The sequence below is a fragment of the Monodelphis domestica genome, chromosome 1, assembly GCF_027887165.1.
Source record: "Monodelphis domestica isolate mMonDom1 chromosome 1, mMonDom1.pri, whole genome shotgun sequence".
Taxonomy (NCBI): domain Eukaryota; kingdom Metazoa; phylum Chordata; class Mammalia; order Didelphimorphia; family Didelphidae; genus Monodelphis; species Monodelphis domestica.
In genome coordinates, this window is record NC_077227.1 from 341101238 (window position 1) to 341244706 (window position 143469).

At 38.8% G+C, this 143469-nt stretch overlaps 3 long non-coding RNA genes across 3 annotated transcripts; 1 reads left to right on the top strand and 2 right to left on the bottom strand.

Annotated features, from left to right (window-relative positions):
- Positions 1-543: 543 nt before the first annotated feature.
- On the bottom strand, positions 544-16880 carry LOC103098484 (uncharacterized). Its single transcript, XR_457728.2, has 2 exons — positions 16679-16880; positions 544-1212 (listed from the first exon to the last, which is right to left on the bottom strand). It is a non-coding gene; the product is annotated as an uncharacterized LOC103098484 (long non-coding RNA).
- LOC130458225 (uncharacterized) lies at positions 6696-95721 on the top strand. The gene is made up of 4 exons (XR_008917331.1): positions 6696-7574; positions 52204-52318; positions 89415-89845; positions 94295-95721. It is a non-coding gene; the product is annotated as an uncharacterized LOC130458225 (long non-coding RNA).
- A 9956-nt stretch (positions 95722-105677) lies between these two features.
- LOC103100239 (uncharacterized) lies at positions 105678-112101 on the bottom strand. The gene is made up of 3 exons (XR_457732.2): positions 112016-112101; positions 109330-109486; positions 105678-108671 (listed from the first exon to the last, which is right to left on the bottom strand). It is a non-coding gene; the product is annotated as an uncharacterized LOC103100239 (long non-coding RNA).
- Between the last annotated feature and the right edge of the window lie 31368 nt (positions 112102-143469).

The following is a 143469-nucleotide window of genomic DNA, read 5'->3' on the forward strand; positions in this document are numbered from 1 at the left end:
AAAATTATGTATATGTAAAACTATGTCTTGCTTGTTTCTATTTATCAGTTCTTTCTCTGGAGGTGGACATACATAAGTCATTCTTCAAATGTTTCTGCTATTGTGTATAATGTACCTTTGATTCTGCTCATTTCATGCTCCATAATTTCATGTAAGTCTTTTAATGTTTTGTTTTTATTTTTTTACTTAAAAAAAAAAAAACAACCTCCTACCTTATCTTAGAATCAATACTATATATTGGTTCCAAAGCGGAAGAATGGTAAGGGTTAGCCAATTGGGATTAAGCAACTTGCCCAGGGTCACACAGTTAGGAAGTGTCTGAGACCAAATTTGATCCAGGACTTCTCATCTCTAGTCTTGGCTCTCTGTCTACTGAGCCACCTAGCTGCCTCTTTTCATGTTTTTAAAAAATTAACTTGCTCATCACTAATTATGACACAATCGTATTCCATCACAACCATATGTCCCAACTTATTTAGATAGATATTCCTTAATTGATGGGCATCTCCTCAATGTCCAGTTCTTTTAAAAATCAAATTAAACAATTGTTTATCTATTTTATTGTTGTAGTTTTAAAAAATAAAACCAGTTTTCTTATTTTATTTTACTTATCTCTCCTTTGATTTTCAGGGTTTCTAATTGGGTGGTGTTTAATTTGTTCTTTTTCTATGTTTACTATCTAAGGGCTGAGAGCTTCTGAAACTTCTGTTGCCTCTTTTGCAGCTGCCCCCCAAAGCCTGTGGTGTTGTCCTGTGTAGCCTGCATTGTACTCTGGGCCAGACTATCACCCTGTGTGATAGAACTTTTCTACAACTTCCCAAGTTGTCTTAGGCGAGCAAATTATTTTACCCCAACATTCTGTTGGCTCTGCCACTCCAGAATTTGATTTGAGAATTATTTTAAAGTTGTTTGGAGGGGGATGTTGAGAAAGTTCATGTAATTTCCTGCCTCTTTTATCTTGACTCTATAAATATGCCAAGATATATATCTATATTCAAATATATCCAGAATATGTATATATAACAAAATCCCTATATTTGTGTGTGTGACAGTGGAGCCATTTTCTTTCCTTTCTTGATGCACTCCATAAGGAAGTAGAAATAACTCTAAAAAATGAAGATGGGAAGAGCAGATGGACCAAGTATGCACAAAGGAAGTCTGTAGTGGAGGCAGACCAGTTCAGGGGACATTGAAGGATCATTCCCAAGGTATCTGAAAGAAAAGAATATATTGAACAGTATTATGGCATTAATGCCAAAAAAGGCAGTTGAAAGGAAATCTTATTTATCAACCCATATGCCTACCTTCTCACCTCCCCCAAATCTTTATTAGATTGGTTTCTCTATGTATCCAGAGTGTTCTTCAAGAAAATATAAGGGAACAAACAACTTTTAAAACAAGCAATTTTTTTACATTAGACCATATCCTAACAGATATTAATTGACTAAAGGGTACAAAGAATATGAGATCCCATTCTGCTTATTGCTTTTTTGTCTACAAAAATAACTTTAATTTGATGGAGCAAAATGAAGCCTCTATAAACATGTTTTATTGAAATGTGTTTCTAGTCATTGCCCCTTCCCTATTACTCCCTCTCACATATCCCCTAGAACTATCCTTTAAAACAAATAAATACAGTTAAGCACAAAAGAGGTCAACACACTAAGACTGTCTGAAAATACATGCTTCATTCCATACCTGTAAACCACTAGTTTTCTGCCAAGAGGTAGGAGACAAGCTTTATTGTCACCATTCATATACCTTTAGATTACTAGTTGGTACAACTGTAGATTTGGAAGATCCAAATTCGTCTCTCACTACAGATACTAGCTGTGTGACCAGGAGCAAGTTACTTCTTCTCTATTTCCTCCTCTGTAAAATGAGGGGGGTGGATTCAGTGGCCTCGAAGGTCCTTTCCAGCTCTAAGTCCATTAGCCTATGAAGTAAAAATTGACTAATACATTTATTCACCACAGTGCTAAAGCCTTTCAATGTTGTTTTTGGATCTCCTCTGAAACCTGGAGCTCTTCACTCCTTGCTTTATCTCCCTCCTTCCTATAGCCTTCCAATGATCTTGTAATTTCAACCTTTACAATATCTCTTGCTTTTCCCTAAACTCATGTAATCATGACCCAATAATCACCTTTCTCTTGGACCATTACAGAATCCTTCCAAACTGGTCTTCTTGCCCACAGAGCTCTCCTTTCTCCAATCCATCCTCCACAGTTGCCTCCCCCCCAAATGATTTTCTTCAAGCACAGATCCATCCATACCACTCCCTTGCTCAAAAAAATCCAGTGGCTCCCCATTGCCTTTAGAATAAATTTAAACTGTTCTTGCTAAACTTGCTGATTTGCTATCCTCCAGAGAGAACAGTCCATTCATTGCCAGTGTGACTTTACATAAACTGCCCCCCATGCCTGGAATGCTTTCCTTCATCTTCACTTCTTCGATTATCTAGCTCACTTTTTTTTTTAACCAATTACATGTAATAACAAATTTCCACATAAGTTTTCCAAAGTTATATGATCCAAATTGTCTCCCTCCCTTCTTCCCTCCCCCCCTCCTAGAGCTGACAAGCAATTCAATCTGGGTTATACATGTATTATCAAGCAAAACATTCCATATTATTCATTTTTATAAAAATCTTATAAAACCAAAAATCCCAAAACAAAAGCCCAAATAAACAAGTGAAAAATCGTCTGTTTTCATCTGCATTCTGACTCCAAGGGTTCCTTCTCTGGAGGTGGATAGTGTTCTTTGTCCTAAATCCCTCAGAATTGTCCTGGATTATTGTATTGTCTAGCTCACTTCTAAGATTTATTCAAGTTTTCCCTCCTATATATGTTCTTTCCTAATTCTCCATACTTCTGTTAGTGCCCCGCCCCTCAAATTACTTTGTATTTACCAAATATATACTTTGTGTTTACTTTTCTATGTATATAGTTAAACCCTGCCCCACTTCCACCCCTAGGAGAATGTAAGCTCTTTGAAGACAGCCTATTTAATTTTTCTCTGCTTGGGATAATGCCTCATTCATAGGAAGCATATAATAAATAGTTGATGAATTAATAATAGAAACTGACATTTAAAAAGCACTTAAAAATTTCAAAGCTCTTTGAGCAAAGTGAAACTTGTGAGGTTAGGGGTAAAATTTTATGTTAGGGGGCAACTAGGTAGTTCAGTGGATGGGAGATCCAGGGTTCAGTCCCTGGACATAGGAGATCCTGAGTTCAAATTTGACTTTAGACCTGAGCTGTGTGACTGCCTAGCCCTTACCACCCTTTGCCTTGGAACCCATACTTAGTATTGATTCTAAGACAGAATGTAAGAGTTTAATAAATGACTTTATGTGAAACCTTTGGGGAAGAAGAGCCCAAAGTTATATGTATAATGAAAGTTCAGAGAGTGAACTCTAGAGTTTGACACTTTCACTTATTGGTTTACTCCCCCCTCCTATGGCTACTTGACTCATTCTCATTTAATCTCATCACCCTAAACTCTAGGATTACCCAGGGTTATTGTTTGGAAGTGTCTCCATTAATTATGAAAATTTCAATATCTCTCTTGTAATTAAGCAATTAAACTCAGAGCCCCTACCCCAACTCATCAAATACTATTCATTTCATAAACTGTAGTTAGTAATATTTCTCCACATAATAAATTCATTAAACTCTTAGGAGTAATTTATATATTATTATATTTATATATTAAACTGACTGATAGGAAGTTTATTAAAATTAAATCAATAGTGAAATAGGCACAGATAATTATTTATAATTTAGATCACATTTTAATTTCATCTTATTAAATTTTTTAATTGTTTTGTTCTATTTTATTATTTATATATTATCATGAGAAATCACAGCTAGTCACTTCAAATCCTCATTCTAACTACAGGTGACTTCTCTGTTATTCTGGGAATGTAGGACTACATCATTTAGGACAACAAAGTCTCTTTATAAAAATCCTTTTATATTTTCATAAAGGAAGAAGAAGATAGCTTCATCTCCAGTTTCTTTCCAATTATGACAAGAACATAAGTTCTTCAACAACTCTCATGCCATTACTTTTTTTTTAAGCCCTTTTCTTCTATCTTAGAAAGAATACCATATATTGATTCCAAGGCAGAAGAGTGGTAAGGGTAGGCAGTGGAGGTTAAGTGACTTGCCTAGGGTCACACAGCTCAAAAGTGTTTGAGGTCAGCTTTGAACCCAGGACCTCTCATTTCTAGGCTTGGCTCTCAATCCAATGAGCCAAACAGTTACTCCCTCAAGCCACTTCTCTGAACACTCATTCTCTAGATAAACTCATCAATTAATACCCTTTATGTATGTGTCTGTGCATTAAACACTCACTAAATGATTATTGAATTGAACTGAACTCCACTCTAGAACTCTAGAAAATAAATTGCATGGCATAAGGAAAAACACTCTGCCAGGAGTCAAAATACTAGGATTCCAGTCCAAGCTTTATTGTCTGTCCTTAGTAAAGCTACATATTTTCTCTGTCTCCATTTTCTGATCTATAAAATGAGGAACTTAGACGGAATATGCTTTAAGATCTCTTCCTGATGTAGAGCTAAAGGGGAGTTAAAGATTATCCAGCCAAACTTCTCATTTCGATAAGGAAGTACCTTGGGCAAAATCATACATTTTAGAACTAGAGCTGTTGACAGGGTCACTTCAAATCTTATGAACTTCCCATTTGGGGATGAAGACTTTCTGGATCTCAGAGGAAGGAGGCTGGGAAGAGAGAAGTGAACGGTCTAGGGAGACGGCTTATTCATATCAGAGACAATAGGTCCAGGGCTGTGCTAGAGTCATCTTAGACTGTGATTGTTAGATTTCCCATGCAGGCATGTACATCTTAGAAATGTTAAAAAAAAAAAAACCCACTACAAATCTGGGCTTGATTTATTGTTTTATTGATTATCTAGGCTGAAGAAACATTGGAGAAAATATTGATAAGGCAGATTAAATATAACAGTGGGTCAGGGTTATATACACACAGGTGTGTGTGTGTGTGTGTGTGTGTGTGTGTGTGTGTGTGTGTGTGTGTGTGTGTGTGTGTAGCTATTCTTAGACATTTACCAGCATACTCCTGGTTGGATCTTAGGACCTTGCACACAGTAGGAGCTGGATAAATATTTATTAACTGGTGAATTAGTAAATAATCAAGTCTTTATTGACATTTACTTTCTGCTCCTAGACTCACTCATAATTTATTTCCTTTTCCCAAACACAATGGCTAGGGACACTATGGAAAACATAAACCCCAAGTTTTAGAACTCTGCACTCAGTTGAATAAAATTATTGGATTACAGATATAGATGGACAATAAGATGGTGCCATAATTAAATAGGAGAAGACAGACTGGCTATCCTATTTGGGAAATTAGGAAAAAATGCAAAGAACTCCTAGGATTAAGAGCTAGGAGGAATCATAATATCATTTAATTCAGTGTCTTCATTTTTTAGAAGAGAAGATTAATGGTCTCAAGATGCTCACTATTAAGAAAAAACTCTCTCTTTTTTAATTTAATGGAGCAGCAAATCATGGGATATCTTCATTCCAGAAGAGTTGCAATTGTGGAGAAAGATATGAATGGCTAGGTGGATAGAGTGCCCAAGCCTAGAATCAAAGAGGTTCCTCTTCTAGAGTTTAAATCTGGCCTCAGACATTTACTAGCTATGTGACCCATGGCAAGTCACTTAATCCTGTTTGCCTCAGTTTTCTTACTGGTAAATGAGCTGGAGATGAAAATGGCAGACAACTCTAGTGTCTTTGCCAAGCAAACTCCCAATGGAGTCACGAAGAGTTGAATGGGACTGAAACAAATGAGCAAAAACAACAACATGGGGAAAGAGCAATGGAGAAATGCATGTCAGATATAAGTAGGTTGCAGTAAGTATATTGCCAATTTTTATAAAAGAAGTCTGGTAAAAAAGAGATAGTTTAGGACACATGTGACTAGAAAAGGAGGAGGGCCAGTCTTATACTGAGAATGAGTCACAGCAGATGGACAATTCCAGGGTTGCTGCAGTATTCATGATGCATTTTTTAAAAACTCTTGCTTTCTGTCTTAGAATCTATACCAGTGATGGAGAACCTATGGCATGGGTGCCAAAGATGGCACACAGAGTGCTCTCTGTGGGCATGTGGCCTTCCCCCTCCCTCACCCCTGAGTTTGTTACGAAAAAGGCAGAGGGACATGGGTGGAGCTGTTCCCTTGCCCCTCTTCACTGTGTCTGAGGACATTTTTTTCACATTCCCACCTGTCTGCCCAGCAGCCAATGGGAGTGAGTGCGGGGGGGAGGGGGGGAAGGAAAGGAGGGTGACTCACAGGTGACAGAGCTGGAGGGGAGCAGAGCACTCAGGCTACTCCCTTTCTCCTCTCTATACTTACTGAGGACATTTCTCATTTCACCCATCCCTCCTACCAGCAACCCACTGGGAACACTTCTTCCCTCCCCTTTGTGGGATAAGGCAGGGGCAGGGTACATCTGGGGATGGAGTGGGGGGCAGGTCCCCACTCTCCATCTCTAAAAGTTTTACCATCACTGATCTATACAAAAAATCAGTTCCAAGGCAGAAGAGTAGTAAAGGCTAAGCAATGGTGATTAAGTGACTTGTTCAGGAGTCATACACCTAGGAAGTGTATGAGACCATATTTGAACCCGGGACCTCTCATCTCCAGGCCTGACTCTATCCACTTAGCTACCCAGCTAAGTGATGTTTTAATGATGTTTTAAAAGAATTAGCATGCTGGGTTGATCTCCAGTGAAGAAGCTATGGAAAGACATGGCCAGCAATCCTATAAAGATGAGAAGGTATGGACAGGTTGCAATCTAAGCTAGTGAAGGAAGTACTCCCATCAGTGTGTTCTCAAATTTATTTCAATAGTAATGGAGAAGCACGGATGACTGAGGAGAAATATTGCTGGATTTAAAGACAGAGGGCCTGGGTTCACACACCAGCTTTGCCACTTTCTACCTAGGTGACCTTGGCAAGGGACTTAGCTCTCTGGTCCAGTTCCCTCATCTATGAACTGAGGAGGTTAAACTGAAGCAATTCTAAGGTGGCTTCCAATTCTTAATTTAGATCATGACAATCCAGATCTCCATCCTCCCCCAAAATGGGTTTCCTGCCTGTCTTCCTCCTTTACATTATTTGTTGAATCTTGGTAAAGATGTCAACTACGCACTGTGTGAGTAACTCTGGATTAGTCATTGTGGGGTTTTAAGAAAACTAGACCTATAAAAGGCAAAGCTTAAAGGCAGGTAAATTAGGAGTGATTATTTACATTACAAACGAAGTTAATATATGGAAAAAATCCAAGCCAGGGATGCCATGGGGCTATTAAAATTGGTGGGAGTTAAAAAAGAAAAAAAGATTCTATTCTACCTCATTTCTCCTGCCTTCTCTCTTCTCATTGTGTCCTAGGTCAAACCCTGATCACTTCTAAAGGCCCAGAAAAAAAAAAGAACAAGAAAGGAAGAAGACAATGTACTCAAAATCACCGAGTGGAAGAGAACACATCGCTGAGCCTTTTAAGAAGTGATTATTCTTAGGGTGAGATTCAAAGGAGAAGGCAGTCAAGTGCCCACACAGGGATTCCATTGTGGGAACTTTGAGTCATTGGGAGATGACTCTTAGGCATTTTTGCCGTAGCTCAGATGCCAGCAATGAAAGAGTATGATGTAGGCTTTAAGAGTGAGGGAATGGATGATGTGTTTTGGAAGAAATATTTGGAAAAAAAAGAAATGAGAACTCCCGGCTTGATTTGGCAAGGAGAATGCTAAGCAAGCCAAGCATTACATGTTATTCAGAAATGAAATGGCTGCTTGAGAAGCCATAATAAGAATAGTTGACATTTATAGTGTTTTTTAAAGCTTACAAAGTTCTTTACATGCATTATCTTACTTGACTCTCAAAACAACTCTGTGAAATAGGTACTATGTGAAGAGCTATAAGTAACTTGGGGCAACCAAGGCTTTGTTCCAGGGCGTCAACACAGAGAAGGAGGGGTGCTGCTTTCCTGGGAGGGTAGGCTTCTTTTCAAAGGCAACCACATCAGTGCACTTCACTCAACTTCATGTACTTTATAGGTCCACATGCTACCCTGAATAACAGCTTCTAAGCTAGCACTGTGGGTCCCATTACCATGACATTTCTCTCTCATGACCCACCTTCCTCCCCATCTCCAAAGGGGATACAAGCTAGATTTTCTGGTGGGTGGGCTATACCCTCACCAGGCATGAAAGAAATGATCAGACCATGCTCTGGATTCTCACTATTATCCCCTGACACCCCTTTTCCCCATCTGAATTGGTCCTAAGTACAAAGTTTTGTCTCTGGCTTCTTGGGTTATTATCCGCATTTTATAGATGAGAAAACAGAGATAGAAGTAGAGTGATTTGAACATCAACAGACAGCTAACAGGTATCAATCAGAAGGAGGATTTGAACCCAGGTTTTTGCTGGCTTGGGCTAGTGCTCTTTCCATTACATGCCCTTCTCTGAAATGATAAGCATGACCATATGGCTGACAAGACAGTAATGCTTAGGGTTAATAAGTGAGACATTGGGCAGATTCAAGGAACAAATGTGAATGGGAGATAGAAGAAGAGAATGAAATCAACCATCTGGTTTTTATCCAGGAAAAGAGGAAAATACAGTAATGTAGTTATATAGCAGCTCAGGATGGGATACTTTGTGCTTTAGGTGTGGGGAAGGAGGTCTTAATTATTAGTGCCAAGGTTGAAAGAGACCTTAGGAAAAAAAAGAAAGAAAGAGACCTTGGAATATGTTAGACCTAAAAAGTACAAGTACAATTTCTGATTTAAAATTATTTATTTGTTTGCTTGTTACATGAACATTTCCAGATATATCCCTTCCTCCCCTCCCTGCACTAGAGAAGGCATCATTTGACAAAAGAATATATTGTTTATAAAACTATGTCTTGCTTGCTTCTATTTATCAGTTCTCTGAAATTGGACATACACAGGTTATTCCTTTTCTTTTTTTCTTTAACCCTTACTTTCTGTCTTAAGTAATACTCTAAGACAGAAGAGCAAGGGCTAGACAAACTGGGGTATTGACTTGTCCAGGGTCACACAACTTGGGAGTTATCTGAGGCCACATTTGCACCCAGGTGCTCTCAACTCCAGACCTGGAGCTCCTATTTACCGTATCAACTACCTGCCCCACAAGTTATTCTTCAAACAATATTTCTGTTGCTGTATATAATGTTTTCTCATTTCTGTTGAATTTTATATCTTTATATCCTCTCTCCTCTCTGTAATCTCAGCATGGTGAGTCTTAGAACCTCACTGGGCTAGTATTAGGGAGAAGAGATGAACTGGGGAGTGGAAGAGTTAAAAACAAGAACAAGAAGAGAGTAGAAGAATCAGGTTAAGATCAGATGGAAGTATGAGTATATTAATTCATTTGTGCAATTGTGAATTGGTTGATCCCTTCCAGAAAACAATTTGGAATTATGTGAGAAAAATGACCAAAATGTCCAAACACATTGATCTAGCAATGCCGCTGTGGTTTTCTACCCCTAAGAAGGCAGTATCATACAGAAAAAAAAGCCGTATGTGCCCAAATATAGGTAGCAGATTTATAGAATAAGAAAAAAAGGGACTATGTGCAAACAGTGGGGGAATGGCTAACCAACATGAAGAAGTCAGACAAACATGGTAAGATTTGTATGAACTGATACAGAGTGATGAAGGTGGAGCCAAAAGAAGAGTATGCACAGTGATGACAATGAGGTAAATGAAGGTAATGCCAAGAAAGTTAATGGAGCTTAAGTCAATAGTGTTGATTCCAAGTTATGAGAGAAAAAGTACTTGGATAAAAAAAAATTCTCAATTAAAAGAATGGAAATTTTACATTTAAATGGAAAACTTTTAAATGATTTTGCTTCATTTTTTAAAAAACCTTTACTTTCTGTCTTAGAATCAATACTATATATTGGTTCCAAGGCAGAAAAATGCTAAGGGCAAGGCAATGGAGGTTAAAAGACTTGCCCAGGGTCACACTGCTAGGAAGTGCCTGAGGTCAGATTTAAGCCCTAGAAACAGCCCTCCTCCCCCAAGCTCTAGACCTGCTCTCAATTCACTGAGCCACTGAACTGCCCCCTGCTTCATTTTTAATGGAAAGGTATGTTGGGAAATGACTGATATGTTCAAAGATAAACATTTTGATATAATTTACTATATACTTAATTATAGTTTAATATAAATAAATATTCAATTATATATTTTATATATGTTATATATTTGTCACAGTTATAATTACATAATTTTAAAAACTGTTGCTGACAAAGTTGTGTCTAGATTGAGAAAGTTGAGAAAGACTAGTTCAACTCTCTTACTTCACTGATAGGAAAACTAAAGATTCAGTAGGGGAGAGGGTTTATCATAGTTTCATTTAGTTGGCAAATGCATTGTCAGGTCTAGAACCTAACTGTCTTAGGTTCTTTTGGGTGGCACAATAGAGAGAACATTGGATTGAAGTTGGTAAAAATCTGAGTTAAAATCTGGCCTTGGACACTTATTAGCTTTATGTCTTTGGGCAAGTCACTTAACCTTTGTTTGCCTCAGTTTCCTTAACTTTGATACAGACATTAAAAGTCATATCTACTTCCCAGAGTTGTGCTGAGGATTGATAAGGTAATATTTGTGGAGCACTCAACACATAGTAGGTACTCCAGAAATGCTTGTTTACTTACTCTTGATTATCAGTCCAGGAAACTTTTCATTACATCAAATTACAATGTCATCTCCATGATGAAGGAGGCAGTTTTATTTTTATTATCCAGAGTAATAAAGTTATGGATTGTAGTCAAGAAACTTGAATTCTTAAATACTTCTATAGACCCGTGATGCCACTGATGTGGGCACCCTCTTCCTTGCTGTAGGTTTCTGTCCATCCAAGCTTTCTCTTCTTGTGAGATCCTTGTTCATCAGTCCTCCACTGAGAATCAACTTGACATGCAAGAGAACCTCTCGCAGGGTCTTTTGTGGATTACTATATCCCAGCACTTGGGTTGTCCATCTCTTTTACTTCATTGGCTTTTTTCCTTTTCTAAGCATGCACTTCTGGGATGATATCACATATATATAATTTCACAGAATCCCATAATTTAAGAGTTGGACTGGACCATCTAGTCAAACCCACACTAAAAAAGCAATCCTGAATTGACATTAGGATTCAAGCTTCTGCCAAATGAGAGGTACCTGCTCCCTCCTAATAATATCAGCCATTTCACTTTGGGATAGGTCTAATTGTCAGAAAGTCTTTTCTTCCATCAAGCTTTGGTTGACTTCATTGCAATTTCTATCCATTTCTGCTTGGTTCTATGTTTAAGGGAATATAGAGCAAGTTTAGATCCCCTTTCGTGTGATAGCCCTGTACTTGAATAGAATTTGTATGTTCCCCAAAGTTTTTTTCTTTTCTAGGCTAAATATCTCCAGTTTCTCTACCTGGGCTTCTGACTCTTCATCTTCTTGGTCATCTACCTCCTCTGTATAACCTCCAGCTTCTTAACATCCAATCTAGGATGCTAGATAGAGCAGGGGATAGAGTGTGGGATGGGCTGGAGTCAGGAAGATCTGAGTTCAAATCCTACATCAGACACTTATGTTGGTGGAGGAAGTACCCACATCTGTGAGATCTCAGATTCATTCATCTAGTAATGGGGAAATACTGCTGGATTTGGAGATGGAGAATCTGGGTTCACATTCCAGCTCTGCCACTTCCTACTCAAGTGACCTTAGGCAAGTCACTTCATCCTGTTTGTCTCAGTTTCCCACATCTGCAAAATGAACTGGAGAAGGAAATGGCAAACCACTCTAGTATCTTTGCCAAGAAAACCCCAAATGGTGTCCCAAAGAATCAGACACGACTGAAAAATGAGTGAACAACAACAAAATTGTGATACCTAGAATTGAAAAGAATGATCCAGATGTAGTCTGAGCATGGCAGAAAACAGGAAGACAATCACCTCCCTTTTTCTTAGAAGTTCTGTCTCTTTGAAAGCAGCCTGAGATGGCATTGATTCTTTTTGTCTGTTGCATCAAACTATGGACTCATATTGAGCATGCAGTTCATTGAACCCCCTGATCGTTTTTAGATAAACTGCTGACTAGCCATGCCTCTCCTATCTTGTTCTTGCAAAATTGATTTTCTTTTTTAAAAAGTCATGTTAGGTCTTTACTTTTATCTTTGTTGAATTTCTTCTTAGATTTGATAAGGTTTTATGAGCACAGACCTTGGGATGTTGCCAAGTTGATATTGACCCATTTTTTTAATGACTGCTTTTTGCATATGGTCATTCAACCAGCTCCTGAAAATAGATCATCGTCATAGATTCTGAATTGGAAGAGACCTTAAAGGTCTTCAAATGAACTCTCTCATTTTGCAGATGAAAACACTGAGGCTCAGAGGAGTTAAGAACTTATACAAAATTAAACAGGTAGTCAGGAGTAGAGCTAGGTCTTTTCTTTTTTCTTTTTCATATCTACATAATAAATCCCATCTACAAGTGTCCCAGCCCCTTGCCAACTTCCGTGTATCACAAAAGATATCATCGAGGTAGCCAACATGTATTTAAGAATTAAGCCATTCATATTTCACCTTTCTGTTTACTTTCTAGAGATAACAGCATAGTCCAACATGAATTCTGTGGCTTTGTACTGCTTCTACTCCTGGTTCTACTTGTTTCACTATTCATTATCTCATGGAATTATTTCCAAGTTAAAAAAAAAATCTGTCTGTCCATCATTTCCTGTGGTGCAATAGTATTCTATCACAGACATCTACAATGCATTTGTTCAACCACTCAACAATTGATTGGCATCTCCTCGGTTTCCAATTCTTTGCCAGCACAAGGAGAGCTGCTATAAATATTTTGGAACTTAGGGGTTCCTCTCCTCTTTCTTTATTCTCCTTGGGAAACAGACCCAGCAATTGTGTTGCTAGGTCTAAGGGTATATACAGTTTTACAATTCTCTGGTGTAATTCCAAACTGCTCTCCAAAATAGCTGGATCAGTTCACAGCTCTACCAACAGTGTATCAGTGTCCTCATTTTCTACATCCCCTCCAATATCTGTCACTTTGTCCATTTGTCATTTTAGCCAGTTTAATGGGTAAGATTATCTCAGAGGTATTTTGGATTGCAGTTCTCTAATCAGTAGTGAATTAGGGCATTTTAAATATACCTATCTTTGGCTTTAATTTCTTTATCCATAAATTGTCTGTTCATATCTTTTGTCCATTTATTAATTGTATTATGGCTCATAAACTTCACAGCATTTTCTATATATTTTAGATATGAGACTTCCATCTGAGAGGCTGTCTATAATATCCCCCCACCCAATTTTTGCTTTCCTTTTCATCTTGGGAACATTTATTTTATTTGTAGAAAACCTTTTCAATTTAATGTACTCAAAATGATCATATTTTACATTTCACAATGCTCCCCATTTCTTGTTGACTCATAAATTCGTCCCCTAACAATAAATCTGACAGGTAATATGTTCTTTGTTCTTCTCATTTACTTATGGTATCTTCTTTTATGTCTAGATCATATATCTGTTTTGATACTATCTTAGTGCATGATGTAAAATATTGGTCTATGCCTAGTTTTTGCCAAACTAGTTGTCTGTTTTTTCAGCAATTTGATTTTGTCAAATACCAGATTACTCTAGTTTTTAACTGTTGTATGTTGTATGCCTATTGTGTTCCCTGATCTACCTTTCTATTTTTTAATCAATACCAGATAGATTTGATAATTGCTGCTTTATAATACAATTTAAAACCTGGTACTCCTATGTCTCCTTCATTTAAGTCCCCCCACCCCATTAATTCTTTTGATGTACTTGATCTTTTATTCTTCCAAGTGAATTTTGTTATTATTTTTTTCTAACTTGATAAAAATTTTTTTGGTAATTTAATTGGAATGGCATTGACTAGGTAGATTAGTTTAGGTAGTATTGTCATTTTAATTATATTAGCTTTGCCCAACCTTGAACAATTACTATTTCTCTAAGTTCTTGCAATTCCTGGGTTTATTTGGGTAAGTATACTCCCAGGCATCTTATTCTCTCTGTGGTTATTTTAAATGCAGTATCTCTTTCTGCCTCTTCCTACAGGACTTTGTTAGTGATATATAAATATGCTAATAATTTGTGGCAATTTACTTTATGTACTGCAACTTTGCTAAACTTATTGATAGTTTCAATTAACTTTTTAGTTGAATTTTTAAGATTTTCTGGGATTAGGTCTTGATCTCAAGTTTTGTCATTCAGATTTAAAAAGTTATTTTAGAAATTATTCTCAATTTAATGAACAAAAAAGAGAGAATATATTCACATATGAAATGGAAGAGAAAAAGAAGAATATATGTGAAAATGTGAATCTCTATTCCACTAGCTTTTTAAAACTAGAAGGATCAAGAATGTCAATTGATCAACTTTTTTTTTTTTAAGCTCTTACTTTCCGTGTTGGATTGGCTCCAAGGCAGAAGAGTGGTAAGGGCTAAGCAATGGGGGTCAAGTGACTTGCGCAGGGTCACACAGCTGGGAAGTGTCTGAGGTCAGATTTGAACTTAGGACCTCCTTCTCTAGGCCTGACTTTCAATCCACTGAGCCACTTAGCTGCCTCTAATTGACCCACTTTTTAAAAAAGAACCATGATACTCAAAAAGGCTTAGTCATTTTTATTTCATACTTCAAGAACCTCATTCCTTAACATCCTGAATTTTTGCATAATAAAAGAAATAAAATGTTTCTACCTATTAAGGGCCAGATGTATCAAATTAGGAATATACTTAAATGCTTTGTACTTTTATTATAAATAAGAGGAAATGTTTCTACATTTATTTTTATTTTTCCCTACATTTATTTCTATTGAAGCATTTCTCTTTCTCTTTTTAGTTATTATTATATTATGTATTAGTCTTCTTGGAGCATAAGTAGAAGTCATCAAATATCAGTAAAACTTTATGAATAATATATCTGTGGAGTTAAAAAATTTTTATCTTTCCTTGTAGTTTGCACTATTTTACTAATTTTTTTTGTTTGTTTTTCAGGTTTTCAGAATTTCAGGGATCCAGTTTGATTGTTATAAAAATAGAGCTTTGCTTGAATCTTCCTTGACAAAATGTCCTAAAGACTTTCTGATATATAGATTTTAGAAATAATAATATCCCATTTGACACATTTGATAAAACCCTTGCTTATGTAAATGATCCCATTGCAATGTGTGAGGGAAAGTATATTCTTTGCCTGAATCCGGTGATCCTGAGTTCATAAGTAGAATTCTTTCTACTGCTAACAATCTAAAAGATAAAGAGAAATATGGTTTTTTTAGGACCTAAGTTTACCACAGAAGAGATGAAGAGCCACAGTCTCTGAAAGGTAAAGCTGGTTCTCCTTATCAATCTGCCATAGCTTCTCAAGTAGTACAAAGAAACTTGCAATAGCTAAATATTATTATTTATGATTTAAATATTATATCTCATTATGTCATGCATATTCTATAGCCGATATTCAACAAAAGTCCTGTTTCTCCTTTTTAAATTTCACTTAGTAAGCCAATGCTTAGAAATATTCAGAAATGTAGTCAAAGGCTATGTTAACGGATGATGAATTAGAAAAGTTCTTTGCTCTTACTGTCACTCATGCCATTATTAGTGGAAGAAACCTACACATAAAATATGGGGAAGAGCTCCTATGAGAATTCTTTGTCCAATAAAATGATGCCATGTAATTGATTCCTAGAGTCACCTAGGTGGCACAGTAGTTAGTGCATTGGGCTTGGAATCAGGAAGATTCATCTTCCTGAGCTTAAAATCTGGCCTCAGACACTTATTAGCTGTGTGACCCTGGGCAAGGGAAATGACAAACCACTCTAGTATCTTTGCTAAGAAAATCCCAAATGGGGTCACAGAGACTCAGACACAACTGAAAACGACTCAACAACAAATTGAAGCATAGATCTAATGAGGTCAGTTTGCTTTGACCTGAAAACTGAAAAGAAGACAAAGACAACTTTTTTTTAGCATCCTCACTGTGGGACTATTTAATTGAAAATTGTCAGAAAGCACTTATTCCTGATATATTTATAACAGTTGTTGAGTATTTGATATCTTGCAAGCTGATACATTTATTCAATATATGTCAAATGAGCCGATAAATTTGGCTCTGAATTTTGGTTGGGAGTAGTTGAAAATAACTACTTGTTCAATGGATGTCCTTCCTTGGAAAACAATGACATTGGCCACAATGATACTAGTGTATTCAAGATGACTACTCCAAGATGGCTGCTAGGTCTGTGGTGCAGCTCCAGTAACCCTTTCAGCAAGCCAACCCTTAGAATTCTATGTAATCCCCTAAGTTTCCAGCTAGCTAAATACACAGTAGAATATTGCCTTATAATTAAAAAAAACCCTAATCATACAGTAAATAGACTCTTCAACCTACCTGGCTCAGCCAAACTGTTAGGGTAGGATCTGGGGTAAGGGAAACACAAGAGAAAACATATAAATAAATCTGTTTTATTGTTTGGGAAGGGAAAGGAATAAGATTTTAGGGATATACTTATTCTTAAAACTAACTAAACTATATTAACTATGTTACTAAACTAAAAACTTAACCAAATACCTCAATCTCACAGCAGGAGTCCAAAATCAAATAGAGCCAGGATCTTTTGTTGTTAGATGTCCAAGTAAGACTGATGCTGCCAGCAGCCAGATACAGGAAAAACTCCTTCCTCAGTTTGATCACAGGGAAAATCTCTTCAAACCTTCATCTCAACTTCTTCAGGAGAGAAGGAAGTCAGTTGGGCAGATGGAATCTTCACCTAGATCCCTCAGGCTTGGTCACATGCCACTGTCAATCATTCCTAAGTTTGCATTTTTCAGTTTTTGCACAGTTTTGCAAATTGCAAACCTTTTCATCTTTTATCACAGTTGAAAGTCATGAGACCATTATTCAAAAAAGGTTACCATGCAGTCTGTGGTAATTTATATTCCTTGATCTTTCCTTGAGACTTGCAAAGCAAAGGTGCAGAGTAATTGGGATTTTTTGTCAGAAATGCAGAGAACTTCCTGGAGAAATGAAGACACAGGTTTGGATTTTTAAATCTCCAGTGAAGCCAACAGTGATGGTTGACTTCATGCCAGTATAAGAGGTCCATATCTGGAACTGTTTGGAGTTACCCTCCATCCAGATGTTTGAATTCCAACAGAAACCAACCCAAAGCAAAAGCCTGATCCCACCTTCTGTCTTAGAATCATTACTAAGAATTGGTTCCAAGGCAGAAGAGCAGTAATGGCTAGGCAATTGGGGTTAACTGACTTGTCCAGGGTCACACTGCTAGGAATTGTCTGAAGTCACATCTGAACCCAAGACCTCCTGTTTCCAAGCCCGGATCTCTATCCACTGAACCATCTAGTACTTGAAGGAGTCAATGTTCTTGACCAAACTTAAGATGCTACTGCCTAAAAGCAGCAAGAGGGTGATGTCTTCTGTATGTTTTCTACAATGTTCTAGATGTGAGCTTTATTAGTATATTGATATATCTTCCATTTAAAGAGTCATAATTAAAATATTAGTCATTAGCAGTACATTCAAGAGGTGAGAGAAGAACTTATTGGAGAGTTCCTAGGTAGCAAATCAGAAGTTACAGCAGCCGTGACTCTTGAAGACATAACCTCTGGCCAAAATGTACTACACTCACAACATGCCCGAATAGGACCAGGGTTGTAGGCTTCATTTGCAAAGACCTCTTTGTGGCAAATCTTTGACAAAAAAGTATGCAAAACAAGATTCCCAAATAAGTGATTACAAGGAAGTGAATTTGATAATAAATTCTTCCTCCTATTTGTACATATGCACTCTAAATACAAATATGTAAAGCAAATATTATAATTTTACTTTGACATAATTTTTTATTCCACTATTTCTATTTTCCTTGCTTTATAGATTTAAGAAATGCTTCGCTTTAATTGAGATAACTTGGTCCTTTGAGATCCTTATTTTTAAAATCCTTCTAGGGTTAGCTTACCTAGAGTCTAGGCATTGTCTGTCCTTCCTAGATACTTGAATTTTGTGGCACAGTTAAGTTTCCTGGTTCCCTGCCCTTCATTCCTGATTCTTGATTCTATGATTCAGAGAATACCCTGATTTCAGTGGTCTAAATAGTTCCACATCAGCTCTGTCTAAATTCTATATGAGTTGGAGCTCTGCATGGCTTTGATTTGAGAGCCTTGGACGAGAGTGCATATCCTGTACCACTTTGAGACAGGAGGTTGCCTGTGGAACTGGGGATGACAGTCAGAGACACCCATCCATGTTGTACTTCAAGAACATCTGTTTTCCTCCATGGCTGCTAGCCTTCTGTGGCATTGTCTCTCTTTGGTAATAGTTCCCTACTCCTTTGCTCTGAACTCTGTGATGTTGTTATTATAAAAATGGTTCTCCTGGTTCTTCTCCTTTACTCTGTATTAGTCTTCCTAGTTTGCTTATGGTGGACATTATTCTATTATATTCACATGCCATAATTCATTCAACCAATTGGTGAGTATTCCTTTGATTTCCAGTTCTTTGCTACAACAAAAATAGCTTTTAAATTTTATTTATTTAAAATTACCTATTTGATCATTAATGATCCTCTCTATCCCTTGTCTGGTCATAAATTCATCTCCTTTCTAGTCTTATATGTTTCTCTAATTTGTTCATTATGTGACTTTTTACATCTAGACCATGTTATCCATTCAGAGCTTATTGCAATTTATAGTGTGAGACATTAGTCTAGATTGCTTTCCAATTTCCCCAGCAGTTTTCATCAAATATCACTACATCCTTATTCCAGTTAATTCCAGTCTTTGTGTTTATCAAGCATTAAGCTACTATATTTAATGGCTTCTGAATATTATGTAACTAATTTATTCTACTAATTAATTAAAATGATTTTTTTTGTAGCCAATACCGAAGAGTTTGGTGATTCCTCCTTTATAGTGTAGTTTGAGATCTGATACTATGTCTTTCCTTCCTACACTTTTTTCCTTTTAAGATATTTGGGGGGGGGGGGGCCAGGCTTGAAGCATTTCTTATTCCATTATCTTAACTCTCCGAAGCAGAAGTCCCTCTTCCTATTTTGTTTCATTATTATACTTGAGAATTTTGATGTTTTGTTCCTATAGATGAATTTGGTTATTTTTCATCATAGCTCTAAAGTCATCTTTTGGTAAGGCACTGAATAAATTAATTTAGGTGATATTGCCATTTTTATTATATTGGTACATTTCAACTATGAATAACACATTTTTCCAATAACTATTTCTTTAGAGAATGTTTGGGAGTGATATTCATATCATTCTGGTATGTTTGTTGGTAGGTGAATATTTTATAGATTGTAGTTAATTTCAATGAGATTTCTTTTTCTATCTCTTTCTGCTGGATATAATTGGTAATATATAGTTGGACAGATGATTTGTAAGGAGGGGTTTCTTTTATATCCTGCTACTTTGCTGAGGTTATTATTTAAATTAATTTTTATATGACTATTTAGGGTTCTCTATCTAAACCATCATGTCGTCCGTGAAAAAAATGGTTTTTTCTTTTCCTATGCGGATTCCCTCAATTTCTTTTTCTTTTTTTTATTGATTAGGCAGCATTTCTAGTACTATATTGGTGGTGATGGATATCCTTGTTTTACCCCTGATTTTACTATATCTTCATTGCATACACTGTTAGCTCTTCATTTTAGATAGATAGTATTTACTAGAAATAATGTAATATAATAATTATAAGAAAGGGTTAATTTGTTGTTTATTTTAAATTATTTTTTTAACAGAAAAAGGTATTTCATTTCATTTTAAAACTTTTGGTAAGAATTAAGATGATCATGTGACTTCAATTGTTTTTATTATTAATGTTGTCTATTGTGTTTGTACTTTCCTTAATATTGAACTAACATAGAATTCCTGGCAGAAATCATACTTAGTCATACATAGTGTACAATATTTATAAAGTTTTGCTGCAATCTTTCTGTTAATATAGTTAATCTAAAATTCTTATATTAATAGTCAGTAGAGAGAATAAGCATTTTTTTCCCTGTGAAATCTTTTTTTATTGAAAAATTTAATTTAATTAATTAATTTATAATATTTTTCCATGGTTACATGATTCGTGTTCTTTCCCTCCCTATTCTCCCTCTCCCATAGCCATTGGATTTTACACGTGTCATTGATCAAGACCTATTTTCATATTATTAATATTTGCACTGGGGTGATCGTTTAGAGTCTACATCCCCAGTCATATCCCCATCGACCCATGTGATCAAGCAGTTGTTTTTCTTCTGTGTTTCTACTCCCATGGTTCTTTCTCTGGGTGTGGATAGCATTCTTTCTCATAAGTCCCTCAGAATTGTCCTGGATCATTGCATTTCTTCTAGTAGAGAAGTCCATTACATTTGATTGTGCCACAGTGTATCAGTCTCTGTGTATAATGTTCTCCTGGTTCTGCTCCTCTCACTCTGCATCAATTCCTGAAAGTCATTCCAGTTCATATGGAATTCCTCCAATTCATTGGAATAAACATTTTTAAACCTTTTCTGTGTCAAGTATTATGCTAAGAGCTTTACAAATATCTCATTTGAGCCTCACAGTTCTTGTGAGGAAGGCACTATTATAATCCTGATTTTATTGTTGAAGAACCAGAGACAGACAGGAGTTAAGTGACTTGCTCAGGGTCACACAGTTAGTGTCTGAGACTAGATTTGACCTCAGGTCTTCTTAATTTCAGGTCCAGCCTTCTATTCACTATGCCACTGAGTTGCCTCTGTTTATAGATGGAGAGATGTATATATTTCTTTCCAGGCCCATTTAGTAACCCCAGTAATTTTCCTAAAATTCTTTTCAATTCTTTTTTTTTTGTTTGTCTTTTTGTTAGGTCTAAGTCCTGGATAGATTCCCATTATTGTAGTTTCACTCTCTATTTCTTCCTGTTAAATTGATTAATTTTCCTCTAAATATTTAGATGCGCTGCCATTTGGTACATATGTATTAAGTATTTATATTAATTCATTATTTATGGTTCCTCTAAACATAATGTAATTTCTCCATGTATCTCTTTTTATTGCTTCCTTGTCTGAAATCATGATTACTATCCCTACTTTTTTCCTATTTAAAAAATTCTGAACTTAAACACTCCCTGAAAGCATTTTCAATAATAGAAGAAAAAATATATATGAAGCCATGAATCTTAATTTCAAAACATTTAGAGTTTTTAAAGAAATATATGATAAATTCTGCACATTCGTTTCAAAACTGTCTTGTCTATGCTTCCCTAGAATTTCCTTGTGCACTCGGATGCATTTTTTTAAAGGGTGTTTTTAAAAGGTTCTTTTTTTTGTATTTCTATTACTAACCCCTTTCTCTTTACTGCCCCCCATCAAAGACCAAGAAAAAGAAAGCAAAAATATTCTTATAACAAATAGGTATAATCAACCAAAACAAATCTTTCTGTAATCTGTCTATTCAATATCATGATCAATATCATGATTCATCATAAGTTGTCTGGAGACATACATAGTCATTGCATTGCTCAGAATTCCTATGTTCTTCAGTTATTTTTCTTTGCCATATTGCTATCCATATATAAATGATTCTCCTGGTTCTGTTCACTCATATCAGTTTATTCTACTCAAGATTCTCTGAAATCATCTCTTTTCCATATCTTCAGCACGCTGTTATTGCATTTATATACCACCACTTTTATAAGCATTTCCTGGTTTTCTAAGTGGCAATATAAGGCATCCCATTAGGTTCTAGTTATTTGCTCTTCTTTTTGTTGTTGTTGTTTTTTAATCCCTGCCCCCACCTTTTCAGGACCAGCATTTGTTTTGCTTGTAGATATTTCTTCATCAAAATTTTCCTTCATCTTAACTCCTCCTCCCCATTGCTGATGACTTTCCCATTGAGTTTGATTTATTTCCACATCAAACTGGTGTGTGTGTGTGTGTGTGTGTGTGCGTGTGTGTGTGTGTGTGTGTGTGTGTGTGTTCAAATTTCATTTGCCCATTTCTGATATGAAAGAGGCTCATCTGTTGCCCATTCATCCCACTCTCTTGCCATGTTTGTATGGTCTTCTTACTCATCCCAGTTATGAGGAATAACAAGTTTAATTCCCTTTATTCTCCTTTCTACACTGATATATTCCTTTTACCACACCATCTCTTTTCTATTTTCAGATCTTCAAAACAGAACCAAGCTACCCTCAGATTCCCTATTTTTCAATACTTTCTAAAGAAATTAAAATTCTAAAGAGATACTTCTTTCTTTCCCTTTGATTCAAATTTTAATAATCCTACAACTCCTTTCAATTCCTCAAGAAAATTTACCTTCCTGGATTTCTGTGAACTCTTATGTTTCTATTTCAAACTTCCTACTCAGTTCTCATCTTCCCATTGGAAATGCTTTAACTGCAATATAGCACTAAAAGTTCATTTATTCTCTCCCCCCTCCCATGTGTAAGGTTATATCCAACTTTTCAGGGTAGGTTATATTTGGTTATAAGCCTGTATATTTTGCCTTTTGAAATATTGTATTTAGTTAGAGGGGCTAGAGTCAGGAAGAGCTGAGACCAAATCTGGCCTCAGACACTTACTAATCGTGTGACTCTAGGCAGGTCACTTAATCCCATTTGCCTCAGTTTCCTCAGATGTAAAATGAACTGGAGAAAGAAGTGTCAAACAACTCCAGTATTTTTGCCAAATGAGGTCACAATGACGACTGAACAATAACAATATTCAACAATCTGTTGTTTATAGTAGAAATTTCCAGGTCTTATGTGATCCTAACTGTAGTTCCTGGGCACTTAAACTTCTTTCCAGATGGTTGCAGTATTTTTTTTCTTTATCGTGGGAGCTCTGGATTTTTGGCTATGACATTCCTGAAATTTTTTCCTTTGGGGTTGCCTTAAGGAGATCATCAGTGGATGTCTTTTTATCTTCACTTTACTCTCTGGTTCTAATATATCTAAACAGTTTTATTTGAAATTTCATGAAATATGTATTCAGGCTTTGTTCCGCTTCCCACTCCCACCCCCATTGTTCATGGTTTTTAGTGAGTCTTAAATAATCTCCCTTTGACTTGTTTTCCAGGTCAGTGTTTTTTAAAATACCAGATACCGTATTTTCTTCAATTTCTGCAATCTTCTGATTTTGTTCTAACTTCTTTCTGTCTCATGGAGATATTGATTTCTATTTCATCTATTCTAGTTTTTAGAGAGTCCATTGTTTGCCACTTTCTCTACTAAGCTATTTTTTTCTCCTTCCTCCAGAGCTTCCATTTCATTAAAAATAAAACAAAACAAAAGACACTCTCTTGCTTCATTTATTCTAGGTATTCATATAGTGCTTTTGGAAGATTCATTTTTCCCTTTGAGTCTCTCTCTTTGTTTTGATTCCTATTTTGGGGGCTCTCTAGATGCCAATTTTTTTTTAATCCTTACTTTCTATCTTAGAATTGATACTAAGTCTTGTTTGCAAGATGGAAGTGCAGTAAAGGCTAGTTGATTGGGGTTAATTGACTTGCCCAGCCATCACACAACTGGGAAGGTTCCGAGGCCAAATATGCACCCAGGATCTCTCATCTCCAGATCTGACTTTCCATCCATTGAGCCATCTAGCTTCCCCTGTGAACTCATTTAAAAAATATTTTGATAGCTTCATTTCAACATAATTGATTTTCTTTGTAATCCCATGCATTTTATTTTATGCATTTGAAAACATTATTCTGCCATGGGTTTCATCAAACTACCCAGAGAATCCATGACACAAAGAAGGTTAAGAACCCCTGGTTTAGAATATCTTACTAAGATCTTGGTGGAATTTCTCTACTTTTTCATTCTTTGTAAAAGATACTTGCACTTAATCAGTAATTATCTTCCTGGTGGTCTTTTTGTTTATGTTCATCCTGAAGACTGCAAGGTTAGCTGGCCAATATTCCTAGGAGATGGTGTTTCTTACTGCCTCTGTAAGATGAAACCTCACTAATTCTTTATTTACCTATTCAAAGAGAAGATGTGAGTCATCCTTCCATTTAATGTCCATTTCCTTATGTCTTCTGTTTTTATTTTTAGCACGACTGTCAATTTTTGTATAGTTCATTTCCTCCAGTAACACGCCAACATACAGGTCTTTGGACAAAGTTTTAACTCTCAGGACTTCAAAGGTTAAAACTAATGTTGAAAGATAGTTGGGAAATGGCGGCATGCTTATCCCCTTCTTACCACCCTTTTCACTTTCTTTGCAGAAGCAGAAAGGGACAATGTTGGATTAAGGTTCATTTTATATTTTTCTGTTTCATGAGTTCCATGAGAAGAGAATTCATTACCCAGAGGCCAACCTACTGACAGAATCTTCTTACTTAGCTAGGCTGGTACAAGGACAGCCTTGCTGGAACTAGTTAGATTCATTAGAGGCAACTAGGTGGTATGACCTTGGATGATACATTTAACTTCTCTTAACTTAGTTTCCTCATCTGTAAAATCGAAATGATAAATAATAGCCCCTATTTCCCAAAGTGGTTGTAAGGATTAAATGAACTAATATTTGTAAAACACTTAGCAAATTTTAAAGGGCTATATAAATATTAGTTATTATTATTACTGTTGTTATTATTTCCAACTTGGTAGAATCTGTCAGAACCTGGAGAGCTGGTAGAGTTTGCAGAAAAGATACAGCATCACTATCATGCTACAATAGGGCATTAGAGTAAGATTTTTATGCAAAGTAGATTTAAATTGATTGATGAAGAAGACACCATTTTGAAGATGCCTCCCCTGCCTCCACCATCTATATTTCCTCTGCCCAACCAACACTCACTCAGAAGACTCACCTCTAAAAGCTTCTCTTAAACCTCTGCCCATTAGTCTGGCATCACGGATATATGACAAGCCTGTTAAAAGGATAAATCTAAGGAGGGGAGAAATTGCTCACAAAGGGAACCAGGATGAAAGAAATGAATCAGAGGAACAGAAGAACCTGGGTTTATGGGTATTCTGTTAAATGACAGTTTTGAGATTTGGTGTTAAGAAGAAAGAATGATATAAACTTGATGTAAATGGAAATGTGTAAAGTAGTAAGACAGGAAAATAAAAATTGAAGGTGAATATATCTTTTTTTACATAGACTTTAAATAAATTCTTTATATTCATGTTTGTTATCCCACCAAAAAAATTTCTAGTTAAATTAAAAAACAAAAACTCTGATGGTAAACGGGAATCAGTAAAGATAGCTGTGACCATTTAAGGTACTGTTGCTTTATTTTTCTTACTCTCTACCTACAAAACCCAAGTTCTAATAATAGGTCTCACCATTGAGACAGAGTGCAAATGAGTTTGTGGAGCATATCCAAAGTCCCACAGCATTTTCTCTGAAGCCCAGTAAACTTCTATGATACTCCTCTAGGAATATAAAAACAATAATTGTAATACTTATGGTCTGCCAACTGTGCACTGGGCTCTGTACTGTAATAACCTCGTTTAACATTTATGTAAAGCTTTCCATCTGAGCGTTACCAAGCACTTGGCCAATATATTTACTGGCAAATAGTATTAACCTATCCTACAGATAGGGAAAATTTAGGCACAGGAAGTTTAAGTTACTGATTCTGTGCCATATCCTGAGTCAGTGGCAAGAAGGGATTAAATTTTCCATTACTGTTCTAAAACACCTCTTTTTAAAAATTTTATTTTTTTTGACACTTTCAATATATAGCTGTGAGTCCTGCCCAAAAGATCAATGGCGACATCCTTTAACCACAAAATTCAATAGCCACAAAATTAGTGATATCTCACTTTTAAGGAAGGAAGCATTATAATATAATTGAATTCTGCTTCAGGTCCTTCCTTATGGGGAGTCATGGGATCTGGGTTCAAATACTGGCCCTGCCATAAACTGTGTGACTTTGAATGAGTAACTTAACCTCTCTGAATAAAAATTTTCCATCTGTAAAATAAGGGGCTGGGTAAATGATTCTCTCTCTGTCTCTCTGTCTCTGTCTGTCTGTCTCTCTCTGTCTCTCTTTCTCTGTCTCTCTCTGTCTCTCTCTGTCTCTGTCTCTCTTTCTCTGTCTCTGTCTCTCTCTGTCTCTCTGTCTCTGTCTGTCTGTCTGCCTGTCTGTCTGTCTGTCTGTCTGTCTGTCTGTCTGTCTCTCTCTCTCTCTCTCTCTCTTTCTGTCTTTCTGTCTCTCTCTCTTTCTCCCTTACCTTCTGCCTTAGGATCAATAATACTGTGTATTGATTCCAATTGATTCCAAGGCAGGAAAGCCATAAAGGCTAGGTAGTTGGATTTAAGTGACTTTCCCAGGGTTACATGGCTAGGCAGCATCTGAAGTCAGATTTTAACCCAGGACCTCCCATCTCTTGGACTGGCTCTCTGTCCAGATGAGCCACTTAGGTACTCCATGATGGTCTCATCTAAGTCTGACAAACTTTGGCTTCCATGACCTAGTCATAGGGGATGGGCAAAGGATGGAACTAGATGGTCCTTAGGAAGCTCTTGGGAGATAAAGCAGTGGGCTAGCTATCTCATTCAGCGATTGTGCCCTACTACAAAGTCAGGCAGTCAGTTGAGTGCCTGGTGTGAAGCTGGGATGAGTGAGGGATACGTGGATGCTATTCTTCGGATTCAGGCACTGTAAGATAAAGGGTGAGGACCAAGGACAGGAGCCACGGAGGAAAGGTCATCTGACTGGGCTGAACATTTTGCCTGCCCCAGATCCCCAGCTCATCCAGGCTCCTCCTCTCCTAGTTGTCCTGGATGATTCTTCTTCTTCTTTTTTTTGTTATCAATTTGGGTTTTCATCAGTGTTGGCAGCTCTCCACTGAAGTTCCTTCTATCAATGAAGATGGAGATGAAAGAAAAGTATTTATTTAGGGTCTACTGTGTGCCAGGCAATGTGCTGAGTGCTTTGCAATTATTATCTCACTTAAAAAACTTTTAACTTTTGCCTTAGAATCTATACTAAATATCAGTTCCAAGGCAGAAGAGAAGTAAGGACCAGGCAATTATGGTTAAGTGACTTGTCCAGAGTCATATAGCTAGGAAATATCTGAAGCCAGATTAGATCTTGGGAACTCCTATCTGCAAACCTGACTGTCTATACCATGAGCCACTCGGCTACCTGTTATCTTATTTGTTGCTCATAATAAGGTACTGGGCAGGGAAGTAGGTGCTGTTATCTCCATTTACAGTTGGGGAAACTGAGTCAGACAGAAAAAAACTTAAGTTTATTTAATTAATTTATAATATTTTTTTCATATTTACATGAATCATGTTCTTTCCTTCCCCTCCTCCCCCCAAGCCAACAAGCAATTCCACTGGATTTTACATGTGTCATTGATCAAGACCTATTTCCATATTATTATAATTGCATTAGGGTGATCATTTAGAGTCTACATCCCCAATCATATCCCCATCAATCCATGTGATCAAGCAGTTGTTGGAAAAAAAATTTTTAAGTGACCTATCTGGGGTCACAAAGCTTGTAAATGCCCAAGATCAGATTTGAACGCAGGTTTCCCTGACTCCAGGAGAGCACTGGGCTCCCTAGGTGCCTTTATGGGCATCTCCTCTACAGCTTTGTTGCAAATAATTGACTTGTCTGGGGTCACATAGCCAGTGTGCATCAGAGATGGGATTTAAACTGATTCTGAAGCCAGGCTGATTCTCCATCTACAATGCCACACTTCTTGCTTCCCCCTTATTGCAAGTCAAGGGGTTAAATTGAGGATCTGGGAAAATAAGGCACATAGTTAATTTCAGGAGATTATGAGGGGGAAAAACCGACTTCCTTTTCAGGATTACACTCTTAACCTTCCCCTCCCACACAGGCCATATGCTCTCTCAAAGCCTCAGCACCCAGCCAGAAAAGGCCTTTGTGTTTTCTTGGCAAAACTCTGGCCCAATAATTAAAGTCCATATGCAAAGCTGTCTACATCCAGCCCACACTGAGTCTTTTAATTAGTATGTAATTGGTCAGAGAGGTACTATCAAATAGCTCCCAGTCTGGTCGGCTAGAAATACAGTGTTTGAAAAGTCCCAGACCAGAAGGGGATAATAAAAGCTTAAAGACCCATCTGTTGGAATGATTTGTTTAAGGTATGAATTTCAGTACTGTTTCTATTTTTAACAATTCTGCTTATAGCATTTCCCCCCATCCTCTCTAATGACTACCAGAGTATATACACCTTGGAGGCAGAAGAGAGAAAAAGGGAACAAGAAGTCGAGGTATCGTTTCATTCTTCCGCTCTGAAGGAGATGGAGAAGAGGAAAAAGAAAGTGTGGGGCTCTGCTTTTTGTCTGTGTGGATTGGCCCGGGGACCAATGATTCCAGATGCTTATTCATAAAATCATCGCTTTAGAGCTGACCTTGGAGGTCATTTAGCTCTAAAAGGATGGGCATGTCAATTGATGCAAAAGTTTTTGAAAGAAAACTTTCCATCCTCCTATCTCTATCTGCTTTATGGATAAACAATGTATTTTGCCGATAGACACAGCTTGGTTCTTTGAGGTATCCTTGAATTCTGATCCTTCTAGTGCTAGGTCACCCCCCTCATTTTACAGATTAGGGTATGAGGCCCAGGAGATGAAGCAATGCACCTAAGATCACTCAGTTAGCAGGAGATGCAGATTTCAAACTGAAATCTTCTCAATCGAAATCCAGCACTCTCCATCGTTCATTGTGTCTTCCTAAAAATATCACCCAGGCAAACTAATTGTCAGCCATTCTGAAGGCTCTGTAATAAATTATGCTCTTAGCAATGAAGTCAGTTGATCTTGAAGTAGAGACTTTCAGTTCACATTACATCTGGTTGGGTGGTTACACTAGCTGCTTATGATAGTAGTAGGTTGTATGCAGTGCCAAGGAGCCTCATGGGACTCGATTAAAGTAGTCCAGTTTCATATTCACATTCAAACATTTTTGTCATGAGCTTTCCCCTTTTTTTAAACCCTACCTTCCTTCCATCTTAGAATCAATACTGTGTATTGGTTCTAAGGCAGTAAAACAGTTAATTTTTTTAAAACCCTTACTTTCCTTCCATCAGCCCCCTTCTGTCTTGTTTTTATTTTAAAGACACAAAAGTTGAAGAAGGGACAAGGAAAATAGTCAATATAAAAATACTGTATTTTTTCAGGTGTAGAGGATGCATGCAGAGGCACATTTCACCATAGGTTGTCCACAGGACACTATTAGCTTTTTGTTTTCCCCTCTGGTTGTCTTACCTCCTTCAGGGCATGATTATAAAGTGTCTGAGTTCCTCAGACAAGATAGTAATGGTGATACAAACAAAGTAAGAAGAAAAGAAAAAATAGAGTGTCAATGAAAAAATACACTGAAGCAAGAGTAGAGGGAAGTTCAGAAGGGGACACAGGCCAGAAGGGTGATGTTGGCATTAATGTTAAGATTAATGTATATTCACTTTCTATCTGTGTAACCCTGGGCAAGTCACTTAACCCTCATTGCCTACCCGTTACCACTCATCTGCCTTGGAAGTTTCTGAGGTCAAATTAGAACCCAGGACCTCCCATCTCTGGACTTGGCTCTCAATCCACTGAGCCACCCAGTTGCCCTCTCCCTTTCTGGATGGAGCTTGGGCAACTTGGCAGATCATTTTATGTAAGCAATAGAGATCGAATATATATGGAGGGAAGTGTTTCCCCGTCATGTTAGAGATCTTCCAGCAGAGGCGAAATGGCCCCTTGTCTGGGATATGGTGGAGTGAATGCCTACTTAGATATTGGGTGGACAAGATGGTCTTTGATGTCCCTTTCAGTTCTGAGATTGTATCCTGGAACAAGAAGCAGAATGGTAAAACAGCTCTAGCTTTAGAGAGATCTGGATTCAACCCTGCCTCTGGTTCAGAATCTTACTTTTGGAAGAGACCATCGTGGATCATCTCTGCCAACCTATCCTTGAAACTGAATACCCATTACCACATACACAACATACCTGATAAAGGGTCATCTGGCCTCTGCTTAAAACCCTTCAATCACAGGGAACCCCCTACCTTCTGAGCCTGCCCATTCCACTTAGAGACAGCTCTAATTATCTGCAAGTGTTTCCTGACATCAAGTCTAAAATTGTCCCTGGAGCCAAACTGAACAAGGCTAATCCCTCTTCCACATGACAGCTCTCCATTCGAATCTTTGAACGCAGCGACCATGTCCCCCCCACTCTCTTCTCCAGGCTAATTGCCCTCCTCTGGACATCCTTTAGCTTATCTACATTTTTATTAAATGGTGCCATCCAGAGTCCTGGCAGTGGGACCAAGTTCGCTCTTTTAAGAATAGCAATTACAGACCAGTCGCTGATCTGCGCTGATATCGGGAGTTCCCCACGCCAATGAAATCAGCATGCTGGCCTCTCCCTTCAGAAATAAACAACAACAACGACAACAAAAGCTGGGAAATAGGAAGTCTGGGGTCAGAGAGGCTTCATTGTCCTTTGGAAGGCGGGCAAAGTTCTCAATGAAACCACATAATAGACGTCGTCAGCATCCTGGGTCAAAGAGATCTTTGGTGTTAGGAACATTTGCTAGGAGGAAGTGGGGAGCCCAGCTGACAGCTGGGCAAGGCAGCTGAACAGAAATAGCTGTCGCGCAGCTATCGGCTGGTATGTGGTGTGAGCTTTGAGGTAGAGAAGAGTCCGGGAGATTGGCAAAGCCAGGTGACGGAGGACTATGAAGGAAATGGGAAGGGTCTGGGTCTGAGTCTAGATGCACGGAACAAAGACAAGAAGGAAGGATTTCCCTGAAATGGAAAAGGAATAGGAAGAGAGGAAAAGAAAGTTGGACGATTTGCCCACTCATCACTTAGCATATAAAGGAAAATTCCGAAGCCTTTGCCTGCTCTTTGTCTTTCTTGCCCTCTCTCATATGACTTCCTTCCCCACAGGCTATGCTCACACCAAACCCCGGAGAAAAATATCCCAACACTCCTTTTCCCCTCTGGCTCTTACTTGCCATAATTCTATTATAGCCCATATAAATTTGTAAGCTTCCTTAGTGCAATTCTCATTCTCACAGATAAGCTGCGTCCTCAGAGCTTGGCTCTATCTCCCCTTCTTGGCTCTAGGGGTACATCTGAGGACTAGGGGCGATTTCTCTAATGCCATTGGCTCTAGCCTGCCACTACAGCAATTCAAGGCTCTACTATATGCTCAGTATTGTAAGGAATTCCCCAGTAGAATGTAAACTCCTTGTTCTTAGGGGATGCATTGTTTTATATGCCTGGTGTCTAGCACAATACCTTGTACATTCTATGCTTAGTGGATTTGACTGTATTCTTCTCTCCCTCCTTCTACCCCCTACCAAGTTTGGGGACTTGCCCTTGTGCTGAAATGTTCTAACCTCTCTTAGCCTGTTGAATTCCTATCTATCTTTTTTTTAAAAATAAAAACTCAAATGTCACCTTTTCCATGAAACCTTTCCTGATCTCTTTAGTTAGCAACAGCCCCCAGACATCAGATATTATTTTGATAACTTTTTTTTAAAACCCTTATTTTCTGTCTTGGAATCAATACAGTGTATTGGTTCTAAAGCAGAAGAGGGGTAAGGGCTAGGCAATGGGGCTTAAATGACTTGCCCAGGGTCATACAGCTAGGAAGGGTCTGAGATGAGATTTGAACTGAGGACTTCCCATCTCTACACCTGGCTCGAAATCCACTGAGCCACACAGCTGCCCCCTATTTTGGTAACTCTTGAATATATTATACATATTTACATATATACACAAACTATTTATTTGTTTATTCATTTATTTATTTATTGGCCATTCAGTTGCTTTTCAGTCACATTCAGCTCTTTGTGACTGCATTTGGGGTTTTCTTGGCAAATAAACTGGAATAATTGGCCATTTCCTTTTCTAGCTCATTTGACAGATAAGGAAACTGAGGCAAACTGGATTAAGTGATTTGTCTAGGGTCACTCAGCTAGTAAGTGTCTGAGGCTGTATTTGAACTCAGGTGAATCTTCCTGACTCCAGGCTCAGCATTCTATCCACTGTGCCAACTAGCTGGCCTCATATTTTATTTTTATATCATCTTAATTTTCTAATATATGAATCCTTTTTCCTTAACTCACTCAGAGAACCACTCCTTATAAGACTAAGAGAAATAAAAAAGCAGACCAGCAAAATTAAAACACATCAACCAAACCCCAAAGTATAGAATAATAACAAAAATAGTAATTGACATTTATCTAGAACTTTAGAGTTTACAAAACTTTTTATATATGTTATCTCATTGTTACACACACATAGCCCTCCACCACTGTAAAAGAGGAAGGAGGTGCATAAATTGCATTTATTATGTAATATGGTGTGTTTTAGTGGTCTGTTCTGGCCTCATCTCCCTACAACCTGTTCTGAGGGACTGTGTCTTATTTAGACTCTATAGCCTACCAAGTCCTTGCCAGTGTGCTTTGCATATAGCAATCTAAAAAAACGAATAAATAGATTTTCTTGATGTTCTATAATGGAATGAATCAGGAAAATGAATTTCTGGATTGGAGCTCTAGCTGAAGACTCAAAGATCCGTTCTCACAATAATTACTTACTTTGCATTCTATGCAAATAAAAGATCAAAGCTGAAGTTAGATCAGGAGTATACTTATAAATGTTTAACAACTAGCTTTTGGGGGAAAATGTACTTACTACATATTTTTATATTTAATTTGTATTATTTGCAGTTTCTCCATCACTTTTATAAGTCTAGACCATCAACAAAACAATAAATCAAGCCTTGGTTTGTAGTGTTGGCTGATTATTGAGTTATGATTGCTAATGCAGAAAATTTATCTGCTCTTCCTGGTTTGAGCTGGCTCCAGCACAATCTTAGATCAAAATCAAAGAATTAAGGTTCCATAATGTAAACTCATCACTTAAGGAATATCAGAGATGTTTCTTTTTGCAAATTGAGTATTTTTAAGCATCTACTTGGGTCCTGACTGGAACATGACTCTGAAATTCCTTTGGTTGGAACTCAACAGCTGATAACTTCCTCAGAGCTATTTATAATGCCCAATACTTTTAAACAGCTAAAACAATACAAAGGATCTCCTGATTTTTTTTTTCTTTTGCTGAATGTATGAGGTTGGGAGATTTGTCTGGTCACATTATTGCTTTTAGGTCAGGCAGTTCTGGTAGGCTAAGATCTAAAGTAACATATTCACATATTGGCTGCAACTATAAATCTTAAAGTGTATATTAAAACAATGAGGTATCTATTAGCCTCTACCATTAAGAATATAGAAGCTGAGGCAGCTAGGTGACTCAGTGAATAGAGAGCCAGGCTTGGAAGTGGGAGGTCTTAGGTTCTAATGTGGCCTCCAACATTTCCTAAGTGTTTGACTCTAAGCAAGTCACTTAACCCTGACTGTCTGTCTACCCCTTACTGCTCTTCTGCCTTGAAATGATGCTTAGAATCAATTCTAAGACAGAAAATAAGGGTTGGAAAAATATGTAAATAAAAGAACTTTTTTGTTGTACTTTTGACAAAATTTATTTTAGCTCAAAGGTTTTTACATTATTTATTTATTTTAGAATATTTTTCCATGGTTACATGAGTCATGTTCTCTCCTTCTTCTCTCCCCCCCCCCTTGGAGCTGACAAGTGATTCCACTGGTTTATACATGTCTTATTACTCAAATCCTGCGTTCATAGTATTCATATTTGTAATAGAGTAATCAGAAAGAACTTTCTGAAGAGTATATGAAGGAGAGTAATGTATAACAGGTCTGGAAGAGTAGACTGAAACCAAACTATGATTTTAAAGGTCAAACAGAAGAGTTAGCATTTGATCCTAGAGGTAGTAGGGAGCCAGTGCAATTTATTGAGTATAGAAATCAAATGACCAGATAGATGTGAGATTTAGGAATATCACTTCGACAGTTATTTGGAAAATGGATTGGAGAAGAGAGGAAAGTGAGATAGGGAGACCCATGTAGGAATAACTTACTTATTGTCAGCTTGTTCAATGACTTTAGCTCAATTCAATATTTCAAGCATTTATTGAGTGCCTATGGGATATAGAGTGCTGCTAGCCACTCAGAGAACTAAAAAAGTTCATGAGAAATAGTTTTTTACCTCAAGGGCAAAATATAATGTAGCCAGAACAAGGCATAGGAGATGGAGAGCCAATGGGCTTCATTGGTACCCACGTATGATCAAATCCTCAAAGGACCTGAAGTGTGGAAGGAAGAATGTGGTAAATATGCAGATATTTATATTAGAACATGGAAGGTAAGAAATACATAAGGGATAGATTATATTGGTCTGAATACAGGCCAACATCCTCCTCTCCATCCCTCATGAAACCTTTTTGAAGGGGGGAATTTGTAATATATTTATATATTTACATGTAATATATATACCTTTAAAATAAAATTTTCCATAGGTCATAGCTCTTCAGCAGAGTTTAGCCAAACTTCTTTCTTTATAGTAAACTGGTGTAAAAAACAAGTGTATACAGAAGAAAAACAAATACTTGATCACACGGGTCGATGGGGATATGATTGAGGATGTAGACTCTAAACGATCACCCTAGTGCAATTATCAATAATATGGAAATAGGTCTTGATCAATGACACAAGTAAAACCCAGTGGAATTGTGTATTAGCTATGGGAGAGGAAGGAGGGGAGGGAAAGAACACGAGTCATGTAACCATGGAAAAATATTCTAAATTAATTAATTAAATAAAATTTTTCAATTAAAAAAAATAAAACAAAACAAGTGTATAAAGCCAATCGGTCAACAGTAACCAAACCTTTATTAAGTATTTTTTCTATGTCAGACACTATGCTAAATTCTGGAGATACAGATGAAGGCAAAAACAGTCCCTGCTCTGAAAAAGCCAGCATTCTAATAGTGGTGACAATATGTAAATAAGTAGGTACACTTAAGATATATCTGGAGTAGCGAAGAGTAATCTGAAAGGGGAGAGGGACGCTTATAGCTCGGAGATGGTGGGAAAAGACCAGGAAAAACGTCCTGAAGAAGCTTTGAGCTTTGAGCTGTCTTGAAAGAAACTAAGAAAGCAAAGAGGTGGAGATCTGGATGGGGAAAGGGTTCCAGGCAAGGGGGAAGAGCCAGTGGCACAACATAGGGATAGAGGATAGAACGTTGTATTTGCAGACCTGTAAGATGGATGTTGCGGTTGATTGTGGCATGTGTGGAGGGGAGGACTGTGGGAAAAGACTAAGTTGCTTAAAGACTTATTGCCCAGACATGAGGAATATGGAAGCATCTGTGTCAGCAGTGGTATAACCTGTATCACATTTTTTACTGCCCAAGTTGGGGGAGTGTGGGGAAGAGAGGAAGGGAGAGAATCTGAATTTCAAAGTGTAAGATAAGGATTGTTAAATGGTTCTACACATAATTGAAAATTAATTAATTAATAGCCCGCCCCCCCCCCCCCAGGAGACTTGTTGCCCAGAGCCTTGTATGGAGTTTACTGTAAAGACTACTGAGATGGTGTTGTGAGGATGGAGGGAAGGACAGAGACTGCCAATAGACATTGAGCTGGGTTCAGAACAGGAGGAAGAGAAGGGACTGGATCTGTATCCCACTTGGGAAACTGTACCCTGTTGTCAGTGACCCTGGCTTCTCCCTGAAACAAAAGACTCCTTTTCTTTTTTAATAAAATATTCTCCTGGCAATGCTGGATGGCTAAAAATAGGGGAATATCTCAATCTCCAGAGAACCCAAACTACAGATATGAAGAACAAAGGAGAGACATATGGTGGGAACAAATGGGCTGCAGGATATTACTCATATGACCTATTGAGACAAGGATTGTAATAGATATCATTCAAGAGCTGAGCAAATGGCCAATAATGTAGCCAGAGCAAGGCATAGCAGATGGAAAGCCAACAGGCTGCATTGATACCCATGTAATGTCAATGTTAAAAGATCTAGAGTAACCTCACACCCTTCCCCCAATCCCATCCCCACCATGTGGCAGAGAAGCTTATAGGAAGGATCAAGGGGTGCCAGGCCTTGCAGATAAGGGGGTCTGCTAACCCCTGTCTTCCTCTTCTTGCCCCCCCCCCCTCCTGACACCATAGGAGGACTTTAAAGGCCATATCTGGAGCCAGTGCTAAGTAGGACCACCCTCTTCCTTCCCTGCTCCAGATACAATAGATAGTAATTGGTTTCAGAATAGTCTATGATCTAGTAATAGAACATTTTATTGATGTTCTCAGAGACTCGTCTGATCTACCAAGTATTCCTTGCCAAAAGATGATAACCCCTCCAAAAATAAGCCAAGAATTTGTTTTTCTAAACTTTACATAAAGCATTCAGAGCTCATATCCTGAAAAAAAAATCAACAAAAAATAAAACAATATATTGCCCAGGGAACAAAGAAACATGTGCCATAAAGTTCTGGAGAAGAAAATCGATTATCACTAAACAAAGCTGCTCAAATATCCTATAACGTTTATCCTGGCCTTGTTAACTTTACTGAAGCCTTTGACTCAGTTCTATAGTTGTGGCTCATCCAGGTCCTGTTCACATGGAAAATAAACTTAATTATAGCTAGAATAATAGGGTTATGAAAACTTTTTTAAAAAGATGTTCCCACCAGAAGGTATCACAGACAGACAGACCAGCTTTGAAAGTAATATGCTGAATTTATTATATATACTTTAAAAAAATCTTCCCCCATTTTGGTTTTTAAAAGATCATTACAAAAATGAATAATATGGAAATGGGTATTGAGTGATAATACATGTGTAACACAGTGGAATTGCTTGTCAGCTCTGGGAGCTAGGAGGGAAAAAGAGAGGGAAAGAACATGAATCATGTAATCATGGGAAAAGACTTAAATTAAAAATTTTTTTTAACTTCCCCCACTGTAATTCACTAGATTGTAAGTTTCTTGAGGGAGATTTTACTTCTTTTTGTATCCCCATTGCTTATCATAGTGCTTATAGTAGATGCTGAATAAATGTTTATTGATTGATTGCTTGAAAAAGGAAAGTCAGCTTGATTTCAAGATGGAAGGGAAGGATTTTAATGTTTTTTTTTTTTTAATCTCATTGCTGTTCGGAGTGTGTGTGTGTGTGTGGGTTAAAGCATTTAAGTTTTTTTTTCTCTTGGATTCATATTTGGCCCCCAGAGCTGATGAATAGTTGTCCTAAAGAAAAGAGTGATCACCAAGCAACACAGAATGAGAAGGAAACTTAGGGGTCATTTCTTCATTGAGTCACACCATGTGGAGTTGGAAAAGACCTTAGAGATTATCCAGCCCAATTCCCTCATTTTATAGAGGACAGAGGACTAGAGAAGCAAATGACTTGCCTAAAGTCACATAAATAGTAATAGAGAAGAGATTCTAGCCTCCATCCTCAGATTCGGTTTCTTCAGCTTTTTCCACTGCGGGAGTGAGGATAGAAGACTCTGATGGCGACACTGAAAGACAACTGGCTTATTTAGCAATTTAGATACATTTCTAGATGGACAGGTTGGTGGCATGGTAGATAGACTGTTGATTCTAGAGTCATGAAGACATCTTCCCGAGTTCAAATCTGACCTCAGACACTTTCTAGCTTGTTCGATCCTGGCCAAGTCACTTAACCCTGTTGGCCTCAGATTCCTCATCTGTAAAATGAGCTGGAGGAGAAGGAAATGGCAAACCACTCTAGTATCTCTGCCAAGAAAACCTTAAATGGGGTCACAAGAAAAATGGGGCCATGAGAGTCAGACGTGACTGGAAAACAACAAAACACTAGGTTGACTTTAAGAAAAATTTATGTCAGGAATGTAATGGCTTTAATATTTATTATAAATAAAATTGAGATTGAGCCCTTTCACATACATTTTGTCATTGAATAGATAGCAATAGTTCCTGGGCGTAGCAATAATAATATCAACAATACTAGAATAATTAGCTCTGTGGTATTTAAAGCACTGAAGCAATATTTGCATCTCAATCCTAAAATTTTTAGGAAGAGATGAGAGTGTCAGCAATATATTATTTGTTTGATTATATCAAAATCTCTATTTCATAAGTAAAGCCACTGCAAACTAGGAGTAAAGCAACTCAACCGAAAGAATGAACCTAAATAGAAACTAGGAATCAATTCCATCACAACTTCAATATTATTTTCCTCTCTCTGCTTCAATGTTCTCATCTGCAAAATGGGGATAATGATAGCACCTCCCTCCCAGGGTTATTGTGAAGGTAAAATGAATTAATATTTGGAAAGCACTTTGCAGACCTTAAAGCAACATATAAATGCTAATTGTTATTGTTGTTATGGTACTGAAGGACAGCTGACACTAAATTGAGTTTTAAAGATTCTGTCAGGTTTGCCTCAATTTCTTTATCTGTAAAATGAGACAGAGAAAGGAAATGGCAAATGGCAAGAAAATCCTAAATGGGATCATAAAGAGAAAGATATGACTAAACAGCAACCAACGGATCGGATATAGATATCAGCCTCTCTGCTCATTCCTCCCAAATAGAGTTAAAACCCCAAAAGGTAGGAGAAGGATGTTCCCCCCAAAAGGATAGTAGTCATGGGTCTCATCATTCAACTGGAAAATGCCCACTGTACTCTTGACATATATGTATTCCAGGCACTGATTAAGAATTTCCTTTTATGATATACTTGACAAATATTTGGTGACTGAGTCTTTGTTTGAAGACCTTGAGTGGAGAAGAACCCGTGGAGAAGAACCCACTACCTTTCCTGTTTCACTGTCTTATTGACCAAAGTTTTTGGAATTTTTTTCTTTCTTGAGGCCTGAAATTGCTTCTTTATAACAGGGTTAAGTGACTTTCCCAAGGTTACATGGCTAATAAGTCTGAGGCCAGATTTGAACTCGGGAAGATGAGTCTCCCTGAATTCAAATCTAGTACTTTATCAATGTGGTCTAAGAAAATAGGAGAGGAGACTTCCTTCTGTTAATCTACCATTTTTCTTATTTCTGTCCCTTGAGGCCAAGCAGATCAAGTATAATTTCCCTCCATATGATAATCCTCCAAATACTTGAATACAGCTACCATGTTTCCTTTTCTTTAACCTAAAATTTTCTAGTTCCTTTGACTGATCTTCATATGGCATAATTTTTATGAATGCTTTCTTCTGGATACTCTCTAAGTGATTAATATCCTTCCTTTTGGAAGGAAGGAAGAAAAAAAGGAAAGGAGGGAGGGAGGAAGGAAGGAAGAAAGAGAAGGAAGGAAGGAAGAAAAGTAAGGGAGGAAGGAAGCTAAATATTTTTAAATGGTGTGTACTTTTTTAATTTAAAAATTTTTTATTGCAAAATAAACATAAGCAAGCAAATATGAACATTTCAGTAAACAGAGAACCTAAATGAATTGTGTAGTCTAGTTACACAGGTTTTCTTTACAGCATAATTAAATTTATTTTTAATTAATTAATTAGTTCATTTCATTAAAATTCCCAGATATCTCCTTCCTTCCCCTTCCTGAACTAGAGAAGGCAACATTTGATAAAAATACATATATACATACATACATACATATATATATATATATATAATTATGTCTTGCTTATTTCTGTTAATCAGTTCTTTCTCTGGAGGTGGACATACACAAAAATTATTCTTCAAACAATATGTTGCTATATATAATATTCTTTTGGTAGTGTTTGTTTCACTCGTCATAATTTCATGGAGGTCTTTCCATGATTTAAAAAAATTAACCTGCTTGTCAATTTTTTTTAATAATAAACTTTACCTTTTGTCTTAGAATCAATACAATATGTTGGTTCCAAATAGAATGGTACAAGCTAGGCAATGGGGGTTAAGTGCCTTGGCCAGGATCACACAGCTAGGAAGTGCCTCAGGCAAGATTTGAACCCAGTACCTCTCATCTCTAGGACTGGCTCTCAATCCACTAATTCACCTAGCTGCCCCCTGGTATTCCATTATGGTGTAGTGGTATTCCATCTCAATTATAGGTTAAAACTTATTTAGCCATTCTCCAAATGATGGATATCCCTTCAAATTCCATTTCTTTGACATCACCAAGAGATCTGATAAAAAATATTTTAGGACAGCTAGGCTCTTTCCCTTTGTTTACCTTGGTAAACAAACATAATAGTAGTATTGATAGGTCAAAAGGTATACCCAGTTTTATAACTCTTTGGGAATAATTCCAGATAGCTCTCCAAAATGGTTGGATCAGTTCACAGTTCCACTAACAGTATATTAGTATCCCCATTTCCTGACAAATTTAACACAATAGCAACAAGTCTTCTTTGTTCATTTATATCCTTTCTGAATTTTTCTCTGTCCATTCCCATGTATTTTTTTTTAAACCCTTACCTTCTGTCTTGGAATCAATACTGTGTACTGGTTCCAAGGCAGAAGAGTGGTAAGGGCTAGGCAATGGGGGTCAAGTGACTTGCCCAGAGACACACAGCTGGGAAGTGTCTGAGGCCAGATTTGAACCTAGGATCTCCCATCTCTAGGCCTGGCTTTCAATCCACTGAGCTGCCCCCATTCCCATGTATTTTTAATATTTCATTAATGATTTTTCTTTTTTGTCATTATTTGTCCCCTACCCTAAAATATATCTTCCCTTGTAGCAAATTATTATAGCCAAGCAAAACAAATCAATGTATTGTCTTTATCTGTAAATGTACATAGCTTTTATATCAATTCATAATTCTATCAACAGTTCATTTAAGAGTTTCTTTAATTTGGATTTCTCTAATTGTTAATGATTTGGAGCATTTTCATGTGACTGTCAATAGCTTAGATTTCTTCCTTTGTAATTACCTGTTTATGTCCTTTGGCCTCAAATGAGGAATGCATTATTTTCATAAATTTAGATCAGTTCCTTTAAGATATTGAATATTAAATCTTTACCAGAGAAACTTGCTACAAAGATTTCTCTTGTTCAACTGTTTCTCTTCTAATTTTAACTGCACTGATTTGCTTCTTCAATACCTTTTCAATTTTATGAAATCAAAATTGTACATTTTATCCTCCATGATCTTCTTTATCCATTAGTTGGTCATGAACTCCTCTCTTATTCATAATTGTGGAAGATAGTTTCTTCTTTGATCCACTGATTTGCTTATGATATGAAATGTTCTATATGATGTAACTATTTTGAACTTATTGGATGTATGATGTGAATTTTTGTGAACCTAATTTTTGTCAGAGTGCTTTTCAGTTTTTCTAGTTTTCATAAAAAATCCTTGCCCTAATGACTGGGACTGGATTTATCTAAGCTACTATGTTCATTTGCTTTAATATTTTGTGTACCTAATTTTTCAAATTATTTTTAGCCAGCAGTAAGTAATTTTGATCATGCCTGCTTTGTAGTATTTTTTAAATTTTTATTTAACCGATTAAGCAGATTTTTCCATGGTTACATGATTTGTGTTCTTTCCGTCCCTTCCGTTTAGCCCCCTCCCATAGCCAATGCACAATTCCACTGGGTTTTACATGTGTCATTGATCAAGACCAATTTCCATATTGTTGATATTTGCACTAGGGTGATTGTTTAGAGTCTACATCCCCAATCATATCCCCTCAACCCATGTGATTAAGCAGTTGTTTTTCTTCTGTGTTTCTACTCTCACAGTTCTTTCTCTGGATGTGGATATTGTTCTTTCTCCTAAGTCCTTCAGAATTGTCCTGGATCATTACATTGCTGCTAGTAGAGAAGTCCATTACATTCAATTGTCCTGCTTTGTAGTATTGTTTGAGAATTAGTACTACCGATGTCCCTTCCTTCTTACTTTTTTCATTATTTCCTATCAAAATCTTGCCTTTTTATCCCCACATATAAATTTTATTTTTATTTTTTCTAGTGCTATAAAATGGCCCCCTCAAAAACTGACTTACCATTTCTCCAAAACCTTCAAACTCTGTCTTCCTCTTAAGTTTAGAGAATGTCAGATTATGACATTCAGATTTTTTATCATAAATTTTTAGATAGAGTTGCAAATATCTTGAAGTTTCCTATCATTTCCACACTGCTCTCTTTTAATTAATAGTAGATCTGTGATGGACTTTCTCCTCATTACTTGACTCAGTTCTCTTTAGATATGAGAAATGAGGTCTTTATCAGAGAAATATGCAAAAAATTTTTCCTTAGTTTATTGTTTGCCTTCTAATCTTGGTTGCAATGGTTTTGTTTATACAAAACATTTAAGATTTAATATAATCAAAATAATTCCTTTTACATCTCAGTAATGTTCATAATGACTCAATAATGGTCATAAATTCTTCTCTTATCCATAGATCTGAGAGGTAAACTATTCTATACTATCCTAATTTGTTCATAGTATCACCCTTTATGTGTAAATCATATATTCATTTTGACCTTATCTTAGCAGAGGGTGCAAGATATTGCTCTATACCTAGTTTCTGCTATACTATCTAGTTTTTCCTACAGTTTTTGCCAAATAGTGAGTTCTTATCCCAAAAGCTGGGATCTTTGGGTTTATCAAATGCTAGATTGTTACAGTCATTTACCCCTGTATATTGTATATCTAATGTATTCCATTGATCCACCATTCTATTTGTTTTCCACACTGCCTTCTTCCTTCAATCTCTCTTATTGCTAATGCTGGCATTCCTAGTACAATATTAAATACTAGTGGTAATAATGGATATCCTTACTTCACTCCTGATCTGCCTGGGAAGACTACTAGCTTTTCCCCATTACATATAATACTTGCTAATGGTTTTATATATATATATATATATATATATATATATATATATACACTTTTTTATAATACTAAGGAAAGCTCCATTTACTCCTATATTTTCTTGTGTTTTTAATAGGAATGAGTGTCATAATTTGTCAAAAACTATTTCTGCATTTATTGAGATAATCATGTGATTTCTGTTATTGATATGATAAATTATGTTAATGAGTTTTTAAAAATACTGAACCAATTCTGCATTTCTGGTATAAATCTCACTTGGTCCTATGGAATGACTCTTGTGGGATATTGCTAATATTTTATTTAAAATTTTTGCATTTATAGTCATTAAGGAAACTGGTCTATAATTTTCTTACTCTTTTTCTTCTTCTTGGTTTGGGTATCAACACCATATTTGTGTCATAAGAGGAATGTGGTAGGACTCCTTCTTTGCCAATTTTCCCCAAATAGTTTATATAGTATTTGGATTTATAGTTCTTTAAATGTTTGTTAGATTCACTTGTGAATCCATCTGGGCCTGGGGATTTTTTCTTAGGAAATTCATTGATGGCTTGTTCAATTTCCTTTTCTGAGATGGGGATTATTTCAGTACTATATTTCCTCTTTTGTTAATCGGGGGCTATTTATATTTTTGTGAATATTCATCCATTTCACTTAGATGTCTGATTTATTGGTATTTAATTGGGACAAAGGACCTCCTTATTATTGCTACAATTTCCTCTTCATTGGTGGTGAGTTCCCTTGTTTTCATTTTTTGATTCTGGTAATTTGATTTCCTTCTTCACTTTTTCTTGTTTCAAGTTACTGTTCATTGGTTGTTGTAGTCACTGCATATGTCATTTTCTGAATTCTGCTTATTATAGTCCACATCAGTTCATATAAATCTTCTCATGCTTCTTTGTATTCATCCTGTCCACTGTTTCTTATGGCACATTAATATTTCCTTGCATTCATGCACTACAACTTATTAACCATCACCTATTTGATGGACATCTACTCCAATTCTTAATACAATAAAAACTACTATAAGCATAGTATATGAGCGACCTTGTTATCATTGACTTCCTTGGCATATATATCTAGTGGTAGGGTCTCTGGGTCAAAGGATATGGATGTTTTAGTTACTTTCCTTGGATAATTCTAAATTGCTTTCTAAAAAGGTTGGATCAACTTGCAATTCTACCAACAATTCATAATTTGTCACTTTTTCTATAGCAGGTTCAACATTGACTATTCTCATCTTTTGTCATTTTTGCAAATTTGCTGGGTGTAAGATGAAATTTAGAGTTGTTTTGATTTTTTTTGTTATTATTATTATTGATTAGGATCATTCCTTGTTTGTTTGCTAATAATTTTCAATTCTTGGGCTGTTTGACCATTTAGTTATTGGGAAATGGTTTTTGGTCTCATATATATATCTGTTAGTTGGTTATATTTCTTGCATGTTAGACTTTTATGTTTGATACAAAAGACTTTTCCTAATTGTCTGTTTTACTTTTTTTTATCCTGGTTGGATTAATTATATTTGTTCAAGTTTGTCAATTTTGTGTAATCTAGATTATCTGCTTTTGTCATTGCTGACATAAATAGTTTGGTTGAGAAATTCATTCTCAAATGTTACCTGCCAGAAAGGTGATAGATTTAAAATGCAGAATGAAATATATTTTTTTCGGACATTACCTACATGGGAATTGATTTTTCTGGACTATGTATATTTGTTATGAGAACCTTCTTTTTCTTTCTCCTCTTTTTAAAAGTTCTTCATTGAGGGGGCAGGGAGAAGAAAAAATAAATGTTTGAATAAAGAAAAAAGAATTTCACTTCCTATCCATAGTTGTGAAAGGTACTTAATATGGTTCTCTCTTCATTTTTAATGATATTACTCTATTTCTTGTTGAAGGCACTACTATGTCATCCATGTTGACTTCATAATTTCCCTCATTTTGTCCCTTTCTTTCAGCTGCATATTAAATTAAAGGTCAAGCCTTAGTAATTCTGCCTTCTCAATATTGCTCACAACCATACCCTAATACAAGCCCTATCCTTTTACCTAGACTATTTCCAGTCATCTAATTGGGGTTCCAGCCTCATTTTTCCTCTCTCTAATCCATCCTCTACACAGCTGCTGTCTTACCAAATATTCCAATGCTCAAGATGCTTCCTGTTGCCTTTTATATAAAATACAGACTCCATTATTTTATATTTGACAATCTTTATGGCTCCAATCTACATTTAGAAGCTCATTGCATGTTATTCCCTTTTACACATTCTACATTCTAACTAACCTGTTGTTTTTCTACATCCACAAGACTTTATTTCCCATCTCTATGCCTTTGTACAGACTTTCCTTTTTAGCCTGGCACACACTCCTTCCATGCTTTCTTTTTAAAAAATATTTTATCTTCTCAATTACATATGATAATAATTTTAAACATAGATTTCCTGAAGTTTCAAGACACAAATTGTTCCCCTCCCTCCCTTTCCTTCCCACTCCTTGAGATGACAAGCAATTTGATATGAATTAAACATGCATAATCATGCAAAAAATTTCCATATTGGTCATTATTATGGAAGAATACTCATATAAAACCAGAACACAAAAATAAAAACACAAATAAAATAAAGTGAAAATAGTATGTTTGACCTGCAGTCATACTCCAACAGTTCTTTCTCTGGATCCCTCTACACTTTCACCTCTTAGCATCCCCAGATCTCTTTAAGGCTCTGCTTTTGCCACATTCCCATTGTCTATCTGGATCCCTCTGGTTTCTAGCAAACTCCTCCTGTCACCACAATCTCTTTGCTATTCCTTTGAATAGATTTTAAATTTGTTAATCAGTAGAAATATTATTTGCCCCCAGCAGAATGAAAGATTCTTGAGGGCAAGAACAATTTCATTTTTTATCTTTGTAACTCCAGCACCTCGGACAGTACCTGAAACTTTGTAGGTACTTTAAAAAATTCTTGTTGAATGAGTATGAGTGCACAGTGGTCTGCCAGAAGTAGGGCACAACCATGGCCCATGTTCTGCCCACATTACAAGTAAATACATGGTGAGTTGGCTCCTCCAATACAATAGTTTCTGGCTTTGCCTCTCCTTCCATCCTTCCTCAAACTCCCATAGCTCCCTGCTCTTACTCTCTCAGCTGAAAAAATTGTTCATATTTATAGGAAAAAAACTGAGACCATTTGCCCTGAACTCATTCTTCTCTCCTCTCCCTCATCTCCTATCACTCAGATGCATTCTGCCACTTTCTTCTCCATCTGTTTCACATGAAGTAGTTCAATTCCCTACCAAAGCTAACCCTTCTACTTATTCAAGAGATTCTATTTCATATTGTCTCCTCCAGTAGATTGCTCCTCTCTGTCATTTTCACTATTTCATTTAATTTCTTTTCTTTTCTTTCTTTTTTTAAATATACTCTTACTTTCTTGGAATCATTACTAAGTATTGGTTTCAAGGCAGAAGAGCAGTAAGGACTAAGCAACTGAAGTTAAATGACTTGCTCATGGTCACACAGCTAGGAAGTGACTGAGGTCAGTTTTGAACCCAACATCTCTTGGCTCTAGGTCTTGTTCTCTATCCACTGAGCCACCTTGCTGCCCTTCTTTTACTTATTTTAAATCTCTCCTTCTCTGTTGACTCATTTCCTACTGCCCACAAACATCCTCATGTCTCCTCTATCCTGAAAAAAACAACAACAACCTTTCACTTGATCCTTCCATTCATGCTAACTGTTGTCCTATATCCCCCCTGCCCTTTTTAGATAAATTCCTAAAAAATGTTCACAATAAGTGCCTTCTCTTTCTCTCATTCTCTCCTAAACTCCCCATGATCTAGCTTCTGACATCATTCCACTGAAACTACTCTCCAAAGTCACTAACAATCTCTTGGCTGCAAAATCTAATGGTCTTTTCTCAATCTTCATTCTCCTTGATCTCTCTGCAGCCTTTGTCACGAGAGTTCATTCTCTCCTCCTGGCTGTTTATATTTTTCTCTCTAGATTTTCAGGATGCCACCATCTCATGGTTCTCCTTGTACCTCTTTGATTTTTCCTTCTCTGTCTTCTTTGCTGGGTCTTCTTCTAGATTATCCCTTCTGACCAAACCATAGGTGTCTCTCAGGGTTCCATCCTGGGTCCTTTTCTCTTCTCCCTCTAAAGTACTTTACTTGGTGATCTCATCAGCTTCCATGGACTGGACTTAATCACCATCTTAAAGCTAATGATTCTCAAATCTACTTTTCCTGCCTTGGTCTCTCTATTGAGCTCCAATTTCACATATCTTACTGCTTTTTATATATCCTGAACTGGATGTTCAATAGACATCTTAGACTTAAAGTTTCCAAAATAGAACTTGTTATCTTTTCCCCTAAACCGTGCCTCAATTCCTAGCTTCTTTATTAATGTTATAGGGAACATCATCCTCTGAGTTACTCAAGCTTGCAACCTAGGAGTCATCCTGATTCCTCTCTATTTCTCACCCCTTTTTCCCACCATATCTAAGTTGTTGTCAAGACCTGTTAACTTCATCTTTGCAATATCTCTTGAATATGCCACTTTTCTCCTCTGATACTGCCATCACTCTGGCATGGGCCCTCATCATCTCAGGCCTAGGTTGTTGCAATTGCCTACCTGTGAATCTGCTTGTCTCAAGGCATTTCCTCACCGAGTACATCCTTCATTTACACACTAAAGTGATTTTCCTAAAGTGCAGGTCAGATCATGTCATCCCTCTACTGAATAAAATCTAGTGACTCCCTATTGCTTATAGGATTAAATACAGAATTACCTGTTTGACATTCAAAACCTTGCATAACCTAACCTCCTCCTAACTTTCCAGTGTTCTTCTTTACTTCTTTTACTTCTCCTTAACTTTACTTCCTGACATGTACTTTTTGATCCAGTGACATTGAGCTCCTTGGCTATTTCAGGAACAAGATCTTCTAGTTCTCAGCTTTAGGCATTTTCTCTGGGTATGCCCCATGCCTGAAATGTTCTCTCTCCTCTGCTCTGACCACCAATCTTCCCGGCTTCCTTTAAGTCCCAGATAAAATCCCACCTTCTACAGAAAGGCTTTGTTTGCATTAGATTGCAAGCTCCTTGCTGCCAGAGACTGCCTTTTCCCTCTTTTTGTATCACCCATGGCTTAGCACAGTGCCTGATACATAGTAGGCACTTAATAATGTTTATTGATATACACCCAAATTTTCATTCCCCTTTGGTTCCCACAATTTCTCCCATCAGAATATCTTCTACTTACAACACCTCTTTTTTATTCTTATCTACCCATTTCACTGGGGAAAGACTTCACATGTTTGGGGTAGATACTCCCTCCCCTAACTCACCAATGTGTTTAGTCTATCTGCCAAATGGTTTACCAGGGCATGGCTGCTGGACATAATACAGCCTCTTGGAGCCACAGGTGAAAGTTGAGTGTTAGGTGAACAGCAAAGATGGATGAACAGCCCTGAAAAATGCTCAGCAAGATATTTGTTCCAGTGACTGAAGCAGGTGCTATGGAATGCTTAGAGCCAGAGCAGATGTCGGAGATGCCAGAGTCACCCACTGCTTCCTGGCTATGGCTAGTCAGCCTGACTTTTGCCTTGCTATGGGACTTTGATAACTCTGGAGGAAAGAGTGAGACTGACCACTTTGTGGGAATCTGTCTCCCTTAAATTTAACTCACTTGAAAGTCAAAAGACATCACTCTCTGAAGTCATTATTCCTTTTTGAAAACAGCTTTCCTTTGACCTATTGTCTTCCTTCTGAATAGTTTATCCTCTTCCAAAGCTGTATTCCAGGAATGGATTTCATCCCACGTCTCAGTGACACCTATGAGTTCAGAATTGATTCTTTGTATCAGGCTCTCAAGTTCACCTTCTTTAATGTCCATCTTTGGTTAACTCACATAGAGACATTTGAGGCTGTGGATTTTCTCCCCATTTTCAAAGAGTATCAATGATATGCCAGGTTTTTAGGGGGCATCAACTTTGTGGAATTAGATCATTCGAGTTTAGGGTTAAAGCTCCAATGACTCCCATCCTGCCTCTAGAATAAGAGGAAAACACCTCTGCTTGGCCATATAGAAAACAGGCAGCTCTACCTTTCCAGACATACCACTCAATACTCCCTTTCATGCCCATTGTCCCACTTGCCATTCTCCACATATGATATTCCATCTCCCATCTCTGTGATTTTGTACTGGCTGCTCCTTATACCTGGCACTCACTCTTTCCTCATCTCTTTGCTAAGATCTTCTTGCCAACCTTCCCTCTCTCCATTGCTGTGTAATTAGAAAATCTTGAACCTTTGGACTCTATCTCCCAGAATCCTTTTCTTGTCCCAAGAATCCTTTTCCCTTCATTCACATTAGCAATATTATGTTATTGTTTTTAAGCTATGTGTAACTCCTCCCTTGATGTCTCTTTTCACCTCACATACATGGCTGGGTGAGCTCTCTCTGTTTCTCTAACCTTTTATTTTTCTTTTTATCCAAGTTATTATTAATAAATCTTATTAAATATAAGACCTGGAGTATTTTGGATATTAATTTTTAATTTACATTACCTAATATTTACTTCATTTTTTAAACCCTTGCCTTCTGTATTAGAATCAATACTGCATTGGTTTCAAGGCAGAAGAGTATAAGGGCTAGACAATGGGGGTTAAGTGACTTTCCCAAGGTCACTGAGCTAGGAAGTGTCTGAGGCCAGATTCTCATATTTACTTTAAGTGTACTTGTTACCCTATTTGAAATGTAAGCTTCTTGAAGACAGAGACTATTTTCACTTTAGTATTTCTATCCCTCACAAGTACTTCACAAGTAGTAACTACTTAAATAGATGTTCATTGAATCAATAGATTAATTGATCAGACTGACAGACACCATTTAAAATTATATACTTCCAGAGGGAATGTTAACAATTCTGTGGCAAAATACTTTATTTTGTATACAATAGTCCTTAAATAAATGTTTGTGGAATTTACTTCTAAGGTGGGGCTTTGAAATATGAAAGATGATAGAAATTAGCTGACCAAAGCTAATTTCTCCCCAAAGGCCTTGACTCTCTGAAACTTCTTCCAACTTCTCCTTGTTTTAAGAGGTTACCTTCAATAAGTATCGGTTCAGAGGTTCTGGTAATGTGCCTGCTTTATCTGCCCTGAATATGTTTCCCCAAGCACAATCCAAGGGTCCTGTCTAATACTCTCTTAAGGCTGGAGGCTTAGCATTCCTTGAAGTGTGATGAGCAGAGATGGGGGGTGAGGGAGGAAAATGTCCTTCTTATCCTAAACTTTCTGTGCCTTTTTGAAGTAAAATGTGGAACAAAGAGAAGTCTGGAATTTCCATCTCTTCTTTACCTAATTGTTGGCTTCCTCCCCAGGGAGACCTTTTGAGTCACTGACCCAGGACACTTCCAGCTTCTCAGAGAAGGAGCACTTCCTTTTTTAAGTAAGACAAACAAGAAAAATAGGTTGATCCACCAATGAAGGGAAAACAGAGCCTGGGAATCTGCCAAGGGCAGAAAATCTTTCAAAGATCTGAAACCAACAGCAAGTCAATCAGTCAGCAAGCATTTAAGTGCCTACACAGTAACAGGCACTAGGGAAACTGCTGAGGGTACAAAGAAAGCCAAAAATCCAAACCAAAAAATTGTCCCTGCTCTCAAGGAGCTCACAGTCTAATAGGGGAAACAATATGTAAACAACTATGTTTTTGCTATTTATTCTTTTCAGTCGTGTCTGATTCTTCATGACTCCATTTGGTGCTTTCTTGGCAAAGATACTGGAGTGGTTTGCCATTTCCTTCTCCAGCATGTTGTGCAGATGAAGAAACCAAGGTGAATAGGGTCACACAGCTAATAAGTGTCTGAGGCTGGATTTAAACTCAGGAACAGGAATCTTCCTGACTCCAGACTCAGTACTCTATCCAGGGTACCAACTTACTGCCCCCAAACAACTATGTATAAACAAGATATATATATATATATATATATACACCGACACAAGATTAATTTAGGATAGTCAGAGGCAAAGCATTAAGAATAATGAAGACTTGGAAAGGGTTTTTGAAGAAAGTGGGACTTTAGTCTCAGCTTGAAGACACTTGAAGGAATCTAAGGAAACCAGGAAGCAGAGGTGAAGAGGGAGAACATTCCAGACATGAGGGAAAGCTAGGAAAAATGCAGACTTGACAGATGGAATGTGGTGTGTGAAGAACACCAAGGAAACTAGTGCCACTGCATTGCAAAGTACATGGAGAGGAGAAAGGTGTAAAAAGCCTGGAAAAGTAGGAATAGGTCAAAGAATGATGAGCTTTTGATGTCAGAGGATTTTATATTTGATGCTGCAAGCTAAAGGGAGCTAACCTGACATAAAATAGTCTTTTTAATGGTCAGTGGTGCATCTCCCCCATTGTTGAAAGTCATCCCTAGTTTTCCCTCTTTTATTTCTATACCACCCAATATTTAACAGTGCGTCTTGCACATTAATTTTAGGGATGGGAATTACCCATCATTGGAATCTCAATAGATTTTTAAAAAATGAGTATATGAGAGATGTCTTTAGACTAGTACAGCTCTCTGTCTCTCATTTGTTGTCTCTCTCTCTCTTCTCTTCTCCCTAGCTCTCTCCTTTTTTCTCTCTCTCTTCTCTTTGTTCTCCTATATTTTTATGTTCCTTTCCTCTTTCTTATTCTCTAGTACTCTCAAGAAAAATTTTAGCCAGATAATCAACAAGTGCTTAAACAAAGAATTGTAATAAGTTCATCCAGAAGCTTCTTGTATAGGTGGAAAGACATGACAAATACATTAACAGAGTTAATTAATATTTTCAGATAATATATACAATTCAATTTTGAGTCTTGTCATATATTGCAAGTTAGAACAGAAAGATGGATTTAGTGAGCCTCAGATTCTACATCTATAGAAATGAGGTTACTCTGGGGTTTAAATGAGATAAATGATGTTTATTTGCATTTTTGAATTTAATAAAAAGTTAAATGGGCACTTCTATATATACAGTAAAACAGAAATAGAGGGTTATACATGAAGCTATAATTCTCTATTATGAATGATTTACTTTTCTCTTAAAGTATATAATAAATTCAACATGTTACTATCAAAGACATTCTGCCTATCTGTGGTCCCTTCTGGTGGTGGCATATTTTTAAAAGAGAATGGTTTTCACATGGATATAAAATACTCTATTGTTCTAACTATAATTAGATTTATTTTATAAATTCACATAACATAGACAAGCCATAACTATAGACATGAATCAAAGACTTCATTAGAGCGAACAAAGACAGCATCAATGTTATGATGTTTTTGGACAGCTTTGTTCAATAATTATTCAATTAATAATCAATTGACCTTTAAATCCTCTGGAACTTTTGGGCACGAGGTTTATGCTTTCAACCAGTTTACTGTTTTTTTTTCTTTCTTTTTTTTTAGTGATAAGTGCCCTGAATTCTTTTTGGAGGAAGAAAAAAAATACACAATTGAAGCAGCAATTTGTATTCTTTCCTTTTAGAAAGGTAGAAACAGGCTTGAATCTGCAAGGAAGCTGGTAAGTTGTTTTTTAAAAATTTATTTATGTATCACTCTGAATCCATTAAATATGTATTTTTTATCAATCTCACTGTCTTTTAGTTTTGTAGAGAAGTTAGAGTTTCAGCCATTTCCCTTGATGCAACTGTTCTGTCATTCATTATATTAACAATGATGATGGTGATTATTATTATGATCATCATCATCATCTTTTTCTCTTTTTGTTCAATGGAGTTCAAATATAAATAGTTTGGGGACAAACCAGCATTGCATTATTATTCTGTCATATTTAAGGTTTTGTGGATTGTTTCATAAGTTGATAAAAATGAGTTTGGGGTTTTGTTTTTTTGCAACAAGTGTCTTTGGCCTATCTCCAATAGCAGAAATGATGTTTGGGATGATATGTGCTTCATCACTAATACCACCATGCCTTTCTGGGACTCTCCCCCAAATCAAAAATCCTGTTGGGCAGCATGATGTATTGTAAAGTGAACAGTAGCTCTAAATCCCTCTTGATTAGAGAAATGCAAATGAAAACAACTCTGAGTTATCACTTCACATCTATCAGATTGGCCAATCTGATGAAAAAGGAAAATGATAAATGTTGGAGGGGATGTGGGAAAATTGGGACACTAATACACTATTGGTAGAGTTGCAATCTGATCCAATCATTCTGGAGAGCAATTTGGAACTATGCTCAAAGGACTCTAAAATGGTTTATAACCTTTGATCCATCAATACCATTACTAGTTCTATATCCCAAAGAGATTTTTTTAAAAGGGAAAAGGACCTATTTGTACAAAAAATATTTATTGCAGCTCTTTTTGTGGTATCAAAGACTTGGAAATTGGGAGGTTGTCCATTAATTGGGGAATGGTGGAACACATTGTGGCATATTATTGTGATGGAATGCTATAAGAAATGACAAGCAGGATGATTTTAGAAAAATCTAGAAAGATATACAAACTGATGCAAAGTGAAGTGAGTAGAACCAGAAGAGCATTGCATATAGTGACAGCAATATTTTTTATGAACAACTGTGAAGTAACATTACTCTCAGCAATGCAGTGATCCAAGACAATCCCAGAGACTCATGATGAAAAATGCCATCTGCTTTCAAAGAAAGAACTGATGGAGTCTGAATGCAAACTAAAGCATACTATGTTTCACTTCATTTCTTCTTTTTTTTAATTTGAGATCTCTCCTACAAAATGACTAATATGGAAATATGCCTTACATGATTGCATATGTAACATCCAGATCAAATTGTTGCTGTCTCAGGGAAGGAAGGATGAGAGAGTTTAGAATTCAAATTTTTAAAAAATGAATGTTAAAAATTGTTTCACATGTAATTGGGGAAAAAACAAGATGTTATTAAGGAAAAAAAAAGAAAATATACAGCACTTGAGTTGGGAGACTCAGGCCTGAAGTCTGGCTCTAACCATGTGACCCTGGGCTTGCTAATTTATCTTTTTGGATCTTGGTTTTTCATTTCAAAATGTGGAGACTGGACTGAATTATTGTTCTGAGGGTTCCCAAGACCCTTTCAGGGGTCCATGAGGCCAAAATTATTTTCATAATAATAAGACATTTACATTTCTAATATGGTAGACATATTCCACAATAGATATAATTCACATAAATAAAAGTTCTTTGGAGAAGTTCACAATAATTTTTAAGACTATTAAAAAAAGAGGTTCTGAGACCTAAAAGTTTCAGAATGTCTGGATTAAAAAATCTCTGATGTCTGGGCAGCTAGGCAGCTCATAGAAGGTCGGACATGGAGATATGGGCTCTTCAGTGCCAGTTGGAGCTGGCTCCAGTGTCCCCTGTCCCCCAGGTTCTGCTTTTGATCCATGTTTCAAAGATTTCTGTTAGGGACTAGAGGAATTACAGAGTAATTTTATCCTAGAAAGTGATGCTGTGATCCCAGGATGCTATACCCTTCTTTCTATATTATCTCTTAAGAATATCCTCACTTACTTTTGAGAAACAATGCTATCCACATTTTGGAGAAAGAACTGTGGGGGTAGAAATCCAGAAGAAAATGTGATTTATCACTTGTTTATATAGGTATATGATTTGGGGTTTGGGTTTTAAAGGTTTGTTCTTTTACAAAAATGAATAAATTGGAAATGGGTTCGAGTGATTTTACATATATATGTACAGCCTGGTGGAATTGCTTGTCAACTCTAGGAGGGAGGAGGGATGAGGGGAGGGAGAAAACATGAATCTTGTAACCAAAATTAAAAAAAACTAAATTTAAAAATAAAATAAAAAAACAAACAAAAAGAAATCTAAACAGCAACAAAAGAATATCCATACTTCCCTCGTATGCACATGAGCCTGAGACTGAGCACAGTTCTTATTGTAGGCATCTCCACTAGTTCCAGCATCCCCTCCATTGCCCTTGAGCACCAGGGAGGTTGACATGACATGGTAGCCAAGGTCAGGGTGGCAGCGCTCACAGCAAGCAGCTGCTGGAAATACCACTCTCAGGAGCACCAGTTCCCGGAAGGCTTGGATCGTGTAACAAATTGGGGGTCTCTAGAGCCCTTTCTAAGGCCCATCTTTTGTGGGAGCTGAGCCAACTGCAGCAGGTTTGGAAGGCCCCAAGGAAGGTCCAGGTGGCAGGCAGCCTGCCAGGAGGGGTCAGGCTCAGGTAGTTTATTTTCTGGCAAAGGCTTCCCATCCAGAACAAATACATCCTGTCTTAATTCACTTCAAAGGAAGGAGAGACGAAAGGGCAATAGTTTGTCCTTGCTGCAGTGATAGGCAGAGATGCTGGGACAGGAGACTGATTAAAGGAATGCCAGAGCCTCGGAGCCCAGGTTGCATGGGGCTGAAGCCTTTGCCAGAGGAGAGAGTGTGTTTTCAATTTCATGGAAAGGAAGTGACTCTATAGGAGGCAATGGTATTCTGGCACCCTTGCCCAAGAGGGATTAAAATCTTTCTACCTTGATGCTCCGTATCTCTTCTAAGCTTCCTGTTATCCTGGGTCAGATAGTGGTAGGGGCCCAAATAAATTGAAAAGATCCCAATGGGTCTCAGGGCTCTCACTGATGGTCACACAGATGTGTGGTTGTCAGATCACACAATATGTGGTCATTATACCTGTTATACCCAGGAAACAGTTTGTGTACCATTTGTTTGAGCTCTAGGGTTCTTGGGAAGAAAAGACTTCTACAAACATTTTGTAGTGCTAATGTGACAGCATCAGAGTAGCTCAGGATAGGAAGGGACCCCCAGCAGTCACCTAGTCCATTCCTCCATCTTTATTTTTATCTCTAGTTCCTACCCTCCAACAGTTCCTACAGGACCACATCACAAATATAAGAGAATTGTGGGTGTTTGGCCAATTTTTCAAGGAAGGAGAATTCCATAGTCTGTAACCACTAAAGCGTGCTTGTGTTTAACAAATCATTCACTGATGAAATGCTGAATGCAACTTAATAGCCTTCAGCCCCCTTCTGTCTTGTTTTCATTTTAAAGACACAAAAGTTGAAGAAGGGACAAGGAATAGTCAATATAAAAATACTGTATTTTTACAGGTGTAGAGGATGCACGCAGAGGCACATTTCACCATAGGTTGTCCATAGGACACTATTAGCAAAAGTTTTCCCCTCTGGTTGTCTTACCTCCTTCAGGGCATGATTATAAAGTGTCTAAGTTCCCCAGACAAGATACTAATGGTGATACAAACAAACAGAGTAAGAAGAAAAGAAAAAATAGTATCAATGAAAAAAATACACTGAAGAGAATAGAGGGAAGTTCAGAAGGGTGATGTTGGCATTAATGTTAAGATTAATTTATATTCACTTTCTATCTGTGTGACCCTGGGCAAGTCACTTAACCCTCATTGCCTAGCCCTTACCACTCATCTGCCTTGAAACCAATATGTAGTATTGATTCTAAGACGGAAGGTGAGAGTTTAAAAAAAAAAGATTAATGTATTCTTTAAAAACAAGCTACATATGGTAAGATTATATTTCATACAGAAACTTCTTTTTATTCAGTCTTTATATATAGAAATGTTCATGTTTATTGATGACTGTCAAGTGCATGATTTAAAAAAATATTTATTTTTTAAAAACTCTCTAGCACCTGGCTTCCTCCCCTCTTCCTGCTTTCCGCAGAAGCCATCCACTATAGTATGAACAGACTACAGAAGAGATGAAACTCACGTAACTTGGCTCATAGCTCTTGTTTTTAAAAAATGATGGAGAAGGTGTTGAAGTACATTATTAAAAAAATCCAATCACAACTAAAGATTATCTGTAGACGTTTCCTTCTCTTTCAAATGATTTAGATCACCTTTTTGGATGCTTTCAAGCCCTAATATGCTATATTATGTTCTATAATTTCAACCTACCACTCCTATGCCTTGTTCTTATTTCAAATGGATAACTAAAAAAGTGATTGCATGCATTTTTAACTAAAAATATATGCTTTGACTCATGTGGAAAACTAGTCTGAAATTGGGCGTTGAAGATCAATGTTCTGTAAGAGCTCTGCTGGAGAAGACTCCCTGATCCAGCAGGTTCTGCCTCTCAGAGTTCCCTCCCTGGATTGTAAGGCACCAAGACCACCCAGGGCTATTCCCAGGCTTTTAGAAGATCTTGGAGCAAAGGCAGCCCCTGGGAGTACTGAGGCCCTAAACTAGCAAGGGTTTTATGTATTCTAACCAAGACCTTGAACCTCAAGGGAATCTAGTGCTTTGGAATTTGTCTGCCACCCCCATAGCAGGAAGTTTCCTCAATAATGAATTCTCAGTGAAATGTTTTCTAATTATAGAAAATTGTTTTTGCAAACATTTTCCTCTGAAGGAACCATGATGCTGTGGACCAAAGACTTGATAGTGGATAGGCAAGGGGCCAGCGAAAAAGCCTGGAATCAAAATTAAATTGTATACTTTCCTCACTTAGAATTTGAGTACAAAAGTGGTCAAATTAGTTCCAAAGATGGTGGTGATCGTTTTTCGATTGTGTCTGAATTTTTGTGACTCTATTTTGAGGTTTTCTTGGCAGAGATATGAGAGTAGTTTGCCATTTCCTCCTTCAGCTTATTTTACAAATGAGGAATTGAGGTGAAGAGGGTCAAGTGACTTGCCCAGGGTCACTCAACTATTATGTCTGAAGCTGCATTTGAACTCATGAAGATGAGTCTTCCAAATTCTAAGACTAGTACCCTATCCATTGTAGCACCTAGCTTCTCCAAGATTCTGGCTGCCCCAAGGAAAGAATGGAGACAAAATTAATACTAGCCAAGATGTCTAGATGCTCTTGACTCTTTGGGGAAAGTAATCAGTTCATAAAATTAGGATTTGCCTGTTCAATTCATCACACATTTATTAAATGCTTAATGTGTGAAAGGTACTCTGTTAGGTTTTGGGAATATCAAGACAAAAAAATTTCCTTTCCTCAAGGAGTCTGCATTCTAGTAGGAGGGAGGAGAAAACATCAATCATTCAGTTCATGAAATACTATGCATGTGCTAAATACCATGCTAAGTTCCAGGGATACAAAGAAAAAGGAAAAAGTTCCTGCCCTCAAGGAGTTTACTTTCTTTTAAAAATTTTTTCTTAATATTTTTCCAATTACATGTAATACATTTCTACATAAGTTTTCTGAAGTAATATGATCCAAATTGTCTCCTCTCCTTCCCTCCACCTCCCAGAGCTGTCAAGGCAATTCATTCTGGGTTATACATGTATTATAATGCAAAACATTTCTATATTGTTCATTTTGTAAGTGCATAATATTATAAAACCCAAACTGCCCAAAACAAGTGAAAAATTGTACTCTTCTATACAATTCCTACTCCCACAGTTCTTTCTCTGCAGGTGAATAGAATTTTATTTTTATCATAAGTCCCTCAGAATTGTCCTGGATTGTTGTATTGCTATTGGTAGCAAAGTCTATTCCATTTGATCATCGCACAATATTGCAGTTACTGTGTACAATGCTCTCCTGGTTCTGCTTATTTCACTCTACATCAGTTCATGGAGGTCTTTTCAGCTCTTTCTGGAATCATCCTGTTCATCATTCCTAATAGCACAACAGTATTCCATCACCATCTTATACCACAGTTTGTTCAGCCATTCCCCAATTGAGGGACATCCCTTTAGTTTCCAATTGTTTGCCACCACAAAAAGAGCAGCAAGAGTTTACTTTCTAATGGGGCAGAGAACATGTATACAAATACATACAAGATACCTACCGAGTCGATGAAAGGTAATCTTGGAGGGAGGCTGAGAAAGACCTCGTGCAGGTGGGAGAGGGTGAGCTGAGTCCGGAAGGAAGATGGAGATTCCAACAGGCAGAGGCAAAGATGGACAGAATCCCAGCAGAAAGGCACAGAAAGAAGAAATGTGAGTGATAGCCTTATGAGCTGGAGCCTGGAGGCCAGGGTGGGATGGCTGGACCAGAGAAGATGGGGAAGGGAGTCATGTACATGAAACTCACAACCAGGATCATTGATTAAACCAGTACCTTTGAGACTATTGAGTCCAACTCTCCTCTTTTATAGATGAGGAAAATAAACCATAGAGATGCCAAATGCCTTGCCTAGGGCCATAAGTGTCTGGGGCAGCATCTGAATCCCAGTCTGCCTGATTCCTAGCAAAAGGTTGTAAGGGAACAGATTGTAAGAGCTTTAAATCCTAAATAAATGAATTTCTACTTAATCCCACTGGTCAGTGGGAGCCACTAGAGTTTATCAAGTGGGGCAGGGTGACAGGACCACTCCTGGGCTTTAGGGTTGTTCCTATGTGTGGATGGAGAAGAGCTTGGAGGAGGGAGAGACTAGGTAAGGAGACAAATTAAGCTGTTGCCAAAGTCCAGGCAGAGAGGTAATGAAGACTTTTCTGTGCAAGGGGGTGTTACTCTGTGAATGGAGAGAAGAGAATATATAGGAGAGATGTGGTAAAGAGAAATGACAAGCTATGACAACAGATTGGCTAAGTGGGGTAAATAGGATTGAGGAATCCAAGATAACTGTAATAATATCAATAATAATAACAAGCATTAATATAGTGCTTTAAGGTTTTCAAAACACTTTGCAAATATTATAGGTATCTCATTTGATCCTCATAACAACCAAGGGAAGTAAGTGCTATTATTATCTCTATTTTATAGATGAAGAAACTGAGGCAGATAGCAAAGAAGTGACTTTCCCAGAGTCACACAGCTAAAACATATCCAAGACAGGATGGATTTTGTGAGCTTGGGTACCTGGAAGGAAAGAAGGTGAGATTGGGTAATTGGAAATCTGTTACCCTAAAAACTACATTTCCTGGGGGTAACAGATTTCCAATTATACAAGATGAAGGTCTGAATTAGCTTAATGGCTAATAGAAAGAAGGGGACACATATCTATAGATGAGCAAATAATAATAATAATGTTATTTTTAAATCTATTTTTCTATTATTATTTTATCTACTATTATATCTATTATTATTTATCTATAGATAGAGCAAGTAATAATGAAGAAAATAAAAATAAATAATAGCTGACACTTCATCAGAGATTACTATGTGTTAGGCATTTTATAATTACTGTCTCATTTGATCCTTACAACTACCCTGAGTTGTTGTTCAGTTGTTTCAGACTCTTTGTGATCCCATTTAGCTTTTTCTTAGAAAAATCCTAGAGTTGGGGGCAGCTAAGTAGTTCAGTGCATAGGGAGCCAGACTTAAAGATGGAAGGTTCTGGGTTCAAATCTAGCCTCAAGACACTTCCTAGCTGGGTGACCCTGGTCAAGTCACTTAACCCCCATTATCTTCTATGATAAGGGGAAAAGAGAGGCAGGGTCACACTCAAACTTTATCTCCAAAAGGAAAGGATGTAACTACCATGAGAATGAAAGTGGGATGCAACCAGTGTACAGTATTGATTCTAAGGCAGAAAGGTAAGGGTATTTTTTGGTTGTTTTCAAATGCTGGAGTGCCATTTCCAGCTCATTTCACAGATAAGGAAGTGACTTGCCCAGGATCACCCAACTAGGAAGTGTCTGAGGCTGGATTTGAACTTGGGAAGATGAGTCTTCTTAATCCCCAGCCCAGTGCTCTATCCACTGGGCCACCTAGCAGCCCTCAGCACTCTGGGGAAGTAGATACTATAATCATTCCTACTTTAAAAGGCATCTACAAAGTCATTCAAAATAATTTCAAAAGGAAGAGACTGTCATTGAGGGAGGGCAGAAGAGCAGGTCCAGAGGGCCCAGGAAAGGCCTGGCACCTTCCCTGTGCCTTGAAGGAAGCCAGGGATCCTCGAAGGCTGAGGGACAGAGTAGGAGATACACTCCCTGATACAGGAAAGTGGCCACAAGGCGATGCCGGTTCTTTCCCCCCTTCCATTACACACAAAGTGTTTTTAAGACTCTCGTTCACTGTAACAGGGGACCCAGGGATGAGGAGACCTGTTAGCTGATAAGACACGGAGATGATCTTATTTGATCACTCCAATACCAAGAACCAAGACGAGAGGAGAGAATTGCGGCCCAAGAGGTCATCTCTGGCCAGATTTGTACGATTCTTGAGGTTTTGAGGGTGATTAACTGCTTTATCTTATTCTAGCTAAGGGTTAAAGGTAGGCCTTTTTTTTTTTTCTTGGGGGGAAAAAAGTCAGTGAAGGTAATTATACCACCATCTATTTAGCTGCTGAAGAATTTACCATTCAAGGAGATAGGGCCCTGCTTCACCAGAGCTGTTTAACAGTCCAACAATATCGCATTACCCAGATTGTATAAAGAGTATGAATGATTTCCGCTCACAGATATAGAATGGAGGTATCTCTTTACAAAGCCCCTACTTCAGGCCAGCTGAATGCTTCAGCAGCGCCTCAGAAATCCCGCAGTCCTAATCCCTTTAGCAACAAAGATCTGTTTCTTTGCTTAGCATGAAGTAGGCCTCAGAGGCCTGTGTGTGTCTTAGCCTGTAGGCCAAAAGCCTCCTGTTTACAATTTCCCTATTCCTGTTTTTAATGTTGTTCTGAGAGCAGCCACAAAGGGCTAGTTTTGTCCAGCAGGAACAAGGGAGCTATTAGAGAAGGACGGAGGAAGGAAGGAAGGGAGCTCCAAAGGGAGGAGTCCTGGAGGGATTAGCATACACAGCTGTTCCCTAAGGGAGAGAGGCTTTATGCTGTTTATAATTTCCCTCACATTTACATGTTTTAGTATCTTATTTCCTCTTCCAACCCCCCCCCCCCCCCCCACCAAATCTGATTTCTTGATCATCACTATTATCCTGTACACCTTTTTTTTTTTAAACAAGTGCCTGACCATTTGTACTGATGAACCCTAGAAAGGAAATTCTGAGTCTCCGGTTAGATGGAGTGTCTGCCCCACTCGGGTTTGCTGATCTCTAGTCTTTTTCTTTTTCCTTTTTTTAGATTGGCATCTCCCAAACTATCAAGTGCCAAAAGAAATCAAATACCAGTGTGGGCATCACAGTTTCACATTTAAAATTACATGTATCTATGTCGATCTAATTGTCTATCTATCTGTCTGTCTGCCTGTCTCTGTCTGCCTATCTATCTACCATCTATCTGTCTATCTGTCTCTGTCTTCCTGTTTGTTTCTCTATCAGCTATCTGTCTCTATCTCTGTTTGCCTGTCTATGTATCTGTCTGCCTGCCTGTCTATCTATCTGTCTCTGTCTGTCTCTCTATCATCTATCTGTCTTTCTGTCTGTCTGTCTGCCTGTCTATGTCTGTCTATCTGACTACCTGTCTCTGTCCATCCATCTACCTATCATCTATCTGTGTCTCTCTCTCTTTCTCTCTTTGTCTATCTGTCTATAGAAATAAATATATAGTATATGTTAATACAGTCATCCCTTGCTATATTGCAGTTCATTTATCCTAGCTTCGGTGTACCTCGTTTTTTTAAAAATCTAATTCTGTATTGCAGAGTTTTCATGATATCGTGGGATTTTGTGGAAGAATACTGTCCACAATGGAAATGCAGTATGCCACTACTGCTTGCGCAAATTTGCCAACATGAGATTATACATGACACACTATTGGCTGATGTAATGAAAAGAGACCAACCACAGTGCTGTGTTCTGTATTGTGAGATTTAAATTAATATCCAATAACTCCAAGTATTGTATTTTATAAAGTTTATTAATAATCACTTGAAGTAGAAAGAAAATAAAACCAAAAGAAATAGAAATTCAAACCTAATTATCTAACAAAAAATAAACCCACATGTGTAGACTCTCCTGCCTGGCATAAAGCACGCTTTCCCACTGTGATCAGGGAGAAGAGAGAGAGGCGGAGCCACACATAAACTTTATCTCCAAAATGTAGGGACGTAATTAACATGAGAACAAAAGTGGGGTGCTGGGATTTAGAGCCCTGGGGAGCAAATTCTAATTATACAGTATCCTGGGCACTGATTGGCTCAGTGACTATAGCACTGGTCTGTTTGCTCTCCCATTACTTAACAAATTTTCACCTATGGCAGGGGTCTCTGGAACATCACTCCCACCATAGGTAAGGGACCATTGTATATTATAATATTATATTAAGTGATAATATACTACATATTAATATATTGTGTTATATATAAATATATTATATATTATTTCTATAGACACATACACAGGCAGCTAGATGATGAAATGGATAAAGCACCGGACATGGAGTCAGTAAGACCTGAATTCAAATCTGGCCTCATAGACTTAGCAGCTGCAACCATTGGCAAGTCACTCATCTCTGATGACCTCAGTTTCCTCATCTGTCAAATGAACCAGGGAAGGAATGGCAACCCTCTCCACTGTCTTTGCCAAGAAAACCCCAAATGGGGTCACAAAGAACTGAATGCAACTGAAAAAGGACTGAATGGGAACTCCTTTTCTCTCTCTACATACATACACATGTGCATATATATCTATGTATACATACATGCATGTGTGTATATACATATGCATATATGTATATAAATCTCCTGAAGTCTGATTTCTCCATCCCCAAACTAATTGCTTTCAGTACTCATGAACCAATGCTGATTTGCATTATGAATGAATGTAAAGGACAGTGACTGCATTTTGGATAACTTTTGAGTTGATTTGATATTTTGTCAGAACTTTAGGCAGGCTGTTTCTTCCTGCTCAAAATAGTAACTAGTTCTTCTAAAGAGAGTGTGGTGCTATGGGAAGGGCTTGGTTTAGAGTCTGAGGACTCTTTAAAATGATCTCTGACAGGACACTAAAAGACTGTCTGCCCTTTGATCCAGCCATAGCACTGTTGGGTTTGTACCCCAAAGAGATAATAAGGAAAAAGACTTGTACAAGAATATTCATAACTGCACTCTTTGTGGTGGCAAAAATTGGAAAATGAGGGGATGCCCTTCAATTGGGGAATGGCTGAATAAATTGTGGTATATGTTGGTGATGGAATACTATTGTGCAAAAAGGAATAATAAAGTGGAGGAATTCCATGGAGACTGAAACAACCTCCAGGAATTGATGCAGAGTGAGAGGAGCAGAACCAGGAGGACCTTATACACAGAGACTGGTACACTGTAGTACAATCAAATGTAATGGACTTTTCTACTAGCAGCAATGCAATGACCCAGGACAATTTGGAGGGATTTATGAGAAAGAACAATATTGACATCCAGAGAAAGAACTGTGGGAGTAGAAACACAGAAGAAAAACAACTGCTTAATCACATGGGTCAATGGGGATATGACTGGGGACATAGACTCTAATGGTCATCCTAATGCAAATATCAATAATATGGAAATAGGTCTTGATCAATGACATGTTAAACCCAGTGGAATTGTGCTGGAGGATGGAGGGGAGGGAAAGAACATGAGTCTTGTAAACATGGAAAAATATTCTAAATCACCTTATTAAATAAAATTTAAAAAAATAAAATGATCTCTGACATGTACCTACATCTGTGACCTTGGCAAGTGGCTTACTTCTCTGAGAATCAGTTCCATGTGCTATAAAATGGCAGGATTGGACTACCTTCCAAATTCAAATCTATGTTTCTTCGTGGAGCACAAGATAGAAAGTTTTTGTTTTATCCCCAGAAACTTGTCAGTTTTACTGCCTGTAGAATTTTGCTGTCCATGATTGACTTTTTGGCTAGAGTTGGAGATGCTAGATGACCTCATATGTCAGCCTGTCTCTTTCTCTGTTTCTACTTCTAATTCAATCTTTCTCTCTAATCAGTCAGTTGATTAGCATTTATTAAGTATACTATGGTCCAGGAACTAGCCTAGGTAGAGGAGATTCAAAGAAAGCAAAAGATAGGCGGCAGAAAAAGGAAGATCTGAGTTTAAACTTGTCCTCAGATACTTACCAGGTAGGCAACCCTATGCAAGTAACTTTATTTCTATTTGCTTCGTTTTCTTCAATGGGAAAAAACAACATCCCTTAGTGTTGTTGTGAAGGTAAAATGAAATAATATTTGTAAAGTTCTTAGCACAGTTCCTGGCCATATAATAGGAGCTATATAAATACTAGGTATGATGATGATAATGATGACAGTCCTTGTTCTCTAGGAGTTCAGAATCTGAATATTAAAATAATGATCAATAGTATAATTAATAATTTAAAGTATTAATAATAGCACAGTTATTACTGCTAATCTTTCATTTATATTAACAATGTTATGATCATCAATAAATTTATACTAATAGTATTAATAATAATCAGTATTTTATCCATCTATCCATCCATCCATCTATCCATCTACCCATCTCTCTCTCTCTCTTTCTCTCTAATCATCTATTTTTCTATGTCTATGTCCATCGTCTCTATCTACTCTTTAAAATCCCACCTATAGGAATCAATCCTTCTTGGATGTCCCTTAATTGTACTCCTGCTCATTACTTACAGCATCCTGTCTGTAGCTTATTTGTATATAACTATTTCCATATTTTTGACTCCATTAGGCTGTGAGCTCCTTGAGAGTAGGATCTGCCTTTTATCTTTTTTGGTATCTCCAGAACTTAGCACAGTGCCTGACACGTTAGGGGTCTAAGTTTATTGACTGACTGACAAGAAATAACATCATAGCATATCAATCTATTGTCTAGCTATCTCTAGTTATTGGTAGAAGAATTGGTGACCATTTCATAAATTTATGTCCAGATTAGTTGCACATTGCTGTTAGAAAAGGAATTTTTCAGATTTTAGCATCACTGAGATCCTTTAGATACAATTACTTTGCTGAAGAAATATTCCTTTTTTTTTTTAAACTAAGTATTGATTCCAAGGCAGAAGAGTAATAAGGACTAGGTAATGGGAGTTAAGTGACTTGCCCACGGTCACACAACTAGGCAGTATCTGAGGCCAGATTTGAACCCTGCCATCTCCAGGTCTGGCTCTCTATCCACTGAGCCACCTAGCATCTCTTGAAGAAATATTCTTAAAGACATTCTTGGAAGCTTAGGAGCATACTTTTATCTTCTTCAGAGGTCCACGCTGTAAGCAATGGGGAAAAGGTGCAGTGATTAACATTCTCCTGACCTGCTCGGGGACAGCTGCTCCAAAGCCTTCCTTCCTGCCCAAAGCAGTAACTAGTTTTCAAGAGGAACTTTTTTATTGTTGTTGAGAAGAATATGGAGTTCTTCCAAGATTGCTCAATTTTTTTTACAAATCAAAATAGTTCGAACCATATGCCAACACAAATGTACTCCCTCTGTAGTGCTTCCTAGTAGATGGATGGACCACAAGATAAGCTGCTCAGCTTCTGGAATAGTCTATCCAGAAAAAAAAGTCACTTTCTCCAAAGCCACAATTGTAGCTCCTTTATGTACCATATCCTTTTTTAAGAGGAATTGCACAGGAATTTTAGGGACCACAAGCTTCACTGAACCCCTGGCAAGGCATTGCTCCTCCAGCACCAGCTTGTTTGGCAAGATGACAAATCTGAGACAGTGATTATAGTTTTTCAGATAACAACATGCACTTTTCAAAGTCATTATTTTCAGATGAAATTTTAAAAAGACATGATCTCTGTCCTTTCCAAGAGTAAATTAAGGGCTCGAGGAATTCTGCAAAATATATTTATTAAAGAATCTAGTATTATCCAATATACACATCTCTTTAAGTGGGTTTCAGCTGAGGAGCAGCATGATTGTATTACGTTGAACCATATAGGATATGATGCATAGATTATTACTTTAGAACACACAAGAACCTTCTGACTCTACCACTGATTGTGAGGGTTAGTCCGCAGTCTCCTCAACTATAAAAGGGAGAAGGGTTGGACTAGAAGGACCTGTAGTACCCACAAATTCTAAATTTGTGATCCTATTTATTGATTTGAGATTGTTTAGATAAAAATCACAATTTAAATTATGATGCCATTTAAGTTCTGAGATAGAGTGGTACAGTAAAAAAAAAAAAGTAGGATTTAGAGTTAGGAGAGACCTTGGTTTAAATCAAAAGCACTGGTTCTTCTGTCAGAGGATCCAGGTCCTAATCCCGTCTTTGATCCTATTTCATTGTGTGATCTTGAGAAAGTAATTTTGCTTCCTTGTCTCAGCTTCCTTAACTGTAAAAGGATACAGATTGGACTCGAGAGTCTCTGAGGTTCTTTCTATATTTTAATTTGGGTTCCTAGAACTTTTTGAATCCTGACTCTGGCATTTCTTTGATTCTGAATTTTGAGACTCACTCACCCTATCAGTAAAATGAGTATAAATAATACCTATAGCACTCACCTCACAGAGTTGTTGTGAGACTTAAGTGAGAAAAAATAGATGTTGCATGGACAGGTAGGTGGCACAAATAGTAGAGTGCTGGGCCTGGAGTCAGGAAGACTTGAGTTCAAATCCATCCTCACACACTCATTAGCTATGCGAACCTGGGCAAGTCACTTCACCCTATTTGCCTCAGTTCCTCCTCTGCCAAATGATCTACAGAAGGAAATGGCAAACCACTCCAGCATCTTTACCAAGAAAACCCCAAATGGGAACACAAAGTGTCAGCTATGACTGAAAGGACTAGCAACAGGGAAAAAAGAGCTCTACTTTGCCATCCTTAAAGCACTCTCTAAATGTCAATTGTGAATATGACAGGCATTTGGAAATATTTAGGCTCCAGAATCTTCCAGATTTCCAACCTTCTGGAAGAGGCTGGAAATGAAATGTTTCTCCTTATTGATTACTAAGGGGAAAATTGAACTAGGGTGGCTCTGCATTTAATCTCTCTGCATTACAAATCAGCACAGAGCCTGGAGAAGTTTACAGTAGGAAAAAGCCTCAGCGAACATCTGCACACAAAATGTTAACAGGAGTTGTTGACAAATCTTACTGGCAGTTGTAGCCTGACAAACTCTGCTGAAGGAAGCGATCAGGTGTGCCTTTCTATCAATGAGCTTACCATTTTATCATTCCGATAGTACAGCCTCTCCTTAGATCACAGGCAAGGTTTTGCCCAAGGCTCTTGTACGAAATTAGAACCATATGCGGTGATTTTTTCCATTCTGTTTATATCCATTCCTGGTTTCTTTGTGCATATGAGAGAAAAGAGAATCAAAAGACGGGTTCTTCAGCCCTAGGGTGAATAGCATGTTGTACCTACAGACCATAGCAGATCATCCTTTGTATTAACAAATTACTGTTAAATCATTTATAACCACAAGTGCTAATGTTATGATGGCAGGATGAGTCCTATCATAACTCACTTTTCCTTATTTCAAAACAATTTTCCAAATGTGTCCTTTTTGGCTGAAACTTTTTTATGCTTCATCTCAGCCCAAAGGTGAATTTATTTTGGAAGTTCACATTAATCTAGTTCAGGGGTCTGAGAGTGATGTAACAGAGTAAAAATATACTTTTCTGTTCTTCAAATAAATGTAGGACTTTTTTTTGGTCACAGCTAACTCAAGAACAGCTGAACAATAAACATTGACATTTCATGTGTGCCTCCGCCATCTTTGTTGAGAAATGGAATCTGGACAAGGTTCGCTCAGAAAACATCTCTTGAAATGAAGCAGGTTGAAGTGATTAAACACCAGTTTCCTGAATATGTGGAAGAGTTTGCTGCTTGCTGAGGTTATATGATTCCTTATTGGACTATACAATCAAAATATGGGATTTCTGGGCTTGGGTAAAAGGGGGAGGAATTGGTTTAGTTTGGACAAAGTGGAGTGTTGAATATCTACATAGTTTTAAAATTTGTGATTGGGCTGGGCGGGGGGGACTTTTCTCTATTTAGTCTAAACCTTAGATTTTGTTGGTTTGGGGAACCCCTAGTTAGGAAACTTTCTGTACCAATGTAGATCAGCAACCATCCTGCTAGTTATAATCTTAGAGAGTTTCTTGTGGGCATTGAGAGGTTAAATGACTTTTTAAGGGTCACATATCCAGTCATTGTAAGGGATGGGAGTTAAACCCAAATCTTCTTGACTCTGACACTAGCCTTTCTATGCTATCAGTTTACCTCTTTTCCTCCATTTGAAAGGGGAAGAACAGAAAAACAAGAACAATATTCTCACTTAGGACACTTCTGCCCATTCTTAAAATGTGATAGCCACCAATAATAGTCGCAGAATCACCAAATCTCAGGATTAATGGAGACCTCAGAGGCCCTAGAATACAACTCTTTTCTGTACATTAATATCCTTTCAAATGCTGCATGGTGTGGTGGATAGTATACAGAAACTGGAGTCAGGAAGGCTCATCTTCATGAGTTCAAATCTGTCCTTACTAGCTATGTGGCCCTGGGCAAATCACCCAACTTTGTTTGCCTCAGTTTCCTCATCTATAAAATGAGATGGAGAAGGAAATGGAAAATTGCTTAAATATCTTTGCCAAGAAAACCAAAATGGAGTTGTGAAGATTCAGACACAACTGAAAACAGACCAAACAAAGCAACAAAAATCCTTTCAAATATCTCTGACCGGTGATGCTCAGTCTCTGCTTGAAGAACTCCAGGAAGGGGAGGCATCTGGTTCTACTTTGGGTAACTCTAATTATTAGGAAGTTTTTCCTTATTTTGAGCCAAATTTGACTTCCCTGCAACTTCAATCCTTTGCTCCTAGTTTTGTCCTCCAGAACAAATAGGAAAAGTTTAATCCCTCTTTCACGTGACAGCCTTTCAAATGCTTAAGGGCTGCTATCATGCTCCTTCTCCCAATCCTGCCATGAGGTTTCTTCTCCAGGGTAAATATCTTCTACTTCAACTAATTCTGATATGGTATGGTCTTCTTTTTCTTTCCCATCCTGGTCATCCTCTTCTAAATATGGTCTAGTTTTTTGTTAGATAATTTGTCAGTTTTTTATTAGATATTTGTCAATGTCCCCCCCAAAATGGAGTGTAAAGAATAAACTGCAATCATCTTGATGTGATCTGATCAGGACAGTTATCTGCCTTGGTACCATCATGATGATATGAGCTCCACTTTCATGCTGTGGACATTGGAATTGTAGTCTACTAAATTCCCAAGATTTTTTTTCAAGTGAACCCTTATTTAGCTATGCCTTTCCAGTTTTGTACTTAAATGGTTGATTCTTTGAACCCAAGTATATATTGGACTGCTATTCAGCTTCACGTTAGTATTCTAACTGGTCAAGATATTTTTGGCTCCTGATTCTGGCATCCAACATGTTTGCTCTCCTTTCTAGTTGCATGTCATCTTCAAATTTGATAAGCATTTCTTACACACAAGTCATCATTGATAAGAATGTCAAAAAGCACAGAGTCGAGCACAAGTCCCTCAAGCACTCACCAAAGACTCCAAGGTGACATTGACCAGTTGGTGGCAGCTCGTCTTTAAATCTGATCATTCGACCAGTTCTAAATAGAATTAATTGTATTACTCTGTCTCATATCTCTCCATCATATTCATAAGGGTACCATGAGAAACTTTGTCAAATGATTCAATGTAATACAGGCATATTATTTCTATAGTATTCCTCAGATCCATCAGTCTGCTGCCTATCTAAAAAGGAAATGAAATTTATCTAACACAATCTTTTCTTAATGAAGCCATATTGGTTCTTAGTGACTTTCTCTTTCACTTCCAAGTCTTTAGAGATCCTTTTAAGATAGTTTAGATGTTTACAGGAGAGTCAAGTTACTAGTTTACAGTTTAAAAGTACCTGTTACAAACAACTAATTTAAAAAATTTAGACATTTATTTGACTCCAGACAGTAATTAAAAAAAAATTAAAATCCTTTCCTTCTATTGTAGAATCAGTACGGTAAATTGGATCCAAGGCAGAAGAGCAGTAAGGACTAGGCAATTCAAGTTAAGTGACTTGCCCAGGGTCACACAACTAGGAAGTATTTGAGTTCAGATTTGAACCCAGGTTCTCCTGTCTCTTGGCCTTGCTCTCAATCCACTGAGCCACCTCACTGACCCTGACAAATGTACTCTAGAAGTATTTTAAACTCTGAAATTATCTCTGCTATGTTTCAACTCACTGAAAACAGCTAGATGCTCACTCACCACCTCTTCTTTTAACTTGAATTTCATTTCTGTTACCTATTTTTTGTTTCTTTCCCACTCCAAAGGTCATTCTCCTTGTCAAAGACAAGAGAAGCAAAACAAGATTTGAGTCGTTTTGTCTTCAGTATTTCAATGTAGTTTTGCCTCCTCTTCATCATCAATTATTATCATCCTACTCTTAAGCAGCCTACCTCTCCCATCTTTGATCTTTCTCTAGGACCAACATAGATTTAACATATGTTTTTTATTACATTTAGCATACATCACCAATCTCAGTTTATTATTATACCATTTAACTTGTGCTCTTTTGTTTTTATTTCATCCTTCATTACCCATCTTGGTCCTCTGAGCCACCTAGCTGCTCCCAAATGTAGGGTTTTATATTTGATCCTGGAGATTACAGGGAGCCAATGTAATGAATTGAATGGCAGTGGGAGGGGTAACATGGTCAGACATGTTTTAGGAAGATTAATTTGATAGCTGAATGGAAGATGAATTGGAGTGGGAAGATCCTTGTGACAGGCAAGTTCACCAACAGGGAATTGCTGTAGTCCAGGTGTGAGGTAGTGAAGGGCAGTAGCAGTTTCCAGAAAGAAGGGAGCATATTTGAGAGATGTTAGAAAGGTAGAAATCATCGGTTGTGATAACTGATTGGATATGGGGAGAGAGAGTGAGAAATTGAGGATGATGCCTGGGTTGTGAGCCTAGGTCACTGGAGATTGTATATTAATATATAATTATTTATTAAATAGTGAAAATGGGTCAGAGAAAGAAAAGGCACATAATCATGTAGCCAGTTGCCTAGCTAACCCTAGCTCACTGTTCATCCCACAGCTCCATTCACTCCTGTTGCTTGGCTATAAGAGAATTCTGCTTGGTCAGAACAGAGAGGGCACTATTTCCTCCATCCATAAATTATACCCTCCGGTGATGCCACTTTTTCTGGGTCTCCTTGGACAGACTTGACCCCAGTCCAGGTCAGAGGCCAGTCTTTTGGAGGCTGGGAGTCATGTGGGAAAAGAGGTAAGAGTCTTCTGGTATGCCATGAGACATCCTCCATAAACAGATAAGCCTCGGGCTAGTTCTTAATTCAATCAAAGGGTGGAGGGTGAGACTGAAATGGACTTAGAAAAAAAAAAAGAAGGCACAGATTAATGTGAAGTTCTCCAACTGGGAGGAGGTTATACCCTCCCTAGTCATAGAGGAGTTAGAAGGAGGGGGCAGTAGGTAAGTGTAATGAGTTTAAGTTTGAATATACTGAGTTTTAGAAGTCTATGGGATATCCAGTTCTAGATGAAAGCTTTAGTTGCAGGTGAAAGATTGGAAGTCAGGAAGGAAGTTAAAGTTGGACAAATATGTCTGAGAATCATTGGCATAGAAATGATAGTTGAATCCACAGTGGCTAAAAAGAGAAGAGGGCCAGAACAGAGCCTTGGGAAAACCTACTACCAGGATAAAAATCTAACTAAACTAATCAATCTGATGGTTAGACCAGTGATGGTGAACCTTTTAGAGGGGAGGCTGATGTAAGAAATGTCCTCAAGCACCCATGGAGACCTGGAAGGGAGCAGCGTGGCCCCATGTCCCTCTGGCTTTCTAGCAACAAACTCTCATGAACTCTGTGCTGGGGCAATGGCACATGTGCCCACAGAGAGGGCTCCGAGTGCTTGCTGGCATGTGTACCCTAGGCTAGCCACTATGGGGTTAGACCATTGTTAGTTGTTTCAGTTGTGTCTGACTCTCCATAACCCAGTTTAGAGCTTTCTTGGCAGAGATACTAGAGTATGTTGTAATTTCCTTCTCCAGCTCATTTTATAGATAAAGAAACTGAGGCTAACAGGGTTAAGTGATTTTTCTAGTCACACCACCTGAGTGTCTGAAGCCAGATTTGAACTGAGGAGGAGGAGTCTTCCTGACTCCAGGCCCAGTACTCTATCTACTGGATCACCTAGCTTCCCTGCAGATAGGTTAGAACTCGGGTAGAAAGTGATTAGAATCAGGAGGTTCATGAAAACCAAAGAGAAAGAGTATCCATGAGAAGTGATCAATACTGTCAAAGGCAGTATTTTTTTCTCATCTATAAAATAGGTATCATAAAACTTGTATTACCTACTCCACAATAGCAATTGAGAGTAAACATTTTGAAAATCTTAAATCATCACAAAAGTGTATTGTTACTATTGTTATTTTTTGCTCTCACCAATTTACATCCAGTGGACAGGAAGTAGTCCAAGTGGAAGGATAATAAGTATTTCCTAATGTACAAGGAGATATTGAAGTGCTGGTACAGAGACTCACAAATAGCTTTTGTTACTGTCTTTGAAATAGGAGATAATTCTCCTCCACAAACAACAGTACTAACCAGCTCCCCTTAATATGCTAGAAATTTCGCCAGTTCTCCCATATTTGGGTTCTTTTTTTTTCAGGAGCATTGACAGACTTCCATGTAATCAGTTTCTCTTTCGAGGCAGGGGATCTTGTTTCTTTACCTACCCAGTCAGCTTGGGCAATGTAAGCATGGGAATTTGGATCCTGATTTTTTAGTCTATTTCCCCTGAGGATAAGGAATGTTAATAATATTATAAACCGTCCTCTCCTTTTTCTTTATCTTTCTATGGAGAAATATTTCTCATAGACTGTCTTTGGGCTCATGCCACAAGACTCAGAGATCCAGGAGGGAAGGAATTGGGTCTTACCTCAACTCAATTCAATATGCCTTTTTTGGGAGGTGGCAGCAGCAGAAATGGAAAGAAACCCGGTTCCTGTCAAGGAAGCCCTGAATTCACATCCCACTGCTGACATATACAGGCTGTGTGACTCTGGGCAAAGCACTTAACCTCTTAGTGCCCTTCTTTTTCTGCAATAAATTGCAGAGCAGGTGCCAATTTGCACTAGTAAAGAGAGTTTCATCCCTGGATGTCTCTTATACCAATGCAATTTCAAGCAAGAGTCTTTTTTTAAACCCTCACCTTCTGTTTTAGAATCAAGTTTCAGTTCTAAGACAGAAAAGCAGTAAAGTCTAGGTAATTGAGGTGACTTGCTCAGGGTGGCACAACTAGGAAGTGTCTGAGACCTGCCATCTCCAGTCCTGGCTATCTATCCACTGAGTCATCTAACTGCCCCAAGGTTGGTTTTTTTTTTAACTTATTTTATTAACTTATTAATCATCTACCATACATTGCACTAGGAAAGAAGGAAATGAGCGTTTATTGAACACTATTATAATCACTGTGCCAAGTACCTTTTAAATATTATCTTATCCATTCCTTTCAACAACCTTGGGAGAGAGGTACTATTATTATCCAGTTTTTACAGTTAAGGACACTGGAGCAGACAGAAATGGTGACTTTCCCAGAATCACACAGCTAGTAAGTGCTGAGGCTCGATTTGAACTCAGCTCTTCTTGACCCCAGGTCAAGGCTCTATCAGCTGCACCACCTAGCTGCCTCAGATAGACCAGCATTTCCAAATACAAAACCAAAAAAGTTTCTGTCTCTTTATCTCCATTAGTACCTAGGACAAGACTATCCACTGTAGGTGCCCAATTAATGTTTGTAGAATAACTGGTCTAATGCAGGACTCAGTTTGTTCCATTGTATTTCTTTTACTAGAATGTAATCTTCAGAAACAGATCTGTTTCCTTTTTTAAGTTTTCATATCCTGACAGGTCAACAATGCCTTGTGGATCGTTGGTGCTTAATAAATGTTTATTGACTTGAAATGCTAAATGGTGTCCTTCCTTTTCCCACCAGCCACATGACTGCAGTTTTTTGAAATTATTCATTCTCCTAGAGTTGGCTTGGGATCAGTTATTCTAAAGTAGGTTCCATCTAGGCCTAGCCCCAAGGTTCAAGTGCAAAGAAAAACAGGGTCATTTCTACTTTCCAAAAGTGGAAACTCCAATGGAACCTACAGAAATATGTTCTAGTGTTCTCAGTGTCATCAATAGTATCCTCCATTCAGGTAGGATGCAACTTACCTCTTCTACCTTTCAAAATAAAGTTAATTGGCCTACCAAATGCTAAAGAGATAACTGGGGAGGGGGTAGGACTTATAAAGGGGCAGCTGGCGGCATAGGGGATAGACTGTTGACCCTATAGTCAAGAAGATTCCTCTTCCTGAGTTCAAATTTGGCCTCAGACACTAGCTGTGTTACCTTGATCAAGTCACTTAATTCTGTTTGCTTCAGTTTCTTCATCTGTCAAATGAGCTGGAGAAGGAAATGGCAAACCACTCTAGGATCTTTGCCAAGAAAACCCCAAATAGAGTCATGAAGAGATAGACGGGACTGAAAAATGACCAAATTGAACAGGACTTTAAAAAAAGGGAGAAAATGTAAGCATCATTACTGTAACATCAGACAGAATCAAAACTTGATTGAATATTAGAGCTGGAAGTGGCCTAATGGATCACCCAACGCTTTCATTTTTCCAGAGGGAGAAATTGAGGCCCAGAATGGAGAAGGGACTCCCAAGGTCACATAGCTAGAAAAAGGCAAAGCTGAGACTTTAAACCACGTCTTCCGATTGGACTTCCAATACTCTTTCCTCTCCAGCACATCACTGAGATCCATTGCCTTCCCCACCCACATGCTATTATCTTGGAGACAGGCTCTTCTGACAGCTTGTCAAGGAAATGGCTTGTGGAATTATTTCAACCAGCAGAGAGAGCGCTGCAAGGTCATCTGTTCCATCCTACTGTGTCAGGGAGTGGTCCCACTATCCCTGAGCCTTCTCGAGAAACTCAGCAGCAGCCAGCACGCATTGTACACCTGTCATGAGATAATGCGTGATTCCTGCCAAGGTTTGCACTTGGGTTCCATTAACAGGGCGGAAGAGATCGTCCAGTGAAGTGCATTGATTTTTAACCCTTTACCAACTGGCCACCTACCTTTAGCAGAAAATTCTGCTTTCAGGCAAATCCTCCTTGGGTCTTTCTTAATCAGTCTAGAGGGCAGATTTTTTGTTTTTGTTTTGTTTTGTTCCTTTTGGTTTGGAGGTGGGGCAGAAAGATGAAGGTGAATAGCATTAGACCCAAAGGGAAAGGTCTTCAGGACTCTTAAGCAAATGAGATTTAGACCACTACCTCTGTCCCCAAAGATTTTATTGGCAGAGATGATATAAAGCTGCATAGAGACCCAAATCACATTAAAGTCAAATGTTTCCTTCCCTACAGCTGCAGCTAGAGCAGAGCCCAGGAGTGAGTAGATGGGAGGCCAGCAGATCCCCTTCCTTGGAGCAGCAAAATAGCATTCATATCTGCTGTTGCCATGGAGAGAGAGAGAGAGAGAGAGAGAGAGAGAGAGAGAGAGAGAGAGAGAGAGAGAGAGAGAGAGAGAGAGAGAAGAAGTGAGAAGGGGAGAGAGAGTAAGAGAAAAGGAGAGGGAGAGAGAATGAGAGATAGAAAGAAGAGAGATGGACAAAAAGGAGAGGTACAGAGACAGAGACAGAAGAATCACTTCTAGGATAGGGGGAATTTATTTTATCTTTGCATCCTGGTATTATATTTTAAGTCTCTCTGTCTCCTCTCTCCCTCTCTTTTAAGTCTCTCTCTCCTCCCTCTTCCTTCCCTCCCTTTGTCTCTTCCTGTCTCTCTCTCTCACACACACACACACACACACACACACACACATTCACCTCTTAGCAAATCATATATAGATGTGGGATGCACCTAAGTCTGGCCAATGCCAGAGTAAAGGAGCTGTCTGCAACTAAACTGTAGAAATGTTAATGGATATACAAATCATTCAACCCTTGAGAATCAGACTATTTAAAATTGGAAGAGAACTTAGATATTATCTAGTCCATTTGGTTTGCATGAGCAGAGGTTTATCTGATCCAGAATATGCCTGGGAGGACAGGTGATTCCAAAGAATGGTAACCTAGGATGAGGGATTAGAACCCTGACATATTATAGTTATGGGGTCAGGGTTGGCAAAGAGCTTGGGGCTTTTCTTTCACACAGTTTGTGTTACAAAATAAATGAAAAAAAAAAGACATTTATCTATCTATCTATCTATTTATTTATTTATTTATTTATTTTTGAGCCCTTGTTCTTCTGTCTTAGAAGTGATACTAAGGAGGTTAGCTGCCTGGCTCAGTGGATTGAGAGCCAGACCTAGAGATTGAAGGTTATGCATTCAAATCTAGCCTGAGATATTTCCTAGCTATGAGACCTTGGGGGAGTCACTTAACTCCCATTGCCTAGCCCTTTCCACTCTTCTGCCTTAGAACCATTGCACAGTATTGATTCTAAGGCAGAAGATAAGAATTTTAAAAAAAATTAGAATTGATACCAAGTATTCCAAGGCATAAGAGCAATAGGAGCAAGGCAAAGGGCTTGGAAGTATCTGAGGTCATTTTTGAACCCAGGATTTCCCATCTCTAGGCTTTATGTTCTGTCTTGGAGTTGAGTATCTGTTTTAAGGCAGAAGAGGAGAAAAAGCTAGGCAATTTAGGTGGAATGACTTGTCCAGCATTACATAGCTAGCTAATGTCTGAGACCAGGTTAGAATCTAAGGCCTCCCATCTCCAGGTCAAGCTATCTATCCACTGAGCTACTTAGGTGCCCCACAATAAATATTTATTAAACGTGTTGTGCTAAGCACTATCCTAAGTGCTGAGGATTCTAAGAAAGGCAAAAGACGGATCCTGCTCTCAAAGAGATCAGTCTAATAGAGGAGATAGCATGCAAACCATTTCACATCAACAAACTATGCACAAGACAGATTTGAAATCATCCACAGAAAAGAAGGCATTAGAATTAAGGAGGATCAGGAGAGGCTTCCTGGAGAAGGTGAGACTTTAGCTGAAACTCAAAGGAAGTCAGAAGAGCTGGGAGGTGAAGATGAGGAGATTCCAGACATGAGAGACAGCCAGAGAAAACACTTAGAGTCGGGAGTTGGGGTGTCTTAATAAAGGAATAGCAAGGAGGCCAGCCAGACTCACTGGATCACTAAGTAGGTGGGGGGGGGGGGGATATAAGGTTATAATACTGTTAAAGTCAGGGAGGACAGATCATAAAGGTCTTTGAATGCTAAACACATTAAAGACAAGAGTTTTCAGAGTAATAGAGCCAAGTTCCCAAACTGGGTTTTGTACCCAGTTAGTTCTGGGAAGTTCTGTGGCTAAAGAACCAGGATGCTGCAAAGTCAGAGTCTGAGTAGCTAAGAAGAGGAAAGTTTCAACCTGTAACCGAGGGCAAGGAGGCATCTGGAATCTTACTTTCCCAGGGAATGGGAACTAAAAATATCTCTGGTTTTGTGTTACAAGAGAATGAGGAATGATGGGAAGAGTCTGGTCACAAGAATAGCCACTATGCCTAAAAGAGAAATAGAGGTATTCCTAAAAAGAGTGAGCAGTGCTTAGAGCTATGTCTAACCTAGATTAGTACCTTTGGCCAACCTCTCCAGGAGGTGTTTTGTACCCTGAAATTCCATTGCACTCAACTAAAACTTTAGAATGTGTTCTTTGAAGTAATTGTGACCAAAGTTTCAATCTTTTGAAATGAAAAAAAAAAAAACCTATCGATGACTCAGTTTCCTCATCTGTAAAACTGAGTTGTTAAACTTAATGGTCCATATGATCCTTCCTAGCTTTAAATCTACGAGACTATAAGTCACTGCTAATTTTTGGATGGAGAAAATTTCTAATTACTCAGGAAATAGTTGAAAGATCCTGGAAAGCCCCCTGTTTGGAGGCAGACTGGCTATGGATTATTTTGTTATAATGACTAAGAGTCAAATAACCTGGATTCAGATCCTTTCTCTGTTGCTTCCTTACTACTTGGGAGACCATGGGCAAGTCACTTCTTTCTCTCCCTTTACTTCCTGTCTTCAAATCAATAATGTGTATTAATTACAAGGCAGAAAAGTGGTAAGGGCAAGGCAATGGAGGTTAAATGATTTGGACTTGGCCTCAGATGACTTGGGCTCAATTCTGACTCTGTTGATGTAAGATTTTGGTTAAGTCATTTCTTCTCTCTACTTCTCAGTTTTCTCCTCTGTTTATAGTAGATGAACATAGCCAAGGCTCCTCTCAGATCCAGAGCCTGTGATCCCTGTGCATTTATTGTCACCTGTCTGACCAAATCCTTCTACCCTTGCTTCTCCTCACTCCAGCTCCCCTTCTCTGATCTCAGCTCTTTTGGTCAAGCAAGGCTCCTTCAGGTGTGGTTTCCCCACGTTTTACAATTAAGTTTTTGAGCAGCCTCCTGACATGTTAAGTAGTAATGTTTCCCTGGTCAACAGTTCACAAAAAAAAAAAAAAATTCCCTGAGGCCATTTTACTCTTTCCAGGGGACAGAGCATCCCCAGCCATTTCCCCTGAGCATTGCATTACTCTCAAACTGAATTTGTAGCCTTTTGACCAGAATCCAGCCACTGTGCTTTCCAGAATCAGGATATTTTGAACTAAAAGGAACTTTCAAGATCATCTAGTCCAATTTTTTTCATTTTATAAACGAGGACATGGAGACAAAAAGAGGAGAAAGCTTTTGGTCAAAGCCACTTAGTACTGACCTCCCAGTTGCTTTAAAAAGTATGTTTAGATTTTTGCTTCTGTTCTTCTTGACTTATAGCTCCAAGATTTGTCAAATAGGCCACCTGGAATATCTTCTCCCTCTCTTTTGTCTTGCCTTGTTTAGAATTTAATTTCTTTTTTGTTGTTTTATTTTTAAATGTTTATTTCTCCCTTTGTTTTTTTCCATCACCTTAATTAACGAATGTACAAACTCCCTGACCTTGCCTCCCCAGAGAGCCATCCTTTGTCTGGGTTTCTAACTTTTAACCTAATGAAATCAGCTGCAAACACTCCATCTCTGGCCACAGTTCTTTTCTTTTCAGGGTTGAGGGTGAAGACATGTGCAGAAAGCATCTCTTCTTCCATTTTTCGGGTCATGTGGTCTTTACACCAATCCTCTCAATATAAATTTTATTTCTTTACTTCAAGCATCTATGACTTCTTGGGTAGGGATAGTCCCCACATCGAAACAGATTGAAGCCCTTCAAAAGAAAGAAGGTCTTCAGGGGTTGTTGTGGCCAGAAAATTCATCACTCTGGAGCCATTCTGACAATAAGCCTTTCTGACACGGTCCATTATTCACACTAGAAGATTGTTCAGGCTTGGTGTAGGACCTGCCAGAGCTTACTGGAACCTTTGGGAGCCTGAGGGTCCCCTCGCTGCATGATGAGATGCTGGAGAAGTACTTTAGTCCTCCAAACCTTAGCTTAAAAAAAACACAATAATAACGACTCACCTCTATGTTCTCATCACTCTTGCTCTAGTCTGACAGGGCTCTGCTCAGAGGCACCTATACTTAGTTCCAGAAGGGAGAGTAGGGGTCACGTCTCCAAACCCTGTTTTCTGGCCAAGAAAAAAATGTTTTGCCATACTAACTTTCTGTCAACAACATACAAGGTTATATTTTAGAGGGAAAGTGGTTCTCCAGCTGTGCCGGGTGGACCCTCTCATTCCTTTGTCCATTTCTCAACAAGGCTGGGGTGTATTTTTCCCTCCTGGGAGAAGATACAGATGGTCCTTGGAGCCGATGCTGCTCACTTTTCCAGCTTCCTAGATGGGGAAGAATCTCAAGTCCTATTAATCAATGGTCACTAGCAGGCACTTGAACAACAGATGCTGCTGTTCCTTGGTAGAGATCTTTTCTCCTTAGGGCTAGCCTTACAGATTAGGTGGCTTCCTGTTGGTAAGACTTCAGAGGCCAGGAAAAGGTCTCATCTTCCTCTCAAGTTGGCACTCACACTCTTGCTTACCAATGCTCCGCCATAGAGTTGATGGAGAGACGAGGGATATATCCCAGAATGGGTTTCCCTCTACATGGAGGTCTTCTAAACTCACTGATGACTGAACCTTTTGTCCTCTGCCAGGCTGGCATCAATCCCCATACCCTTGCATATTCCCAGGCCAGTCCCCCAGAAATCTATTGTGGTGGTCCCTCTCCTCCAGGTCCCTTACTGTAAGCTCCTGCTTGTTGTTCTCCCCCTTCTTCCACCTCTTCCCAAGAAGTGAGGGGTTGGTATGTCTTAGGAGTGGGAGCCTGGATGGACCATTCCTTCTTCTAGAAGAATAGTACTCTGCTGGGTCAGACTGTCCTTTGTGTCATGTCAGACACTATGCGAAATGGCTCAGTAGAAAAGAGAGCTGGCTCTGGTGTTAGAAATTGGGTTCATCTCTGATACTTACTACGTATGTGATCTTGGGTAAGCCACTTAATACACTTACTAAAATTTTTTAAAATTTATTTAATTAATTAATTTAGAATATTAATTAATCTAGAATAATTTCTTCAACTATAAGATTGAACTAGGTGGTCATTGTGATACAGAAAAAAAAGAACACTAGATCAGGAGTCAAAGGACCTGGGTTTATAACCCTCCTCTGTCAGTCCTTTATCATGAGACCTTCGGCAAGTTATTTCTTCTCTTTGGTCCTCAGTTTCCTCATCAGTAAAATGAAGAGGATCTATGCAGTGATCCCTAAGACCCCTTCCAGGTCTCCATTAATGAGCCTGTGAAATTTGGGCAGGTTAAGTAGGGTACAGCTACAGTGTTCCAAAACTTAAACTGGCCCAGTGCCTCTCAGAGCCCCAATTAGTCTCTTAATGAGTGGTCACTGTTTCACTCTTGTCCTATTTGTCTTTCCTTTAGTTAGTCCCTTACATGTAGGATCATATTTCAGATTGAAACTGCTTTCTGCAATTTTTCTAATCCCTAACATCTAAATCTCAGGATCAGAGTTAGACATGACTTTTTAATCCAACCTCCCATTCTACAGTTGAGAAAACTGAGATCCAGTGAAACAATCTGCCAAATGTCATTCATTTCCCATAGCTGGTTAAGTGTCAGAAATGGGATATGAAAGCAGGTCATCCTAACACCAAAGCCAGGACACTACCCACACCAATAATCCCATCTGTCACTTTCCTGGGCAGAGAGCTCCTCTGAGATTCTTTTTCTCTTATTCTGTCCTTGTACCTTTTAGGATTTTCCTAATGACTGCTTCCTGTAGACACTCATGCTGTTCTTTAATCCAATTTCTCTAAAAACAGGTCTGTTATCTCTTCATATCTTCACCTTAATGGCTCCTGGCTTTTCTGAAAAGCTTCTATATTGCCTTTTCTTCATCTGCTAAATGGTCTGTAAGGGCACTGCTAGATCTCAGGCTACAATCCTAGGATCCCTTCCAGTCCCTTCAACCCACCCACAGACACAGATCTGTGCCCCCTTGGGCTGCACGTAGTCACATTCCTCTCCTAGGCCATGTTCAGTCTAGCCCAGCTCAATACAAACAAAAAAACAAAAACAAAAATGCCAAATTTAAATTACAATTACTCCAGCCCTATGCTGGGGGATTCTCTTCAATCCACAAATATTTTAGTGAGGATGTTTTTGTTTTTAAATACTGAAAAACAGTATTACATCAGCCTCTTCTGACATCTATATTTTTAAGATGGCTCCTCAGGGAAAGAAAAAGTTGGAATGAAAAAAAGTGGCTTGATATTTTTCCCTTGTAGAACTTAAGTCCTTGAGAGCACTCTTTGTTTACTGCCAGCCAAAGAGGGGATAATGAAGAGAGTGTTGGATCTGGCATCAGAGGAAATGGGTTCAAATCCTGTCTCTTTAATTATTATCCATATGAATCTTTGGCAAATCACTTCGCTGTTATGGAGCTTACTTTTCCCATCTGTAAAATAGAAACTGTGGATGAGTTGACATCTAAGGTGCCCTCTAGCTCTAAACCCTATTAACTAGTTTTAAGGAGGCAATGCTTTTTTCTTTTTTTTTTTTAGCCCTTATCTTCTGTCTTAGTATCAGCATTCTAAGACAGAAGAGCAGCAAGAGTTAGGCCAAGTCTGAGGTCAAATTTGAACCCAGGTCTTCCCAACTCAGACCTGGCACTCTTTCCACTTTGCTACGTAGCTTCCCCGGGTCAGTAGAGGTTCCTGAGAGAGAATGATAGAAATCTCCAAGTTGGGATTGACGCAGATCACCAATGTCAAAGTAAGAATGGGCAGGGACCTCAGAAGCCATTGGCTCTGACCGGTACTCGAGCTGTCCAGACAAGAGGTCATCCAAATTTTGCTTGAAGGATTGAAGTAAGGGGGATCCATCCTTATATCAAACCTAAATTTCTTTGGAGCTGCCACCCATTCTTGTTAGTTCTGTCTTCTGTTGCCAGCCAGCCAAGACTACCATCCCTCTACAAGGTGGCCCTTCAAATACTTGGAGATCATTATTTATTCATTTGGAGATCATTGGCTATTCAATGGAGATCATTATTCGTTCATCATTATTCATTTCTGTAACAAGCATATATTAAGGGTCTGCCCTCAAGGAGCTTACATTCTATTGGGAGAAAACATGTTCACAGATATACCATCTGCTCCTCAAGCTTTCTCTTTCTCAAGCTAACCCAATCCTTACATGGCATTAACTCAAGGCTTTTCACCATTCTTCTGCTCGTTAGTCTTCTCATTATCCTAGCTGCCTCCTTTTAAAGGCTAAGCAATGGAATTAAATGACTTGCTCAGGGTCACAGAGTATTTGAGGCCATATTTGAACCCAAGGCCTCCCATCTCTAGGCCTGACTCTTTATTCACTGAGCCACCCAGCTGCCCCTAAGAAAATCAAGTCTAATCAGTCTTCCAAATGACAACTGTGATGATTCCATGACTATTTGATTTCTGTCATAATATTTGCCTCAACTTCTCACACATTTTTGAGATTACCTCCATTACCTTCAAATAGTCTTTAGGTAATAAATATGGCATCCACTCACCATTCTAGCCATCTTCCTCTATATGGATTATAGGACTGACAGCTGAAAGGAGCCAGGGAGGTCCAAATCTTCATGTTATAGGTGAGTTTACTGAGTCATAAGGAGGTTAAAGGATTTGTCCAAGGTCATATACATAGTAAATACCAGTCAGGTTTTGAACCCAAGCCATTTGTCTCTCAATGAGGTACACATGTGTTCCAGCTTCCCTAGAGATCTTAGATATTAAATGCGTTTGTTAGGACTCTCTACAAAAGAGAATAGGACACCAGACTCCGAATTAATAAGGGCAAGATCAATCTGTTGACCAACTCAAATGGTCCAAGGTTAAAAAAATGTCTCTTAATTATGTTGTTGCAAATACATAAATTTATAGGTGTTACATAGATAAAATTTCCATCAAAATACACTTGCTCTTCAATTGTTAAATGAGATAATGTTTGTAAAGCACATCACACAATGCCCAGCATATAGTATGCTCTTAATAAATACTTGTTTTCTTCCTTCCTTTCTTCTTTAAACCATAGACAATGAAAAACTAGCTCAGTGATTTCACCATCCTTGACTGTGAATGACCCCAACATCTTCAGCTTTAGCAAATGACATGATTCCCTAATGGACTAATCTGTGGGACAGGAATTCTCAGATTTTCACCGATCTATAGTAGGGAAGCTGTTAAGCATCTATGAGCCTTAGTTTCCTCTTCTGAGAAATGATAAACATTTTCTCCAATCAGATAATATCTCAGTCACATCTCAGGGATGAAACTTAATGGATATCATTAGTTCGATGTTTTGTAAAAAAAAAAACATTTTATAGAATATGGAAGGGAAATACTTCTTCCTGAATGAGTGAAAATGCAGAGTTTCAACCTTCATGTGGCTTTCACAGCATTTTTATCTTTTACGCAAAAATCTACCAACTAATCACTTTTCACAAAGCAAAAGGAGAGACAGTGATAACAATACTTCTCTATAGCTAGGGCTTAGGACTTCATCAGCCCAGGTATCTTGAGACCATAGTCTTTGTTTTCCTTCTGAGAAGTTCAGGTTATCTGATGTGCCTGGCTGAGGTTATTAAGGTTAAATGAATCTCTCTAACTTTATCTCTTTCTCATGTCTCAGTCTCTGTGTCTTTCTGCCTCTGTCTCTGTGTTTATGTGTGAATGCATCTCATCTTGATCTAAGAATCTGACTCCAATCAGTTCCCAAGTTGTAGATAATTCATCTTGGCACCATTTATTCAATTTGCCTCCTTCCTTCCTTCCTACTGTTATCCCCTATGTCTAGCCCGTCATTAGCTCTTGTGCAAGTGCAATAGTTACTTAGATATTGCAACAGATTTGCCTCTAGTCTCCATCTACTCCCCACTCTCCCACCCCATCAATCCTTCATACCACTACTAGACTCTTCTTTATGCATATATCTGTTCAGGTCACTAATCTACTCAAAAACCTTCAATGGATCCCTTTTGCCTAACAACTCAAACTCCTTACCCTGATATTTTGAGTCTTCCACAACTTGATACTTCCTATCTTTCTAGCACAATAGATATTATATAGTATTTTACAGGTTGTCCCAAAAGTCTGAGTGAAGTAAGCTTCAATAGCTTAAACCTAAAAATTTAAGTTTTGCTAGCTTAAAACTGTACTCTGACTTTTGAGGCAATCTGCATATTTGTGCATGTGTAATATTCATCCTGAAAAATTATAAGTTCCATCAGGGCAGGAACCATACCTTAACTTTTTTTCTATGATCCCCAAACACCAAACCCAGAGCTTGGGACATAGTAGACACAAGTGTTTATTGAATAAATGAGTAAATGAATAATTTTAAGCAGTAATGGAAATGATCATCTTGGGCTAAAAGCTCACATATGATCATTTAATAAAAGAAACTCCCATAACAATGCTGTGAAATAGGCAGAATTAGTTTTATTACCCTCATTTTTCAGGTAACATAAATGTAACATATTGGAGTTGATGGCATTTAAGGGTCTTTTGCTTGTGGGCACCCAGATAGGGAATATCAAAGTGAAGATTCATTCTCAAGTCTCCTGAATCCAAGTCCAAGATGTTTCCTTTTCAGCAAATTTCTTAGCTCTCTGAGTTTGAAGAGTCTTTTACATTCTTTTTCCCCCCTTTTTTCCATAATCCCATTCTGTTATGTCATTTTAGAGCAAGCCATGATGGAGTTAACCCATATGGAACAGATCTTTGAAATATCTCACCATTTCCTTCTTTCCTGGACTACTACAATAGCCTCTTGGTTGACCTGCGTCCACAAGTCTCTCCCCATTCCAATTCATCTTCCATTCAGCTGTCTAAGTGATTTTCCTAAAGCACCAATCTGACTATTCCATCTTCATACACAATAAACTCCAGAGTTTACCTGGATCACCTACAGAATCAAATACAAAATCCTCTGGTATTCAAAGTCCTTCATAATTTAGTTCTCCACCCCTCCCCTTTCCAGTGGAAGTTACAGCTAACCCTTTACACACACACACACACACACACACACACACACACACACACACACACACACACTCATCCATCCAATTGCTTTTGCCTTCTTGTTGTCCCTCTCTCAGCTCCCTACATATCCCCTACTTGTCTCATACACCTGGAATGCTCTATCTCCTCATCTCTGACTCCTGGTTTTCTCAGGTTCTTCAAGATCCAGCTAAAATCCCACCTTCTACTGGAAGTTGTTTCTAATTCCTCTTTTTTTTTTAAAACCCATACCTTCTATCTTGGAGTCAATACTGTGTATTGGTTCCAAGGCAGAAGAGTGGTAAAGGCTAGGCAATGGGGGTCAAGTGACTTGCCCAGGGTCACAAAGCTGGGAAGTGTCTGAGGCCAGATTTGAACCTAAGACCTCCCGTCTCTAGGCCTGGCTCTCAATCTACTGAGCTACCCAGCTGCCCCCTTTTTCTAATTCCTCTTAATTCTCATGCCTTCCCTCTGTTGATTTTTACTTATTTATTCTGTATATAGCTTGTTTGTACATAATTATTTGCATGTTAAATTATGAACTTCTCAAAGGCAACAACTGCCTTTTGCCTTTCTTTGTGTCTTAGGACTTAGCCTAGTACCTGGCACATAATAGATACTGATAAATGTGTATTTATTGACTAACCTGGTTCATACATCACTGGTTTGAGTAGCTCTATGAGGAACCCTAATGGACAGAACCCTTAGGTTGCTTGCTTCTAAACATAGGACTGATGGATCATTTCCTAAGGAGGTCAAGCTGTGTCTATTTGAGGGCATGGGATGCACTAAAGACTACCTCACAGGAAATAGGCTGTTGATTTTTTTCAAAGCAGTGGAATTTTTAAAAATAACTATAAGACGTTGCTTCCTCATGGCTCATTTCCCCCTTTAAGTTGTCAGTAGAATTGAAACCATAGTATGACCATCTTCCCGATCCTTCCTGGTGAACAATGAGTTCTCCCTTTTTTTTTCCCCAGGAGGAAAATAGTATTCCTCAGAAACTCTCTTGGGGAAGGAGAGACATTTTGAGCCAGAGGGAGGATTGTGGAGGTCTGAGAGTTTTGAGTTCATGGAGAAATGACATAAGGAACCAAGTAGGAAAGGTTAGCTATAAGTTTCTTGGATGAGTATAAAGAATCAGAGAGGGGGCAGCTGGGTGACTCAGTGGATTGAGAGCCAGGCCTAGAGATGGGAGGTCCTAGGTTCAAATCTGGCCTCAGACACTTCCCAGCTTGTGACCCTGGGCAAGTCACTTGACTCCCATTGCCTAGCCCTTACCACCCTTCTGCCTTGGAGCCAATACACAGTATTGACTCCAAGATGGAAGGTAAGGGTTTAAAAAAAATAAGAAAAATAAAGAATCAGAGAAAAGTAGGAAATGGCAAAGCTTTTCAGCCAGTGGGTCAGTCAGTCAATAAGGATTTATTAAGCACTTATGTTCCAGGCAATTAGTGCTTTATAAACATAACTGGTTGAAAGAGATTCCTACAGTTGTGAGATCATCATTATCAGACAAGAGTTGAAGTTTCCCAATGTTAAACTCTAATAAGTGAGATAGAGAGAGTCTAAGTTCAATGAAGGCAGATATAAGAGGCAAGTCACTAGATAAATTAATTTGCACATTCCATGTCCCCTCCCTAACCCAACCGCCGCACAACTTTCAAGTTGATGCATCTTTGGGACATGATAGAGTTGTTGGGGAGAGAAGACATCAGTGCCATATCCTTCAAAGAGAGCCACATGGTTTATTTCCATCATTCTCTATCACCAGCTCCTTGATTATTAAATCACAAAATTTTATCTATAGAGCCGGCAAGATCTCAGAGGTAATACAGTCCCATCTTTCATTTTTGTAGTTGAGGAAATTGAGGCAGAAGAAGAAAAAGGGACTTCCCCCAGGTCATAGAGGTTCATAGTATTCAGTGAAACAATGCAATAATATCCCTCTCTACATTTCATTCTAAAATGACCCTCAATTCGGGGCATGCATGTTGTATATGCTTATTTGTGTGCATGTCATCTTATCTCTCCTGATATAATATAAGCCTCCTAGAAGGCAAGAGTCATTTAATGTTTGTGTTTATATCTCTAGAGCCTAGCATGGTGCCCAAAAAATGGTAGGGGTTTAATACGTGTTTATTAGGGATTATGATTAGGAGTTAGGTAGTGAAGTGGATAAAGTACTGGGTCTAAAGTCAAGAAGATTAATCTTCCTGAGTTTAAATCTGACCTCAGAAATTTATTAGCTGCATGACTCTGGGAAAGTCATTTAACTCTGCCTCTGTTTCTAATCTATAAAATGAGACAGAGAAGGAAATGGCAAATCATTCCAGTATCTTTGCCAAGAAAACCCCAAATGGGGTTATGAAGAGTCTGACATAGCTGAAGAACAACACATGATTAGGAGGAGTCTCCTAAGAAATCCTTACAAGTTTCCAACCTAGTAAGGTCTCCTCCCAGCCATTGACTATTGATCTTGCTACACTAGCTATTCTTTTGGTAGAGATGATTAAATTCATTCTACTCATTTGTTGCTTCTTGCTATTGATAGGCTCTACTAAAGTCCTCCTCTGATGCCTTGTCAGGATATAAAGGAAATCTGAATCCTTTTTTTTCCCTAAACCCTTACCATGTACCTTAGAATCAATACTATGTATTGGTTCCAAGGCAGAAGAGTGGTAAGGGCTAGGCAATGGGGTCAAGTGATCTGCCCAAGGTCACACAGTGATAAAATGTTTGAGTCCAGATTCGAACCTTGGATCTCTCATCTCTTGGCCTGGCTCTCAATCCACTGAACCATGTAGCTGCCCCAAATCTGAATTCTTAAAATTGAGACCAGTAGAGTAATAATTCTTCCATGTGCTAACAAGGTGAACAGACTAAGAATATGGATACTGTCATTGACTGTATGACCGTTCTCTATAGACTAGACTAGCTAAATTCAGAGAGGTTAACCACTAGAAGCCTGGCTACCAGGTGGTGAATTTCTTCAGCCACTCCTCATCATAGAGACCTTCTACTAAATTTCAGAGGCATTTTCAGTCTGCTTTGGGGAAAAGAGTATTCACGCTGATGAAATCACAGACCCTTAAAGTATTAAAGTTAAATGTAATAAGATTTAGGCAAGGGCAAGCCTATACTTCCTGGTGTATCCTTTGCCAGGCATAAACCTTTCAGTTAGGCAAGCATTTACTTTGTACTATGCCAGACATGTGCAAAGAAAAAAAGAAAAGAATCCCTGCCCTCAAGGAGCTTAGATCCCAAAGGAAGATGGAACACGTACGTCACTAGGTAAATGTTCATCCTTCATTTTTGAAGAGCACCAGTGAAATCTGACTTACATGTGAATTGGTTTTAAGTGACACTGAGTTGCTCAAAGTCTTTGACCTCATTCTCTCTTCCAGAGTCATCAGAATCCAGTGGCAAGACAAAAATGAGACCACCTGGTGATGACCTCTGAGACAGTGCATGACTTTGGCACCTTTGATGTCTGACCAAGCTCTAAGCACTCCACAGCACCTGCTTCAGCCACCTTCATGGCCTCTGGAATGAATTGTTCTTATATTCCTATTCTATTGGGGGAAGTCTTCACATGCTTGGGGTAGCCATCCTCTACCTCACTCATGAGTTTAAGGACTTTGGTTATCCTCAACCTGGTCTAGCCCATCTGCCAAGACACATAGAGGTGTTCAAGGAGGGCTAGCATCTCTGCTGTGAGGATTTGCCAAGCTCTTTTCAGGGCTTCTCTTCTACCTTTGGTGTCTACCTTTCACCCAGTTCTCACCTGTGGCTCCAAGAAGCAAAGAGCATGAGCAGTGGCCATCCCCCAAAAAAGGTAAGTATAATGTATATACAGAGTCGATAAAAGATAATTTAAGAAAGGAAGGGACTAGCAGCTCTATATATGGTAAAAAACTTGCAGAGAGTGGGATTTGAAAGAAGTCTTTAAGGAAGGTAAGGAAAATAAAAGGTAGAGATGTAGGGACAGAACATTCCAGGCATGAGGAGTAGCCAGTCTATAAAGGGATGGAGGTGGGAAATGGAGGGTTGTATGCAAAGAATAGCAAGTAGGCTATTGCATAGTCAACACAGAGTATGTAGAAAGACTAGAAAGGTAGACATTTTTCATGTCAAACAGAGGACATCATATTTGATTTATGATCTAACCATGTTTATCATGGAGTTGCAGATTTCAAGATATAGGTATGATTACGGACAGGCTAAGACTTCATTTCTTATTAGGTGCTGGACTCGACTTGAGGGAATTTTATTATAACAAAGAGAAAGAAGGAAAGAGACTTGGATGGCATCTGGTAGGAGAAAGAAGACAAGAGCCATTTAAGCAACTGGCCAGTTGCTGAGATCAAGTTGAGGGCAACAGAGAGACAGAGAGGAAATTGCAGGTCTCCACCACCTACCTGAGATGGCTGAGTCCAGGAGGCTTTATTTATATTTAGAGATCCAGAAGCGGAATAGGTAGATTCTCCCAACCTTGGTGCCAGTCACATTAAAGTTATTTGCCATGTCTTTCACATGGAAGGAGGAAGGAGATTAGACTCCCACACTGCTCACTTGGGAAAGAGATCCTAAACTCTAGAATACAAATGCCAAGTTTTTCTTATTATTTTACTGACTATATTAGTTCCAGGTGAATGTATAGACAGTGTAGAAGTAGGGGGGACTGTGTATATAGAACATTGCACATATTATCAGTCTCATTTGATAAGTTGGTTAGTTTTGCTGAACTGATTTTTTCCCTTTTTTAAAAATTCTCCATTATAAGAGATGATTTGCTGGTAAGGGGTGAAGAGGGATTTAGTTGAAAATGAATTTATTTGGAAATAGAAACAAAAATGTATCAATAACAATTTTAAAATAAGGTCCCAGCAGAAGTCGGATAGGGCTTGAGTAAAATAAGGTACACTTATCCCCAGAGGTCTTGTCAAACCAGGCAATCATGTAAATTCCAAGTTGAGTGGCACTGGAGTCACTTAAGGATTTGTTGAGAGAAGCCTTATGCGTTACACATGTCATGGCTGAAGACCTAAGCCTGCTCTGTGTCTACATCAGGAAAGAATAATGAACCCATTCATTAATTGTATTTCTGCTTATGCTTCTATTCCCAAAGTTAATTGTTTAAGTAAGAGGTTCTGTCTGGCAGATAGCCATTAGCAAATGGAAGTGTGTTTTAATTTCTACAAGTATATTTGAATTTCAAAAGTCTTACATTTCATAACAGGAAACTAGGCTCATCTTTTCACAGACACCTCTAATCAAGGTACAAGGTCCTACTTGGGCAAATAATTATACTTTAGTATAGAATTAAGCAGAACTCATATTTATATATTTCCATGCCATACACATTAGTCTTTGTTTTGTTTTTAGCCAGAACCTGCATACCATATGCAACATACAATAGGAATTGAATGTGAGGATTTGGTTATTTCTCATGGGACAAGAAAATGGGAATATTGGTCACCATATCTATTAGCCAATATAGACAGAGTTCCCCCATTCTGCTACAAAGGAGTCTCTCTTGTCAAATTGTAAAATAAGTGGACAAGGGAGAAGGGGATAGAGATACTTTTTTTAAATTGTGACTCTTATTTCAAAGACTTGGTACTACAGAAATCACTGAACAGTGGGCAGCCTTTGCAGTATGATTATCTCCCAAGGTCAAGACATTTGCTTTTCTTTGAGATACTTTTTGCTGGTCAAATCTATTAATATAACTTCATCCAGAAACAAGAAAAAAACACTAAACATTTTTGTTTTATAGATGCTGCATTTGAATTAAGGCTGTAAGTGGCAGACCTTCAAGGTCCAATCTCCTCACAAAAGAGGAATCTGAGGTTCAAAAAGAGTTAAAGGACTTTCCCAAGGCCAACCAAGAAGTGACAGAGATAATATTTGGACATGGGTCCTTTGATTTCATTCCTAGGGCTCTTTCTTCTTGTTCAGTCATTTCCAATTCTTGATAACCCCATTTGGAGTTTTCTTGGCAAACTGGTTTGCCATTTCCTTCTCCAGCTCATTTTAAAGACGGGAAACTGAGGCAAAGGTGATATGTGACTTACCCAGGATCACACAGCAAGTAAGGGTCTGAAGCAGGATTTGAACTCTGAAAGATGAGTCATCCTGATGCCATTCTATCCACTGTGCCACCCAATTGCCCAGGATTCTTTCTATTACTTTTCAAGTTGATACCATCCCAGTTTTGTTTTTGTACCTTTCAAGTTGATGCTATCCCAGTTTTATTTTTGTTATCAGTGGCGTTGGTGTTATCCCTAGCCAAGATGATCAAACATGTTAAAATAAGCCTCACATTTGTCCTTGAACTGAGAACTAAAAGGGACCTCAGAGGCCATCTAGCCCAATTCCTTCACTTTATAGATCAGGAAACTGAGGACTAAAGAACTAAGGTGGCTTGTCTAAGGTCATACATGAGGCGGCATGGGGCTTAAATCTTCAGACTCCAACTCTACATTTTGGGCTCTCCCAGCCATATTAAACTATGGTTCCCGTGACTGCATCTAGAATCCCAGTGTTCTTTTCAGTAACTCCTGTTTCTTGCTGAGAATTTTCTGTAAGTCATATTTCTTGCTGCCACTAACTGGATTTTTTTCCTGACCAATCTGATCCTCTGTCTGACCTTTCAACACCACTTAACTTCCTCTATCAAACTGTTCTGTGAGCTTGCTTGTGCCATTCCCTGAATAGGGAAGGAAGCCTGTATTCCTGGTGCAGGATGATATTTACTTTATTTTACATCCCTATTTGTAAATGTTTTAAGTGAAGAAATATATTTCCCTTGAATCAAAGTATTTTGTGTGCTTGGTCTGTTTATACTTACTAACCTTCAGAAAAAAAAACCAACATAAAAAAGGTCTTTTTTTCTGTGCCCATTCTTCAGCTCTGAGTAGCTGATCTTGACTCTTGGTTTTGTTGGGGCACTTGTTAAAAAGCCAGCCGCAGGCTGCAAATGATCTCTGGAGTTTCTCCCAATGGAAAGACCAAACTCGGCTACTAGGCAACAATTTTTTTTTTCTGGGCTCTTCTGCTTTTGTGCTCTTGGTGTATGAGCCAAGGTTTGTGATTTGGAAGAATTTTGTTTAGGAGGCTTGCTTATTGGGAAGAAGTCTAAACCTTGTGTTCTTTTGCCCAAGGTACCCAAAGAACGTTAGGTAACCTATTGACAAAGCTTTAGCAGAGCACAGTGTCTAATTGGCGTCCTCATTTACTAATTTGTCTGCTTTCTTTCCTCTTCCCTTGCTTCCTCTCCTCTTGTAAAGTGATATTCTGCTACCTCTTTCAAGGGACTGATAGCAATCCCTTGGAGAAAGACTAAAGGGAGGGAGAGACCAAAATCCCAAGTGGATATTCACTCAGAAGTCACACACACACACACACACACACACACACACACACACACACACACACTCCCCCCCTCCTTTACCCAGTTTGTTCATTCCTTCTTACCTTTTCCTATTCTTTTTTTTCATTCCACACTTATTTTTGTTTTCTCCTCATATTTTTTCTCTCTCTTAGAAGTAGTTCCTTTTCATCATGCTTTTTTATGTCTATCTTTATGTTATGTTTATCTTCCTTATGACTTTCTTTTTTCATTTTATCACATTCTAGTCTTTCGTATTTTTCCTACTCTTTGCCTCTCTCTCTCCTTCCCTCTATTACTTCTTCCTCCTTTCCTTCTTCTCCCTCTATCTCTCTTTTCTCCTTCCCTTCCTTCCTCTCCCTCTATCTCTTTCCTCCCTTCATCCTTCCTTCCTTCCTTCCTTCCTTCCTTCCTTCCTTCCTTCCTTCCTTCCTTCCTTCCTTCCTTCCTTCCTTCCTTCCTTCCTTTTTCTTCCCTTCCTCCCTCTCTCTTCCTTCTTTCCTTCCTATCTTTCTTCTTTCTTTCCTTATTCCCTTTCATCTTTCTCCCCTTTCCCTTGTTTTTTTTCCTACCCACCTCCTCTCTTCCTTTCTTCATCCTTCTTTCCCTTCCTCTTTCTTCCTCTTTGCCCCTATTGTCTTAGAAGTCCCTGAATGACATGTGTTAAGGTTGTTTTTTTCTCTCTGAGGAGGAAAAAAAAATTACAGGCAGCACATTTTCTCTCTTCCTGGCATCCTCATTCTCTCAGATGCATGTGATTTGATTCTTTGGAACCCTAGGATAACTGACATTTCTGGCTCCATTGAAAATGCAGATGTACCACTTGGAGTATGACCTTTGACCTGGAGACTGCTGTCTGGTTTCAATTAACAAGTCGTTTTTACTCTCCAGGTGGACCATGGATCATTCCAGAGCTAACTTTGGAGCAGAGCTCCCTTAAATGCAGGAAGAGACAGGACAAGTATCTCTGGCCCTGAAGTTTTAGGAGGCCTGCAGAGCTGCCTCCTCATTTCTTTTGGCTTCCTCTTCCAGATGGGATTTGGCACAATCCTGACTAGCAGTGGGGAAGAGTCCTCCCTCCACCTTCTGGATTCAACAACTAATTCAATGAAGTAAACTCCTGTAAGCCAACAATGTGTAAGGTCCTGGAGACAGAAAGGTAGACCCAGTATAAACCTTGTTACCTTTAAGGAAATGGTGCAGAGAGGTCAGGAAGACCTGAGTTCAAATTTTGCCTTAATTGCTTTATGACCCTGAGCCTTAGTTTCCTCATCTGAAAAACAGAAATGATAGGACTGTAAGGTTCAGATTAGGTAATATATGTATATAGATGTCAAAGCATACAATCCAATAAGGAGAAAAAGATATTTAGACAAATAAGCCAGATTCAAGGAAGCTTCATTACAAAAGATGGGTTCAGGGAAAGTACTCTGGAAAATCTGAGGAAGAAAACATCATTTTCACTTATGCCCTCAGGGAAGATTCCTTGGAGAGGTGGATACCACATTGGGCCTAAAATGTCAACAGTTGGGAAGAATTCCATGTGAACTAGAACAACCTCCAGGAATTGATGCAGAGTGAAAGGAGCAGAACCAGGAGAACATTATAAGCAGAGACTGATACACTGTGGCACAATAGAATGTAACTGATTTCTCTACTAGCAGCAACACAATGATCCAGGACATTTCTGAGGGATTTATGAGAAAGAACACGATCCACATTCAGAGGAAAAACTGTGGGAGTAGAAACAAAGAAAAACAACTGCTTGATCACATGGTTTGATGGAGATATGATTGGGGATATATAGACTCTAAATGATCATCTTAGTGCAAATATCAATAATATGGAAATAGGTCTTGATCAATGAAATGATACATGTAAAACCCAGTGGAATTTCTCATTGGCTACAGGAATGGGGTGGGAGGAAGGGAGAGAAAGAACATGAATTATGTAACCGTGAAAAAATTTCTTAATTAACCAATTAAGTAAAATTTTAAAAATAAAGTAAAATTTCAGCAGTTGGAAATCAGGAAAGGGGAAATCTTATTTCCCATTTCCCATTCATGAGGAATGGTGTCAATGTCATGAAAACAGGAAAAGATGACAAGAATAGGGAACAGAATAAAGCTAATATGTAAATTTGTTTTGCATAACTTTACATGTATAATTGGTATCAAATTGCCCACCTTCTCAAAGAGGTGAGTGGAACAGAAGAGTGGGAGAGAATTTGGAATTCAAAAAAATTTTAAATTATTAAATCTTTCAAAGTGAAATTGGGAAATATTTAATAAAAATAAATAAAAAGAGTTTAAACAAAAGAATCCCATTGCCTAGCCCTTGCCACTCTTCTGCCTTGGAACCAATACACAGTATTGTATTGATTCTAAGTTAAGAGTTAAAATAAAAAGAATCAGGATTGGAGAACAGCCCAGTATGGCTAGATTTTTTTAGACCACATGAAGGAGAAATGATACAAGGGGAGATTAGAATAGCAGATATGAGCCAGATTACACAGGACCTTCAATATCAAAGATTAAGAATTTGGCCTTTATTTGGTAGGCAACAAGGAATGATGAAAGCTTTTGGATCAAGAATGACATGATCAGAATGGTATGGTGAGAAGATTACTTGGGTGATGGTGATAAAGAATGACTAGTATTTTGCTCCCTTTCAGTTATGGTAATTAATACTCATGTTATTCTCCATGTTTGCTATCTCAGATAAACTAGAAAAAAAAAACCCATAAATTACCTGCTTCCAGAGTTTCCTCCCACATTCCTGCTAAGATTTAAGGCCTTACTAAGAAGGGAAGAGGACATCTGCCCTATTTGCACATTTGCTTCCCCTTAGTTACAATTTCAAGTTGGCATCTAGGAGGGAGAGGAATGGAATGCTTCCTCCTTTGACCATTGAAGATGTGAGTCCTTGTAGTACTCTGAACTACTCTAAACAAATGCTTAAAAATGATCTTCATAGGAGACGATTCTGAAGAAACCAAAGAAAACACAGCCTGCTGCCAAACCCAGATTTCTGCTCGTGGTTTCGGAAGCATGGAAGATCAATTTTTGTTTAGCAAAACTGATTTCAAAGGTTTGGGGTTTGGGGGTCTCTTTTTTCACCCTCGATGTTGGATTTTGGCTAAGGAATGGAGGATAGATTTCAGCATAAATCTTGTAAAGTGCTTCTCCAGACCCACAGTTGGGCTCTAAAAACCCAGGCAGCTAGAGTTTGCAAAGAAATGCAGCATTCTGGCACTGGGGAGAGGCAGAGCTCATCTGACTGGAGGTGAGGCAGTTAGCCTATGGGCAATGGGCCATAGGGTACATTAGCACCAGAGAGCATTGCTGGTCATGATTGCCATGGCAACAGTGGGCTGTGCCAGGAGATCTGGAGGAGGTATTAAAAAAAAAAGAAAGGAAATTGTTGGTACTCTCAAAATAAAAAATCAAAGGTAGGTTCTTTGGGAATCAGTCAGATTTCTCTTTGACCTTCAGTGGAATCAGCGTGACTGACCACAAGGAAGCATATCTTTGAGGGTCCCCCTACTATTTCCCAGAGATGCTTTTCTGAGAAGCACCCAGATCCCAGCTGCTAACCTTCCTGGTGGCCAGCCCAGGAATGAGGAACTTCCTATCACTGGCAGCAGCCAGGGCCCATTGATAGCAACCATGGCGGGATTTTATCTTCCAGCTCATCCCACATCTGTTGGGCTCACCCCGATGGGACACGATGACCTGGAAACTTATACACTGCTCTGTTTCAGAATAAACTGTATAGAAAATAAACATGTGGGATAAATAAAGCACAGGGCAGGAAGCAATGGTTTAAAAACGTTACCAGAAAAACCACGGGTGAGGTCAGAGGCAGAAAACCTACCACTCTCAGAGGCCATTAGTTCTGACATCACTCAAATTGCTCAACCCAGACCTCCAAGTGGAGCAGTTGCTTTTGGACCTGGCCCAGCTCTGTACCAGGCAGAAGAGCTGTGACCTACTTTCTTTTTTTTTTTTAAAGAAACTTTTGCTGCTTGCTGTGTGGCCATCAGTAGGTCTGGGAACTCTTTATAGTATTTTGTTGTTGGTGGTGGTGGTTACTCTTCATATATGCCAAATCCCCCCAGAGTCAAGAAAGACAACCTGATGTAAGACAGATTTCCAAATGGTCTGGGTGATGATAGGGCCAGAGCCAGAAAAACAGAGCTGCTCCTTTGGGTCATCTCCCTCACTTTGCCTTAACTGTTTGCTTTCAAACTATTCTCCCCCATTGTAGTATTATTCTGACTGCAGGCTACTACTTCTGTCAATGAAAAGAGAGGTCTTTAGAGAGTTGAATCAACTTTTCAAAATGTCATAAGAAAATAGAGATGCTGATAATCCTCGACCAAGATTATTTTCTCTCAGCCTGTTTGGTCTGATTGGAATCTGTGAGGAATCTTTCTTTGTTTCCTTCAAAACTTGTTCCTGAAGGACCTTGACCTGGCTTTCTTCACCAATGGGAACGTTTGCTAATTTTCAGTTTGGATGTTACATAAAGTTCCTTGATAACAGTGCTTTTAAAAGTTTCACACCAAGACCCAAAAAGAGATGGAATCTAGGGCTAGCCTGGACCTAGAGAAGTTATCGAGCTTTCAGCCTTCAAGCTACCAGTGCCAAGGGTACAGGTTTGAGGCACAGGCAAGAGAATGAAGAGAGGGAGTGGTGAGGGAGAAGAAAGGGGAAAAAAAAGTAGAGGAGAAAAGCTGAATAGAAAGAGAAAAGGAAATAGCACTTATAGTGAAGAGCAGTACTATACAAGGACCAAGCAGGATCCAGGGTCCTAGGTTGCCTTAATCTAACCACTTTCTCTCCCTCTAGGCAGGACTCTCCTAAATCATCCCAAACAGAATAGTGTTCCCTCTTTTAACAATTTCCAGGGAGATAGATTCCCTCAATAATATAATGGTTATTATTTAATAATAATATATCATAAGTTAAATTTTATTTTCTTTAATCAATGAAAATCTACCTTTGTTCCTTCCTACCTCTTTCTTTATACCTCCCTTCCCATCTGAGAAAGAAAAAAAATTAAACTGCTGTTAAAACATGTGAAGAAAAGAAAAACAAGAACAGAAAAGAAGTTTCAAAAAAATAAAAAGAAATTCCCTCATTTGTTACTTCCAAATTATATGTAACAATTTGTACTCTGAATTGATCACCTCTGTCAGGCTTTGGGTAGCCAGTTTTATCACAAATCCCTTTGAATTGTGATTTAGTCTTTGCATTGATCAGACTTCTAAAGTCTTTCAAAATCGATTGTCTTTATAATATTGACCTTATTGAATAAATCATTCCCCTGGTTCTACACACTTTATCATGTATCAGTTCATAAGAATCTTTCCAGTTTTCTCTGAAACAAATCATCCCCGATCATTTTTAATTTTGCTGTTGTTCATTCATGTCTGATTTTTCAAGATCCCAGGAACCTTAACACATCTGTGGAAGTTTTGTTTGTTTGTTTGTTTGTTTTTGGCAAAGACACTGAAATGGTTTGCCATTTTCTTTTCCAATGGTATAAGGCAAAAAGAGATTAAGTGATTTGCTTAGGGTCACATGTCTAGTATATGTCTGAGGCCAGATTTGAACTCCGGTAGAGGAGTCTTCCCAACTCCAGGCCTCGTGTTCTAAGGTTCTATTGAATGAAATACAATTGCCATTTATTAAATACTTGTATTCAAGGCACTATCCACACAGCAGCCCTCCACTTTTCATTCCTGTACTAGTGAAAAATATTTGTTCTTCCACTTCCCAGAGTCAATCCCTTCAAGACAAGGAGGCAGTATTATGGAAAGGGAAGGGAACTGGATATGCAGGGCTGGGGATTCAAATGCTAACTATCCTTTCCAGCCTCAGAGACTTGGCACAAGCCACTGTACTTCAGGGAGCCTCAGTTTCCACATTTGTAATATGATAGGATCAGACAAGATAATGGTCTCTAAGATCATTCCTGCCAAGGGGCAGCAAGGTGGCCCAGTGGACATAGCTCCAGACCTGGAGTCAGGAGGTCCTGGGTTCAAATGTGATCCCAGATACTTCCTAGCTGTGTGACCCTTTGTAAGTCACTTAACCCCATTTGTCTAGCCTTTGCTCTTCTGTTTCAGAGTTGTTACTAAGACACAAGGTAAGGGTTTAAAAAAATGATCCCTGCCAGTCTTAAATGTAAGACCTTATTACTTTAGAAAGGCTCTTCCAGATCTATAGATATAGACCTGGAAAAGATCCCAGGAGACAGAAATCTCATACAACCACCTTATTTTATAGATGAGGACGGAGAGTTAAGGAGAAAGCAACTTGCCCAGGGTCATATAGGACCTTCAAGTAGTGGATCTGAAGCCAGGTCCTCTGACTCAAGAGCCAGCATGTTCTCACTTTCATATCCCCAACATCTCCATCTGAAGAACTTCTCAAAGAGCCCCCTGGCTGAGGCTCTAACTCTTCCTCTGCATGTTACCAAGGCTTTTCCTGTAGCCTAAGAAGTCTTGCTTATACTTGGAACATCTTGGTGGTTGGCTTGGAAGAGTAAAGATCAGAATATTTTCCAGTTCCTGAAGAGAGAGTTGCAATATTCCTTCTGCAGCCAGGCGATTTGGCCATCTGCTGTACAATCACCAGGGCCTCTATAAAATGCAGGGATGTGGGATATTTACTTGGCTCCAAAGTCCCAGGAGAATGAATTAGAAATGGAGCCTTGTCCATCCTCTATGTCTTCAAGCTGAACCGTAGCCAGGAACAGACAGGAAATTGGATTTTTCCTTCCCCATATTTTTACCTCCCTCAGGGGGGGACAGAGATCATAAAATGTTATTTATTTATTTTTAAAAATATATCTTTCAGGGCCCCTTTTAATCTCTTCTTTTAAAAAAATAGGAAAGAATGCAAATCTGTTGTGACACTTGGGAGTTGCTTTGAAACTTATTAGGAATTAATTAAGTATTGAATCAGTTGTTTTGCTTTGTTTAATTTTGAGTTTTGGTCTTGAGACCTTTGATTTCATAAGTGAGGGAATTCCTAGTGTGGAAATTCCCTCTACTTTTAAACGTCCCTCTGCTCATCAGGTCAGCAATTCCTTTGCAATTTATAGAATCATGAATTTAGAGCTGGAACAGACTTCAGAGGCTGTCTGGGCCAACCCCTTTATTTTACAGATGAACAGACTGAGGCTCAGGGCAATGACCTTATTCGTACAAGTGGCAATCAGCAGGATCAGAATTTGAACCCAAGTCCCTTAAGCTGTAAGATCAGGGCTCTTTTCCACTGTACCATACTGCTTCCCTAAGACTGACATCTTAGAGAATTGCTGGAGAGCACTATGGGATTGGGTCAGGAGTCACAGTTAGGGTGGGTGTTAGAGGCAAGACTTGAACGTGGGTGAGAAAGCTTTTTCTAACCCAAGGTCAATTCTGTAAACGCTCTTGGCATCGCTGCCTCCCAAAGACTTGATATAATTGTAAAATGTTCCTGAGGGAAGCCAGAGGGACAGGGCGTGCTCAGCAAATACCGTCTCTCTCCTTCCTCTCTTAGATGCATATTTAATGCTATTATCTCCTCTCTACCCAATTTCACTCACGTGACTGCCATTCACTTTGGCTGAAGACCCAGGAGGGCCCATCTGACTCAGCAAACGGTTTCCTTGCGTTCACCTATGCCCACCGCCTTTCCAGTGGTGTTTTCCAGGGCTTCAGTCAGCGGCCTCTTCCCAGGGGAGGGGATGGGTGGGCCTGTGGTCTCGAAACCGTCTTGAGCTCCCTAGACTCCCTGGCACCGCAGGAATGATGCAGCCTTTCATGTTTCTGAGGCAGGAAGATTGAGTTTCTTATGCTTGTGGCGTGTTTGTGTGTGTTAGGGAGTATCGGGTGGGGGTAGCCCATGGAGAAGATGCCGCTGACAAAGAATGGTCGGCTCATTGAGAATGTTCAAGAGACCCGGGAAGGCGCACAGGTGCTCCTTTCCTGGGACAGGATGTAAGCGCAGAGGAAGCCTCTGGGGACTCACCCCACAATATTTGCTTTGGGGCTCGCGGAAGAGAGAGATGCTGGTTCTCATTAGGGGTAGTTCCTTCCTATTGGAAGCTACCTCCGCTGGATTGGCTTGATGGCTTTCAACAGCTAGCGTGCTTTACAGACTGAGGCAAACCACTGGCAGCCTTCTGGTCTTCACCCTGCTGCATTTTCAGCCTGATGTCAGGTCCAAGAATGGAAACAAAGGGGAATCTTGCCGGATGAATTTGTACCAGGAATAAGTGCCCCTGAATAGCATTTCTAGCAACCAAATGTTTTTGCTTCCGGCACTTTTCCTGTGTTGGCGCTTGGAAAATTCCACCCTCCCTCCTCGTGGTGGGGGTGGGGTGGGGTGGTAGGGTGGGGAGGACACTTGTCTTTTAATAGATTTCGTGGTCAAATAAAACAAACCCCCCAAACCCCAAAACTTCCACTTGTTTTCTCCGTCGTAAGAAATATTTTTTGCATCTTAGGTAATTGTGGCAGGGGATGCAGTGAGTCATTTCTTCACATGTATAAGCCTCTTTTGGGAAGCCACTACTTGGTAGGAAAACCAAGGAGAAGGGATTTTTTTTTTAACAGGTGCATCTCAGTGTGTCCCTCTCTGTCTCTCTTTCTCTCCCTCTGTCTCTCTCTGTCTCCCCCCACCCCATCTCTCTAGATCTCTCTGTCTCTTCCCCCTTGCTTACTTGCTTATTCATTTTGTCTTGAGAAATGCTTTGATGCATTTTAACATGGTGTGGGCAACCCTGAGTGCCCATCATTGGCCATAGATAAAATAGAATGGTACATTGCTCACTTCTTTGGACTTTGTACATTGCCTGGACACCTGTTTGTGCAACTTGTTAATCCTCTGGTGTCCGGAAGGAGTGTGACTTTTTACACACACACACACACACACACACACACACACACACTATGTAAATATTCAATGGAGAGCTCAAGGCATGTCTGCTCATGGTCTTTGGACTTTATGGTTGATGCAAAAGTGATTACTGTACATCTAACATCTATATGGGTATGACACAGAGGAGTACCCACACAGCACAAGGATGAAACTATGGTACATTGGTGAAGCTTGCAAATATGAATCAAATGTCCATTAATGCAGTGATTAAGTATTTATTAAGTGCCTACTGTATGATAAGTACTGTGCTAGGCACTGGGGATACAGATACAGAGATTTAACTGTCCCTGTCCTCAAGAAACTTCTCTCCATTGAGGGAGAATAATGTATACATGTATATATATACAAATTAAGTACTAGGTGATTTTAGAGGAAAGGTCCTTGAGTGGAGGAGACAAGTTCTGTAGGAGATAGGATATATATTACAATAAAAAAAGGCAAGAGGGCAACTAAGTGGCTCAGTGGACTGAGAGCCAGGCCCAGAGATGGGAGGTCCTGGGTTCCTATGTGGCCTTAGACACTTTCTAGCTGTGGTACCCTGGGCAAGTCACTTAACTCCTACTGCCTTTTTTTTTTTTGAAGGCAAGCATATGTGAAATGTGATCAAACCCTATTATTTTATACCTTCTTATTAAATAAATCTTGGTGAAGGTAACAGCCTGGTGAAAAGAAGTCAGTATTTAGAGTCAGAGAACCTGTGATCAAATCCTAACTCTGACTCTTAGTTCTTATCTTGGACAAGTTACTTAATCTTTTTATATTGCCTCATTTGGATAAACAGGGATTAGACTAGATGACCTCTAAGGCAGCACAGTGGCAGAGTCAGGTCTGAAGATGGGAGGTCCTGGATTCAAATCTAGCCCCAGATGCTATTAGCTGTGTGACCCTGGGCAAGTCATTTAACCCTGTTTGTCTAAGTTTCTTCATCTGAAAAATGAGCTGGAGAAGAAAATGTTAACCACTCTAGTATCTTTGCCAAGATGACCCCAAATGGGGTCATGAAGAGTTGCACTAACTGACTAAACAACCACAAAGGTTCTTCTTGTTCCAAATTTATACCATGGATTAAACTATATCCCTGAAACATAAAAGCTACATTTTAAAAAATGGCTCTAATGATGTGTCTTAGATTCACCAATATTTTCTCAGAATATCTTGTTCTCTCACTCTGGATAAAGGAGAGGCCAATGGGCAGAGGAACCTGCTATATTTTAATGAGAGTAATAATAAACTAGCATTTATAAAGTGTTTTCAAGTTTGTGAAACACTTTATAAATGCTATGTCATTTGATATCACAACTCTGTGAAGTAGTTGCTATTATTGACTCTATTTTACAGATGAGTAAATTGAGGCTTAATTAAATGACTTGCCATGGGGCATATCATTAGTAAGGATCTGAGGTAGGATTGCAAGTCAGTTCTCACTGATTCCAAGTCTATACCCTCCAGCTAAGGATGCTCCCTCAGTCCAAAATATTAATAATGTCAACCAAATACAGCTATAACAGGACAGCAATGAAAGTCTCCAGATAACAAGGAGATCCTTAAGACCTAGACAATTGTCCATTCTTTGCAAACAGTACTCAATACAGCAAAATAAGGCAGTTTCTTCAAAGTAGAGGAAATTTGATTTGACAGGTCACCTTGATTTATAAGTTCCCAGAAAGGAACTAGTTCTAAGAAATGAGATGGGACATTATTATACCAAGGGGCAGGGTTCAAAACCAAGCCCTTTTCAACTTGCAAAGGGTTTGCTGGATAGAATATAATTTCAAAGAATTGTAGAATTTTAGAGCTGGAAGGGATTTTGGGCACTATATAGTCCAATCCTTGCCTGAAAAGGAAGCCCTATTAAGACATTCCTGATAAGTGGTCATGAAGGCAGCTGAAGCAGGAGCTGTGGAGCACTTAAAGCTTGGGTGGGTATCAAAAATGCCCTTACTTGCATCCCAGGCCATCACCAGCCATTCTGACATATGTTACCACTGGATTTTGATGACTCTGGAAGAGATAATGAGGCAGACAACTCTGTGCAATACTGCCTTACTTAATGCAATTCACAGAAGAGTCAAAATATCACACCATGATTTTATTGGTCCTCTTAGAAAAAACAAAGGATGAACAAGTGGTTGTCCAAGTTCTGCTTGAAGACCAATAATGAGGGAGAACTCCCAGCCTTCTAGGGCAGCCCATTCTAATCTTAATTGTTAGGAAGGCTTCAGGTCTAAACTTGCCACTTTGAAACTTTTACCCATTGCTCTCAGTTCTGCTCTCAAACCCCAAAGAATCAGCATAATCCCTCTTTCAAATGACAAAATATTTGAACAAAGATATGCTCCTTGTCCTCCTCTTCCTCTTATTGTTTTTTCCTTCTCAAACAGCCCCACTGAATCTCACATGACAGTTTCAAGGTCCTTCTCCATCCTGGTTACCCTCTTCTGGATGCCCCACAGCTTTAAAGATGTTCTCCTTAAATTGTGGTTCTAAAAACTGAACAAAATGTACTATGTGTGGTCTGACAAGGGAAGAATATAGAGACTATTACTTCCTTATTCCAGGAAACTGTGCTTCTTGTAATTCTGTCCCTGGTCATATTAGCTTTTTTTGAATACTACATCACATTTCTGATTCTTATTAAGTTTGTAATGCACTGACATTCTTAGATAGTTTTTAGATAAATTGCTACCTACTCATGACTCTTCCATTATACTTAGGAAGTTGATTTTTTGAACCTAAGTATAAAACTTTACATTTATCCCTATTGAATTTCATCCCCTTTTTAAAAACTCTTAGCTTCTGTCTTAGACTTAATACTTTGTAATGGTTTCAAGGCAGAAGATCGATAAGGGCTAGGTAATGGGGATTAAGTAACTTGCTCAGGCTCATGTAGCTAAGAAGTATCTGAGGCTAGATTTGAACCTAATACCACCAATCTCTAGACTTGACTCTTAATCTACTAAGTCACCATGCTGTCCCCTGAATTGCATCATCTTAGACTCAATTCAATGCTTTAGGTTGTCATAATATTTTTGGATCAATATTCTATCATCTAACATGTCAGCCATTGCTCTCAGTTTTGTGTCATTCATAGGCTAAGTGAACCTATATATATACTTTACTCAGGTCATTTACACTGATGTTAAACCCCCAAAGGCAATAGTCTTTGTTATTTGGGACAGCTTACTGGAAGGGATTAGGGAGGAATGATGGGAGAAATTTAAACAGTGTAAAAACAAAAGATAGCAATAAACATTTTTGTTAAAAAGAAAACTTAAAAAAAAAAATAGAATAAGGCAAAGCACAGTTCCCTGGGATGTTCCATTTGAAACCTCCTGCCAAGTTAAAACTGAACCATGAATGATGACTTTTTGTATGTGTGTGAAAGCAGATACTTATTTTTATTTTTTATATATAACATAATATGAACATAACAATAATATAATACATATGATTTATTACAAGTAATAAATTATTATAAATAGGCTTATCCAAGAGAAAAACAAATGACTATTTTCTGAAATTAACCTTTCAATCAGTTCCAAATCATCCGATTTTATTATAGGTTAGCCCATATCCCTCCATATTTTCCATGAAAATAATCTGAAATACTTTGTCTAAAGTCTTGAGAGAATATAGATAAGTTGACTTACTCCTTTGGACTCTTTCAAAAAGAAAATAAAGGAGAGAGAAAGTTCAGAATTAAAAAAAATATGAAAGGTTTGTCTGGCATGATCTATTCTTGATCAAGTCATGTTAGCTGTATGTAAAATGACCACTTCCTTTTCCAGTTATCTACTCTGTCTTTAAGAGGCTATATTAGGGTGCAACTGGGTGGCTCAATGTACAGAGTTACAGGTCTAGAATTCAGATTTGGCCTCAGGCACTTCCTAGCTGTGTGACCCCGAGCAAGTCTTAACCCCCTTGGTCTAGCCCTTACCTCTCTTTTGCCTTGGAATCAATATTTAGTATTGATTCTAAGATGGAAGGTAATGGTGTTTTTTTAAAAGTCTTTCTAGATTTTTTTTTTCAGGAATGAAAGCCAAGCTCAGCATCCTATAAATCCATCTTTTTCTTCTTATTTTGAATTTTTTTTTCTTTTTTGAAATCTAGGACATTTGCCATTCGATTCCCTTTGGTTTCTCTCCCATTTTCTAAAGTCTTTTGCAGATCATTGAAGATGGTTTGGTAATCATCATATCTGTTAGTTCTTTCAGAATCCCAGGAAGTAGTTCACTTGAACCAGGTGACTCAAATTCATTGGGGCAGTTAGGTGATAGCTCTTAATTAGTCTTGTTTTTGTTATTTCCATTGCAAAGGTCATTTGTTGTGGGGAAAACAAAGGGGAAATGAGCAGCTCAGCCTTTTCTCTGTAGTCGGTCTACTCCATTTTGCATCTGCCATTCTGATTGATTTCATCTCCAAAGAACTAGTTTCTCTCCTGGGATGAGCTCATCACTTCTAAACTCGCCATTGTGCTATTAACTCAAGCCTCAATTGACACCACCTTCCTCAGCTTCCTCTCCCTTCCAAAGGCTGGAGGTATGAAATATGGAGTATGCTTCCTAATGCCTTCCTTTATAGAGGGGAGAGTCTAGACTCAGCTCACTCCATTTAGCTTTTGCTGCTCTGTTTCATTTATGGAATGGAAACAAGATGAATCAAGATATTCCTGTGTCAAGTACCTCCTGATGTCTTCTGTTTCTCCTTCTCCACTTTCTTGACTCCTTTGGTGCACTAAGTCTCCCCTCTTTAGACTGTTAGCTCCTTGAGGGCAGGAATAGTCTTTCTTTTTTAGTTTTTAATGGTAATTTAATTTAGTTGTATGTAATTTAATTTAATTGTAACAATTTATTTATTTAATTGTAGCAATTTAATTGTAAACCCAGCACTTAGCAGTATCTGGCACTAGGTAGATGCTTAATAAATGTTATTGGATTGATCAGTTATCATATTCACTACTTTCTTTAAATCTCCCCATTTCCCCTAATATGGCTTTTAAAAACCTTTTGGGATAACCTTAACTTCCCTTGCCAATCTCAACTCATTCAGAGCCACAGATCTTCTGACACTAATTTTCTCTCTCTCTCTTTTTTTAACCCTTATGTCTCTGAATCAACAATGTGTATTGGTTGCAAGGCAGAAAAGTAGTCTCTAGAAAATGGGGGTTAAGTGACTTGCCCAGAGTCATACACCTAGGAAGTATCTGAAGCTAAATTTGAACCTAGGACTTCCCATCTCTGGACCTGGCTCTCAATCCACCAACTGCTCCCCCTACCACTAATTTTCCAGTATAATGCCTCTCTCTTGTCCTTATCTTCAGCTACCTGCCCTTACCTTTCTATTTATCTTTTCAAAAAGTTACTTGGTTGCTAAGTTCTTTCTGCAACCATACTAGTGTCTTCAGACAACTCTCCTTTTTCATTGTCACTAGAATTGTTTCCCTTTGTCTCTTCCGAATTTTATCTTTGAATTTTCCATCCTTCCTGGGCTGACTTCTGTTGCAGAATATACAGAATATACTCTCCCATCTCTAGGCCTGGCTCTCAATACACTAAGCCATCTAGCTACCCCCTAAATTTCATCATCTTAGGCTCAACTCAATGCTCTAGCCTGTCAAAATATTTTTGGATCCATATTCTTTCCTCTAACATGTCAGCTATTGCTTTGAGAGACCCTACCTCACCTTCCTCTGATCGCTTTGAAATCTATTTTCCAGTCCTCATGACCCTTTGGACAAGGGCCAAGCCACAGAGTACTAGATCTGGAAGAGACCTTGGAGGCCAGCTGGTCTAACACTTAGTCTCTTACAGATGAGGAAACTGAGGAGCAAATTGGGTTCAGTTGCTGAAGGCCACCCTTCTAGAAAGTGGCAGAACTGGGACTGGTGCCCAGGTCTTTGGGGTTCAGCTCACTTCCCATTATGCTGTCCTTCCCCTCCATCTTCCTGGCAGTGTTCCTGAAGTCAGGGTGATAGCAACATTAAAGGGAATTTCCTAACAAAATAAGGTTGACCATATGTAGAAATCAACAATTCATTTCCTCGATCTTTTTTCCTGAGATTTTTTTTTCAGGTTTCATTCATTTTTGCTTTAGTATTTTTCTGTATTTCATCAGGAGCTGCCCTGAGACTCTGATATGTTCTGGGAATCCGATGTGAATGGAAAAATCGCTTCTGAACCCAATTCCCAGGAGTCTCTCCTTATTTAGAACTCTTGCCACTGAGACATAAATGGCCTTTGGAAACCTTTGGACAAACTAGTTCTCCTTTTCGCCCCTTTGGTCTTATTTCCATTCATTCTTTCCATTTTTCCAGACGGAGTCAGCCACCACTATGGAGAAACAAATATTTTAAGCAAAGCAGACAAAAGAAACAAGCCTCAGATCCTAAATCTAGGAACTTAAATGAGGCCTGTGAAATTCTCTGCTTGTTTGACCTGAGGGCTAAAGTGGGCTCACTAGAGAGGCTGCATGGTCTGGCTCAGGATGAGGAGAAAATGCAACCCAGAGAACATGCCCAACTGCGTGAACACAAGCAATTAATGACAGCCCAAGGGAAGCCCACTGTCATTCAGGTCAAGCAAACCTCCTGTGAGGCCTTGTTTAGATAGTTAGTAGGAGACCAGGGAAGGAAGAACAAGCCTATTCCTGAATGAAATAACAACCCAAGCCAGGAGGAAGAAGGAAGTGGGAGGAAGGGCTAAAGCCCCAGAACAGCAATTTCCTCATGCGTTTCTGCCACCTCTGAGGAGCAGGTCCTCAAATTCATCATAAAAACCATAATTTCCTCTCAGCCAGAAATGGCTTTCCCCAGGACTAGGCAATAGAGAAAACATGAGCTCAGGAATTGGGGCACCCACTTCTTCATGTCAGCATTTGGGGCTGAGTGATGAGCTTTAGTCATTATTTATTTAATAGGATAATAATTCAAAATTCTGCCTAATCTTTGTTTAGTTGATGGGAGATTGCATTGGAGGGAAAGTGAAGTACCTGGCACTTTTTAATCTAGAGCTGTCAGAAATCTTTCCAAGCAATTTTAAGTCATCGCTTTCCTTCCTGACCATCAATAAAGGAATGGAGATGTGTAAGGTTATCTCCTGAATTACAGTGTATGATCCTGCAGAACCTCAATTAGAGTGGATGCTCTCTGAAAGAAAAAAAAAATATATATATATACACATAAATCTACATAGGAGAAAAATTTACATATTACATATACACAAATATGTGCAGTACACACATGCATATTTTATTCTGTGTAGTATACACACATGTATATTTATTCTACATGTCTATGTGAATATATGCTCAAATATGCAATATTCACATACAAATATACATGCATATCTATAATGAGTACCACAGCAATGGGCACATGCTAAATATTCAGTAAATTTTGTTGATTGAAACCCCCATGAAAAACCCATGAAAGCACATGCTTGCTCAGTCTGTTATCAATTATCAAAATGGCTCTAGATTAAGTCGATTGTGCTGGATTCCCTCATGAAATTAGGGGAATGAAGGAGAATGAAGAATGCTTATGTATAAGGACATCATCATGGAGGATGACCGTCATGCCTTCTTTGCCATTGTTGCCAAGGCCAGAATACTTAGCTGGCTGGACAGAGTTAACCTCCTGTGGCTTTTCTGATGTTTTTAATGGTGAGAATGACTCAGGGGAGGGAGGCTACTGTGGGGATCTGATTTAGACACAGGAATAAAATTCAAACCTATGCTCAGTTTTGTTAGGTAGTCTTTGTCTTACCAGAGGCTGTGGGAATTGGAAGGGATCTTCAGGATGGTTAGATCTGACTCTCACTTTACGGAGGTGGAAACTGAAGCCCCAGGAGGGGAAGTGATTTGTCCAAGGTCACCTAACATAGGACCAGAACCTAACACAGAACCAGAAATCCCAGACCTTTGGGGTCCCAGGCTAGTTTGCTTCCCATGGATTCCCCAGTCACTACCAATTTCTTTTCATTTATGTAGCAGATGTCTTATTTATTTATTTTTTTTACAATATATGTGTACATATTCTGACCCTCAAAAAAAAACCAAACCAACAAACTTTAACTGGTTTATGGTCTAGAAAGATGTCAGGACATGAAGGGTTAACTGCATCGCTACAGAAAAAAGAGTAATTTGGAGGGACTTGGTGCTGGGAATCATTCCTTGAGAGGGCTGTGGCACAGGAACAAGAATGAAAAGGGGTGAGAATGCCTTTTGGTTAAGGAACCAAATGGTCAAGTTCTAAAACTCAAATCCAAGTAGGGGGCTTAGACATTCATTTTGGTTAAAAAGCAGGAAGAAAGATAAGCCAATTGCTCCCAACCCAAAGAGGTTTCAGCTTCTGAATAGTAAAACTGATGCATCTGGGTGAGCTGGTATTTAGCCCCAGCTTTTTGGTAGGCAGGAAGGAGACAAACTGGTATCACCTGATTTTCTCTCCTTTCTCTCCCCCCCCCCCCCAAGTACTGAGTCTTTCTGCCTGAGCTCAGATATAGCACATTCTCTTCAACATGGCCCTTGAATCTTTGCAGCAAACACCATTTTATTTTCAAGACTGTGCCTTGTAGAGCTTACAGAGAACCAAATGGTCCCCATTACAGGGGAAAGAGTTTTGGTTTGGAGTCAGAGGACCTATGTTCAAATCCCAAGTCTGCCACTTTAGAGAGGATTGGACTAGATTAATTCTGAGGTTCCTCCAGCTCAAAATGTTTGATCACAGAATGCCCAGGACTGCAGGGTGAGGTAGACGGCAGCATCCTAGTGAGGAAGGTTTGGCCAGGCTGGCTGAGTAGGCAGTGTAGACATGGAAAGTCTTCATTTTGTTCACTCCCAAGCACTAGTGGCTCTTTTTACCAGCAAAGGGGAACCTGGCCCTGGCCCCAACTTTCAGAGCAGGGAGTGAAGATGGGAGTTCAAAATGCAAAGTCCCACAGTTGGGAAATGAGCTGTAAGACCTCAACACCTGAAAAATATTGACTGTTTCTTTTTTTAAGCTAATATTCCAAATTTCTTATGAAAGTCAACTTTAGACATCCAGGACACAGGAAGCAAGAAAGAGATCGACTGCCAACAGCCTCTGAGGGCTCAAGACTTTTTTTTTTTTTTAATAACATCCAGATGGATCCACAGAAATTGTTAGCATCTCAAAAAAAAAAAAAAAATCAGCTGCAGGAGAATTGAGATTCAAGTGGTTTAGGAAGGGCAGCCTGGAGAAGTATATACTTGAGAGTCCCAAGGGGGCTGAGAGTAAGTCTGAAATATAAAACTTGGTGGTGATGGGAGGACTGCCTCCTAAGAAAAGCTTGAAAGAGAGATGGTGTTGTAGACAGAGGGCTTCTTCTAGTAACTTTTCTAATGGTAAGGGCCTCTGAACCGAATTACCCTGGGTGGTTCAGCTCTGAGGGGAGATGCATTTCTCAAACACATCTTCTCCTTTCTCCGGAAGAGGAAGTGCCTTGTTCCCGTTCCCGGAATGCAGCTAGTTGTTTGTATGCAAATCACTGATTTGGAATCAAAAATAGAGGGGAGGAGAGGAAAGGAAAGGAAAGGAGAGGAAAGGAAAGGAGGACCCCAAAGTTTGTCTTAACTCTATTATTCTGCTCTCAGCTAGCTGCCTTATTGTTCCACTGCAACTAGTCCTTCCACTCCCAGAGACCCAGTCTCTCACCTGTGGTACTTCAAAGCCCATTAAGAATCCGCCATCTGACAGTTCCTTCTGCGTAATAGGGTTCAGCTGCATTGTCTGCCTGTGACAACAGGGGATTAAAGCTGTAGGGAAGGAGCTGGGGGCGGGGGATGGAGATAAGACTCTCTGTGTAATCCTGTAGTCCTAAATTAGGAAACCTCCAGGAGGAGGATGTGAACGGCCAGAGGATTCATATCCTGGAACTTCCAGCATGTAATGCCTGGGGCATTTTGTAAAAAAAGATATTTGTGTATCATTGCACATAAGCTACCTAATGTGAGAACCAACATTTCCTGCACCAAACAGCATTACCAGAGAAAGAATGGGGGCATGGGGAGCCAGGACTGGTTATGCAGCATTAGCCAGGTAAACCCATTACAAGGAGTCGTCTCTTTCCTTTGGGATTACACTGACATTTAAGCTTTGACTTCCTGCTATTTCACTAGAAGACTCTGGGGTGGAATGCAATGACTCTATGGCAGACAGCTCCTTCCTTCCGCCCCCAAAGAAGCCTGCCTGGCCTATTGCAATACCAAGTGAACATACAGTCCTGCCAAGTTAATAGTAAGTTGAAATGACAGTGTGGGTTCCCACCACTAGGGATGTTGGAAACCAAGGGCCTAGGGAATAAGAAAAATTCCCCTTGTGAATTCCAGTCCTGGCTATTTTTATTTCCAGGGCACTGGATTTTCATTCAGCTTTGTGTGCAGAGAATTCAGTGTGGGATTCCCACTGACAGTTCTCAAAGGAACATGTGCCTTCTCAGCACAGCCCCAAAGATCTAGTGAAGAGGACAGGAAAGGCAGCCCCTGCTTTGAGACAGGTTTAAGGCACAGCTCAGACATCTCTTTCCTATGCATCTTAAGGCAAGCCATTTTTACCTCTAAAACTTCAGTTTCCCCATCTGTAAAAATGAGGATTTTCACAATTTCTGTTTTGCAAATTTTATATTTCATTTTTGGACCTAGGATGGCACTTGCATAGAGAAGTCCCAGTGGGAAAATTCCTTTTTACCAATGCAGATGAGAATTGGTCTTGCAATTTAGAGTCCTAATAGAATTGCTTGGGGGTACTGAGACCTGTAAGTGTCTTGACTGTAACTCCAGAACTTCTACTTTTAGAATTTTCTTAGGCTCGTGGATCCAGATCTGGAAGGACCTCAGAGACCGTCTGCTCCAACCCTTCTTTTTGTGTTAAGTCTTTTTCAGTTGTGTATGACTCTTCACATGACCCTATTTTGGGTTTTCTTGGCAAAATACTGAATTAGTTTGTATTTCCTTCTCCAGCTCATTTGACTAATGAGGAAAATGAGGCCAACAGGATTAAGTGATTTACCCAAGGTCACACAGCTAGTAAGTGTCTGAGACCAGATTTGAAGATGAGTCCCAGCCAGACATTAGCTGAGTAACAGTGAGTTAATATAGGTAAAAAAGCTTTGCAAAACTGAAAGCACTACATAAATGCTAATTATTATCATCATCATCCTTTTACAGATGAGGAAACAGAGGGGAAAGGTTAAGTGACTTGTCCAGGATCATATATCTAGTAAATATCTGAGGTCTACAGTAAAAGTTTAGAGGCTAAATTCTGTTTTGTCTAAAAAGGCTTCATGGAGAAGGTGAGATTTGGCTTTAAGAGAGAGAAAGTTTGGTAAAATGGAGCAGGAAGAAAGATTGTTAAGAATGGGCATGAGGGACAAATTGTAGGAATGGTCTCTGAGCAACTATTGCCTTGAGAGAGCAGGAAGGGTAGAATGACATTTAGATTATTGGATCTGTTTGGCCCACAATTCACAGATGAAGGATGATCCAGAAGAAGAAGTTGGCCATGAACATGCCATCCGGAGTCTGTGGGTGTTCGCCTCAGAACATCAGTGGTATAAAGCCCAGCCCAGGAAAACATTTGGTGCCTCCCATTCAAGGGAGTCCCTCAAGGATGGGGCCAAGGGTGAGGTCACTTGGAGAACTCTGCTCTCAAGCCCGGAGTCCCAGTGATCTCTGCCCAAATGTAAACCAGTGAGGCTGTGCCCTAATTTCAACATCTTTGGCATTTTGTGCTCAAAAAAAATTTCTCTCAATGAGTTAACAGGGAAATCTTCTTTTATAGAAGTCTTTGAAATAACAATCCTCTGACAATATAGAATTTGGTTATTTAGTCTATCTCATTGGTCAGTGACTTTCTGCTTTTATATACTTCTCTATTGTTTATTGAGGAAAGGGCTAGAAGGTTATTTGTTTTTAACAAGAATTGGGATTTGGAAATACTGGTTAACATTGGACTTTTTAATTGTTAACACTTTGGCCTTTCAGTTAGAAGACTTTTTTTTTATGGACATATACATATGATCTACATGCTTCCACAAAAGCCTTTTATGATATTTTATAATAGCTCACATTTACACAGCTAAGGTTTGCAAAGTACCTTACATGCATCTCCCATTCGATCCTCATGACAACCCTGTGAGGTAGGTGCCGCCACCACCCCCAGATGGAGTAATGGAGGCTCAGGGAAATTAAATGACTTGTCCAAGTCAAACAGCTAGTAAGAGGGTAAGTAAATGAGGGTTGAACCTAAATATTCCTGACTATAGAGGTTCAAAAGTCTATCCAACCATCCTCACTGCCTTATTCTAATGAAGATGATTCTTGGGTTGTCAAAGTTATTCAAAAGAGGGAAAACACAGGAATATTGTACCAACTTGGAAAGAAAGTTCAGGCCCCAAAAAGGGCTGCATATCTGCTGTCAGGGGACCATCCTAGCTAAGGCTAGAGAGGTTCACCATCAGGTTGATCACAAATGATGATTTTTTGAATTATGGTAACTTAGTCTTCTGCTGAGTCCTAGAGGGAATTGTAGCCTGCAATACCAGAGAGAGCACTCACTGAGGAAATTCTCAGCTCCTTTCAAGCCTCACCTACAAGGGCATCTTTCCTTATTGTCTCATTATTGAAACACTTCATATTACTTTGTATTTATTTTCTATATATTTACTTAATTGTATATACATTCTTCTTCCCAGGAGGCTAAAAACTTCTTGAGGATAATTGTTTCTTTTTTACCTTTGTATCTCTAGTGCCTAGCACCATCCCTGGCACATAGTAGGTGCTTTATCATAGACCCTTCAAGTACTGAAGAATGTAGGTGTGTGTGTGTGTATATATATATATACATATATATATAAATGTATGTGTGTGTTTATTTAAATTTGTTAAACAAAACACTCTAATATACATATGTTCTCATGTTCTCAGACCTATTATCCTAAGAATGGAATACCTTGACCATTAAGGATAGAGGCAGTAGGGGTAGACAGCTGGCTGGACCAAGATGCTTAATGGACCACCGGATTTTGTTTACTTCCTATCTAAACTGTATATAGATTGGTGGCAGGCATGAATGCCTGAAGCTCATGCTGGCTATCTTCCTATAAATAGGGGTTAGTCCTTCCGATGACTCAGAACCTCTAAGGCCAAAGTTCTTGAAACATCTTTGCCTCCCCTTTCTGTGAGTTTCTATTCATCATATATCAGTTGCTGAATTCCCCTTTCCTTGAACCTTTAGATCCCAAGTCTTTGGGGCTTTTTCTAGAATATAATATCCTATTCATATATACTGACAGAATATTATCTCCTGGCAGGAAATCCTCTCTGATTTATTTCACAGGTGGCCTCAGCTATATTTAATTGATATTCATTGAGGAGCTGGAGGCTCTGGCAAGGAGGAGAAGGTTCTTAAGACTCTGCCTCTCTAGGAGTTGATAGATTTCTTTGGGTCTTAATTTCCTTCTCTGTAAAATGATGGGATCAGAACAAATGACCTTGGGGTCCATTATAGCTCTAAATCTCTGATCCAATGACGTGATCCATTATACTTGGGGTATTAGAATTGGCAGAAGAAACTGGAAGAATACAAGATAATGAAATGCTTGGCTCTCATTTAGCTGCAAATGATTTAGCAGGAATAGGGTTCTTCGTGATCCTTTTATTTCCCAAAACACTTTGTTAGGCATGAAAGCTTGGCAAAACTATTCATGTTTTCTTTGCCCATGCCAGAAGCAGAATGACAGAGTAGAAAGAACCCCTGAATGAGGAGTCAAAGAATCTTGGTTCAAATCCTGTCTCTGTCACTACCTGTGTGGACAAGTCCCTCCTCCTAAAGAGACTTCAATTTCTTCATCTTTAAAATGAGAATGATAGGAGCCTATGCCTCCAAGATTCATTTCAGCTTTATGTCCAGGATCCTATAATTTGCTAGAACAAGAGTACCTTTTTAAAAGGGCTGGGGCAGGGGGAGGGGAGAGAAGGAAATGCTTAGGCTAAGGCTAAGCTAACTTCCACTCTGATGTATTGTGAATCAGCAGTATTCTTTAGGGTACCATTCTTGGCTGATATTAAGAATCACAGACCCAGTCTCTCCTGCCAACAGTGATTCATAGAAGCTTTTGGTCCCTGTAAGCCAATTAAGTGCAAAATACTAGGGAAGCTGGTCTCTGTATTAGGTGATAAAAGGCACTCTACTTTCTACCTGAATATCAGAAAACTAAAGGATAGGATGACTAATGAAATTTGTGTCCACCTGACCCATCAGCCACTGGGGCCAGTTCTCAGCATGTCGCACTTCCTTCCATTTTTCCATCTCTCTAATTTGAATTCTAGATATGGACATTTAGAATTGGAGTCATGTCCAACTGCCTGAAAAAGGATTTGCCAGGAAGTTTCTATAGAACTCCCAAGTGCAAAACCCTACCAAATTAGTTTAGCAAAGCAACTCAATGCCAGTGAAAGAACTTGCCACTCTCTCTGGCTGATTTATGAATTCAAGTTTCCATCTGGGCCAGGATTTGAGAACAGATTTATTTCTCATTCAGTTAGTTCTTTTGATTTGGGAGTTGCTGTCCAGAGATGGCACAGCTTCTGATTTTTAGAATGACAAATTGGAAGCAGATATATAAAACAAGACTCCTTGACTATATTACTAGGCTATAAGGAAAAATATTGGACTTTGTATTCTTTATAGTACATCTTTGAAAGATAGGCTCTATAGTGTAAGAATTTTCCCATTTTCCAAGATGATGAAAATAGAAACCCAGAGAAGTAAGTGCTTTCCTAAAAGGCATACTAGGCATCAGTGCTAAAGTTCAAAAAAGACATCTTCCAAGAGTTAACACACAGTAACTTTAATAATGAGAAAGGAGGAACTTTGACTACTGCTTTCTATTTTGACCTCTGTGGTGCTGGAGATGCCCTTAGAAACTGGTTGTTGTTTGGGTCATTTATGACTCTTTGTCCCCCCCCCCTTGGGATTTCTTGGCCAAGATCTTGAAATAGTTCGCCAGTTCCTTTTCCAGCCCATTTTCCAAATGAGGAGACTAAGGCAAACAAGGTTAAGTGATTTGCTCAGGGTCACACAGCTAGTAAATGTTTGAGGCCACATTTGAACTCAGGAAGATGGGTTTTCCTGATACCAGGCTCAGCATTCTATCTATCCACTGTCTCCCTAGATGCTCTTTAGAAACTGGAAGATTGTTCTTATAAGGTCTGAAAACTCCAACTCCTTTTCTCTTCCCTATCCCTTCCTTTCTTCTTTAAAAAAAAAAAAAAACAGACACACAAAACACAAGTATTTTATTGATTGTCACTTTTTTTAACCCTGATAGTATTTGCCATTGACCCCTGCCTTACCCCCAGCAGCAAACAAAACTCTCCCTTGTCACAAAGTACAGTTAAAAAAAACAAATCAGCACACTGACTATATATATCTCATTCTGCACCTATCGTCCACCACCTCTCTGCCAAGATGTAGAAGATAGGCTTTACTATCAGACTGGTTGCTGTGTCAATGAGAATTCTTTTTTTTAATTGTTGTTTTCTTTTACATTATTATGGTCAATGTGTTCATTCTTATTTTAATTCTGCTTACTTCATTCTTCATCAGTTCATACAAGTCTTCCCAAGTTTTTCTGAATTCTTCCTATTTATCTTTTAACCACAAAATAATGTTCCATTATACATATTTGCCACCCTTCCTTCTTCAAGGGCTACTCAAGAGAATTTCGATGATGCTTTGGCCAATCCTTGTCTCTCAAGGTGCTCTAAGGAAACTATGTGGAACCAGATAGCACAAATCTGTCTGATGATATTTACATGTTACCCATAGATCCTCCTGTGACTGCTTGAAACTACCTAGCAGGAAGACTGTATCCAACAGGGTTGTGGGTGCAGAGCATTTCCTCCTGAGATGGCATGAGGAGGATGACTGGGTTTTTTGAAAAGGAAGCCCCCTAATTTAACTAAATCTCAGACTCATTTCAAGTGGCAAGCACTGCTGTGCAAGCTGCTATCTCCTCTGAACTGCTGCTGTCTTGGAAGTAGGTAGCACCCTCTTCTGGGCTAAGTCCAAAGGCCTTCTGCTTAGCCAGAAGATAAACTGGGACAATACCAACAATAATCGCATGTTTTCCAGCACTTCTGCCCTCTCACTGCCCCCTCCTGGCTTGCAGTTTGAATGCCACCCTGGAGCTGTTGCAGACATGGATGGGCAGATAGAAATCAAGCCTAGGGAAGTGCTTACAAGTTTGGTATTTATCTGAGTACTCATCTGGGTGCAAAAATGTGTGCTTGAGGCACTAGGGATGCAATCGAAAAGGAAAAGATTCTGGCCCTGAGGTGAGAGAGGGCAGTTGGCAGTCAGGCACTCCCTAGTTGGTAGCAGAAATGCTTAGAAGCCATGAAACCCATAGAAAACAATTACCCAGAGAAGCCACAAAGGACAGATGCTAAGTACTTGGTATTTAATAGAAGCTATGTTGATATGTGAGATCTGGAGGGTGGCAATGCAACACAGCAACAGGGAGGGGAGTTCACATGAACTACTCACAGGAGCATAGATTTAGAATTAGAAGGGACTTATGAAGCCATTTAGTTCACCCCTTAATTTTGCAGATCATGAAATTGAGGTCAAGTAACTTGAACAAGGTCATACAGAGAACTAATAAGGATTCAAATAAATTATCTCCTGACACTAAGTCTTGCATACTTTCCCTTGAACCCTATCACTTTCCAGTGAAAAAACTAAATATCGATCAAACTTCAGGTCATAGGGTTATGGTTTTGGATCTGGAAGGGACTTTAAGGGTCATCTAGTCCAAGGAAATTGAGGTCCAAAGAGGTTAAGTGATTTGTCCAGGGTCATACAGGTACTGAGTAGCAGAGTCAAGATTTAAACCCAGATCGGATGAGTCCAAATCCAGACCTCTTTCCACTATACCAGCAGCCTCTGATGGTTCAGCAGTGGTAGAGACAGACATTATCCCATAGCATGACATAAAAAGAGAATAAACATGGCAGGGAATTGAAATCCACAGGGTCTCTGCATCAAGTTCACCAAATGTTATTTAGAATAGATAGCACATCCTTGGCATTTTAAGAGCATACTCTCTCCTTCACTTGCTTGTTTCAAATTACTTTGCTTCTTAATAAAGGTTATACGAGAAAAGCGGATTTATGATTTTTGATAGTAACTTCTTTCTTTTCTTCTCTCTCTCTTTCTACCTTCTTCCTTCCTTCCTTCTCTTTAAAACCATGTCCTTTAATACTTGCATTATAGTGCAAATATCATATACAACAACTTGTTCAGTTTTTCTCATTTGATGGGCATCCTATTAGTTTCCAATTCTTTGCCTCCACAGAAAGAGCTAATATAAATAATTTGTACATATGGGTACTTTTTCTTTTTCTTTGATCTCTGGAATATAGACCTAGTAGTGATACTGCCATCATGAGAGTTTGTACAATTTTATAGATTTGGAGGAATAGCTCCAAATTGTTTTCCAGATTGGTTGGACCAGTCCCAACTCCACCAACAGTGTATTAGTATACCTACTTTTCCCACATTCTCTCCAACATTTGTCATTTTCCTTTTCTGGCACATTAACCAATAAGATGGAATACTATTGTATACTATTGAACTATTGACAAAGGGATAGTTTCAGACAAAAGATAAAGATTAAAAGTTTTTTTTTTTATAAAAGAGAATTGGAATGTCTCTTAGAGACCATCATTCTTCTCATTTTATAGATGAGGAAACTGAGGCCCAAGAAGGGAAACAACTTACCCAATATAATACAATTCTTTAAACAGATATGAGGAATACAATATATTTTCCTCACAAGGAGAAAGGAATTTATCTAGAAAGAAATGTTAGGCAAATCTATTGTGTTCCTCATATCTTTTTTAAACCCTTATCTTCTCTCTTTGAATTGATATTAAGTATGAGTTCTAAGGCAAAAGAAGTAAGGGCTAGGTAATGAGGTTTAAATGACTTGTCCAGGGCCACACAGCTAGAAAATGTCTGCGGCTGGATTTGAACCCAAGATCTCCCATCTCCAGGCCTTACTCTTTGTCCACTGAGCCACCTAGCTGTCCCAGCATTCCAATTCTAACATCCTGTGATTCTATGAACTCTCTTGTTAATTGTAATCTTGGCATGCCTCAGATTACTTAAAATGATGATGTTATTAACTGCTGCATTAGATTCATGTGTGTTCTTGGTCACAGAAGCAAGGATATTGGAATCTTTTTGACTGCCTGGAGATAATTTACCAATACTGTAATAAGACTTGAGATCAAGGTTAGTCAGCATCAACAAAATATTTCATTAAGATTTTGACGATGTCACTAATGATTCCCTAGCTATTATTACATTTAGCTTAATCTAGCTAATCTTAATCTAAGGGCAGCTAGGTGGTACAGTGGTTAGAGTGCTGAGAAACCTTGTCTTCCTGAGTTCAAATCTGACCTCAGACATTTACTTATGAATTGTGGGATCCTGGGCAAATCATTTAACTTTGTTGGCCTCAGTTCCCCATCTGAGAAATAAACTGAAGAAAAAATGGCAAACTACTCCAGTATCTTTGCCATGGAAACCCCAAAAGGGGGTCACAAAATTAGGCACGACTGAACAACAACATGCATCTTGAAGAAGGTCAAGAGAAAAGACCAATGAATTTGAAATCAAATGAACTGTATTCAAATCCCTGCTTTTTAATTTACTTCCTGAGTGATTCTGGGGAATTCATTTCAATGAACCTACCTACTATAATATACAAAGTACTTACTGTAGGAGGTTCCAGGAATATGGACGACCAAAGGAAAAAGGAGTTCCTACCCTCTGACAACTTGTATTAGTTATTATTAAAGTTATTATTAAAATATATACAGTTACATCAAGTTATTATTAAAGAAGTTATTTACATCCCTCTTTGCTTCTGTTGCTTGATTTGTAAAATGAGGAACCCTTAATCACCCACTAACATTCCTTTCAAGTCCAACTTTATAGATTTAAGCTCCTTGGTGCTCCCAGTCCTTCATGAAACATTTGTGCTAAGCAGTTAATAAATACTTATGATGGATGGTTTGGTTGATAATCCTCATTTTTGGTTTAAAAAAAGAAAAAGAAATGTCAGCCTTTATGTAGAAGATGTATCTTACTGGCCTTCAGTGAGAAAGAAATCAGGGCTCGTGTTTGACCTCTCCTGGGATTTCTGCAATCAGGAAAGCTTACAAAGGCTTACTAAGGTTTTCTTGCTTTTTCCTGTATGGAAGCATAAGCCTCTCAGGCTCAAATTAAATAAAAATCAGGGGAAGGGGAGTGGGGCAACTGTAGAATTGCATCCAAGGCTAAATGACTTTTCTGGTGGTTGGTTCACTTCAACTCCAAGAAAACTGCTCGGGAGGGGTAGAGAAATGTAAGCAGGCCGTCCATTTTCCAGGGTCCTTTTCCCAGATTGACACACTCTTGTCAGATTGCTTTATGAGGGCAGCATCCTGCTCCTTTCCTGCGTTGTTTCCATATGGGACCATTCCTGAGGAAACCATCTCTCCTCTATGCAGTTAATCTCTCCCTTCCTGCCCTGTCCCCACACCCTCAGGCACAGGAGACTTCCTAAGTCACTCCTGAATTGGTTTCAAGTGCTAGCACAGAGGGTGGCCTCCCAGGACTGAACTGACTGATTTAGTCTAAGTGGCCTGTGACCCCTGAGGTCAAGGAAGCTTCCAATATGTTTGATCTTTTTTTCCCAGATGCCCACCCCCTCTTCCTCTTCCCTCCTGATTTCCCCTGTGAGATTAAGAAGAGGATGGAGACAAGCAAAACTTCCCAGGAGAAGAGCATCTTCCTTCCCTGTGTTTTGGGGCTGGTGCAGACCTTAAGGGATCAAACAGGGTGGAACCATAGGCTGATTTTTCAAAAAAAGCATTGTTATAAATATTTTTTTCTTTCAACACATCATATAAACCTCTAGTATACTCCAACCAAATCCTGTTTTGTAAAACAATATAAAAGAGGGATGGTCACAACTACTTATGGAACTTTAGTACTTTCCTGTTCATTAAAAGAAAGGCTGGGCATATTTAACAATTCCATCCAACAAACATTTATTAAACACCTACTCTGTGCCAAATATCATACTAGGTGCTGGGAACAAAGAAAATAGTAATAACAGTCCTTCAGTTGTTTTCGGTCATGTCTTTACTCTGTGACCCCATTAGAGGTTTTCTTGGAAAAGATGCTGTAATGGTTTGCCAATTCCTTCTCCAGATCATTTGACAGATGAGGAAATGGAGACCAACAGGGTTAAGTGACTTGCCCAGGATCACACAGCTATTAAGTAACTGAGACCAGATTTGAACTCAAGAAAAAAGAATCTTCCTGATTCCAAGCCCAGTGCTCTATCCACTGTGCTGCCTAACTGCCCAAAATATCCATAATAAAAATGACAATAATGATAAGGAGGATTTTTTAACTTCAGTCTCTGCCCCCTGATAACTTACAAATGCCTTATAAATTAGTTACCTTCTCCTTCTTGTACAGGAGTTTGAGGGGGGCACAGAACAGGGTACTATGGATGAGAAATATTACATATGCTTTTAGAAGCAGTGAGTATGTTGTTTGGGTTTGTGGACTTTTTTTCCCTTGCTTTTTTAATCTTTATTAAAAAGGAAGGTTCACAGAAAAGGAAGGGGGAAGGGACTTATTCAGAAATAAATGTGATGCAAAGGCAAAATATGCTAATTAAAACTAAATTAAATCAAGCTGCATCCATTAGAAAAATAAATACCATTATTGTTAGGAAAAAAACAAGTTAGGACTAATGCTGTCCAATGTAATTTGAATGTTGTTGCCTTTGAAAGTTGTCTTCATTTACAAAGTTATAGTAATTGCCTATACTATTCTTTTGATTCTGTTTTTTTTCTTCTTCATCCCTTCATATAATTATTTCTGGATTTCTTTGAATTTTCATATTTGGCATTCCTTGCAGATAGTGTTATTTACTCAAACATTTCCCAATCATTGGATGCCCAATTTGTTTCTAGTATTTTGCTACTGTAAGTAGTGCTATTATGAATATTTTCATGTAGATGGGTCTTTTTATTTTTTGGCATTCACCTCCTTTAAGTCTCAACTTGACTGAGATTGCTGGGTAAAAGGATAGGAATAATTACACCTTTTCTTACAAAATTCTAAATTATTTTCCAGAATGGCTGCACCAATTCACATTGGAGCAATGTGTGACTCAGAGCACTCCAATGACTCCCCATTGCTTTCAGAATTAAGTACAAACTCTTTAGTTGAGTTTTGAACTTTCAACCTATCTTTTCAGTCTTCTTATTTATTCAGTCTCTATTTTGCAGCCAAACCAGACTATTGCTTGTTCTGGTATCCCAACTTCCATGCTTTGGAGCCTGAAATCCCATTCCTAGAAGTTTCTCCCCCATTTTTACCTTCTGAAACCTTCCTTTCCTTCAGGCTCAACTCAAATACAATCTCCTCTATGAAGCTTTCCTTGATCCCTCCATATATGGGACCTGCTTCTCCTTGAAATCTCTCAAATCACTATTGGTTTAGACCTTTCCCAAGAATTTATCATATTACTTATGTAACAGGACTAGCTCAAAGAGGACTCAATCCTGGGAGCCTGGTTACCCGATGAACTTGCTCCTAGAAGTAGCTGATGACATAGAATGAAAGGACTCTGCTCTCCTCTTCTGAGCATGGGCATGGATTTGATAACATTTTTTAAAAATCCTTACCTTTTGTCTTAGAATCAATACTGTGTGTTGGTTCTAAGCAATGGGGGTTAAGTGACTTGCCCAGGGTCACCCAGCTAGGAAGTGTTGGAGGCCAGATTTGAACCTGGCATCTTCTTTTTCTAGGCCTGGCTCTCAATCCACTTAGCCAACTAGATGCCCCTCTGATGCATATTTCTGACAGGGGAGCCTAAAGGCCTTCCTTTTTTTTTTAATAAAGATACTTTTTGGTTAAATTTTGCATTCTATTCTGTTTGCCTTCATCCTTCACCACCTTGCACTAGTGAAGGCCATCACTTGACACAGATACGTATATGAAACCATACAATTTGATGACTGTTTCTATTTTGTTAATTTTGTGGGGAAGAAATACTCTTTTGATTAGGCATTGAGACAGAAATAGGTGTGTATTCAAAAGGCATTAACCAACAGTAGTAAGACTTTCTTTCTGCTTGTGTGATGGAGATTTAGCACATGGCCAGATAATCTACAATGGTGGCATCCACTTTGGAATATAAGTACATGCATGGACATTATGTGTTAGCCTGCTATGTGGATGGAGGTAGCCCCATTCCATTGGCTACATACCTGGAACTGTCTATATCTTTAAATTTACCTGGGGCACAGGTTTTCTCTTTGACAGATGACCCACTCTCTCTTTCTGGTGGTGTCCAGGAATGAAGGATTCATTTGCTCACAACGGGAATAGTAAACTGGGCTAGGAAAAGCCACCTTCTCCTTCCCTTTATACTTGTAGCCCTGAAAAGTGGGCTTGGAATTTTGGTTCCTTTTTATGTCCTTTTAAATTCTTGGTGTGACCTAGCAGCTTGGCCAATATGATAGAAAAAGAAAATGATAAATGTTGGAGGGGATGTGGCAAAATTGGGACACTAGTACACTGCTGGTGGAATTGTGAAATGATCCAACCATTCTGGAAGACAATTTGGAACTATGCCCAAAGGGCTTTAAAAGAATGCATGTTCTTTGATCCAGCAGTATCACTTCTGGGTTTGCATCCCAAAGAGATAAAAAAATGGGAAAGGTTCTGTTTATATAAAAATATTTATAGCTGTTTTTTGGTGGTCCCAAAAAATTGGAAATTGAAGAATTGTCCCTCAGTTGGGGAAAGGCTGAACAAATTGTGGTATATGATGGTGATGGAATACTATTGTGCTATAAGGAATGATGAACTGCTTGATTTCTATAAGAACAGGAAAGACCTACATGAACTGATGCAGAGTGAAATAAGCAGAACCAAGAGAACATTATACAGAGACTAAAACATTGTGGGACAATCAAATGTAATTGACTTTGCTACTAAAAGCAATGAAATGATTGAGGACAAATCCCTCATATAGAGAGAGATCTGTGGGAGTAGAAATACAAAAGAAAACATATGATTTGTCTCTTGTTTTTATGGGTATAGGATCTGGGGGTTTGGTTTTAAAAGATTGCTCTATTGCAAAGATGAATAATATGGAAATAGAATTTGATTGATAATATATGTATAACCCAGTGAAATTGCTTGTCAACTCTGGGAGGGCAGAGGGAAGAGGGGAGAGAGACAACAAGAATCATGTAACCATGGGAAATTTTTTTTTAATGTTTTAAAATAAAACAACATCAACAATAACAACAAATAAATTCTAGGTATGAGTAGAACCAAGAACTTCAGTCACAAGGACCTCGGGGCCCAAAATTATAGTCCAGATGATGCCACCAACCCAGCAGAGAAGTCCTAAGAAACTAGGGTCCAGGAAATCTTGTTGGCTGGTACTTTGGTCTTGGAACTTGGTGAGACTAATGTTAAATAAGAACTGAACTAAGCCATGAGCTTAGACTACCTCCTCTACTGAGGGAGCAAAGGAGTAGAAGGAATATATATACATATATATATATATATATATATATATATCTGGGAATTAAGAGATGGAAAATGTTCCTCCATCTGCTTTTGTTTTACCTTTAAAGTAAATGTTTCTTTGTAAACTTAACTTTACTGTTAAGTGAATAAATGGAATTGAAGTGCTTGGGCTCCTAAAATTGAATTGAGTCAAGAGCAGAGACAAGACCTTCCAACCCCTAAGGGTTGGAGAGCCCTAGGGGAAGGATGAAATATAATATACTTGACCCTCAGGCAGGGGAATTCAGAATAGGAGAGAGTAAGAGAGGGAGAGTGAGAGAGAGAGAGAGAGAGATTTTTAAGGGTTTTTTTCCCCCACCTCAGGATTTTCTGAAGAAACAATTGAGTATGGGTGCTCTTTTCAAAAATAACAAATGATTCTCTTTATGATTGCTTTCAAAAGTATAGAACAAAGCAGAAGGATGAACATATCAAATTTGGATTGTATTAGAAGATTCTGAAATTCTTCCTGTATAGTTTGATTGGTAGGAAGGGAAGAATCTCTATGCACCAAGAGAACCATAAGACAGCTCCTTTGAGCAAGTCTCTGGGTTTATGTTGTGATGTTTCTTGGGGTCTATTTTAAAAACTTATTAGCCTACCAAGTTCTCAGACCTGGAAAGATCAGGAAAAGAAGCTTCTCTCATTGTATTCATTGTTTATAAGAATAAACTGCTGAGCTACTGAATTTTGGGAAAGGAAGTTGTTCAGTAATACTGTCATGTGCCTGTGGCTTAGACATGTGTTTAACACCTGTGAGTGGATATATAGTATGGGCACTGTTTGTGCCTGCCCTAGAAAGAAATATTGACTCTGGAGAGGCATTATCATATCATATGCCCTCCTCTGCCTCTCTGAAACACGTGCCTCTCTTTCCCAGAATGTATTTTGGGAAGTGTGGCTAAACATGCATAATTTGTATTGATAGGGACTGAGATGAGGAGAGACAGACAACCTGGAATCAGTATTAGGGATCAGAAATGTAATTAGGCTGGGATTTGCCCTAAGCCTCCCAAAATCCAGCCAGAGACACATGCATCCTTCCAGGGTAAGTGTCTTTCCTTCTTTTGTCAGCTTATGTTCCTGCACCTCATTTCAAGGTCCACCAACAATTCAAGGTCCAACTAGTTCCAGACCACCCTCTAGTGCTTGAATCCTTCTCTTATGTCATCCCTTCCCTCTCAACTCCTATATAGATGCTTCAGGAAGTAAACCATTCCCTTCTTTTAGTATGATTGCACCTTCAATTATGTCCTCTATGTCCTCTATGCTGACAGCCCTTTCCTCCATCATACTGTCTTCTGTGTACTGGCCATGCCCTGAACTGTTTTTTAATCCGTTGGAAAAAAAATCCCTAGCTACAGTACTGTTGGGGACTATCTATCTAGTTATCAAAAAAGCTGGTCTATTTTTAGAATTGTGCAGGACCCTCAACTATTCATCTCTCTTCCATTTCTATTTAGTAATAGAATTCTCTCCCACCAGCTCTGACCCTTCGGTCTCCTTTCCCCAACTCCCTGAGGCAATTTCTGCTGCCAGGCCTTCCCTTTTTATTTTGGATTGAAAACAGAATTTGTCTCTAAATGAAAGAGAAATGAGAAATTCCAATTAAACAAATCCACAGGGTTGGTACAGTGGTACCTACTAGAGACCAGTATTTTTACCATTCATGGGCATGTTCAGACTGTCTCTGACTGACATGTGAGCCATTAAGAGCAGATTTACATTCTTTTTCTAACAAATGGCATATGCTTCTGAAAGTTTATTTAATATAAAGTTCAACCTAAAAATTGAGCAGAGTGGGGAAGACTATAGCAGCAGTTCTCAACCTATGGGTCGCGACCCAGGTGGGGGTGGACCAAAACACAGGGGTCGCCTAAAGCCATCGGAAAATACATATTTCCAATGCTTTAGCTGCAGAGAAATTGCGCTACTTTACAGCAAGATCTTGGAAAGAACGGGGACCCTGCTGCCCGCACATTGTACTAATATTAGTTACCTATCAGCAGCCCTCCCCCTATGAGGGGCTATGGATTTACCCTGTTGCCTGGAGACCAGACTCAAACAGAGACTCAGAGAGAGCACCTGGTTGCTGGCTCCGGAGGGGTTAAGAACGAGTCCTGGAGCGGATAACAGAACCGAGTAATCCCAGCAAAGTGAAGCCTCAGCTGGAGCTGGAGGGAGACGACAGGAAGAAGAAGGCAGCGTCTGTGGACCCCCTCCCCGGGCAGGACTTACCTCCCACCCCAGCGTTCAGGCTGCCTCCTGCTGGATTAATCTTTCTCAACATATAATTAAATATTGTTTTTGTGATTAATCACTATGTTTAAATTATGTTTGATTTGTAGCAATGAGAATACATAATGCATATCAGGTATTTACATTCTGAATCATAACTGTAGCAAAATTACAGTTTTGAAGTAGCCACCAAAATAATTTTTTGGTTTGGGGTCACCACAACATGAAGAACTGTATTGCGGGGTCACGGAATTAGAAAGGTTGAGAACCACTGCTCTATAGGTTTGGTTCTGTGAGACTTGGTGCTCCTCTTTCTGGAGCAAAATAAATAGAGAATGTGGAAAGGGTGGGGTGGGGGTAGGGTTGTTATAGTTCTTTTTTTTCTCCCCCTAAGTCCTTACTTTCTGTTTTAGTAACAATTCTAAGACAGAAAGGCAGGGGCTAGGCAAATAGGATTAAGTAAATTGACCAGGGTAATTCAAGGAAATGTCTAAGGGCTGTTGGGCAAAATCTCTGTGGAAAAAAAAATGATTATTTTTTAGCCTATATGCAGATCATAAAATAACATAATCTTCAACCATCATTCTTGGGAAGGACTTTCAAGGCCTTCTAGTCTAACCCCATCATCAAATGAAGAAACTGAGGCTCAGAGAGAGAAGAATCATTGAAACTCAAATCTGTGGACTCCAAGTCTTGTGACCCTTTGTTAGAGTGTACTGGCTCTCTGCCTTTTTTGATTTGGGAGGAAAACACAAACATCTCAGTATATTGCACCTACATGACCCCGTGTGATATCTGAGTTCTGATGTGCTCATCTCTAAAATGGGAATGATAATCGCAGTGGGGTATAGTGAAAAGGGCAGAATCTGGAGTCACGGCTAGATTGTTATGGTTTGTTCAGTCATGTCTGACTCTTCATGAGTCCATTTGGGGGGTTCTTGGCAGAGATTCCAGAGTTGTTTGCCAATTCCTTCTCTAGCTCATTTTACAGATGAGAAAACTGGGGCAAATAGGTCACAGTCACACAGCTAGTAAGGGTCTGAGGCCAGATTTCTACTCAGGTCTTCCTGACTCCAAGTGCAGTGTTCTGTGCATTGTGCCCTACAGCATAGGGCGACGGTGCAAATACCCTCTTGGACACTACCTATGTGGCCTTGGTTTTATCTCTTAACCTCCAGGAACCTTCATTTTCCTCATCTGGAAAATGAGACAGTTGAATGAATGGTCTCTAAGTTCCCTCCCATCTCTAAAGCTATGATTCAATGAGAATATAAACGGGAGTGTTCAGACTGTCTCAGTCTCTTTTTCCTCTCTCTTACATACAACACACACACACACACACACACACACACACACACACACATACATACATACACACAGAAACAAAGTTAAACAGAGAAAACATTTCCCAGTAAAAGGAGAAAGAATGCAGTAAAATGCAAAGTGACTAAAAAAATGGAAATTGTTTCAGCAGCAGGTTCTATTTGAGGTGCTGAAGATACAAAGACAAAATTGAAATAATCTTTGCTGTCAAGGTTACATTTGATCAGGGGAGACATATGAGTATGTACAAAATAGATATGAAATTGACACGAGGCAATTTTAGAGAGGGGAATTACTACCAGCTAGAGAGGTCATTCAAATAGCAAAGATCAGAGGTAGGATTTGAACTCAGATTTTGGAATGCCAGAGTTAGCACTCCTTCTTCTGTCCCATGAGATTATGGATCCTGAGTTGAGGAGCAATCCAGAATGATCCAGAATTTGTAAAGTATATTCCAGAGCTCTTGTGGAGATTCTTTGAGTAGAAATGTATTATCTAGGAAAAGATGGGAACCTGAATAAAGTTTGTTGGAATGGATGGGAAACAGGAGAGTGATGGAAAATATCTAAACTGGCTCTAAAAAATGTTTGTATGAAACACTTTTAAATTTAATTTGCCTCATTATATTTTCTCCATAACTTTCTTAAGTCTAGACAATCAACAAAATATTAAACCAAGACCTAACTTTGCTAATTTCTGAGGTATAAATGCTCACAATGAAAATTTAACAATCTGATAGGTCCACGTTTTCTCCAGTTTATCTTTAGTGCAAAGAGAATATTAAGGAGATGTTATGAAAAGCAAGTTATCAGAAGGGGAAGAACTGGGACCTTGAGATAATGTGGAGATAAAGAAATAATGATCCTTGTATAAGTGAAGGCACAGGGCTAAGTGGCACAGTGGATAGAGCTCCAGGACTAGTCAGGAAGATTCATGTTCCTGAGTTCAAATTTGGCCTAAGACATTTACTAGCTGGATGACGCTGAGCAGGTCATTTAACTGTATTGTCCTTAGTTTCCTCATCTGTCAAATATGCTGGCACCCCAGGATCTTTGCCAAGAAAACTCCAAATGGGGTCATGAAGAATCTGCCATGATTGAAAAATAACTGAATGAATGAAGGTCATATGCTATTAAAATTGAAAAGAGAGAAATTAAGTTACTTGTGGTTGAAGGGAACACATGGATAAAAAAAATAATTTTTAAAGGCAGCCTTTGGCTGAGAATATTTATTCCAATATAGGCTGAAGCCACTCATAATAAATTGCACAGGACTGTCCAATTTATTTAGTTGTGCTGGAATTATGTGGGATTGAATATTACTAGAATAATGGCCACTAGTGGAGGCTTAATGTTTGTTGTTCTAATGGCATTTTTTGTTAACAGGATTTAAATGGTCCAAACCCAAAGACCCTGCCAACTGGTGCATGTTAAAACTCTTCTGTTTGTGAGCTGGTTTGCTGCTGTCATGTTAGTAACTTTTCAAAATTATAATGAATCAGTTAATCCACCTTTTAGAGGAGAATCACAGAGAGATTAAGGGACTTATGAAATCATACAGCAAATTAGTAACAGGACCAGGACTAATCCTTCCCAATTTTCTATAAAATCTATGAGTGAGTGCATGGAGACAAAATGATTGAGCAGTAAATACTCACACAACATTTAAAATTTTTTATTGATATCTTTTGTTTTCCTCTCATCTCCAATTCCAAATATATCCCTCTTCTCTGTCTTACCCAAGGGAGTCATCCCCTGTAATTAAAAAAAATAAGAAAGGTGAGAGGAGCCCAATAAAACAAATCCATTCTCTTTTTAAGGTGCATAATGATCACCTAGTGACAGTTTCATATTATAGATGAGATAATTGAAGCCCAGTGAAGTTGGATGATTTGCCAAAGGTCACAAAAGTAGTTGGAACCAAAAGCCCAAAGCACATTGGTATGGTGGAGATCAATGTCCCAATCCTGGGTCGGGGGAGAACAGGGTTGCCAAAAGCAGGAGAGTGGAGAACTCTTCATGGATCTTCATTGAACTTGGGAGTCTCATCACTCTGTAGTCCCTGGGTACTTCTGACTTCCAGCCTTGAGAGAAAAGGTGGAAGACTCCAGGCCCTCTTCAGAAGGAAAGGACTCTGGGAAGAAACCAACATGAGAGAAGATGACAGTTTTGTTTACATACCCCACCCCCATTAGATTACAAACTCCTCCAGGGCAGGGACTGTCTTTTCATTTTTTTTTTTAATATCCTCCTCAACACTTAGCACAGTCCCTGGCATATAGTGGGTGTTTAATAATGTTGGTTGAATTTAATTCCTTTCCGCTGCTCTATTGTTATTGTTTAGTTGTGTCCAAGGCTTCACAACTGCATTTAGGGGTTAAAATTTTTTTTTTATTTTTATTATGCAAAACACATTCCGTATTGGTCATGGTTATAAGAGCACACTCATTTAGGATTTTCTTGGCAGTTACTGGACAGTTTGTCATTTCCTTCTGCGCAGAGTGGGAATTGGGGGAGGTCTTGATATAGCAAGATGCACCCCCTTTAATCACTCAAATAATAAATAAATAAAAATATAAATAAACAAATAAAAGAGGCCAGGATAAGATGCAGATAGATGTGGCTTTATTGCTTATTGTGCAAAGCACAGAGACATTGTGCTTAAGTCAGAGACCCAAAGAGACAAATGAATCCCCCAATTTATAGGAAATGAATGCATTACCCTCCACCTGTGCAAAAGAATGCCAACCAAAGGCTTATGTGACAGACTGAGAGGGGGAAGGAGGAAGGGAGAGCGACGTTGTATCTAATTAAACTAATGATTTAAACTTAACCTGTACTTGACTTTTCTACTGCTAACCAGAAATATATTGAGAATAATACACTAATTTTCGCTCCATACACTTCTCTAGCTCATTTTCCAGATGAGGAAACTGAGGCCAACAGGGTTAAGTGGCTTTCCCAGGGTGGCACAGTTAGTGTCTGAGGTCAAATTTGAATGCAGAAAGATGAGTCTTCCTAACTTCAGGCCTGGTGCTCAATCTACTGTGTCACCTAGGTGCCATGGCTAAGTAAATCTTCTGTTAATTGTTGGATGAAATGAAGAGTGTCTCATTTTGTTCTGTCATCAAACCAGAGGACTGGTATGGGTGAGGCCCAGCCCAGTACACAATGTAATTCCTCCCTCCACTAAAGAAGCTTTAGTAATGCCTCTTAGAGAAAGTATGAGGTCTTTTTTGACAGTTAAAGCTTTTCACACACTCAAACCAACTTTGCTGTTCTTCACTTAGGGCATTCCACCTTTAAGCTGTCTATCTTTGTGCCAGCTGTTCCTCCTGAACATTGGAATGCACCCAATCCTCACTGCTTTATTTCCTTCAGAGTTAAGCTCAAGTGTTTCCTTCTATATTGGGCCTTTTGTGATTCCTTCCAGCTGCTCTTTAATCCAGGGACACTAGCCTCCTTGCTCTTCCTCCCATTAGACATTCCATCTCCCAGTTCTGGGCTATTTCCCCTGGTTGGCCCTCATGCCTGGGATTCCCTCCCTTCTCACCTCCATCTCTTGCCCTCCTTTGCTTCTTTCAAGTCCTAATTAAAATCCCACTTTCTACAAGAAACCTTTCTCTAGTTGCTCTTAGTACTAGGGTCTTCCCTATCTCCAACTTATCCTGCATTTGTCTTGCTTATACATAATTATTTGCATGTTGTCTCCCCCACTAGACTGAGAGAGCAAGGACTATTTTTTGCCTTTTATTTATATCCCCAGTACTAAGGACTGGGCATGCCACATAGATGTAGACTGACTATGTGCCACTAGATGTAGACTAAGGGATTTTTCTACAACCCTACAGCAAGACATAAAGAATGTGTATTAAGATGTTAAAAGAGTTTTCCTACAACCTTTTGCAAGGTGTGAATCAAAAAACTTCATTGGCTTAACCCCACTTCTGGAAGCTTGTAGATAAGCCCTGGAGAGACAGAGACAAAAAGGGGGTGAGGAATGATAGAGTACACTCAGGACCACTTTGGAGAGAAAGTCCCAGTGGGAGAGGGAGAGAGAGGATTTATCTCCTCCACACATTGACCATGATCTCTCTCAGCGACTTACCCAGAAGGAAACACCCCATCCCCATTCTAGAGTTCATCAGGTGATGAAGAGTTCACTTTCCCAAATCCAACCTTGATTATAGCCCAGGTTTTCAATGGAGTTTACATGTATATACACATCTCTTGGACAAAGTTCTTAACTTTTAATTATCATTGCCCTCTCCCCTCAAAGTGCTACAAACTCCAAAATTGCATCTTCTTCCTTCCTCTTAAAAAATCCCATTCACAATAGGATATTGGATGGGGACAGCTAGGTGGTTCAGTGGATTGAGAACCAGGACTAGAGACAAGAGGTCTTTAAAAGAAGAACAGATTAATCCAAGAGAATCTCTAATTGGTAGAAATCTGTGGAAGAGATTTCACTTTCCATGTAATTGTCTGATCTAACAGTTGTATCATTTCAGTCACATTCAACTCTTCCTGACCCCTTCTAGGGTTTTCTTGGCAAAGATTCCAGAGTGGTTTGCCATTTACTTTTCCAGCTCATTTAGCATATGAGGAAACTGAGGCCAACAGGGTTAAGTGACTTGCCCAGAGTCACACTGCTAGTAAGTGTCTGAGGTCAGATTTGCACTCAGAAAAATAAATCTTCCTGACTTCTACTGCACCACCCAGCAAACAAACCTGGACTTGTTGCTCAGGCAAATTGAACTACCAAATTTTTTAATTCATTATGCTGTTTTCTGCCTCCAAGCACTTGTACAAGTTTTCCCCACCCACCCACCCCTGTCTTGAGTGCCTCCTCACCTCCCCTTCTCAGAAACCTTTCAAGGCTCCATTCAAGTGTTGTCTTCTTTGAAACCTTGCCCCATCTCCCTGGCTATTAGTGTTCCTTTGCTTGCCAAAGGACTCTAATTTAATTTATATATCTGTATAGGAGTACTTTCATTTTTGTCTTTTTTAAAAAAATCTCTAGGCTAGCACAATTGGTATAGCAGTGCCAGACATTTCTCTCACCAAACTCTTATCTTCTGTCCTAGAATCAATATTGGTTCCAAGGCAGGAATGCAGAATGGACTAGGCCAGTGATGGCAAACTTTTTAGAGACCAAGTGCCCAAATTGCAACCCTCATGCCACAGGGGAGGGAGGCAGCTCTCTTATTGGGTTTTTGGGCAGAGGAGTGGGTGATGTCCTCAGACATGGTAGAGATGGAGAGGGGAGCAGCTCCCTCCAGCACTGTGCCATCGGTTCTCCAACACTGGGCTAGGCAAAGGTGACTTGCCCAGGGTCACACAGCTAGGAAATGTCTGGGGGCAGATTTTAACCTAGGACATCGGGACTACAGGTCTTGGCCCTCTATCCACAGGGCTACCTAGCTATCCCTCATACATTTTTATTGGACTGAATTCCCATATTTCCCCTCTTTGTACCTGCCCTTTCAGTAATGACTCTTCCTACCTCTGGACTTATAGAGCTCTTCTGTTATATACACACTTATCATATGCCATCTTGTATTCTAGTTATTTGAGCATGTGTCCTATGGGCCACCTAGAATATGTGCTTCATGTAGGGAGGTATTATGCCTTATTTAATCTTGTTTTCCCCTAGCAGAAAGAAGCATGTTTTACTGTGTGTTCTACACATAATAAATATTCAATAAAGATTTGCAAAAGTGAAGTAATGGTTGTAGGGGACCAGGGAAGTCTCCTGGAGTCATAAAGTAGCACCTTACAGAGTGAGAGACCAGTGCCGTCATTCAAGGAGAGGCCAGGTAAAACTGGAGGGAGGTCAGGTTTCTCAGTCCCTTGCCCTTTCGAGCTCTCCCAGCAGAAGGTTCCAAGAGCTAGAAGGAGCCTTGGAAGTCTTCCAGGCTCTTTGCACAAGCCCTTCCTTCATTCACCTTCAGTCCGGATAGACTGCCAATTTACTGTTCCATCCTTTTCCATCTTCTCCCTTTGTCCAGGCTTTTGCCTCTATATGGAATGTGCTCCCCTCTTTACCTCCACCCTTTGAAATCCCTAGTACCCTTCAGAGCTCAGTTTAGGTACCAACTGGTTCCTCTGAGGAAAGGAGGGAAGGAATGAGGAAGGGATGAAGGAAGAGAGAGAAGGAGAGGAAAAGGAAAACTAAAGAGAGGGAGAGGGAAAAGGAAACCGAGGAAAGAAAGAGGGAGAGGGAAAGGGAGACTGAAGAAAGGAAAGGAAAGGAAAAGAAAGAAAGGAAGGAGAGAGGGAAAGGGAAACTGAGGAAAGGAAGGAGAAAGAGGGAGAGGGAGACAGGAAAGGAAGAAGAGAGAAGAAAAGGAAGACTGAGGAAAGGAAGTAGAGGGAGGAAAGGGAGACTGAGGAGAGGAAGGAGAGGCAGGAGAGGAAGAAGAAAAGGGAGGTTAAGAAGGATAGGGAGAGAAAAAAAGGGACAGAGTTTGAGCCTGGATTCAAGATAGCTTCAGTCAGATTGGCTGACTGACACTTAAGGACAATGATTCTTGTCAGAAGAACTACCCATCTCCATGGTCTTAGAAATGGAACCTTGACTCTGGAGATGGGTAGTTCTTCTGACAAGAATCATTGTCCTTAAGTGTCAGTTCGCCAATCATTTGTTTTTTAAACTCTTACCTTCTGTCTTAGATTCTAAGGCAGAAGAGCAGTAAGGACTAAGCAATTGCGGCTTAAGTGACTTGTCCAGGATCACACAGCTAGAAAATCTCTGAGGCTGTCTTTGAATTCATAAAGATGAGTCTTCCTGATTCCAAGCCCCAGAATTCTATTCGCTGCACCACATAGCTGCCCCTTTCCCTTGTTTTAAAGGTGAATTTAAAGAAGTAGACAGTGTATTATAGTGGAAAAGAGACTGGCTTAATAGCCAGAAAACCTGTTTTCAAATCCTGCCCTCTCCTTCCCATCCCACCCCACCCTCCACTTGTCAACTGTGTGATATTAAACACTGGGATATTTTACTTTCCCATCATGTTTCCTCATTTATAAAATGTTCTTTGAGTTCTTTTTGGCTCTATTACTGAAATTTATGAAAATGACAAAAAAGAGTCATAAGGGAGATCTGAGGTTAAGAAACAATAGCACAGGGGCATCTAGTGGCTCAGTGGATAGAGAGCCTGGCCTGGAGACAGGAGGTCCTGGGTTCAAATCCCACCTCAGAAGTCACTTAACCCAGATTGCCTATCCCTTGCTCTTGTGTCTTTAAAGTTGTCACTAAGAAAGAAAGGGTTATAAAAAGAAACAATAGCACATGTTTCTGTTTCACTGTATTTATTTGGATTCTATATTTTTGTTGCTTCCCAAAGAGGAATGGATACACTTATCCCCTTTAAGAAGAATAATAGTAGCAGTGTTAGATCACATTTATAAAGTGTATTCCTCACACGGACTCTGAGATATGTAGCGGGAATAATTTTTCTCCTCCTTTTGCAGCTAGACGAAATGTCTTTTGGGATGCTGGCTCAAGGACAATGCTGTCACAGGGCTGGTCTGATTCCCGTTGAACTTGGTACCAGCACAATCTGGATGGACTTGACTTATGTACCTAACACATAAGAGTGATGACAAGGCCAAAAGGGGAAAATGAATAAAAACACAGAAATAGCAGTGGATGGCCCTGAGGAAGGATAAATCAACACAGTCCTGTTCAGGTGTCTTCTCTGCTCGCCTGGACCCCAGGGCCCAGGAAGGCAGGAATCCCCTTCACCTCTCAAGGTGATCTTAGATGCATCTATGTGAGTGATTATTCCTGTCCTGTGGATCAAACCAAGCAGAGGCAACCCAGCATGGGGACCCAGCATGAGCTGAAGCCCACAGTTTTACAGCTGTCTGAGTCAGGTGGATAAGCCTCATGCCCAGCTGGTACTTCCCCCCTGCTTTGGTGCCCGTAATCACTTCCTGCCTGGCTGGTCACCTGCCTCCCAAGAAAGTGTCCGCGGTGACTGTTATCACCTTCCCCCTTTATCCCTCCTTCTGGATGTCAGGAGGCACGAAGTTTATATTAAGCAGGTGAAGTTCCTAATTTCTCTCTCTGCATCGAGCAAAGAGTGAGCCTTGGGCGGAGGGGGCTCGGGAGTGCTGAGGGTGGTGATTTGTTGCAGTTTCTGCTGCTGTGGCTGATTATGCCCTTGATTTTGCTAATCAAATTGAACTGTCTGCTTGTCTAGTAACTTGAAGTCCAAGTCCATTCTAACAGCCTAGAACTATTGGAGGGAGGAGACAGAGAGGGGGCAAGATAAGACATGATTTGATGATGATGATACAGCTAACATTTATAGAGTGATTTAAGTTGGCAAACATTTGACAAATATTATTCCATTTGATCCTCACAGCAACCCTGGGAGGTAGACGCTCTTATCTACCCCATATTACAGATGAAGAAATTGAGGCAGAGAGTGGTTAAGTGACTTTCCCAGGATTACACAGACAATAAATGTCTGAGGCTAAATTTTTACTAAGAATAATGGAGACGGACAGAACTATGGATGGCTGACAGTCAGCTTGAGTAGCACAACCCCCTTTCATCTATCCCATGTTCTGACCATAAGCAGAATAATCCCATTTCCCAGGTGAAGAAGCTGAGGCTTCATTAAAATAGGAACTCCTTAAGGACAATGACCATATTTGCCTTTCTTTGTATCCTTGGCATTTAGCAAGATGTCTTGGCAAATAATAGATGCTTATTGAATCACTAACTGAATAACGTTGTCCAAAGTCATGCCTCTAGAGGCAGTATTCTTTTCATCTAAATCTTATATTTTTCCCACTGTGTCTTTCTGTCTGTCTGTCTCTCTATCTCCCTCCCTCCCTGCCTCTTTCCCTCTCCCTCAATCTTTCTCTCTCTCTCATTCTCTCCTCTCTTTCTCTCTCTGCCTCTTCACCTCCATCTCTGTGTCCATGTCTGTGTCTATCTGTCTATCGGTCTGTCTGTCTTTCTCCATACCCCCTTATCTTCTTTCTTAGAATTGTATCTGTTCCAGAAAATCAGTAAGGGCTAGGCAATTGCTGGGAAGTAACTGAGGTCAGTTTTGAACCCAGGAGATCCTGTCTCCAGGCCTGGCTCCCTATCCATTGAGCGACCTAGCTGCTTCTTCACTGCACCTCTCTTAATCATAATTAATATATGTATATTACTTCATACTTATTGGCAGCAAGATGATGGAATGGATAGGGTACGGGGCCTGGAGTTAGAAGACTTGGCTTCCTGAGTTCAAAACTGGCCTTAAAAATTTACTAGCTGTGTGATCCTATTTGCCTCAGTTTCCTTATCTGTGAAATGAGCTGGAGAAGGAAATAGTAAACATTCTAGGATCTTTGCCAAGAAAAAAAAATGGGATCACAAAGAATCAGACATGACTGAAACAAATAAACAATAATACTTTATGCTTTCCTTTCTTTCTTTCTTTTCTTTTCTTTTCTCTCTCTTTCTTTCTTTCTCTTTCTCTCTCTCTCTCTCTCTCTCTCTCTTTCTCTCTTTCTTCCTTCCTTCCTTCCTTCCTTCCTTCCTTCCTTTCTTTCTTTCTTTCTTTCTTTCTTTCTTTCTTTCTTTCTTTCTTTCTTTCTTTCTTTCTTTCTTTCTTTCTTTCTTTCTTTCTTTCTTTCTTTCTTTCTTTCTTTCTTTCTTTCTTTCTTTCTTTCTTTCTTTCTTTCTTTCTTTCTTTCTTTCTTTCTTTCTTTCTTTCTTTCTTTCTTTCTTTCTTTCTTTCTTTCTTCCTTCCTTCCTTCCTTCCTTCCTTCCTTCCTTCCTTCCTTTCTTTCTTTCTTTCATAAACTCTTACCTTCTGGCTTAGAATAAACACAATGCAATGGTTTCAAGGCAAGAGTGGTAAGGGCTAGGTAATGGGGTTAAGTGATTTGCCAAGGATTACCCAGCTTGGAAGTATCTAAAACCAAATTTGAACCCAGGACCTTCCATCTCCAGGCCTGGGGCTCTGTCTACTGAGCCACCTAGCTGACCCAACGCTATTATATCTATCAGTCAGTAAGCATTTAAGCGCTTACTAGCTCTAGTCAATAAACATTGATGAAGTGACTACCACATGCCAGGCACTTAAGCTAAAGATACCAAAAAAAAATGGCAAAAGGCAGTTCTTGCCCTCAAGAAGCTTCCATTCTACCAGGGGAAATAGTATGAACATACAGGATATAAGGATATACAAAGGAGATTAGAGCTCTGGGGTTGGGAGGAGGGTTCTAGTGCCTGGTAAATTAACAAAAGTTTAATGTAGAAGTTGGCATTTGAGATGAGTCTTGATTCTGGAAGGAGACTCCAGACTCTTAAGATGAGAGGGTTCATTCCAGGCATGGAAAGCAAAGGCAAAGGAATGTGAAATAAACTGGCCTGTTGAGGAAGAGTATTTGGCCAAATTGCCTGGATTGTAGAGACCATGAGGGGGATTAATGTTTGATAAAACTGGAACTATAGGTTGGGATCAGGTTGGAAGGGAGTTTAAATACTGAATAGAGGAGTTCATATTTGGTCCTAAAGGTAATAGGGAACCACTGGTGTTCATTGAGAAGGCAAGTGACATGGTTATACTTGGATTTCTTTTTTAAAAAATCAATTTGTCAGCAATGTGAAGAATGGTTTGGAATGGGAAGAAACTCCCATTCCATGAGGGGGTGGGCAGAGAGGACAATTTAGAAGGCATAAAAATCCAGGGAAAATTTAATGAGGTTCTGAACTTATGGGGTTGCTCTTTAAGTAAAAGAAGAGGGAAAAACATTTATTAAAGCACCTAATATGTGCTAGGCATTGTACTAAGTGTTTTTTACAACTATTGTCTCATGTTCACCTAGCTAGAAAATGTCGGAAGCAGAATTTGAACTCTCATCTCCCTGATGAGGTCCCAGCTCTGTCCACAATGCCACCTAGTGGGCCCTAAAAGAAGAGGGTAAAGATTCAAGAGATGTTACAGAGATAGAAATAGGATTTGGTAACTTGGTGGATATAATTGGATGTGTGAGGAGTTAAGGATGCCCCCAAGGATCTCTTGTTAATAATAATGATAGATCAAGAAACCATACTATATTATACAGTTATCAACTATCACTATAAAATAAGACCTGATTTCAAATCCCAGCTTCACTAATTTGGGATTATTATTTCTTTTCTCCATACCTAAGTTTCTCTTGAATTATAATAATCTAAGAGATCAGAAATTGCAATATTAGCAGTTTTACTTTATAGATAAGGAAACTGAAATTCTGAAATATGAACTAATGTACTCAGTTACACATAAAGAAAATATCTGACCTGGAACTCAAATATTATTAGGTATGTTTTTAATTAAAAAAAAACTTTTCTCTTCCATCTTAATATCAATTCTAAGACCGAAGAGTTGTAAGACCTAGGCAATTGGGGTAAAGTGACACTTTTAATTTTGTTTTTTAAATTGAGAAAATTGACTTGCCCAAAGCCACCTGCTTTTTAGTGGTAGTTAGAAAAGACCAGGGCAAAAGTTTTTTTTCCATTGTCACATTTATTCCATGTCACATTTATAATTGAAATTGACATAAGTAGGATTTGATCATTGTTTATAATTCTTTTAGAACCCCTTAAGCAAATTGGATCTAGATCTTGAACTAGAATGGGTTTATAGATCATTTAACTATTGCTTTAATGTTTTTGTATTTTGTGTTGTTTGGGGTTTTGGGAGGGTAAGGATATGGATTTATTTTTAGCAATAAAGCAACAAAGTTTTGTCATTGATAGTAGTGCATAATAAAAACAGGAATTGGTGGCTAGTAGGGAGGTAAACAATGACCTTGCTGTCTTAGTTTACTTTTTTGCTCTGGATCAAATTCATTTGAATCCTAAACTAGTTAAGATCTTGTGAATCTTGAACCCTAAATTGGATAGTTATCTGTGGACATTCTGTCTGGTTTTTGTTAGGTGGGTTTGGTGACTTTGACCAAATAGCTATTGATAGGATCTAGCTATTCTACTCTGGCAGACTGAAGCTGAGATGCTTAGGTGGCCCTAAAGAGATGAACACAGACATTAGAAGGAGGAACAATACCCAGAAGAGACTACTTACCTATCAGTCACCATTAGATCAGCTAAGATAACATGCCTAGCAGTTACCATGATGTCAATGCCATACCCTACAAGGAAGAAGCCAAGTGAGGGGGCTACAATGACTTCACCAGAAAATATCTATGGTCTTGCATTACTAGGGGTGTAATTTTCATTTCCACATGTATGTGCTGCTCATGGGTAAATGCTCAGCATGTTTATTCTTCCTTCTTGTTATATATGTGGGAAAGTCTATCAGAGATTTATGGGGAGGAGAGTCTATTATAAATTTTCTTACTATATAATTTCATTTTATATACCTTTGCTTTGAACTAATTTTTTCTTTTGGTTGATAAGAGAAAATGTAGATACATTTGTGAAGGTTTGTGAGCTACCATTTTGAGTGTACATTCAGAGAGGACTTTGGATTTGGGGGATGCTCCTGATGCTACATTTTAAATTATGCATGAAATTTAATGACAAACACATAGGTTCAAATATACAAAGTTTACAAAGTACTCTCTGAAATAACTGAGTTAGGCAGTCCAAATATTAATATCCATTGGTCGGTTGGTTGGTAGTTGTCCTTTGAACTTAGGACAAAAATGACATTACTGATGATGTCTTGACTCTAGAATAAATTGGATTTAAGTGAGGCAGAATTGCACAAAGTCATAAACTTCACTCTCTTTCAGAGACATCAAAGCCCAGTGGTAAGACAAAAGTCCAAGATGGATGGTGACGGCCCAGGATGAGTGTATGATGTTGACATCTTCAATGTCTGACCAAGCTCTAAGTGCTCCATACCTCCTGCTTCTACTGCCTTTACAACCATCAGAACAAATTATTCTCATTCACCTCTTCCATCAGTAAGTCTTTGTGTGCCTAGAGTAGATACCTCACCTAACTCAACAATGGTTTTGAGGCCTGACAGTTACTGTCAACCCAGTTTAACCTGCTGCCAAAACATCCACCAGGCTGTGGATGCTGCACATGTGACAGATTATTGGAGCCACAGGCAAGAGCTAGGTGGAAAGTGGACACCAAAGGAAGAAAGTAGCCCTGAAAAGGACTTGGCAAGTGCTCACACCAGAAACACTAGTCTTCCATGAATACCCCATTAATACTGATATTTTATAGATGAGGAATCTGAAATTCAGAGATTAACTGACTTGCTCAAGATATGTTGCTCACTAGTATCGATATTTATATTAGTACCCAGTTCTCTTGGATTCGATTAGAAATAGAATCATCTTCATAGAAAGTAGCCAACAGTAATCACTATTATTTTGGAGTTCTTATTCATCATTTGTTTAGTTTAAAATTTTTATTGATAGATTTTGTTTTTGCCTAAGCTATATTTTCCCATAAATTCCATCCTCCCTTCCTTCCAAAGAACCATCCCTTACAATAGAATAAAAAATAAGGGGAAAAGTTCAGTAAAACTAAGCAACACATTCTCCAAGTACAATTGGTGTCATTCATGATTTTTTCAAAGTTGGTTGCAAAGATTACCCTCAAAGTAAGTATCTGTAGAATTCATTTCATTGTGATATGATACCTAAAAATGTTTATAGATCATTTTTCAGACCTCTAGAAACCCTATTAGTCTCCCTAGGATTGTTCTGTAGTACCACTGTGTCCCCATTTACTCAGAGAGCACAGTATTCTAGCAACAAGTTTCATTCAGTTTTCATTCCTCAAAACTCCATTCAAAACAGAGGTAGAGAGGGTTAGAGTTTTGACATGTTAATTTACATTTATTGAAAGTAACTATAAATTAATTAATTTATTAAATAATATATGCAAAGCAGAATAATTTTATA